This window comes from Notechis scutatus, chromosome 4 (assembly GCF_049901735.1).
Source record: "Notechis scutatus isolate UNSWTSFEM ecotype Mainland chromosome 4, rNotScu1.2, whole genome shotgun sequence".
Classification (NCBI taxonomy): Eukaryota; Metazoa; Chordata; class Lepidosauria; order Squamata; family Elapidae; genus Notechis; species Notechis scutatus.
The window spans coordinates 25,134,024-25,278,202 of NC_142012.1; the positions used below are offsets into that span (position 1 = coordinate 25,134,024).

At 39.4% G+C, this 144,179-nt stretch overlaps 1 protein-coding gene and 1 long non-coding RNA gene across 4 annotated transcripts; one reads left to right on the forward strand and one right to left on the reverse strand.

Moving 5' to 3' along the window:
- Nucleotides 1-18,673: 18,673 nt before the first annotated feature.
- On the reverse strand, nucleotides 18,674-59,400 carry PITX2 (paired like homeodomain 2). 3 transcript variants are annotated; one of them, XM_087962961.1, is made up of 5 exons: nucleotides 58,765-59,400; nucleotides 47,033-47,088; nucleotides 46,051-46,188; nucleotides 24,013-24,218; nucleotides 18,674-20,199 (listed from the first exon to the last, which is right to left on the reverse strand). In XM_087962961.1, exons 2-5 carry the CDS (start codon nucleotides 47,076-47,078, stop codon nucleotides 19,636-19,638), a joined length of 954 nt encoding a protein of 317 aa, XP_087819087.1. In that variant the 5' UTR covers nucleotides 47,079-47,088; nucleotides 58,765-59,400; the 3' UTR covers nucleotides 18,674-19,635. The 3 variants fall into 3 exon arrangements, with proteins under 3 accessions (XP_087819087.1, XP_087819086.1, XP_026524477.1); XM_087962960.1 differs by lacking the exon at nucleotides 58,765-59,400 and adding an exon at nucleotides 52,800-53,171; XM_026668692.2 differs by lacking the exons at nucleotides 46,051-46,188; nucleotides 47,033-47,088; nucleotides 58,765-59,400 and adding an exon at nucleotides 26,601-28,518.
- Nucleotides 53,323-54,949, forward strand: LOC148130676 (uncharacterized). The gene is made up of 2 exons (XR_015749196.1): nucleotides 53,323-53,467; nucleotides 54,090-54,949. It is a non-coding gene; the product is annotated as an uncharacterized LOC148130676 (long non-coding RNA).
- Nucleotides 59,401-144,179: the final 84,779 nt, after the last annotated feature.

The following is a 144,179-nucleotide window of genomic DNA, read 5'->3' on the forward strand; positions in this document are numbered from 1 at the left end:
TACTACGTGGAACAAAGCTGTAACTGGATCTACATGTGCTGCTTCAGACTGTGCAGTGCACTGCAGATATTCAGTGATTGTGTCTGCCTGCAAACACACAGGCAGACTGCTCTAGCATCATAGGATGTGTGTGTGTGCTTGTATTACTATACCTTATTCACATTGTACAAAGCAGACATTCGTTTTTTATCATAATTTGTTGAATAAGCTATAATACCTTCTGAACTCAAAATAGAAACCTCCCTGCTGCCTTAAAATAGGGATGAAGGTATGCAATTTTCCTTCCTTGCTACCATGAGCAGAAGATGGGGCTACGGAAGGGATGGTGAAAAGCTTCAGGTCAAATATAGCAGTCATATTTGAGACGACAGTTGTGAGCTTTGCAAAGTTTTACATTTGAAAATAACTAACTTTAGCACCATCATTACTGTTAACCTTACTACTTCAGCACTGTGTGGAAATGTGCGTTTTTAATGTATTGTTGAGATTTTCAGTAAAAATGAGTAGCCGCCATGAAGACTCTTGAAAGTTTTTTTTAAAAAAGATAAATAAATGTTGCATTATGCCATTGCCACTCAAAATTTGAATGAGGTATTGCAGATCAGTAAGATTCCTTTTCTCCCCCACCCTTTTTTTTTTTTTTGGATGGCTTACACCCCAGTGCCTATAAGACTGGGAGCCAGTACGTGAATGGTCATTAGGAAGCACTACTTATAAAAACAACCCAGAGTTCCCTTTCAATATGCTGGCTACATACCTTCTAAAGTTTGTTTGCTTTGCAAAGGGGATTGCCAATAGCATTGTTTGCTTAAATCCCAGACCATTTTAGGAACTGCATACTATAGCAACAAAGATTAGCAATAATGAAAAAGATGTTTCTGCATTAGGTGAATAAAGTATTATAGATAACCCTCATTTAGACAGTCCATATTAACCAAGTGGTCTATGCTTTGGAAAGTTTCCCTTGAAGGGTAAATTACCCCATATTAAGACCTCAAATAAAATATACTTAATGTGGATTAAATGAACCTGCTTGGTATTGAGCCAGTCTTAACCTTGTTTGAAGAAGAGTTAAATATAACACGTTCATGGCACTTTTGATCAGTGTCAAACTGACTAAATATAATCTTAAAATGGAATGGCTAATTTAGACAAGTACGGATTAAATGCTTTAATAAGGGAGCAGTAACCTTCCCAATAGACAAATAATTAAATTACTGAATGTGCATTAAATATCTGTTATTTTAACCCATCAGAGCTAATTGTAAAAAAAATACACATTTGACTCTTTTTTTTTCAATTCTACAGTAAGTAGGCAAGAAGCAGCTACGGTAACTCATACAGGAAACTATTAATATCGGGGAAATTTACATTTTTAAAAAACTCTGCTGGGCTAGTTGAGATTAAAAGGAGCAGCATCTTTCACAGTGACTTCAGCAGAAATGTTCTTCTGACAAACAATAAAACAAAGGCTGCTTTCATTCTCACTCTTACTAAGAAGACAGCTCCTCCTGATTTTCTACCTGTGGGTGGTCATTAGCACATGACTGCTGTAAGTTTCAAAGCCAAGATGGTGCTATATAATGCAGCACTGAGCTAGAACAAAACACCTCTGGACTTATAAACACAATGACTGACAATAATTGTAATAGCCTTGCAAGTGATACTCTAGATTCAATACTTCACCATGAAGGTCCGCAACAAAACACCTTTGCTTTGAATGAAATGAATAGAGTTAGCTATTATTCTAGTCTAAGGGACAGGTTAATATCATTTGCATTCAGAGTTCTGTAACATGGTGCTATATTTGCTTGCAATGAAGTGTACTCTAATGCCCCTAGAGTGCATTAAGATGAAGAACGCTAAATTAAAGAATCATGGCATTGCTTGATTGTTTCATATTGATTATATCTTTTGCTATTGTACCTCACTCTTCTGAGAAAGGGTGGTGCATAGACTCCCTAAATTAATGCATCAGCTGTGAACTGTTGATGACTTTTGCAAAAGAAAACCAGGCTGTCATATTCTGATATTTGTTGGAGGGCTTAATTGTACTTTTAAAATTCTCTTGTCAATTAGAAATTCATTGGAAGTTATTATATTTGCCTATTATATTATACATGACACAAGAACAATTTTTTCCTGAATGCCATCACTCTGCTAAACAAATAATTCCCGCAACACTGTCCAACTATTTACAAAGTCTGTACTACTATCATCACTCCTTATCACCCATCCCCTCCCTCTTGTGACTGTATGACTGCAACTTTGTCGCTTGTATCCATATGATTTATATGGACTGTTTCCTAGTATGATTTGATTGCTTATTGTACCCGATGACTATTATTAAGTGTTGTACCTTATGATTCTCGACTCTTGATTAATGTATCTTTCCTTTTATGTATACTGAGAGCATTTGCATCAAGACCAATTCCCTGTGTGTTCAATCACACTTGGCCAGTAAAAGGAAAAAAAAAAAGAATTATAAGAATTCTATGAGCTCTAAGGGTCGTCGTTAGCAACGGCATCCCCATGGAAGGGGGAGGTGGAAGATCCTGACCATGTCTATCATAGGCATTTGGGAACTAACCACTCTGGACCTAATCCTGACATGAACATTGGACAGTGTCATTATTATGGGGTGTTTTTTTTTCTTTTATTCTGGAAGTGATGTTTTGAAACAGAAAGGCGGTGGAAGGCATTCTCTTTTATTAGAACACGGAGGCTAAATCAGTACCAAATATAGGCGGGTGCCCGCAAATGCGAAAGACCATTTGTGTCCATTCTTAGCCACGTGAGTGGCTCTTACCTTGATCCCGGGCGCCTGGCGGTCAGGAAGAAGGGTTAGTCCAACAGAGGACCGGTCTTTTTGAGAAAACACCCTTTGAGACCCACCCGACAGAAGAAGGAGGAGGAGGAGGAAGAGGGTTGCGTTTCGCCTAAACTGCCCGCGCAAAGTTACCTCTGGCAGATCGCTCGCTCCTGCACTTTCTTCATATATCCATATCCATATCCATATCCATATCCATATCCATATCCATATCCATCTATCTATCCATCCATCTATCTATCTATCCATCCATCCATCCATCCATCTATCCATCCATCCATCCATCCATCCATCCATCCATCCATCCATCCATCCATCCATCCATCTAATCTATCTATCTATCTATCTATCTATCTATCTATCTATCTATCTATCTATCTATCTATCTATCTATCTATCTATCTATCTATCTATCTATCTATCATCTATCTATATTTTTCAAACTTGGGCGGCTGCATGCTTGAAATAAAAGGCCGAGGGTGTCCGGAAACAAGGGGGAGAAAACCCTTTGTGGGAATGGGGTCGAATTGGGAGGTACCCTGGGGTTGGGTTGAGCTTTTCTTCCAACAGACGCCGAGACGCTTGAGCGGGATGATGCGTCTCGCTGGGAGAACGCGCGGCGCTTAAACTCGGCGGCTGTTTAGGATCGGAAGCGCGTTTTTCTCAGGCAATCGGGGGAGAGGACGGGAGGGGGAGAGGCGGCCCATCATGCTGGTCCCGGAGAGAGTGAAAAACAAGTAAGAGTTTGGTGGGGGAAGGGAGTGGGAGAATGAATGCTACAGTTGTTCCTTTGTCTTGGGCTCTAGGCTTATTCCATAACAAGGTTGGCTTGTTCCATGGTTGGCTTGTTCCATGGCAAGGCTGGCTTGGACGAGATGACTCTGTGAGGTCCTTGGAGTGGGGCAGGGATTACAGTCCTGTTTCCCGGTAGGTGACACCTCACCTCCGTGAATGCCTTGGAGGAGTCAAAAAGTCGCGTTTCTAGTGGGAGGAAAACCCGAAATCTCTTGAGGATTTTAATTCTCTCGCGGGAGCCCTGAACTCATTCCTAATGGTTTTTTTTTTTTTTTTTTTTTGGGGGGGGGCGTTTACAATTGTTTTCAGTTCGGTGAAGGTAGCCTGGGTTTCCCCAGATAAGCAGCGCAAGGGTTGCACTCCAAGTCTCTGCATTCACGAAGTCATTTTGTAAGTCAGTCCGGAGACGCGTCCATAAAATAAAACTGCCACTTTATTCACCGTCTAGTACAGGGGTGTCCAACCTTGGCAACTTTAAGACTTGTGGACTTCAACTCCCAGAATTCCTCAGCCAGCAAAGAGTTGAAGTCCACAAGTCTTAAAGTTGCCAAGGTTGGACACCCCTGGTCTAGTAGTTGGCCTTCTGCCTTCTGCCGTGACGTCAACCGCCCTTTCTACTCTCCCGGTTGCCAAGCGGCAGGTGGAGTTCCGCTCTAAATCTCTTCCTACATTCCTGCTCCATCGTGGTCCCGCCTGAGGAAATTACAATTTGTGCTGGTGTCGGGAATGGCGCGGGAGAAAGAAATAGACACCCCTCTTCTGAATCCCGCAACAAGGACGACTGGTAAATACATGGGGTAGAACTGGCCTCCTACCTAGTCGCTTTATTTTATTCCTTGGCTTGAAAGTGAACTACGCGGATTAGAGTAAGCAGTAAACGTTACAGCATTAGTTCTTCCCCATTAACCCGGATTATAACTAGGGAACAGAAAAAGCACCTCTGGAACGACCGTGACCTGGATAACTGAGAAGCTCTACCGACTTTTAGCTATACAATTTGGGATGAACACCCTTTGAGTGGTGTGGGAGTGGGAATGGATTTCCAGAGGAAAAAAATTGCAGGCTACAGGGACCAGGAGCACCACTCGGGTGACCCTGAGGACACAGATAAACTCCCAAGTGCCCCAACGACCTTCTTAAAGGATGCAAATGACCAGCTGTCTGCAAGGACTATAAATCCTTCCATTCCTCACTATTCTGTCAGTGCTGAGGAAGCTTCTTGGATGAGAAGCGAAATGAAAGTCCAATTGTCTCTTGGAAAAAAAAAAAAAGCACCTTTGGGACAACTAGGGAACATGTTGCTGTGTATAAACATTTTCCAGGGGTGCATTGATTTTAATGCGTTTGTACCACTTCGAGATCTTAGGCTGTTCTCATCCAGAAATACGCTATAATTAGAGCTTTTCCGAAGAAAATGACTGGACGTTTGTCCCAGAAAAGCAAGGGATATCTTCAATTTTGGAGCCGGATCGTGCAAAGAAATCTCCGGGCGGTGTAGATTTTTCCTCTTGCGCGCCTTCAAATCTCACCAGCATCCTCAGCCAAGATGTCTTCTGGCTGTGCAGGCTGAGAGTTGTAGTTGAATACTGCTGGCTTTTGAGATGCCCGATGAAGCAGCAGCAGCAGCAGCAGCAGCAGCCTTGCCCTCTCTCCTCTTCGGAAACCTTCCATTCTCCGCGTTTCTTCGTGCTGGAGATAGACGCCCCCTCCCCCTCAAAAAAAACCCATCTCTGGGCGGCCAGGCGAAAAGTCCCAGTGAGATTCTTGGTCTTACGGGGTAAATATTTAGTGGTAACGTAACAAGTCAAATCGAAAGGCTTTAAGTGCATGCCAGGATTTACAAAGCCATTTTATGGGGCTTTTTAAAAAGAATTTGAAAGACTGTTCACTTTTATACGTCATATTTTACACCGCCCGAGTGGTTAATATTCAAACCGAAGATAGAAGGAGAAGGGCGTCGGCCGATCCCACCTTTCCCTCCGGCCTCCTTGATGGTGGGGGACGGATTTTCCTTTGGAGAAAGGAGTTCAATCAGAGGGCGCAAATTCGGCTTGTGAACCCCCCGGACTTGCTCGCCCTTTGCTTGCGTTCACACCCTCGCTAAACCCGAGTTAACAAACCACTCGGACTCTTTTCCACAGCACGCACGGGAAATCCACGCACGACGATGTCTTGATTTAACCCAGAGGTCTCCAAACTTGGCAACTTTCAGACCTTTGTGGACTTCAACTCCCAGAATTCAATCCACAAGTCTGAAAGTTGCCAAGTTTAGGGACCCCTGATTTAACCGATAGCTCGCATAGTACTCTAAAACAAAGGTGGCTGTGTTCCAATGAAGCGTTCCCTCCGAGTTAACCCTGGTTTACTAAATGAACCCAATATGGAGGAGGAAGGGTTGCCCAATTCATTGACTTACAAAGGATTAGATTCGCACAATGCGCTGTGCCAAATGCCACCGCGTTATGCGTGGCTTGACACGAATGCAAGTGTGATTTGTAAATCCATGTTTCAGGGTAACTGCACAGCCGAAAAGAAATTCTGAAAAAAAAAGTTTACTATTACTATTATTACTATTAATCGCACAGTCAGCCAGATGTTCAGTCTTGGTTTGGCATTTTTGTCTACCTCTCGAGTCTTTACCAAGGACCTGGGATAGGCAAATCTAGATGTTTGATGGTGCTATAGATATCTCCGCAGGATGGAAGCTGTTCCAAGTAAAGCTGCCTTCTGCAATTGACTGATGGCAAATTTGTCAATGCCTATGATGTTCAAGTGGTGCTCAAGTTGTTTTGGGACTGCACCCAAGGTGCCTATTACTATTGGTACTCCCCTTGCTTGCCTTTGCCATGGATGTTGTTGTTGTAACTTGGGGTGGAAAAACTTTTTCCAGGTTCTTGGACTACAAGTCCTGTCTGCATCTGTGGGAAACAAATTCCATTGGATTCTCTCCCTGAGCAAATGTACCAAAATAAAAATAAAAAGCCTCCACCCCACCAAAACCTGAGGAATTCATTTATTCAGTCTCTATCACCTTTGTTCAACTTTAAAATCCACCGGCTTCATCTGGTGTTTCTCTTCTGGATTTGCAGCCCAAGTCCCCAAAATGTAGCATCCAGGTCTTTAGATCACGGAGCCCCCAGGGGCAATGGCGTTTCTAGGATGGAGAAACTGGCTGTCCCCGTTTCAATTGGCTTTCTATTTTGCTTCAAGGGAAGGAGGCAAGAAAAGTTTCCCTGGCTCTCCTCTTCTTTTATTTCAATGAAGGGTTGACATCATGTTAGAACCTGTAGTCTACCTGAATTAAGCCTCGTTCTGAGCACAACGGAATCCTAGGGTGCAGTTGCTTAAGGGGTTGAACCAGGACCAGGAAAACCGGCACTAGGACCCAGAAGTCCAACTCACTTTGGGAAGGTCAAACTGAGTGATTTAGGTCAAGTCACTCTTTCCTAGCTAAGCCTACCTGGAGTGATGGTTATTCTAGGGCAAGGGTTTTCTAACTTGGCAAGTTTAAGACTTCGATTCCCAAAATTCCTGAGCTAACCTGAATGAAGGAGGAATTCTGGGAGTTGAAGTCCACAAGTCTTAAAGCTGTCAAGTTTGGACACCCCTGTTCTAGGGAAAGAGTGGAGGTGAGACGTAAACCTAACAAATATATAAATCAGGGGTCCCCAAACTTGGCAACTTTAAGACTTGTGGACTTCAATTCCCAGAGTTCCTGAGCTAACCTGACTGGAGGAGGAATTCTGGGAATTGAAGTCCACATGTCTTAAAGTTGCCAAGTTTGGGGACTCCTGATATAAATAAACACATTCATGCGAGATTCTATTGAATTCTCTGGGGTCCGTTTCTAAGAAAGTATGACACAGGATTGGGAAAATCTGCAGGATTCCTGCCCCACATTACACTTGTGCTGATTTGTGAACAAATTGCTGCTTTATACTGCCATATACCAATTTCTATTGCTTCAGACTCGGGGTGGGTGTGTAAGTTCTCTAGGAAAGTGCTTTGAGTAAAATAAGTCTGAATCCAGGTCCATTTAAGAAAATATGCCAAGTAAATAACATTAGACTTTGGCTTACTGGTATTAAGCCACGTAAATCTTGGATGTTCTGGAATTAAACTATTCCCCAGACACAGCTCTCCAGTTCTGAGATAATACTATATGCATGCTATACTATATTATATACTATACTATACTATCATACTATATGAAGATTAAAGGACATAATCTTTACTTCGGTTCTGATGCTAAAACCATTTTTTTCATCGAATGTGAAATGCACAAGAGGGCCTGCAGGGGGCAGCTATTTCTGGTTACTGATGCGAAGTCCAGCTTTACAGGGGTCTCCAACCAGAGCAACTTTAAGCCTGGTGGACTTCAACTCCCAGAATTCCCTGCTTTGCTTTGCTTTGCTTTGCTTTGCTTTGCTTTGCTTTGCTTGGCTTGGCTTGGCTTGGCTTGGCTTGGCTTGGCTTGGCTTGGCTTGGCTTGGCTTGGCTTGGCTTGGCTTGGCTTGGCTTTGCTTTGCTTGGCTGTCTGGGGAATTCTGGGAGTTGAAGTCCGCCAGGCTTAAAGTGGCCAAGGTTGGAGAGCCCTGAGCTAGAAGGCTGCATCCAGAGAACCTTAGCTGATCTGCAACAGTTAAGCAGTGCTGGACCTAGCCAGTGCTTGGATGGGAGACTATTAAGAAATCTCAAAGTTAGGTTCAGAAGCTGAAAAACACCCCCAGGAACGAATTGACTGACCAGTTCTGGTTTTCATTAAGAACCAGAAAATACAATAAAACCACAAGAATGTGTATAAAGAGGCTTGACAGAAGCAGATTCCAAAAGAAACAACAGAATATTATTGGGTTCTGGAAGCAGTCTTTTGGTTCCACTTATAGGTCTCCAATTCCTACCAGACCCAAAGCAATGTCTTGTTTTCATAGCCTTAAACCACATCCAATTTGTTTTGCACAAACCATTGTTGAGGTTTATACTTCCCCCATCTTAGATAGTCCCAGTTCAGGTATCCATTAGACCAGGGGTTCCCAACTGGGGGTGCTCACACCCCCTGGGGGTGCAAGACGAGATTCCAGGAGGTGCAAAAACATAAGTTTAGAAGTTTCAAAATTATAGTGTATATGTATAACTAGCTCGACACCTATGCTTCGCTACGAAACTATGTGGTGTGGTCAGGCTTAGTTTTTAGGGAAGAAAATAATGGGGGAGGGGGAGAAATCTGCCTCTGCCTACCAGCATCCATCAGTATTCATCTGGCTAGCATCCTGTCAGCGTGTGAGAGAGTTAAGGGCTGTTTGGAAACTGAAACAGTATTTGTTATGGGAGCAAGAAGGAGACAGCAAGGAGCATAGGCGTGGCTTACCTCAACTGTTCTGTAGTAAAGCTGCTTGCTGCTGTGAAAGTAAAACTGAAACTGAAACTCCTCTGTTTGTGTTTTGCATTTGGAAGAGATTTCTTTTCAGGTGTGGAGGGGGAGTAGAACTCCTTAGCATCAGAACCTGTTAATAATAATACTAATGCTCTAATGGTCATGTTGAAAAATCTTTTCTTAGTGAGCACCTAGAAGCCAAAAAGAACATATATGCCAAATTTCAAGTTTGTAGACTTTACGGTTGTGGAGATTTTGTGATGATGCATGAGTGGTATTTTGCTTTTATATATAGAGATTGTTATATGTATATAATGATTTATTTTTAAGGGGTGTGAGAATATATCAGAAGCGTTTTAAGGGTGCAGGGTATAGAAAGGTTTGGGAACCTCTGCATTAGACCAGTAAAAAGAACTAAGTTGGGATCACTCCTCTATCATCCTAAGCTTCTGGGTGTCAAGCAATGTTGATTTTTCCTGACTTCCAATTAAAATAAAAAGCAGCATAGAGCCTCAGCTAAACAACCACCTAAACAGGATCTGCTTCCTTGTTGTAAAAGGACTGTTGGTTTGAACCCTAAATTCCCCCACTCCAGTATGCTGAGTTTGCAAATTTGGATGATAAGCTCACTTTTTCTTTCCCAAAGCTTTTGGCGCTGCTATTGAAAATCATGGAGAGGAGAGGATAAAATCAGACAACCATAGAAAAAGACCTGTCTGCTGAGAGTCAAAAATGAGCTAGTTGACAGAGACTGCCTGCCTTGGCACAATCCACTATACTTCAGAGGAATCAAGTAGCTGAGCATACTCTAGCCTCAGGGTTGTGTGAACTAAGCCTGTCTGGTTAGTAGAGTTTTGCCAACCTAAAAAATTAGGGTTAATTGAGGAAACTGTTTTAGTTCATCAAGAAGAAAGGTGTAGGGTGCAGATAGGCAAAGGGTGTAAGACACCGCCCTGCCGTGCCGTGCCCTGCCCCTTTCTTTCCAAACAGAGCCAAGTAGAAAACCTAGTTTCACACCGAATAAACCACCTGCTCTTCCATTTCTCCTTCTTTCTGCAAACTCTGCTCAAAACAGGAGGGAATAGATTCAGACAATATTATGTAGAGGGCTTTAGATGGAAAGAGATTAGATTCTTCTTTGTAAGAATTTGCAGAATTCAAAGCTCACTTCCCAAATCTGCAAGCAATGAATTGTCTTGTACGTGCAGTCTCACCACAGGACCAGGAATGCTTTAGGCCTGGAAGGTTGCCACCCCGCAGGAGCTAGATGAAGAAGGATGAATATCTGTGTCTATGCATGCATATGTAGTGTGTGTGTGTGTGAGAGAGAGAGAGGGGGGGGGGGAGAGGGGGGAGGGAGGGAGAGAAAGGGAGAAGAAGGGAGATAGAGAGAGAGAGAAAGGGAGGGGAGAGGGGGACAGAGGGAGAGAGGGGCGGGAGGGAGAGAAGAGGATACAGAGAAAAAGCTAGGAATTTTACCCAGATGAAGTACTCAGGATTTTAACAACAAATCTTTGAATAGCTTCCACAAACTCACTGACCACCCGATCTGTTTGGACAACCAGTCCCAGGACACTCAGCTAGTTGGACAATTGCAAGCTGGAAATTTGGGGAGATGGATTCCGAATTCTTCTGGAAGGTTTAAGGCAAGAGTCTTCAAAGTTGGCAAGTTTAAGACTTGTGGACTTCAACTCCCAGAATTCCTGAGCTAACATGACTGGAGGAGGAATTCTGGGAGTTGAAGTCCACAAGTCTTACAGCTGTCAAGTCCGAAGACCCCTGGTTTAAGGTCAACCCAATGCTCCCTAAGCCTACACCCCAAACAAGGTGGCTTCTCAGCTGCAGCAAGTCGATGCTGTAAGCTTTGCTAAAGGAAGACTAGGAAGAAGACCAGAGAGGAAGGATCTGTCCAAAAAAACTGAACGTGGAAGTGAGGAGGAGGAGGGACTTCCTATAAGGGTGTTGAAGAGATTGATTGTCATTCATTAGTTATAATGGATGTCCCTGTAGCTCTGTAGGAAAGTTCATGCTTTTCATGCAAAAAAAACAACAAACAAACTCAGATTGAGTCCCTGCCAATTTTTGGCTTTGAAAAGTCCTTCACTTAATTCCCCCAAAGAGCAGCATCCTGGGTTCAAAGGGTGGGCAAAGACACATGCCCCTTAACTGTGCCCTAGAGACAGTAGCCAAAGTCACATGGGCAAATGGCTCTCATTGATTCCAAAATAGCAACTTTGGGGTCACTGTGAGCCCAAAACTGTAGGATGATACATATTGTGAATGGGTGCTGTATTCTGGGATCCTTATTGTATCTACTCAAAGGAATCTCATGAAACTCATTCATTCGGTGTGGGTCTGTAGGGTGTGGTCTCCTACAGCTGAATAACTCCCAGATGCTTCTTCCATCACAGCCAAAGACCAAACGGGCTAAGGAAGTTATGAATTTAAAATATAAGGTTTCATTCAGATCTGCTCAGAAATCAAGTGCTGGAATCCAAGTCAAGAAACAAATCTTGAACTCAGTAAAATGTACATTGAGCCACTAAGTGACTGAGATGAGAATGCCCTATTAACTTCCTGGGCATCATAATATCTTAGTTTTCCTGCCTGATTGGCTCGAGCAGTGTCTAATAAATTGTCTAATAGTCTCTGATAAAACTCAAGAACTTGGGGCTTGGCCAGATAAACTTGAAGCTTTGCATCCCATCCTGGCTCCAACTTCCCAGCTTAGGAAACCTGGAAATTTCCAGGCTTTTTATTTGTCCAACACCAAAGCCGCAATAGGGAACCAGAGGGCAGTTTCATTTAAACTGAGCCTGGCAAAACTCTCTTTATTTCAAATGAGCAAATTGGGTAGGTCAATTGTCAAAGGAAAATAAAAGAAGTTTGAGAAAGGTATAAAGATGATGAGAAGGATAAATTTGTATCTTCCTTTAGGCAATTTAGTCATCGTTCTCTGGATTAGGAGACTTTTGTGAGTTCCAAGGACATTAAATATGAACAAGTCAAGGAAACTGGTTTTATATATACTCTGGGCTAAAATGTGGTTGCAGCAGCAAACACTGGCAAACCAATGTGCTTCAATGTGCCTTCTCATTTAGTCGGTGGAGCATACAGCAACCTCTTGTTTGATTCACAGTGAAGTTACAGCAGATTCTCTGCCCTTCATCCCGGTGAATAAAAGTGGATCTTATCAACCTTATCTTATATTGTAAGAAAACCTCATGTAATCTAATGAGATTTATTCAGAAGAGGATACAACCTTGTATATATTTTCCCTGATGGGGAAACTCAACAGAACGCAGGATGAAGGACATTCCATAAGGCTTGGATTGTTCACTGACTAGGAAGAAAGTTTGCAGCCCTGAAAACACTTTCTAAAGAATGTTATGGTTATAAAATACCAGATTACCACCAGAGGTCACCAGATATAGAAGTTCTGGGTACCTATATTACAGTATTGAACATTCATCCAGATTTTTACTGGATAGTTATGGTAGGCTTGATTTTAAGTAGGATTTGCTCTTTAAGGGAGGAATCTAATGTTACCAAGGGTACCCCAAGACATATGTCCCAATCATAACCCTGGTTTCCCCTAAATTAGCTAGACTAGTTCCTTGAGGGAAGACCAGGATGAAACACTGACCATAAGTTAGACCAGAAGTTATACCAGAGCTGGCTGGAGAATTCTGGAGTTCACAAGTCCACAAGTCTTAAAGTTACCAAGTTTGAAGACCCCTGGGTTACACTGAGAAAAAAAAACAGTGACCAAGGTCATTTATATTGTTTTCAAGAAAACTACACTTTTGTTGTCTTTGAAACCATCCCTCTGGAAGAAGAATCTTCATTTACCTTTTGATATTCCAAATACATACCTCTGGAACCTTGGCTTTCTTACTTGACTCCTTACTTGAAAACTTCCATGGAAAGTAACCAGATTATTATCATGTACATATACTGAGCCCAGAGAAAGAATTCTCGGCTACTGAGTGCTTAGTTTGATTTGAGAACAGCTGTTTATGGAAGTTTCCAAACTCTATGTAAATATTGATTGAAGGTGATTTATGGTCATGATAACATTATTACTTGCTCTGTTCATCCAGCTACCAGTTCAACTTGTTCAAGTCAGTTGTAACAGACTGGATGCTACCAAAGGGCGTGTACAACTTGCACCAACATTTTAGGAAAATCTGGTGATCTCAACGCTGGGCTGTCTAATAGCAAAACAGAATCAATCCAAGAATGAACTGGAAGATTATGGTGAAAGTGGCAAATGTTGCAGATGGACCTATAATCCTGTCTATGTTTGCTCTTTTGTGAGTCTGACTCGTTAGGAGGGACAAAAATGAACGTAGCATCTGTATATCGGTGGAGCTCACCTGGAATCTTGTTTGGATGCCTATTTATTGAATTAAAAACTGTACTTGGTGGTAACTGCTTTGTGTGCTTGGATCTAGATGAACATTTGTTTACGACAATCTTTATAGCGTACACACGTTGTGCTCATCAAAATTTAGATGCATCAGAACACTGGCATGAAATACATGTGTGCAGTTTAAATTCATCAGGGCACACTATGTTCCAAGGTGATATTTGTCATAATTAAACTGCTTAAGAAATAAATGAAAATATTGTCTCTTCCCACCAATCCTGCTTGTGTAGGAAATTCCTCATGTGATCCTGTCACCACTAAAATAAATTCCTGGCATTCTTACCCCCACCTCGCTCTGCTGGTTGTTGTTTTTTGGAATGGTTAATTGCTCTTCAACTCAGCCAAGGTTGAGTGTTTAGCAGCATACTTTGCCATTAATTCCAGAATATAGAAGAACTATTTGGGCACAAAAGGAATGTGTATAAGTGCCCAAAATGTAATCTTAATAGTCAACTTTTAGGGAGCGGGGAATATTAGACTGAGTTTGGGTTTGGATTGTTTGCAGTACCAGCCGATCTTAAACTTCTTCAGAAAGAAGTCCTGCTGAACATAGCAAGATTTAAGTCCAAAAAGTGAAGGAATTGCAGACTTTATGAATTTCGTTGGTCGATTAAAGATCACTGGAGCCAGACAAAGGTACAATCCCTTCCTTCCTTCCTTCCTTCCTTCCTTCCTTCCTTCCTTCCTTCCTTCCTTCCTTCCTTCCTTCCTTCCTTCCTTCCTTCCTTCCTTTTCTTCCCTCCTAGTGCTAAGCCATTTCGCTCTTTCTGTCTAGAAATGCTAATTCTATTCTCGAACTACAGATGCCCAAACTTTTCCCCAATACTCTTCCCTCGTTGAATTCAGAGTCTAGCCCCATTCAGACGAGCTGCCCCTTCGGAATTGCTCCACGGCTGCGGGGACAAAGTCGCGGAATGAAAGAGTCCAAGCCGCGGCTCCGCTTCCAAGCTGGAGCATTTCCAGGCCTTGGACGCGCCCAGCTGTCCCGGCCTCCCTGCCCGCCAGGGCCCCCGAAGGTTGGCAGAGGAGAGGCGAGGGCGGCGGGAGACTCGGTCTCCGGACTCAAAAGGGGAGGAGGAAAGGAGAGAGGGACTCTGCCCCTTTTTGCTTTTTCTTTTGTGGATTGCGATGTGGATTCCGAGCCAGACAGCCCTGTTTGTTCACACGCCTGGGCTCAACCGCGAGGATCTCGCTGGTGTTTTTCATAGATCCCTCAAGGGAGCAGCAGCAACTCCAGGCGCTTAATTGATGGCCTGGTGCTTAAGACGTGCAACTTTGAAAAGCAATGTGGATTTTTTCTTTGGAGTCCGGTCTTTTACTCCTTCTCCCCACCGCACCTCTCTGCATTCTTCTGCTTTCCTGCCCCAACAGCTCGCCCTGTTTCCAAAGTCGCCTGCGAGAGAGAGGGGGGAGCGGGAGGGGGGAGAGAAGAAATGAGAGGAGAAGAGGAGAAGAGAATGAGAGAAAGAGAATAAGAGGAAGAGTGGAGAGAGACAGGGAGGGAGGGAGAGAGGGAGGAAGAGTGGGAAGGAGGAAAACTGGGACAAGGAGGGAGGGGGAGAGAGACAGACAGAGAGGGAGAGAGGGAGGGAAGGAGAGGAAATGAGAGAATGAGAGAGAGGAAGAGAGAGAGAAAAAGAGAAAGAGACAAGAGAACGAATAAGAGGGAGAGGGGGAAGGGAGCAGAAACCACCCTCTTTCCATTTGTGGCAGATCAAGGCATGTAAAATGCTCCTAGGAAGGAATAAATGGCCCTGTGGAGGAGGAGGAGGAGGAAGAGGAAGAGGAAGTAGAAGGAGGAGGAGGAGGAGGAGGAGGAGGAGGAGGAGGAGGAGGAGGAGGAGGAGGAGGAAAAAGACAATCTCCTTAAAATGAGAGAGTATCATTTCTGCACTCCTGCTGTCCTGAAAAGAAGGTTCTCTCCCATTTTAGACAATAAAATGCAAGATTTTTTGGGGGGCGGGGGGAGTCAAGCCGGGTTCACCAATCGAGTTATCAATGTCAGAATCCAGCACAAGGATTCCTTGGGTTTGAAGTATGGTTTAATCCAGGTGGCACTGATGTTATGTTATGTGGGAAGAAAGGGGAAGAAATGCGGGGTTGAATTCCGAATATAGGACCAATCCATCAAATGCAAGTCTGTCAGCTCTGAAAGGTAAATTAAAGCAAACGCGAGCCCGGATTTCCCTGAAACTTGCTTCTAAATCTCTTCGACCTGGAAATCTGTGTTTAAGGCCCCACCACTCCATCCCAAAATGAATGGGCCGCGCTGGAAATGTTATTGGCGTGAACAGAAAATGGGGCGGAAAAAGGAGAGGCCGTCACCAGGAAAGTCTCTTTCTTGTTCTTTATTAAAGTGCTGGTTCGGGGTTGCCCGCAATTGGGATTAATAATTACCATTAATTTAAACACTGGGCACGCAAGGAGAATAGCCGTAATAAAGATCTCCCCAGACCCTTTCATTTCCCAGCCTGAAGTGTTGACAAGGGGGAATCAATCCACAGCAAACTCCTGGCCATGGAATACTAGGTGGGAAGGGAGAAAGTCTTCGATCCGGCTGCCTTTAGCCTCCCCGCCCCTATGCCTTTCGTGAGGTTGGAGCTGGCCCCTCTCCCTTCCCCAGCCCCAGGCCTCTAAGACCTCCCACCGTCAGGCCCTCTGTCTAATGCAGGGGTCTCCAACCTTGGCCACTTTAAGCCTGGAGGACTTCAACTCCCAGATTCCCCAGCCAGCAAAGCTGGCTGGGGAATTCTGGGAGTTGAAGTCCTCCAGGCTTAAAGTGGCCAAGGTTGGAGACCCTGCTCTAACGTGTTGGACTCCCAGTCTCAGTTGGGGATGGGGAGAGTTGCGCTCCCACGCATCTGGAGGGCGCCAGGTTGTGTGGCCCAATCCGCATCTAGGTTAAAATTCAGGAAAAGACCGATCTTCAGCTGTGGTTTTGGCATCTCAGTATTCCAACTTTGAAAGGTGACAGGCGCGCATTTTCTACTGGAATCCTCCTGCCTTTCTTCTTTCTTTCTTTCTTTCTTTCTTTCTTTCTTTCTTTCTTTCTTTCTTTCTTTCTTTCTTTCTTTCTTTCTTTCTTTCTTTCTTTCTTCTCTTTCTTCTCTTTCTTTCTTTCTTCTCTTTTTCTTTCTTTTTTTAAATTTTACTCCGAAGTATAGTGTCGCCTGTGGTTTTGTGCTGCTGTTTTTTCCCCCACAGATTTTTTTTTCCCCCAGCACCTTTAAGGCTTTGACGCTTCCTCGAAATCGGAAGACTCTCCTCTTAAACGACTCAAAAAGTATCTCGCGCCTGTGAATTGAATTCGGAGGTTTGCGGTGACACCGGCTCAGTTTTTTTCCATCTGGACCCTGGTTGAGGCCCACGCGTCTTTGCAGATTATGGACTATAAAAACCAGCCTTGGCCGAATCCTATTAAGTGGCGACGGGGGGCGGGGGGGTTGGTGGGCGGAAGGGATGTGTAACAGGTCAAGCCAAAGAATAAAAATAAAAATGGACGGTTGAATAAGTTTCCAGCGGCTGGAATTGCAAGTTTGCTTGGGGCAGAGGCGACTTCAGGTGCTGAACACTTCCGCCTTCCCCCTTGCAGCCTTCCTCCCTTCAGGTCCCCCTGCGCTTCCTTCGCTGTCCCGAAAACAAGGGAGGCGAGGCTAGGCTTTTGTGTCCAGGCAGGGTTTCGTCAGCTGTGGAAAATAAAAATAAAAAAATAAAATAAAAAGAAGAGCCCAGTTGCTTCGTAGGGAGGGCCTGGCCAGCACCAGCGATGGACTTTAGCTGAGGTCTTTCTTCTCGTTCCTGCTATTCGGCCGCGATGCGGAGCAGGTCTGTGTGCTGGGATTGTTGATAAAGAGACAAAAGGGCAAAACACGCGCGCGCACACACACAAAACTGGGCATCGGGGAGCGGTGGGAAAGGTTTCGGTCTGGGTTCTCCAATCCTTTTTGACCGTATCCGCTGTATAATTGAGCGTTGGATCCTTTTTTTTTTTTTTTAACTTTCTCTCCTAATTTCGCGTTCCTGTTTTGTTTTCGATCCTTTTTAGCTCTCGCCTGTCCCTCTGCCGGAACCTCCAGGCTCAAGAGAGGTGGCGGGCTAATTCATCCCGATTTGCGCCATCCTGCCGCAGATCATCACAACGCATATCATGTGCAACGCCTATCATCCGCGATGGGTTTAAGAACCAGCAGCTCTCGAGATCCAAGTAGTTAGTAGGCCCACCTCGCTGGAAGCCAAAAATTGCAACCAATTGCCACACCGTCCCCTCCCCCAAAAGGAAAGGGGAAAAAACAAAAACACTCAGCCTCCCCAGCCTAGCCCGTTTATTTTCGCCCTCCCCCACGGCCCGCCCACAAGGGGCCCGCGGGTCATGAAGGGGTGGGGCTGGCATCGATTTGGGGCAAAGGTCTGTTCCCCTTTAATTAGTGGAGGAATCTCGTTTAAAGGAGGCAGAGGGAGAAAGAAAGAAAGAAAAAGAAAGAAAGAAAGAAAGAAGGAAAGAAAGAAGGAAAGAAAGAAGGAAAGAAAGAAGGAAAGAAAGAAAAAAAGAAAAAGAAAGAAAAAGAAAGAAAAAGAAAGAAAGAAAGAAAGAAAGAAAGAAAGAAAGAAAGAAAGAAAGAAAGAAAGAAAGAAAGAAAGAAAGAAAAACAATGAGGGAGAGAAACGTTAAGTTATTTGATCATTTTATTGGTCAGTTTATTTGTACTAGGCACACTCCGGCCAAGCTTCCAGAACGGTAAAACTTCACGGTTTAAGATGGCTGGCAGAAGGGCGAACCTGCCACCAGAATTTAATTCCGGAGGTTTCCACGAGGCTTTACTCCAGACCGGAGCAACCTCTGTTGTGTAAGGCTCCTTTCCATCTCTACGCGGAAAGTCAAGAGAATCAGATCACTTCTGGATCAAATCCATTTCGGGGATTGGTTTGGTTCGATCCAATAAAGTAAACGGTGGGCCTTCATTCTCCCGGTCCTGGAAAACACCATCTTTGCAAGGCTGGCATTTTATTTAACACTTCGTTCCTCTTAGGCTATGCCAGAGATAATATCAGAGGACAAACTCAGGCATTTTCAAAGTTGTCGGGCTAAAGGGTTTGTTTGATTAAAAAAAAAAAACACGAAATAGTTTCCTCCTCCCCTTTTAAACAACAGGTTGGATAAGAGCTAAGTATTATTTTTCCCTGCCTGGGAAATTTATTCAAAATTTACCAAACCAAAAAAAAAAAAAAAAAATCCAGACCAAACTGTATGCTGTATATTTTACTCCCATGAAACACATTTTTTTTTCCAATGTTGTCTGAAAAGGAAAACACTAATTATACGAAATGTTATACAGGGGTATGTTTTACATTGTAGTTTCAAAAGTCACCATTGCATACACCAGAGGTACTATTCTAAAACTGATATTCACACAATGGGACTTCCTTTTTAATAATAATAATAATATTAATAACATGTTAGAAACATACAGTGTTGCATTTAGTACAGTATATACATTCCCTTGCTCGCAAGCGAAAAAAACAAAACAAAAAACAAATCCCTACTCTCTTGTGTAACATGCTTTATTTTAAAGCCTAACTTTTAAAAACACTGTGGAGATATTACTAACTGCTTTTATAAAATTAATTTTGACATTTCAATATATATATACATCCTTTCCCGTTGTTTTTTTCTTTTAATGTTAACAATGCTAAACATAAAAAATAACAAGCTTATAGGAACATTAAAATGTCATACCATATCCAGTCAAACGTTTGTCCGTATTTTATATATATTTATAATATATGTCCTTGTCTCGGTTGGGAACATTTCTTTCCCATTTTTTTTTTTTTAAAAAAAACCTCTTTCCATTTATTTTAAGGAGCCGAAAAACACCCTGTGGAAAGCAAAGAACGCGGAAATTTCAAGGGGTTCCCTTCTCTCTCCCTCTCCCTCTGCCTGGGTGGATTAAATTCGGCTGCCCTAATTGCTCCTTCTCCTGCTAGCTCTCCCCACCCGCCCCAGCGCTGTTGGCTTTCTATTGAAGGTCCAGGTTCTTAGATGCCAAGGCGAAGCAGCCTCCTTCGTCCCTTCCGACTGTCACGCGCAAATCGATTGCCTGCCCCTCCTTCCCCGCCCGCCCGCCCTCCCCCACCCTCCCTGCCCTCCCCACGCAGCCAAGGAGAGCAGCCACCCCGAAGCCCGGGCCGAAGAGGCTGGCCTTTTGCTCACACCGGCCTGTCCACGGCGTATTGGCAGGCGCTCAGGTTGGAGGCCGGAGTCTGCACGCTGGCGTAGCCGAAGCTGGAGTGCTGCTTGGCTTTGAGTCTCAGGCTGGCCAAGCTAGAGTTACACGTGTCCCGGTAAACGTAGGGAGGGGTCGGCGGGGCATAGGGGCAGGCGGGCGTGGGCACGGCCGAATTGAGCGAAGGGTTGCTTAGGTTATTCAAGTTATTGAGGCTGTTGAGGCCGGAGCCCGGCACGCCGGTGACGGCGGAGGGCACCATGCTGGAAGACATGCTCATGGACGAGATGGAGTTGGGGGGCGAGAACATGCTCTGCGAGGACAGCGGGTTGACGTTCATGGAGTTGAAGAAGGGGAAGCTCTTGGTGGAGAGCGACGCGGAGGTCAGCCCCTTGGCGGCCCAGTTGTTGTACGAGTAGCCCGGGTACATGTCGTCGTAGGGCTGCATCAGCCCGTTGAACTGCGGCCCGAAGCCGTTCTTACAGAGTTCCGCCTGCTGGTTCCGCTCCCGTTTCCGCCACTTGGCCCGCCGGTTCTTGAACCAAACCTTCAGGAGAAAGGAGAGAGAGAGAGAGAGGGACGGAGGGAGGAGGAGGAGGAGGGAAGGAGAGAAGCTGGTCACTGTGGGGAAACCAAAGGACACTAGCATGCTCCTCCGCACTACGGGGCTTCCCAGGCTCCCCGAGGAAAGGAGAAGGGGCAAGCGAGCACCAGAAACCAGAACCCTACCCCGCCCCGCCCCCCCACAACACTTCTTCGGTGACGCCCTCCCCTCCCCTCCCCCTCCAGCCTCGGACTTTACTCATCCTGGTTTTTATTTTACCAAAAATCTTTTTTTTTTTAAAAAAAAGGCCCTCTTAAAAAGAATGCAAGTCCTTCTGCGGAGCCCGAACAATAAACGCCTTCCGATATGACAAAAAGAGCCTTTCAAGGCTCCTTTACAGGGGAGGGGCGGAGGAGGAGGGGGGGAGAGAAAAAGAAAAGACTTTAAGGGTTGTCCGAACGTGAAACGCACCGTTATTTACCTAGCAAGGGCCTCTCCCGGCCCTGCCGTTTTTCGAGAGAAGAGCACCACCGAAAACCTTTGCATCCTCACGACCACACAAGCTTCCCTTCCAAGAAAGCCTTAAGTAACCTGCGCGGAAATGTCCGGGCTGGGCTCCAGAGTTAAAGGCCCAAGTCCCAGTAAAACAGCGCGAGGGTCTGTTGGCCGAGACCTCTCCCCTCCCCCTCCCGAACGCCATTTCCTCAGATCTCGCTGAGGTCAGCACGGAAAACCTGTTTAGCCTAGGCTGTTACACCTTTGGCACAAACTGGTCCACGGAGCGAACAGTTTTGTTCCTCCGATATGTTCCTTATTAACATCTCGTATGGCTACATAAACAAAAAGGCCTATCCTGGCATTTACAATCGTATAATAAGCACACACCAGCTCGCCTACGCTGAATTTTAACAAACGGGCTTCTCCAGAGAGCGGCCAATCTCCTTCTCCTTAAAAGGCACAAAAATGTTTATCCGCAGCTGACTTTGGAGACGGGGAGGACTTTGTTCCTAGCCCCGACAAAAGGTTGAAGTCCGAAGGCGAAGATCGTTCCTAACAAACTCTGAGACCTAGCCAAGAAAACGTCCTGTGCATCTGCTGGTTGGTTTTCACCTCTCCGCGTTTCTGCCCTCTCTCTCTCTCTCTCTCTGCTTTGCAGGTCATTCATTTTGATCCGAGTGGCAATCTTGAACAAAAGGGACGTGGCTCCTTTTTCCACCTCAAACCTCTAACTCCCCTTCCCCACAAAGGCCTAGGAGTCTAGGGCGAGGACGTTAATCCGCTTTAACACCCATTTTTCTACACAGGAGACGAAGAGCCGACCCTCGCGATTATATTAATAATCCGCGAGTAGTTTACAATTTAAATCCGGTCACTGATTTTTCTCTCCAGCAGCCCGGGAGTGGGGAAAAAAAAAAGAAGTCGACATAAATATCGGTTAGGAAACCTTCGAATAAATCTTTTACCTTAACAGCTGGTGACAGGAGCGGCTTTCTTTCATGTGCTAATCATTAGTAGAGCTAAGCTCCGTCCGGGGCTGCTGTTTCTCCTGCGCTTTTGGCAAACTTTGCTCTTTCTCAGCGCAAGAAGGACGGGCGCCTCCGCCGCCCAAAGACAAAGGCGACAGGCGCGCGTCTCTTTCTCCAATCCACATTCCCAGTTTCCCTGCTCGGCCCACCCGCCTCCTTCCGATGTGGATTGGGATGGCCGCTGCTCTTGGGTTGACCCCATCCGAAAGTTCGCTCTAGCCGGGGACCCGCCGCGCTCCCCCTCGATGCAAGCCTAAGGCCGCGGTTTGGACTGCTCTCTCTGCGCGCCCGAAACGCCGAGCCGACCGCTGCAGGCAGACCACCTGAGGGGCGGGGGGTGTTTCCGCCATCTGCAACGGAGGGCCGGCCGTCTTTTTCAGGGCCCCAAGAGCAGAGCCACGCGCTGTTTGTGCAGACGGCATCGTGCCTAACTGAAAGTAATAAAGGCCGTTTCCTTCGTCCGAGTTTTTTTTTCCCTCTCCTTTCTTTTCTAAGCGTTTGGGACGACAATCCGACAAGCTATTACAGAGCAAATCAGTCTAGATGTGGTTTACTTATGATTGGAGCCACCATAATAGTAAAGTTGGAAATCTGAGGGTGATGGCACCGCCCGTTAGAACACAAACACAACTTGCTTACAAGCCCAACAGCAGCTAGAGCAAAATCTCAAAGAGCAATAAATTCTATTAGAAAGAACCCAAAGGTCGCAAAGGATTCTGGAAGGTTGCTTCAATACTGGACTGGACTGTGCCGCATTGTTTCCGAAAGGACAATTTTCCAAGCGGAGGATTCGATTCGAGACCAGGTTAAATACCAAGCTTTTCCATTTAAATGGTTTGAACCACAGGAATTCCGGGTGAATTGACTGAGGAAGCCAAAAGGATCAGCTTCCACCTTATACTTTGCCCTACTTTTCTCCCAGACGCTTGTGGTTTATTTGCGCTTGAGTCTCAACCTTTCCAATTTTTAATTAAAAACAAAAAATGGGGATGTGTGTAAGTTCTGAGTGTTGCAATTAAAAGGGATTCATCAAAAGGACGGTATGGAATGGATTTTAGTGTTCATTGGTCTTTCCTAGATTAAAGAAACACCAGTCCATTCTATACCGGCCTTCGACATTGCAAATGCAACATTTTATTTTCGTAAACATGGATAACTTCGCCACAAAACAGCATCTCTTTTCACTCTACTCCTAGTAGTAAGGAGTAAGTAGGGCTGCATTCAAAAATCCTGTCTTTTCACAACGATTGTTTTGGAGAGTCTCTTTCACTCTCATCCAAGAAAACAATTGTGTGGTTTGCCACCACTCCTTTTTGGAAAATAGCTCCTTCTTCCATCTCCCTTTCCTTGTGTGTGTGTGTGTGTGGATATGAAACAACAGCAGCCACAACACTGAAGCAAGCTGACCTCTGCTTCTCCGGCATCTCTGCCCCCTTCCTTTCTTTTCACTGACTTCCACAGAAACCAGTGAAATGAAGTAAACTGAATTTACTTCCACTTCAAATAAACCCAGGGATTACATCCAAAGGTTCACTTGCCAACTTTCCTGACTCCAAGCAGTAGTAATTATTCAAACCCTACGGAGTTTTAGAATCACTAATCCCATCGAATTAAGAGACCCCCCATCTATGAATTTCTGCTTAAAACTTAAGCTTGGTTTACACAGGGAAAACTCGAGCCCCACCGGATTCCATCCGGTTTTCCTACCACGAGTAGTTCTGGAATACAACCTTGATAGTAAAAACGGGCCTCCCTCCTTCCTCTCAGGCGCATTGGGGAAGTTTCATATATATATATATATATTTTCCTTTCCCCTCCGACTGAGCTGCCTGATCCTGTCGGATTTTAGGGGCTTTTCGGATGGAGCCATAAATCTAAGGCGAGAAGAGGGCCGGGGAATAAGCCACCAGAGTTGTGAAAGCGGAGGGAAAGGAAGGGGGGGCAAAGAATGCGGAGAAGGGAGCGTCACGGGGCCTGGGAAGGCGGCCGAGGTCTGGCATTTGGCGCATTTGAGCTGGGCGCACGTCGGAGCCTGCCTGAGCCGCTTTCTTGGCGCAGGTTTCCTTTGCTCCTTCGCATCCCGTTCCGAACACGCCGCACAGTCGGGCCCATCCATCATCTTCGGAGGGGAAGGCAATCCGTCAAGGCCTGACAGATAGAACCGAGGAGCTGCGCCGGGCCAAAGCCCGCCTCGCTGGAAGCGAAATCGAAAGCAGCGGCCGCCGCCGCCGCCGCCTCTCCCCGCGAAGTCCCGCCCAGCGTCCCCAACCGCGCCTCGGCGCTCTCTTACCCTGACTCTGGCCTCGGTGAGGTTGGTCCAGACGGCGATCTCCTCCCGCGTCGACATGTCCGGGTAGCGGTTGCGTTGGAAGGTGGCCTCCAATTCTTGCAGCTGCTGGCTGGTGAAGTGAGTGCGCTGCCGCCGTTGCCGCTTCTTCTTGGACGGATCTTCGGCGCCCGCGTCCTCATTCTTGCTCGGCTGGCTTTTCTCTTTCTCTGCGGAAGGGGGAAAAAAAAAAAAGCAGCGTCGGGTCAAGGGCCCGTCGGGGAGACTGAGGGGAGGAGGAAAGGAAAGGAAAGGCAGCGGCGGCGGCTGCAAGGCGGAAGAGAAGGAAAAGGAGTCGTCGCCCTCCCCAGTTCCCTCGGCCGGCTTCACAGGCCAGCGACTGGAAGCCCACGCGAGGCCAACCTCTGGGAAGAGCTGCGAAACAAGCCCGCTTCATTGCAGCCCACGCTACTGACAAATCAAGGCGTGCGCCATCCGGAAGGAGCCACAGCCACGGCGGCCTGGCTTAAAATGAGTAAGAACCACTTAAAAACAAAAACAAAAAGCCCAGGCGAGAATTACCTATCCGCAATCAGGTACAGGAGTTTTGGGGAGAAGAAGCAGAAATCCGAAGAGCTGCTTAAAATGAAGGAAGGCGCTTCCTTCCCAGGGAGAGAGCCCATCCGAGAATGGCAAAGCGCTCCTTCATCCTTGAAGTGCGCCTGCAGGATGAGTGGCCCACGGGTGAGAGTGGCTTCCTTGTGCTCTGGACTCTCCCAGGCTTTGAAATTTTCTTTTTTTTTTATACCAAAAGCAGCGGCTGAAAATGGGAAGGGAAGGAAAGAAAGAAAAGGGGGATTCCCACTACTAAACTACCTGCTTAGACTTGGGACACGGATTGTGTAAATTAGTCACTCCCAACCTGAACGTTCAAACTGCCAGGTCCAAGCAGGTTTGCTGTGATTGTTCAAGGGATTGCTCACTCCTTCTCCCCTAAGCATAAGTTTTTATTGCAATTAAACATATAACCGCAGGTGGTTGTAGTGGGACAGTACAAGTCTAAACTGACAATTCTTCTATAATATAGAACAAGGGTCTCCACAAGGTTGGCAACTTTAAGGCTTGTGGACTTCCCTTCTCAGAACTCCCCAGCCAGCAAAGCAATAAGCTCCATTGCCCTGGCAAACACACACACACACACGTTTTTAAAAGGATGCAAGGATAAAGTATTCATTAGAAATGACCTGACAAGATTTTGAGAAGACCGAATATTATCTTGCATATTCTTTTTTTTTTTTTAGACCTACCCATTTTGGGGGCATCCAGAAATTATACCCAATAGTAGATCGCACATTGGAGGATTGATATCGATTGATACAAACTACCGAAAGGAATAAATGCCTATTTTCTCAAAAACTGCAACCAGACTGAAAATCCTTTCAGAAGCAGTTGCTTTACGCACAGCAGTAAGTTTTATGTACAATATGAACTGTAGTAAATATCTACGAATGTATAAAGATAGACACACCGTTCTCTTTAGGTCTCAAGATTGTTGTCCTTTATATAAATAAGAAGTGTTTCGGAGTCAGAATGATTTGACCTTAGTATAATTGGAGGTGGTCATGCTAATCCACGGTCCATACCCATTGAAAACCTGCAGTATTTGACTCAACAGAAGGCCAGCTATATCCGTGGATTTAGCCCCAAATATTTTTTTAAAAATGTATCTAGCATTAACTCAAGACTTGGTGGTTGAACCCAAACTATAAAGTTGACCATGTTCACTTGCAAACTTCAGTTCTTTCCTTCTCCCTGGGCTAAAAATCATGTACATTGCATATTCTGACATCGCTCTTCCAAACAGGAGCTGCAATTGCAGTTAAACTCTATGCACATTGATTCTAAAGTACATCCAGTTGATCTCAACAGGACTTACTCTTGAATAAGCCCAGGCAGGAGTTGTCTTTCAGCAGCATGGTTTAGCAGAATTTCCCAATGCACCTTATTGGAAAGTCTCAGAAACCTTACAGCCAGTCGGTTTCAGGGTCCCTGAATTCCGCTCTCTTGCAATCACATTAATTTCACTAATCTCAGATTAGTGGACATTTTGGGCATCTCGTTATTTCAAGAGCTTTCCCAGCCCCCCTTTAGTTTCCAGTAAAGGGGTCAAATAGTTACTCTTTAAGAGAGATATAAAGTCTGTCTGCATCAGGTGATACTCCTAGGAATTGTTGCTCTGTCTGACTTCTTTCACCTGAGCTCCTGCTGGGTTTACTGCTGGGCTGGCTTTTCTCCCTTGCGAAGACCAAGGTTGGCCCAGAAGATGGAATATTAAAAAATGTCCCCATTCTTTGCCCTCTCTAGACCCCAGAGGTAAATTCCTGCCACTGCCCGATTCACCTTCCCCGTCTAAAAAGGAGTAGAGAATTTCTTCTTCTTTTGCTGATGTTTCTTTGCAGTTCTCTACCTTTTTAATTTGTAACGATGGAAGTAACGGATCAGGTCCTTAGGCCATTACCCCTCCCAGCCACCGCCCGTTGCCACTGTACAATAATGGGGGGAAGAGAAGCCGGAGAAGGTTAGTGGCTGGATTGGGGCAAGAAGTGCCTTACCTGCGGCCTCGGGGCTGGAGGTGTCGGAGATGGTGTGAACCTCCAGCCGATGCTTGGCAGAATCCAGGGCGGATCGCGGCTGGCCGGGGGTCAGGGCTGAAGCCATAACCAGAGCCTGGTGGTGATGGTGATGGTGGTGGTGATGGCAAGACGAGGAGGCGGAGGAGGAAGAGGAAGAGGAAGGGGAGGTGGAGCAAAGCTTATTCCCGGCTCCCAAACGCTCCAGGCTGAGAGGGTCTTTCAGGCAGTTCATCGAGCGTCGCCAGCCAGCCAGCCAGCCAGCAGCCCGGGCGGCCGGGAGATGCGCGCTGGCGGAGAAGAAGCCCGGCGAGGGAGTGGGAGCCGCTGCCAGGGACAGAGGCTGCTGAAGCCCCCTGGCCAGATTTCGCTCCTTCCCGGCCGTTCAGCAGGGCAGGCAGTCAATCAATCCCGCCCGGACCTCAAGGCAAGGGAGGTCCCCGGACGCCCCCCGCCGAGTCCCCCGCCGAGCTCCGCCGCATCGGTGGCTGCAAAGCCAAGGCTCCGGCGGCACAAGCGCCCCCGCTGGGAGAGCGTGGCCAACCCGAGCCGGAGACTCCCAAGGCGGACGGCGCAGCAGACCATGAATAATCCCCGCGAGAGGGCTCGCGGGCGGGCCGATCAGGCGCAGGTAGAGCGGAGTAGATCCAAAGCCATAGGTGGGTCGGCTGCAAAAGCAAGCAAGCAATCCCGGGGCGAGCGAGCGGGCGAGCGAGCCGCTGGCGTTCTGGCCCGGCGGTGGCCGCGATTTCCCTCCCTTTCTTGGGCGCTCGGAGAGCCGGACTCCTCACTGGCCTCCCTGTTTGCCTAACATCTTAAACCCAGAGGCCGCCTTCCCGGGCCAGTGATATCAAGCCGCCCCTTCCTCTCTCCTCCTTCCAGCCTTCCCCCCGAGAGCGAGACTCGCTGCGGAGAGCAAGACGGACGCGGAGCGCAGCCAATCGGAAAGCGCAACGCCCCGGCGCAGGCTATAATAAGAACAGCCTATCAGAAACTTAGGGCAAGGCTCAATGGAAACCTTCGCTGGTCTTCTCTCTCTCTCTCTCTCTCCCCCCTTCCCCAAACCCCTTCCCTCCAGTCAAGTTTTCAAGCTATGCGTTACAAGTCAGCAAAGGGAAAATTGGAAAATCTATGGACGGGGCAGGAAACCCGTCGATCTTTACATTACCTAAGCTTTCATCCTTGGGAAGAAGAAAAAGAAGAAGTAGGGGGGAAAAAAGCTTTCTCCTGCATTTATTTCGGAGATGCCTGCAAGAACTCTTGGAGCCACTCAATAAAACCCAACCTGGAAAAAGACTAGGATCTTCAGAATCGCTGCCTAGCAAGCACCGCCGCACAAAGGATTTTCCCTTAGATTAAAAGAAAGCAGGTATCCCGGAGGTGAAATGCAGCCTTCAGAGTTTTTGCGACGACTTCGGACTTTTGTTTCAGTGACGCAGAAGAGAAACCATATTCTTTTTTTTTTAAAGAACAAGCCAAAGGGAGCGATGGTCGCGGGAAAATGTAGAGAAACTTCTATCCGCTTAGGACCTCTGTAATTCAATGGCTATTTATTATTACACTGAATACACAGTGTAATGAATGTCCCCAATTACTTGTTCAAAATCCCCAATGACCTTAAACTATTAGCTTTTCACTGATCTTAAGGTATCTTTTATAGTCATCTACCTCTCTGATTCTAAAAGATCTTTGTGATAATCCTAAACACATTTCATTCTTTTGCTGATAAGACTGCAAAGATTTGAAATTCGTATCCATCAAATATACTGGAACAAACATATAATTGGCGGTTGAGCCCCTCCCCCCCAATAAAATAAAAACAGATATTGTGTATATTTTTCGCATTTTAAAAAAAGTCCTTAACATCCTTTTGCTATATTTTATTTGGCAATAATGAAAACCAAATTAGAATAAGAATGGGGAAAAAATCACTAGAAATAAACCAGATGCTGAAAACTTTAATTTGCTTCTCCCTTGGCACTTAAACCAAGCCAGGTGAGGGTCCTAGTCAACGAGACTCACCCGCAGAGACAGCCTTTATATATGTGTGTGTGTGTATGACGCCTCAATAAAAGATTATATATATGTATATATATATAACTGAGGCGTCATCGGGAATTAACACGACCTGTCTTACTCCGCTGGAATTATGTTTCCCACCCGCAAATACGGCACTGCAACTTGCGACAAAATCGCATTTGAGCCAGCCTGCCTTACACAGGAGTAGCTCCGCATTTCAAGGAACAAAAAACGAAATAAAACAAAAACGCGCTCTTCTGCCGTCCCTCGTTGCAGGTGAAATTGGCTATTCTTCGCTTTTCTTTTTCTTTTTTTTAAAAAGGTGGTGTTATATTACAACCTTTAGGAAAAGGGAAAGAGGATCTCGGGTAGACTTTGCTTCTAGGCGGAAATCTTCACCCTCTCCTTTCAAAGTGCGGGGCAGTGTGAATACCCCAAAGCGTTTGCTTCTCTCTGTCCCCCCGCAAAATCCCCTCGATTGTGGTACCGTCGTTTACGTTAAAAGGTGCTTTGAATTCGTTTCTTAATCATCGCGGGGGGAATGCCCCCTTTCACTCTGGATTCCCAGTTACTAAACCCGCGGAGTTCGCAGCAGCGGGAGGTAGCAGGAGGATGGACTCGGCCTGGTGGGTAAAAGAGCTCGGCGCAGACTCGTAGGATTGGACCCCGGCGCCCCGGTTTTCGGGATGCCCTCCCTCAAGCAAGCTGCCGCTGATCCCCGGGATGTTGCCACAGGGAGAATGGCTGGACCGGTCACTTTCAACCCCATCCCCGTTTCCATCTCCCCTCCCCGTCTTTATGGAGGGACGGTCCCCGCCCCTTTTGTCGCCTTCCCCGCTAAACCCGCCCCCCCCCCCGCGTATAATTTTAGCAGTATAACTAAGAAAAAAAGCAGGTCTCGTTAATTTACACGCCGCTCATTATCCGCTCATTAAACGGCGAAGCTTTATCCCTGCGATTTGGCAGAGACCTGCCTCTCCCCGAGACCCCTCCGCCTTTGGATGCAGAGAATTCTCTTACATTTGTAGTGGATTTTAAGCTGATAAGACTCTAATTTGCTTAAGTCTTTTAAATAGGGGGCTTTCGATGGGTCTAGCTCTTTTCTTATTGGATTGCCTCTAATTCCCCCAAGATCATAAAGTATATGTATAAAGTAAATAGTTTCTCCCTAAGCACCGCCAGCAGATGACCTATAAGTAAATCAATAAGAATCCGGAGCTTTTCTCTACAATTTGTTTACTAACCATAGCCCGGGTTCTCCTTAACCTCCCAGGGCCACGAGGGGCTCCACACGCCGCGTAAATCCCTCCAATCCCTAAAGCAACTTGGACACTGGCGCGGGGCGGCGCGGCAGAAACTACTCATTCGTAGTAGAGTTGACAACAGGAGGCAGAAAATGCCGCAACCCGCCCCTCTCCCAAAGAGAAACCAGGAATTTCTCCTCCAAACTTGGGAAAAGGGAAGTAGTGAGAAGAAATGAACGGGGTGGAGAAGGGCTGGCACAGTTCGACCCTCTGAGGTTGGGTGAAAGAATACCATCCGATTAAAAATGCCCCCTTTCCGCTCAGAGCGACGCCTTCTCAACCCAAGAGCATCCTAACGCTTTCATTTCAAGCAATCCTAAAGATACACCCCCGTCTTCCATTCAGTTAGGCGGGAGGGAGGAAACCAATCCAACGGACTTTGTATTCGCAAGGGGTGATTACAGTAAAGCTACACAGAAGGAGACACACCATGCTTACCACCTTCGCTGGGAAGAACCCAGCGCCTGCCCTCTGCGATCCTAAATATATCTACACAGAAGCCAGCACCGCTGCTGTCAGTGAGACTTCCACTTAAGGGAATACAAGAAGGCTGCCTTGCCAATTTTGAGCTCAGAGCTGAAGTGGAGATGTGGAAACACCAGTTTTTTTTAAATGAAACACAGGCGTTTTTTGCTACTCCTGAGAAAAATGCAGATCCCATGGGGTTTAAGAAGACTAACCATAGCAATCCATGACAAGAGAGGTATTTAAACCCGGTTAAAGTTGAATTAATGGCTTTACATATGTTACAGAATATGGCCCAGTAAACTACATGGTGGTTTGAATTGGGAAGAGAGTGTTGCTGTGCATAGAAATTGCGCAGCAGCAGCAGCAGCAGCAGGCCCCATCCTGGTTCCCCTTGGGTGGGTTGGATTTCAACCCTTATAATCTCATTGACATTTGGAGGGCACCAACCAGGTTAGGAAAGGCAGCATTTCTCTATCTAATTGAAGTGAGGGCATGACAGCCTGACATCCTATGATTCCTACTTGATTGAAAACATCCTTGAGAATCTGGATTTAATCATCTAATCTAATCTTTCAGATCATGAAATCTAATTACTCTTAACTGGTAGCAACCCTCAAACAAACTCTCTCCTATTTCACAAACTCTCTCCTATTTCGAGGTGGATTACTAGGGCTGAACCTGGATCGTTTCCGTAGAGAAGGACCCATGCTTTACCATTAACTTTACCTATCTTCTTCCAAAACACCAGCCATGGCAAGATGGGCATTAATATTTTCTGAATGGCTACCTCATCCAGACTTGGAAAGCTGGCCCCTAGTTTTGAGTCAAAGGCCAGCAGACGGCAGAAAATAGCATCCAACATAACAAATTTAAATCGATGATGATAATGAAAATATTGATAATAATGATAAATGTGATCTGCTTCTGTACAAAAATCAAGGAGGGAAATGGGCAGTTCGAAAATGTGAAAGACAAACGCACAAAAAGAAATTTATTGTGGAAGCCATAGTTGGCTTCCCATATCATATTTGCTCAAAAGAAGTTAACTAATCCAACATTCTGGGTTTTAATATAAGTGATTGATGGTTTAATGCAGGGGTGTCCAACCTTGGCAACTTTAAGACTTGTGGACTTCAACTCCCAGAATTCCTCAGCCAGCAAAGCTGGCTGAGGAATTCTGGGAGTTGAAGTCCACAAGTCTTAAAGTTGCCAAGGTTGGACACCCCTGGTTTAATGTGTCATGGGAATTTTTTCATTGCTTTATGTTTTTAAATCAGCCATTAAATAGGTTGTTTTGGGTTATTTATTTCTATCTATCCCACCTTTATTATCTTGACAAATAACTCGATGCAGTGATCATATCTTATATCCCTTCCTCCTCTTATTTTCCCACAACAACCTTGTGAGGTGGGTTGGGCTGACAGAGAATGACTGGCCCAAAGACACCCGGCTGACTTTCATGGCTAAGGAAGGACTCAAATTCATAGTTTCCCAGTTTCTAACCTGGTGTCTAAACTACTTAACCAAACTGGCTTTGATCATATTAATATACTTGCAGGAATTAATATACTTGCTCCAAGGCCGCTTCTGTCAAATAATCATCAAATCCAAATAAAATACACCAGCATCATAGAAAAAGAAATAGCCAAGTTAAAAAAAAAAAACAGTAACAGTGCAAAAAACATGGCATTAGTGTTCAGAGCCACATGGTAGAGTAAAACAGACCCTGCAGGAAAGGCTAATGAGTTAAGGCTTTATATTTTTCTTAAAATAGTGTCATGGAGACAGCAATTGCACTGTACAACAATTATGCTTTAGCTTGTTGCCTGAATTCAGTTTTGTCCGGTGCTTGGTGGAACCTTCAAACTTTCATAGGAAGTAGCATTATGCCAAACTCACCAGTAGCAGCGTATTTCCTGAATTAAAGGCAGTGGGTTTTCAACTCCAGCTCAAGGATGGGTTAGAACTTTTGATATGTTAAGAATCTGCTCTGTCCTTGAGAAAGAAGAATTATACATGGGCAATATGGGTTTCATAAGATTCGCGGTTCCCACCCTCATTGTATTTTATCAAAATCCACAGCCAGGTGTGGTTTACTGGACTTTTATAACTAGACTAGCTCTATACCCATGTTTCACTAAGAAACTATGTGATCAAGCTTAATTTTCAGGGAGGAAAATAAGGAATTTTTTTTTTGCCTCTTTCTACCCCATCCATCAGTATTCATCTGGCTAGCCTCCTGTCATTGTGTAAGACAGTTGGGGGCTGTTTGGAAACTGAAACATGGAAATTGAAACGGTATTTGCTGTGTGAGCAAGGAGACAACAAGAAGTCTGGGTGTGGCTTGGCTCAACTGTTCTGTACTAAAGCTGCTTGGTGCTGTGAAACTAAAACTGAAACTCCCGTCCTCTGCTTGTGTTTTTCATTTGGAAGAGATTTCTTTTCAGGTGGGGACGGGGAGTAGAACTCCTTAGCATCAGAGCGTGTTAATAATAATACATGAAATACTAATGCTCTGATGGTCATTTTGAAAAATCCTTTCTTAGTGAGCACCTAGAAGCCAAGAGGAACATATGTGCCAATTTTCAAGTTTGTAGGTTTTATAGTAGTGGAGATTTTGTGATGATGCATGAGTGGTATTTTGCTTTTATATATATATATAGATTGGCCACCAATCTCATCTTTGAAACGTGAAAGGGCCAATCCCTTAACCTGGTAGCTCCTGTCCAAGGTGTGGCATGTGGCATAGCTTTCTTGCTAGTATGAACTCACTTCTGCAGTCACAGGCTGGAGCCAATGGGAAGGTCTCTTACTAAAAAGCCAGAGGTGTGAAACATGCAGTTCTTCTCAAGCACTTTTGATCTTGGACAAGACTTTGTTTTTCTCAAAGAGGTTTGCATAATATAATTTTCTTTTATTTGCATATGCATTTTACCCGAAGGTGTTCCTTGCACTGATCTGTGTGAGATACATTTTTACATAAAGTTACCAAACAAAACCCAACTTCATGGTGGTGGTGGTGATGGTGGTATCTCACCCAGGTTTCCCCTCATGCCTTCCAAATACTGTCCCCTTAAAGCAGGGGTCTCCAACCTTGGCAACTTTAAGACTTGTGGAGTAAAACAGCCAGAATTCTCCAGCCAGTTGAAGTCCACAAGCCTTAAAGTAGACCTCTTCCTTAAGGCATCTCATGAAGCATCTACAAAAAGTAGGCAATAATTAAAACACTATGGTATAATTTATTGTCTTCCCTTACACCACCTTAATTGAGCCCACGGTTCCAAAGTGCCTGCCCCAACCCCTTCAGTGAAAGAACAAGGCAATCCAGTTATGCTAACAGCAGCTCGAAAGCTGGCAGGGAAACTACCTTTCCCCAGGGCGGTTCCAAACCTTACATTAGAAATGCAAGCCTGTCATATTAAACTTAAACAGACAATTGACTGACAATTAATAGACACCCTCTTTTGTGCTACACTTTAGCGTTCATATCATTCCAGGAAAATGAGCATTATTTACTTTAATGCTATTTCTAAGTTGTTTAGATAGTTTGGGAAAGTTGGATTATCAGTGGTATAATTCACTGTCAATGATAATTGATAAGAAATGGTTAATATTTTAAACTTGGCAGAACACAAACCTGCAGAGATATAACAAAGAAGTAATAACCTCCTGTGGCTCTCAGAATGAACTGAGAATTTTGTAGTGAGCTGCTGCTCAGGGACAGTAGTAATGGGTATGCAAAAGGACATCTAGCATTTTCAAACTAGTTAAATATAAGTTGTAAGCAGTTTGAAATGATGATCTCCATTGATTCAAATTGCATTCTAGTATCTTAACTGGACAGAATTATGTGTCCAAGAACAGTTCAAAAGACCTTATACATTCCTCAAAAAAAACCTTGCCTTTTAATTAGGAGGAATAAAACGTTGAAGCTTCAGAGTTTGGAAATTCCTCATCACTGATGTTGTTACTGATAATTTTAAAGTGCCGGTTAGTTCTCACCAGTAAATCTCAGAATTGTGCCATTAAAAATACAATAGGCTCTTCTTATCATTCTCTTTGTTTGTATCACACCCTTCCTTCAAATAAATTGAATTTGTATTCACAATGCCCTAAATTATCTTCTGAAGAACCTTTTAAGGTAGACTAATTAGGCCAAAGTCACATATGCAACTCTACAATGTGCCCTTAACAGGTATGCAGTGTTAGGTTTCAGACTTATAGAAAATAACTGTAAAATATTATGAAGAAATGTTTTGAAGAATCACACACACACACACACAGAGTGTCAAAAATGAAATGAAATAGAGAACTTTATTGCTTGCTCATATGATAACAGACCCAGAAGCATATTCCTTACTACCATTACAGGTTGCTCAATTTTCTAATTCATAAAAGTTTTTCATAGGTCCATCCCCCCAGAGCCAAAAATAGACTGGGGTGACTTCCATGGCAGTTGTGTATGAGGGCAGGAGATGCGCTGTGGACTTGAGGATACTTCAGGGACCATCCTAGTTAATGAGCAGGGAAGTGAACCTTGGTCCAAACCACATGAGCTTTGCTAATGCGCTTCCCCCCCTTCATCCCAAGCAAATGCTAAGCAAAATCAAGGGGCAGTGGGTTGCAGTGACAAAAATGTGGCATTAGAACAAAGTACAACCTCCTTCAGATTGGCTCTCAGGCAAGAAATTGTGATCAAGATATTCTCCTTGTTAAATAAAACAAGTACATCAAATAAGGCACGTAGCATAGCAGAATCAGAAGACATGAAAACCACAAAACTGGAACTTCAGTTGAATTTCGTTTCATCCTGTTCTCCAGAGCTGCAATTCCCAAATAAAGCTTATTTTGCCAGGAACTAGATCTCTGATTAATTAGGATCCCATTATGGAAGCCAGACAGATAACCCTTGTTTAGTTACATGTTGGTCAAAACAATAAAGAACAAGATGAGTCCTTCAGGGCTAACCATGCTATTATTATTCAAGAGAAACCATTCATTGTTTTTATCAGACTCCCCCCACCCCCCTAGATTTAGGAAATATAGCTTATTTCCAGCTTGTGCTACAATAAAATGATTACTCCTCAATTAGCACAGAACTCTGTTGTTTTAGCTTATGGAGCAAAAGGTTTTTAAAGCACCCTCCTGGGTGTTCCTTAAATCATTTCCTGGGGCCACTAATCAATGTGAAATAAACAGGGGTCTCGTTTTCCTGTTTTCACAGCCACCACTTCAGCACCGAAGAACCAATTTTCTCCTAAAAGCTCTATGGACAAATGCAAAGCAAACAAACAACACCTACCCATCTACCTTGGGTGGGCGAGCAAGGAAGAAGCTAAAGAAAGGTGGCAAATCAAATGCAAACCAAAGGTAGGGAGGGAAGGAAGGAAGGAAGAAGCCAAACCAATTTAGCTGGTGGGAAAGAGAAAATAAAAAAAAAAGAAACGAAAGAAACGAAAACAGAACAGAAACAACAAGCAAGCAGAAAATAGGGAGGAAGGAAAAGAAGAGAAGAAAAGAGAAACAGTCGGTAGAGAAAGAATAGCTAGCAAGCAAAAAAGAAAAAGGAATGGACGTATCTTCCCCTCCTGAGATACACACACACACACACACACACACACACACACACACACACAGACATATATATATCCTCCTCATTCCCTCACTGTTCCTTAGATCAGTTGTTCTCAACCTCGGCAACTTAAGAGATGGGTGGACTTTATTCAGCAGGCTGGGAAAGTGTGGAAGCTGAAGTCCACCCATCGTCAAGTGGTCTCGGATGAGAAACGCCGCCTTAGATCCGCAAGCCTTTGGGCGATGCTCGCTCCCCGTTCGATTTCGGTGGCTCGCAAAGCCTTTTCGAGCAAGAACCCGTTGCCTTTAAAACGAAAACAAAGACTGCCAAAGAGAGAAGGGTGGCTTGATGTCTTTCGGATTCCCGGCGACTCGCCTTGATGAAGAGCCATTAATTCCATCCATTCAGTCAATATTAGGAAGGCGACGGGGAGGGTTTTTAGTTTTTAAAGGTAGGATTAAGGAGACCCCAGATCGCCCCATTAGCGTATTCCTGCTCACGGCCGAAGCCTTCGTTGCGCGGCGCCCTCTCCGCACGGCCGATCGAACCGGGTTGCATAAATTAGGAACCGAGAACGACGAAGGCGCAGCCCGTAGGATGGGAGCTGGTTTGTGTGTGTGTGTGTTTGTATGCGTTGTCTACATTTGCACGCGTGTCTGCCCCAGGAGCCGAAAGTAGCTTGTCGCCACCGTTTTGTGGAAAGACTGCGACTGGATTCGGTGCGGAGCGGTTGGGACAGACAAGTCAGGCAAATCTACTTGTTCTTTAAAGCAGGGGTCTCCGACAACCTGGGCAACTTTTAAGACTTGTGGACGCCCACAAGTTGCCTCCAAGTTGCCAAGGTTGGACACCCCTGCTTTAAAGGAAGTGTCTTGCTTTGGAGAACAGGTCCTTGGGCTTTCCTTGCCACTTTGCAGGTTCTTCCTACCCTTCGTTTACTGACATTCTTCCCAACCCTTCAGCAGCTCTGCTCTGAGAGCCCTTTTTAAAGAAAGATAGTCCCGAGAAAGCCAAAAAAAGAGTGGTCTGAAAAAGTGGAATGAAAACTCCACAACAATGTTTTTGTTTAGTTCAACAGTCATATAGTTCACAATAAATGGACAGCTTGTGATTGCTTGAGTTTTAACTAGTTGTCTAAGAACGCCTTGGAGAAAAGTATATAAAAAGATTTTAATGCCATGTCCCCAGACCAACTTATCAGCTAAATAATGGAGGTGGGATTTGAATTTTGTTCTGTGTGGTCAAACTCAGCACTCTGGTTTCACTATTTCATATTTCAATGAGTAAGCAACGCTCTTCCTTGCCCTGATGTCTTTCCAATTGTTCTTGAATATAAGAGGCACATTGTTTGATAATTATAGGAATTATAGTCCAGACACCAGATTGAGGGCAATTAATTACAATTGCCCAACACACTATCTTTCTATATGTTGCACCTTTCCACAGTCTGGTTTTGTCCAAATAACAGCACTTTAGGAACTGGCTGTGCAATGGATTTGCAGACTCCCAAAGAATTCCATGGACCAAAGCTTGGTCCCAGGGTACCGGTTGGCTAAGCCAGCAGAAATGATGGGAGATGCAATTAAAGATTTAAGGACAGCCTATTAGAGAAGTTTGCAAAAGTTGAGATCGAAGCAGCTGAGGGCATTTGGGCCCGTTCTCCAAGAGATAGATGGAAGAACTGAGAGCGTCCAGACATCTTGGAGATAGGGGTTATTAAAACTTCCAGGATTGCATCTACACCACAGCCTTCCCTCCCTTTCTTATCAACATTGTCTTTGTCATCATAGAGTCGGGACATTTTGTCTTCGCCATGTTTATGATCCTTTGGAGCCAAGAGAGCAGAAGGAGTGTAGAAAATTCCAAATACTAAAAGAAAACTAAGTTTAGCTTATCTGATCTAATGCCCCAAAGGAAAAGGATCGATTCATTTGATCATTTCAAATCCTGCTTCATGCTTTGGTTGGAGTTCTCTTTATGCAAGGAGCGGAGGGCAACTAAACCATTCCTTAAAAATCAAATATCGCAAAATCGCATTCCTCCTCCATTACGAACACAATTTCTGGCTTTTTGAGGAATACTGTAGATGCAATGTTTGCTTGGATTGGCACAGGCCCCACTAGCAAAACCCCAAAGGTGCTACAGTAGCCAATGCATTCTTAAAACAAAACACTGAAGATAAAAATGCCTGTGAACCAGAACCAGACAAATAAAGATAGTTGAAAATGCTTTAAAAAGGGAGGCAGTTATGGCAGAATAAGTTAAAAGTTAATCTACCATTTTATTAAACACACACACACACACACACACACACACACAGAGTGACATGACCATACTAAGTTAAAGGCCTGAGTCATACAGATGGCCCAGGAAATTGTTATGCTATTAAATTTAGAAAACCTTAAACCAGGCAGTCTACAAATGTATACACAGATTCAAGTGTATTCACTTTAATTTATGTGCGTAGTGCTTGGCAGTTTCCATTCCTCCCATTCTCCCAGTCTTTTGAAAACATCCTATAAAAAGGGTTAACTCATAAAAAGCGGTCTACTAATTCTTGGATAAAGAATTCAGAGAGGAAAATTTCTAAGCCAGTTTATTTAGAACTATAATTAATTTGTGTAAAAAAACAACCACCAATATGGGTCCAAAGAAGTTTGGGTTGTAAATGTTCTTCTGATTTTTTTTGTTCATATGCTACTTTTCTGGGGCAATTTATTTATCATCCTAATTGTAACATACTTTGGAAGCCACCATATATTGAAAAATGGGATATGTGACAATAATACATTCTTCCCTGCAAAATCAATTGAATAATTGGATCCTAATGCAGCTTACTCAAAAGTAAACTCTTCTTTTAAAGATCCTAAGGGATCCTATTAATTAAATTAATTCTAAAGGGATTAATTCCTGTGCCTAAGTAGTTTACTCAGAAGTAAACCAGATCATTTCATTAGGTTTTCAGCATAATAGATTTACTTAAGAAATATTCCTGTTTCCCAAGAAAATCTTCAGGGACCTTGACTCCTCTACAAACTATAAAAACTATCAGGACACCAACAAAACTGACAATGGTTTAGAAATCTGAGGCCTAAGGCTTCTCATCATAAAGGTTATTCTAGAAAAGAGATTCCACACATGTAAGAATAGTCCCATTGTTTTCTATATTGCTTGATGTGGTTTCAGGTTTGAAATATGGTATAGAAATAGGTCTGTGGTTCAAATGTAGCCAGGATGGCCCAGATGGCTTTCTGGTTGCTGAAATTATTCTAAACACCTTTACTCAGAATAAAGTCCCACTGAGTTGAACTTCTATTAAAAGGCTGCATGCACTAACAAAAATATATGATAAATCTAGGGCAGGAAGAACCCTTAAGTTTGCAGTTGTAGACACACTTATTTGGAATTTAGTGAATCAGAACGTTGATTCAGAATTGAATTCTGAAGAAAGATGCATTGTGTTGTATTATAAAATGTAATCCAAGGATTCTTTTTTTGTTTGTTTCTTAAATCTGAAGCAGATCCATAGGTCAGTTACAGGAAAACCCTGATAAATTACCCAGAGCATTACTTGACATTTTGAGCTGAAGCAATCGGGACATGGGAGTGCCCTTTCTGCAGTGAATTGAGATAAACTAACATTCTGCCTATGGGAAACTGATGTATAGCCCTTTGAAGAATAAAACCCTTTGGAAACTTTACAACTAGATAGGATGAAACCCTTTAACATCCTTATATATACAGTTATTTATTTATTTGTTTGTTTGTTTATTAAATTGTGTATTGGCTGCCCACCCTACCATAAAGTAACTATAGAACATAAATAAATTAAAAGCAAGAATTTAAAATCAAGGATACATGGGGAGGGCAGGGGCAGAATGGGAGAGGTGGGATCTGTTGTTACCTCCATTGGACCACCACCATTGAACTGGTTTCCAATTGGGGCCACAGGCCAACTGGCAGAGACAGGTCTTTAGGCTTAGGAAAGGATAGGAGGATTGGGGCCAACCTCACATGGGGCAGAGGGGGGGCAAGATGTTTCAGAGGACAGGAACCACAGCAGAGAAGGACTTCTTCCTGGACTGAAGGGGCCCACAGCATGCCTCCTCTGGTGGCATGAATGGGACAGGCCAATCCCAGAGGGGTGAGATGGTCTCTCAGATAAACTGTATCTTCTATATTGGATGTGTGTCCATCCAAAACAAGCTAGTTGAATTCAGTGGGAATTCCCCCCCCCCCCAGATAGTGTTAAAGATGTATGTCCTTAAGCATCCCAAAACTCACTTAATGCCAAATTCAGTATTTCTCTGGAAACATTTCCCACTCAACTCAGATGGCTGACTTCCCTAATAACAACATTAGGTCCCAGTTCAGTTCTGAGTGGAGTTCAGTGCGGAGAACTACTCAGAAGAAGAGGTTCAACTCCTTCTCTAAGATACACAGCCTCTTAGATCTTGTGTATTGCCTTGCAGATTTTTTTTTATGAATTGAAATGAAAAATACATTATCTGACCAAGCAAATGTTGCTCAATAAATTACACATTTTAGTGCTTGCATTAAAATGAAATGAATTTCTATACAGGAGAGCATTTTAAAAAGTCCTAAAAGATGTTGTGTCCATAGACATCTAGGAAGGCAAGTACAATAAGACTATTAATGACTTTTAGTTAGGATCAATGAATAAAATATTTCATTCCTACAAAGTATTAGTTGCTCAGGGACACTGCATTAAGGCATCCCATTGACATGGAAACAAAGACAGACACAAAATACTCTCATTCAGTTAGCTTTTCTGATATCCTTATGCTAACAGGTATCAACTATAGTTGGATAGCAAAATGTAAATGTTACACATTTATGAACTGATCAGATCTGATTAAGGTTGGTTTTGAAATTAAATTGGTTCAAATAGCCATTTTATTAGGTTTGGGATTCAATTGGATCATTACACATTGGTGTATATGTGTTTTTACGCCAAAACTACCAACATCAATTTGGACCAATATAATGTGATTTGTCATTCCAAATTGATTGGAATCAGTTGGAATCACTCTATATTGTTGACATGGTGGTGAAGGTAAAGGCCAAGATTGAGGAGACTCAGAAGAAAGTTTACCCTCAACCCTCATTGGGTAATTTTGAGCCAATTATTCTTTCAGTCTAACCTACCTATCAGGGCTGTTGTGGGAAAGTTGAGGAGGGACTTTTGTATACATTGGGGTATAAATCAATAATTCAATACAAACACAAATATATAGTTTTAATTTCAAAGCAGTTGAATCTTTGTATAGTTTGTAATAATATTACAACAAGAAGAATGAATACAAGAATGGCTAGATGGCTGGAGATAGATAGATAGATAGATAGATAGATAGATAGATAGATAGATAGATAGATAGATAGATAGATAGATAGATAGATAGATTTTAATGTTAGACTTGTGTGGCAGTCACTAATATTATCTTTTTTTAAAAGCATTGTCTTTTACAAATAAAATGCCTCTTCAAAGGTGTGCATTAAAACAACAATAAAAGCAACACCAAATTTAAGCTAGGTGGTGCTGAATTGAAGAATTGTTTAGGGTCAATTAACATATTTAAAATCTATGAAGGATTAATCCCCCTAGCAACATGTCTCCATTAAAAAGAAAGAAAGATGGATAAATAGGCAACTTAACTTGTAAACCTTTCTCAGTACTTCCTTTGAATTAGACTTCTAAAATAAGTGATATTCACATTTGCCTGGCTTACCTGGACATTAAGATTTCAATTAAATGCTTGTCAGTTTAAATTTAAGCACTGCCCAGAATAACACTGTTGTTGTTTTTTTGCCTAAGTTCAGGGCAGTTTACTTTCTAGGAAGCCTGTTTAGCAAACATCCCACCCAGACTTAGAAAAACCGGTTTGTCACAAGCAAGGCTGTTCCAATTGGACCCTTTTTCCACTTCTGTATTTTTAAAACAAAAACAAAACCCCAATCCAGTGAATTCAGCCCCTCCTGCTTAAGTAAAGCCTTGGAATTGCATCTGCTTAGAGAATTTGTTTTAAGGATTGCAGAAAGTCAAAAAGTCTTTCCAAGACCTTTGAATGAAATACATTTTAAGGTTAGAGTTCTCAGATGTCTTTGGATTGATCAGAGAGCTACGGTGCTGAATAGTCCTCAACATATTCCAAATAATTGAATTAAGGTAAACTAGTCAGCAACATTTGCATTTCAGTTCTTTTCATAGCAACATCAAACATATATTTATTCACCAGTAAGCCCCACTGAATTCAAGAAGAATTATTCCAAGTTAAATGTGCATTGAACCATTGCATAGAAGAAGAATGTCTTGTTTTACAAACTGCCCACTCTCCACCCAGTGAGGTTGCTGAGAATGTATTGAACAACACATGCTCTCATCTACAGCGCCGATTACCCTCAACCATTGGCCAAAAAACCCCTAGAGATTATGAGTAGATGTGTGGTCCAGCAACTCTTGGAGTGTCCTGGAATAGCAAGGTTGTTGAATATTTGGTTAAGAAAGTCAAAATATGGGTATTTTTGTGACATTTGGAAATTGTTCTAAGTTTTGCTCAAACTTTCTCACTGCATTTAAAACAAAAAAGCTGCAGGGAGAAGTATGAGTTTCACTGCAAAAGATCTTTAACAAAATGAATCCTTTCTTTTGAAGGTGAACGCTCCAGTGATGATTCCAGGAATGCAAGCAGACAAAAGACAGCAGTGGAATTGCCTAAAATCCATCAATGGAAGCCTCCTTTCTTTCTCACTTTGCCAAATAGGTTTTGGAATGAAAAGGATACACAACTGTCCCTGAAACTAACTGGCTCCTTAAAATGATTTTATTGGGGACAGTGGTCATTCATTTTATTTGAATGAATTTATCAGAAATCTTTTTCAGACCTGCTTTTGAAGCTCTTTTTGCTAAACACAGGATAGCTGCCAAAAACAATAAACCTATGCACTCTACTGGGGAATAAGATTGGTCTACCTAAGATAGTAAGCCTCATGAAGGAAAACAGGAAGTGGGGAAGGATACAGGCTACAAGGCATACTTTTGAGCCATTTCAAACTCACTTGTGTTAAACATTTCCTGAAGCTTTTATTCCTGACATCTATGGCATTTGGACAGATGCATCTTATCTGTTTATGTCTTTTAAACGCCACATGGCGTTGTGATCACTTTCTAAAATACAAAACGTAGCCTGTTCCCACCCAAGGCCCCAATCCTTCCATGGGTGGGATTTGCAATTTTCTTAATTTTCTCATTCCGATGTGTAGAATTTTAACAAGCTGAAGGTTTGAAAAGTGGTTGAGTCCTATTGACAACTCCATCATTCTCACTCAGGATATGTTTAGCTCTGGAGTCTCTTCTCCAATATAGTACCATCTGGTCCTCAGCTTAGCACCAAAACGGGGTTTGTTTGTTTTTTAAATTCCACCTTTAGTTAAAGTTGATTTTCTCTTTTTTTCCCCCTAAAAACTAACGACAACCCTTGGCCATTTCCTTTCGAATTCAAGAGAGTAAAAAAAAAAAAAAAAAAAGGACCTTGTGGCATATTGCACAGGACTGGAAATGAATAAGATAAAAAAAAAGCTCATGATGCAGAATGAATGGTTAGAAAAATCATAATTTGTTTTCCAGGGGAGGTCGTGATGTGGGGTGGGGAATCCTCAACTTTTCTTCATCGAGAAGTGAAATTCATCGAGTCACAGGCTCTGCTGCCAATATCTTCTGTTGGGTGAGCCGCTCTGGAGAAGAACGTTTCTGCTAGGCTTATAGAAGTTTCCACCTAATTCGACTCAGGGCACCCACAGAATATGGAGGTACTTCCTGTTCTGGATCCCGTCTCCCTCCTAAATCAAAGTTGCTTTTTTGTGTGTGTGAGGATCCCACCTCCGGGCCTGGATCTGATTGCAGCAGGCAACCCTGATCCCCTGAACCGGCTTTCTTCAACACTCGATTCTTCTTGGAAACGGCGCTTGTTTGCTTTCAACATCTTGATAACGTACCTTTCAAGCTGATTTCCCAAGTCGTCATTCTCAGAAGCATTCTCGTTGCACGGGAGGGATTTTTGTTTTTCCTACCGAGGAATCTTTCGCCTGGAAATGGGGTCCCCTTGTTTCGAGTCAAAACACTTCAGGATCTCTTAGGTGAGCTCGGCGGCGGCGGAGGCCCAGGGCTCCAGCCAATTCGCTTTTATTGTCTTACAAAGGGGTTTTTTCAAGGGTGGCACCGAATTTTTGCACGGGCGCAACTCCGCGGCAGCAAATGCCACCGCTCCTGCGCGTTTGCAGGGACATATGAGGTTCACGCCCAGTCGAATTTTACTCGCCCCTTGAATAGCTGAGACCTCGCCCCCACCCCCATGCAATCGATTCAGCGGAATTGCCCCGAACTAGCGCGCGTTTGTATACATTTCCTTTTCAGCAAATCTCTATGGCAAACATTGTTGTTTTGACCAGATCACCAGAGGAGTGGCAGACTCTCCGGGCAAAAGTGTTAGATCACCACTCTAGACAATCGCCAATCGCCAGCGTCAACTGCACTCCAACTCCCGGCAATGGATCCCCCTGGCTGGGAATCATAGAAGCTGTAATTTAGGCAAAGGGGGTCATATCCAAGGCGGCTTCTCTCCCCCCCTCACTTTTACCAACTTCAGCATGAACATGTCCTATCAAAATGTCTTTTGTTTTTTCCCCTGCCGCGGACACATGCGAAATAAATTCGTTTGTGCTAAAATCACCCCAAGGAATCCAGTGGGGCAATCACGGGTGATGGAGGATTGCGAGCTAATGCCTGAATCCCCTTCCTACGCATGGTGGATAACGATGCTTTTGAAACAACTTGAGTGGCACTTCTGCCCCAGTACTTTCTTGAGAGAAAGGATGGAACTCAGTGGAATTTTTCCAATTAGGAAGCAATTGGATTTAACCATTCCTGAGATTTCTCATCAACAACCGTGCCCATCTGCATAAACAATGCTCCAAAGAAAGTTGTTATTATCTTGGGGGTATTAACGAAATGGCATTTCTGCTAATTATACACAACTGCCTTCTAAAAACAAGAACATCCAGAGCCATCTTATTATGATTGTAATATACTGTATATCACTGCAAAAAGAAATAAAAAAAAAAAAAAATCACGTTTATTTTTATTTCCAGGTTGTCGGTTTAAAAAGCAAAAGGGCTGTTTTTCCTTTTCCCTATGGTGCATTTTGGATTGGGAAGCAATTCCGGCCGCTAAACTCGCTTTAATAAAGATATTTTTAATAATATACCCGGGACATATTTTTTTTAAAATAAACATTGATACTTAACTGAAAGAAACAAGAAAAATGCCATATGTCTATTTCCGAGGATGGCAAAAAGCAAAGACCTATCATTGCCGCTACAACCTTCGGTCCTAGTTTCTACACCTAGCCCTGTAAGCAATAGTGTTGTATCTTAGATGGCGAACGCTTCGAATACAGACGAATCAACTTTTTACATATATATTTTTTTTTGGTAAAAGAAAATCGCCAAGAGTGGCACGCCAGTAGCATTTTCTGGCAAATATGCTTGCTCAATACAAAATATTTCCCCTTCCCAGGAAAAACAAAAAACAAAACCCAACCCCGATCCATTATCCCTTTGACAAAGCAGGTTTTCACCCCAGCGGCTCTCCGCACCGCACCCATCCTCACCAGCAGAGGGCGCCCTTGCACCGCCTTCAGCTCGCCCCCCTGCGCCGCGAGGAAAGCTGAGAGCGCGCGCAAAACCCTCGCCCGGGGTCGCCGCAGACGAGCCAACAGCTGCTCAGGAAGCTTTGGGAGAGAGGGAGACGCCCCCCTCCCCTATGTTGGCTCTCCCCTCGTGGCCCCTCCTCTCCCACTGCGGCGCCCACCCCCGGGATTCCCCCGGGCTCAGCCAAGAGCCTGCCTTGGTCGTGGGAGCCGTGAGCTCGCCCCACCGCCGTCCTTAGAGCCTGGGGGGGGGGGGCGAGAAGGATGGTTTCACGATGGGGGAGCGGATCTCCCCACCCCTCCACGGTCTGAGCAGGCAGAAGCGGGCCGCCTCGACTCACCGTTGGCGCTGGGGTGGGGCCTGCCGAAGAGTTTGCTGCTGGAAGCCTCTTTCCTGCCTTCCGGAGCCTCGCCGAAGTCCCCCTTTTTAATATCAGGGTCTTTGGAGAAGAGACATTCGACGGTCGAAGGTTGTACCCCTAAGGAGGGAAAGAGAAGGCTGTTGGTTCCTCAGAGGGAGGCGTGTGTGTGTGTGTGTGTGTGTGTGAGAGAGAGAGAGAGAGAGAGAGGAGCTGAAGTCCTCACGGGTTAGGGCTAGGCTAGGTGGGGATGATGGAGCTTGGGGGCCTGAGGGATACCCCGACGCCATTGGGAAAGGCGACGGTGAAGGCGCTAGTCCAGGGGTCTCCAACCTTGGCCACTTTAAGCCTGGAGGACTTCAACTCCCAGAATTCCAGCCAGCAAAGCTGGCTGGGGAATTCTGGGAGTTGAAGTCCTCCAGGCTTAAAGTGGCCAAGGTTGAGACCCCTGCGCGAGTCCTCTTGGAGAACCCTATAACCTCCCAGCTCTCCCTGGGCCTCTGTTGTCCCTCTTTCTTTCTCTCTCCCCCCCCCTTCCCATCTTCCCATAGGAGCTGCTTGTCCTCCTCAGTTTGCGACGAGGCGAATCGGGCCCCCGGATTCCTGGAAGGCTCGCGGCTCTTTCCAGCTAGCGAGCCACGAAGCTTTTGGCTGCAAGCCCCGAGAGCTACAAGGGTCCGGGCCAGCGTTTGACTGACAGGGGATGCCTGAATTCTCGCCCAATCAATAAACCGGGGAGGGGGGGGCGCTACAGAATTTTCAGTGGGTTTCTCTGAGCCCCGAATTTTGCCCCTGACTGGGCTCCCCGTAATGTCCCCCGTTATAGAGATGTATACCACCCTCCTTTAAGGTTTCTCTCTCTCTCTCTCTTTTTTTGAAAACGGTCAACGGGGAAACGGCGTGCAAGCACACCTCGATCTTAAACTGCAGGTCGTTCCGACCAAAGGCGAAACGTGTTTCTTACCTAATTGGACGCAAGCCGAGACAAGTTTACGGCAGTTGGACTCCATAACCCGTTATCTGCAAAACATCAGACGGTTGGCATTGAGATAACATGCGAAATGAACGTCAGCTTCACGAAGTCAAACTAAACGACAGCAACCACCACAACAACAACGCTTTAAAGAAAAACAAGGCAAGCCTCTGCCTTAAACAAGCCACCCTTCAATAACGGATGGGGAAGGAGAAACTGGCCCCTCTAGACGATTATTTATTTGTTTGTTTGTTTGTTTATTTGTTTGTTCTGTTTGCCACCAGTCTTGCCCCAAATGACTCTGGGTGATACCCTTAAAATAAAACCATAAATATAATGAATAAATTCATCAAATTACAACAAAGGTATACCTAAAGATTGATGCCACTTTCCCATAATTTCCAGACAAATACTTTGATTTAAGCTCCGGTAGATGCCAGCTAGCATGGTGAAGTCTGGAAATTGGGGGAAAGGGCACTTAAGCTATCAGATTGGAAAGCTAGTATAAAAAGCCCAAGAGCAGACTGGGCTTTTTCAAGAATGCTTAGCTCCAGAGGGGTCCACAAGGTGTAGTTAACAAACTCAAAATGGTGCACACAATCACACAATCCAAAATTCACCTCTTCTTTATAGGTGTCAGCTTTTTTTGGCCAGATTCTGCGCACACCCCTGATTTGAGGTCGTCCCTGTGAAGTTTATTCCTCCTCCTCCTCCTCCTCTTCCTCACCCCCCAAGTGGCTTGTGTGTGTGTGTGTGTGTGTATACACTTGCAAATCTCTCTTTTCTGTGCAGCTCAATGCAGGGAGTGAAGCAGATGTACTTCACATGCTTTAAATTCTGATACTCCAGCCAAAGAAATGAAAGATTAAATTCAGGCAATCAACTTGATTTAAGCTTTGGACTTTGGAAGAAACTGAAGACCATCTAGTGTTCTCATTCATTGAATTTGAATTTTGACTTTGCATAAACTTCATTTTAAAATAAACTCTCTCTCTCTCTCTCTCTCTCTCTCTCACACACACACACACACACACACACACACCAAGTCCACTGATGCAAACCTAATGTGAATTTATGCCTGGAATCTGACAAATGCCCAGTGGCCCTGGGATATTTCTCTCCTGACAGAACCGTTTCAATGCACATAGATTTGTAGGGGTTATATAATTAGAGGGGGAAAGTGGATTTTCTCACAGAGTTTTTTTTTAAAGCGATGCTGCATGCAGCATGGCAAAAGAAATAAATAAATAAAGAAAAAGAAAAAGAAAATCTCATCCTGAATAAAGGGAACAAGAAATCTCTTGAATCAATGCAATAAACATGCATTAGTGTGAAAGTTCTATTCACTCCTGTGTGTGTCATAAACAGCTTGCTTCAATTTTAACTACCCAAAACTAATTTTTCCCCTCTTACATTTGAAATGGCACATTTTTCCATCCATCCATCTGTGATGGGGAATCCCAGCTTTTACAATCCGTTTCCCTAGAAATGGGCTTGTCTAAACTTGCTGGATTTTACTGATTGATTGATTCAAATCAACAAGAGTGAGATTGGTTTCACAGAGGAACTCAGCCCTATGGACTGCAGCCTCCCTCACAAAATTATGGTCTTAAGGCTGGGCATTTACCTGAAAGCAAAGCTTATGTGATTCAGTGCAACAGACTCCCAAATAAAACCAAAGTTGGGCTGCTTGTGAGTTAACAAGGGCTCACCCAGCATGATCCTATGAAATGTTAGTCTTGTCTAAATCCACTGGAATAAATCAATAGCTGACATCTTTGAGCCAGGAGAGCATATCAAGATATTCAGCTTAACAATGCTGTGATTTACATAGCGGAGCAGGAAGGTTTGATGGGTGTCACTTCCAACAAGGGGGAAGGGACATGCTTTTCAAGAGATACGAACAGGTGTGTCTCTCCATAGATACTCTTTTCCATTTCTAAAGATTTGCAGTGTTTACTTCACTGAGCCATCGCCATGCCACTATAACAGCGATGGAGACACGGAGATAGCCTTTGTACCGCCAAAGCACTGACTGGCTGATGTTGCTATAAATCACTAGTGTGGATTGTTCTTGGGGGGAAAAAGGAAGGTCTGTGTCTGAATTTGCACTCTCCAGGGTCTCTTATTGGTAGAGAATGAAAGCCCAAATCGAGAGTCTGAACCCCCTTTCCAGGTAGAGGAGGCAGACTCTCCAGTACAGCTTGAAGGGGAGGCATTTTTGGGATGGGGAGGAAACAGGGGACGAGAAAAGCAATGAACCAGAGTGGTCAATGTCTGACCACTCAGAGTGGTCAATGTCTGGAATACTCTACCCGACTCTGTAGTCTCTTCCCCAAACCCCAAAAACTTTAACCTTAGACTGTCTACTATTGACCTCACCCCTTTCCTAAGAGGTCTGTAGGGGGCGTGCATAAGCGCACCATCGTGCCTACCGTCCCTGTCCTATTGTTTCTCTTATTCTTCTTTTATTTTTCTTATATGTACCCATTTCATGTATTCACAACTATGTATACACTTATACTTATTATCTTGTAAACAATTGGCAAATCAAATAAATAAATAAAATAAATAAATAAAATAAACCACCCCCATTCTCTGCCTTTCTCCTTTGGCTGGACAAGGCTGGGAGAGGGGCTTTAACACTTTAGATCAGGGGTCTCCAACCTTGGCAACTTTAAGACTTGTGAACTTCAACTCTTAAAGTTGCCAAGGTTGGAGACCCCCTGCTTTAGATGTCACCTTCACTTCAACTTTTAACTCTTCTGAAGACTACTTTTTAAACTTAACAGAGCACAACAGAACAGAACAGGCAAAAGAACACTAAAAAGAAGTGTTAGGAAAGAAAAACAAAAGGAACAAGATTAGCGCCTGATTGAGATGTCTGTTTGGGAGACATTACAAAAATCATTACCAGAGCTCTCAACTAACTCAATATGAAGTAACACAGATGGGAGGTTATTAGTCCAGGCTTCAAATGTTTACTTATGGTAATTCGGATAGAAAATTTGCATGTCCTCTTCAGTTGGGTAATTTAGCATCCCCATTCCCCAATATCCCCCTCCACCATTTCGGGCGTGTTAAAGTTAACGGGCGCTCACTCTTAACCAACTTATCCTTCTGAGCCTTCTCAGAAATCCTTGGAGGGAACAGGACAGCTCTGTCTAACTGGCTAATCAGAAACAGCCAGGAAGATGAACAATAATCCCCTTGACTTAATGGTGAGGATGATGAGGGCGATACCCCTCCAGCCTAATTAAGCTGACTTACAAAACATGGGTCTCACAAGGAAAATTATTTTTCAGATGAAGGTGCATTTTCTTGCTCCAGGGAGAAAATTCCTAGAAGCTAGGAAAGATTGCTGACTTTTTTCCACCCGGACTGGCCTTAAGATCTCAAATCAGAGTCATTACTTTCCAAGCCATCAGGCATTCCTAGGTATTTTAGAGTAGAACTGGGTGCCAGCAATGGGTGCAATTGAACTACTGCTTCAGTTTAATATATGTGGCCTGGGGGACACATGGAAAAGGTCATAAGTTTTTTATTTTTCAGGAGTCAAGACTGACATGCAAGATGCCCTGAGCAGAAGAAGACGTTTCCCCCACAACGAAGGCCTAATTTGAAATCTGTAGTGAAACAGAGAAAGGCAGTTGATGGCCCCTTTTAATTTCTCTTGGAGGGTCCTTAAAGTGGGTTTTGTCAAGCAGGTTTCCCTGGATAAATTCAAACTCTCAGGGTCAATTCTTGCCTTACAGGCTAATTAATTGAGCACACGGAGACAGACAAGGCATTATTTTTTTGCTTTAAGTCCTTCATTTCCAAAAATTGAATCACTAGAAAATATTATTCTTAAAAAATGTGATATATCAGGAGTTCTATTCATCTATTGTTTTCAAAATCTTGCTCTTGCTTATTTTGGAATATAAATATTTATTTGATTGCAAGGATTCCTGACAGTTGAGAAATAAAGGAATTTGCAGCTGAAGTCTATCCAAATTTAGACAGAAGGCAGTACCAAGTTAGAACTAGTTGGGCAAGTAAAGTTAAGACTACAGTGAGAAAGAAGAAAGGAACCATGATTTCTGCCAAGAAAAAAATATATATTGATTTTTAAACACCCAACCTGCAAATTTATCTATTGGGGGAGGTGGCAGGAGAAAGCTCTTGGGAATTACTATTAGGCTTTATTAATATTAGCCCCAGATGCTAGACTGCTTTTACAGTACATGCAAATAATCCCATAAATACAATAAATGGAATCTTCTACCAAATAATTTGGAGTCCACCAATCAATATTACTACTAGAACCCTTTTCTGGCCCCAGTCTTTTTCCTCATATACTTGCCTCTTATTTTCATTTTATTGTTTTAAAATTCACAAACTTAAATTGCTTTTATGAGCAACATATGCACCCTCTAACCAAAAATAGCTAAAATAAAATAAAGTGCATCTTTTACAGAAAGGCAAAATGAAATACATCACATTGCAGATTAGAATTCGGTATTTGCTGGGGGGGGGGGGGTTCCCCCTTTCCTTATCAATAGCAAGTGACTCATAATTGCATTTTCATGGCATTTTATATAGACCTGATTCTTAAGTGATACAAATAAGACTTCTTGGAAAAAGTGCAAAAATAGGTCAAGAAGGTGGATGGGCATCAAAAGACATAGCCAGAAATTGTAGGGGGCTGCGATTTGTTTTCATTATTTGGAATATTTGAAAAATTAAGAGAAGAATGTCGCATTTCTCTTTAAAGGTGTATTCACCCTGTGGAATGTAAAGGAACTTTTGTAAAGCCAACTAAATTAATTAGAAGGATGTCCACCCCATCCCCCTTTCCGAACCCTTTTTCCTGCCTGGTTTCTTGTTTAATTTAGGTCTTCTTCACTGTTCCTTAAAAATAAAAGAAGCACGAATTACTCTTTATGCTGCCTTTGGACGAAGAACCAGATTTAATAATAGGGATATGATGGCGTCAGAAGGCAAGACAAGACAAGACAAAGCAAAACACCCCCCCCCCACCCCAAACCTGCCACAAACTCCAGAAAATGTTGCCTTTTAAATGAGGCTACAAGAAAGCAAATAGAATGTGGAGGATCTCGCTAAAATTAAGTCATCCGAGTCTCAGAATCCCGAGGCACCTCACAGTTTGCTGTAGTAAGCCGCGTCCTAGCAGTAATTGTAACTCTGTGTTTACGAAAGTTACACTTCAGTTATAGAGCAAGACTCAGCCTCACTGGGGCAACTCCTTGGCCTCCTCGAGTTTTTCCAAGACTGCATGAAAAACATTAAAGGACAATAAAGGCGGGCAATAATATTTCGCAAAGGACTGCGTTTGAGAAAGCTCCGTAAAAGGACCTGATCTCTCTCTGTCCCCCTTCCTTCCTTCCATTCTTCTTTCCTTCCATCCTTCCTTCCTTCCTTCCTTCTCTTTCCTGTCGGAATCCCAGGGAGATTGCAAGGCCAGGATGCCAAGGCATGCTTTATTAGCCACAAGGGAAAAAAGTAGAGGGGAAACCAGAAGGAAAGCGCGGTCGTCTAAGTCTGGCAAGGGGAGAACCTGGAAACGAGCGAGACCCTACCGGCAGCCCCTGACCCAATTCAAGCGCTGGAAGCCGAAGTCTCGGAGCCAGCCGAGCGCCCTAGAAAATCACCGGCCGGGACCAGCCGCCCGAACTGGACTCAATCCTCAGACTCGCCACAACTCCCACCGCCGGCCCAGGGCCACTGCGCGGTCCACCTTCGGACTCGGGCTTACCGGCTCCAGTGGGCTCCGATGGCTCCTGCCTTGCGCGGCGGGGATGGGTCCTGGATCCTGAAGCGCTGAGAAATCCCCAGGCGGGGAGGAGAGGGTCTGGGAAAGGGTCGCACCGCCGCCAGCGCCCCGAGCACCAACTCCCGAGGCCCGCCCGAGTCGCAGAAGGGCGGCAGCCCAGCAGGATCCCCGGGAGAAGAAACCGGTGTGTGTGTGTGTGTGTGTGTGTCGAACAGCCCCTGGAAGGAAGGGAGGGGAGGGAAGGCCGGGCCCCGGTGGGTTGGTGGCGGCGGCAGCGGGCAGCTTCTCGGCGGGCGACCCGGCTCCCCCCTGCCTGACTCGGGCTCTCCTGCGGCTCCAGTTCCGCTCAACTCCGCTCGGCTCGGCTCGCTCTGCTTGGCTGGGGGAGTCGCGTGACGTCAGCAAAGATTCCACCAAACTGAAGTCGGCGGCCAAGCCGAGCAGCGGTGGGAGGGAAGGAAGGAAGGGGGAAAGGTAGGGATGAATAACGGGGGGAGGAGGAGGAGGAGGAGAAGGCAGGGGCGGCCCAGCTGCTGCTGCTGCTGCTGCTGCTGCTGCTGGGAAAGGACGAAGCCCAAGAAAGGGGATTGTGGGGGAAGAAAAAAAAAAGGGGGACTCGGACGGATGGACCCTGAATGAAGGAGAGAAAGGTTAGAGCCACCTCTATATCAAGCTTGGGGGCGCAGTAGAAGTCATGGGCTCCAGGGTCTCTTGGCCAGGGACGTCGGTTTAACCAAAGCCCAGGGCGCGACAGAAAAGCCGAAACGAGCGGCTGACAGAGAAAATCAAGAACCGCCGCGGCAGGCGGAAGAGGAGCGGGAAAGGGAGCCCGATTATGACCCGGGAGGGAGGGAGGAACAGCCGATCCCAGGCTCCTTATTTAATTGAAAGTTTCACTAAAGAAACCAGAGGGGAGCCGTAGAGGAGGTAAAGGAGGATCGAGGCCTGGAGGGGGCCGGCAGCGGATAGGCTGAATACAAGAGCGGGGTCGAGCCTTTGGAGCCGGTGCAAAAGGGCCTGGAGCCGTCCAGACCCCCCTCCCCTCCACCGGGCTTCCCAACATTCAGGCCAGCTTCCTGAACGAGGGAGGAAAACGGGGCCTTTCCGCCTTTTTTATTTTTATTTTTTACGGAGCTGCAGCTGGGAAAAGGTGGGTGGGTGGCGGCGAGGGCCGCGGGGGCGCGAAAGGGCCTTTCCGCCACAAGGTTCGCGACCTACAAGCCCCAGAAGCGCCTCGCAGGGTAGAATTTCCTCGGCTGTCTCTGCCCCCAGCAGGTTCACCCGGGGTCACCGATCATTCATTTGCGAAAATGACGAGGCGCGAGGCGGAGGAAGAAAGGCGGTCTCCGAATGGCGGGGCTGCCGTGCAGTTGGCGCGATTTCCGGAGAAGCGGTCGCGGGGCCTATCCCGGGACAGGCGCGCCTCGGGAGCAAAGCTGTGGCTGAGAGAAGAACGGTGGAGAGAGATCCGGCCTGCTCGGCTACTTCGCCCCCTGGCAAGAAACAACAGCGCGCGAGTATTTCCGTGTACACGGAGGATCAATTAAGGGAAGATCGGGAATGTTGTTGCACTGTTAACCCAAAAATATTAGTAAAATCGATCACAGCAATTGCAAAGACAAATGCCCACCATGACTGCAAAAGTTGATCCGCAGACACACCTAAAAACGCCGCCAACAAATTGTGCCCGCAGGACGCCCTTCAAAATAAAATCCATTTTTAAACCCCAATACCGTAACCGTTTTCACATCACCGTTAAATTTGATTTTGCTGTGGTGGGTTGCATTAAAAAAAAGGAAGGAAAACTATTCTACAACTAATTAACTCCCCCATCCCCCAATGAAAAATAAAGTTGCTTTAGTTTGGCGCTCTTATTTCAGCGTTTTTACTGTAGTTGGAAGCTGAGAAATGGGTCGGTTCTGACGCAAAGAAATGGGCGCCATTTTGAAGTGTCTGATTTTTTCAGCCTACCGACTTAAAACACACGTGACTTAATGGATTCTAATTTACCTGCATTAAATTTTTAAGCATTTTCGTTTCTTTTGTTGGAAGGGAATCCTTTCTTACGGCATGGCTGTAAATCTAAGGCCCACTTGCTTGGAGTAAAAAATAAAAAATAAACACGAGAAGGATGAATTTATACAATACAAAAATTGCTTTAGTGGGAAAAAAAACTCTTATTTCATCGATACCTTTTTTTAAAAAAATGTCCCTTAGTGTTTAAACGTCAAATACAATGTTACCACTTGCAGGCCATTTGAAATTAACGTCCTCCTATCATTCGTCCTACCGATTTTATTTGAAAAGGTAAAATATTTCGCCAACTCTATAAGCATGCCCCGTAGGCCACCACAGGCAGGCACATGGTGTTAAGAGTCGAATCAGACAGTTTCACCGCGGCTCACTCCCAACTGCACGTGTGAAAACCCGCATTCGTGTCCTTGGGAAGAAGAGCCAGGGGCCCGAGTTCTTGTATCCCAATAAGGAATGCGAAGGAAAAATAAATCCATGGGGGTTAATCCTAAAATCTCTCTTTCGGTCGCTCTTGAAGTGGAAGAGGGTGGGTGGGTCGTGAAAGGGGAGGGAGGAAGAAGAGCGGGAGAGAATGAAGCCTTTTGTTTGGGCTCTCAGCGACTTTCAGGCGGCCCTTCGCCTCCCGGAATACCCCGGTGCTCCATACACCTAATTAATGTACGGACAGTAGTGGGTAAAATAACTAAGGTAAACAACCCTCCGTGTGGGCACTGACTTTGCTTTGAATCCGTCTGAGGACCGGGAGGAGAGGGGGGGGCGCTGTTCCTTCTCCTGCTCCTCCCAGCACGAAGATGCGCGCCTGGTTCCCCACCACTCGCCTCTTCCAGGCACTTCAAATTAGGAACTGTCACAGACCTGCCTCTCCGCCTCCCCACCCCCCCCGAGCCCCAGCCAAGGGTGGCTGGCTGGTTCTCCGTCTGCGCTACCTAACCAGACTGCCAGCCGGCCTCCAGTTGCTTTCTCTCATCCCACCTCCCCTCCCCGCCCCCCGGTTGGTCCCCGGGCTGCCTCCCTTGCCCCCTTCAATGCCGGGGCTTCAGACCGGAGCACGACTAAGGCCGGGCACTTCTCTGTCGCTCGCTAGGAATGGGGTGCAGCTGAAGTGAGCAGCTGGTGAGAAATGCAAATGGCTGGTAGAGAAACATAAGATACAGAGTGATTTTTATTCCCTCCTCGAGTGCGTGGAAGGAGCTGGACATACGTTTCACGCTCCTAATCCTTCTTTTACATTTTTAGTCATACTCCTATTAAACAACTAATTAATGCCCAGAATCGCTGGGGAATATATTAGGCAGACTGCCTCGAAACGGGAGTTTTGAAAGGTGGTCTGGAAACTGCTGGAGCTGCTTTAATACACGGATTTTAATTCTTTCTCTCTCTCCTCATCTCTCCTCTCCCCTCACCCTCCTCCGCCCCTCCCCATCCCAGCACCATTTCTCTTTCTCCCAGGAAATGAAACACAATCCTGGGTAGGGGTGAAGACATTCGCCCCTTTTGGTCCCGGAGAGCACCAACCGCTTTTCTGAGCCGGCAGACTAGTCGTAAACAAAGTATGTAGCGTCTTAACTAGGTTAGATCCTCTGGGTTATCTCAAGGTTACCTCTGCGAGAAGGTGCAGTCACAGTGGCTACACAGTTGCACGGCCGGGGCATGACTTTCCCAGTCACTTTATAAAAAAAAGTTATATAAAGTTATTATCTGAGGCTCCCTGGTAGGATACTCTGAAAGCATGGTTGAAATGCTGCAAGAAAGGGACTTTTGACAAATGCCCCCCTTTTCCCGGTTTTTAGCAAAAAGCTTCGCCCGAAGTCATTTTGCCCTGAAGAAATTTGTTATGCTGATTTCCACGAATCTCAAATTGAGCAAAGGCAGGATTGAAGTCTCGGTTAATAAGCAGGTGGAGTTAGTCGCAAGTGCTAATTTCGAGCACTTGATTTTCCATTAAAGGACGGTTGGTTTATTTAGGAAATAAACGGACGCTTAAAATAAAAAAAGAAAAGACCTCCAGAAAGATCCCCAAAGGCCGATTTGAATTGGCTACTAGTTATAATGGCAACTAAATGTCTACCAATCGACTAGTATTGCGGATAGCTACTCTAACAATACATGCTTTATTTCTTCAAAGATTATAACAATTTAAATACAAGCCCTTGACTTCCGGAATCAGGTGGACCTGTTCACAAAGCATTTCCCGTTCCAGATTTCAGAAACGATTTTAACTGCCATTAGATTATACTTGTTTAAAATTGATGGTAAAAACTGCCCTTAACCAAAATGCTGATCCGTTAAATGCAACACATCCGGTAGTAACCTCGCTTGGTAGCAAATAATTCCCGCTCACTTCAATGGGGCTGAGCGTAAGGTAGAATCCAGGCAGCATATTCAGAAATTGGTCCTGTGAAATTTGGTGAAGGTGCACAATGTTCAAAGCTACCGATTCCAAACAAACACGCAAAGAATCCAATTTTGCCTCTTAGCCAAGAATGAAATCTTTTTGAAATCAATTTTTCTTAAGTAAAATGAATGTAAATCTTTTTGTTAGTTTGACTACAGATGTTATTGAAAATATGCTGCTCTATCATCTATTTTCTTCCCAATGAGAATGTCTAAAATCTATCACAGTTAAGGCACATCAAATACTGAAAAGAAAAACCATGTTTGCTCATCGGTTAGGACAGTGGTCCAGGAGGGGGGAAAACGTTATTTCAAAGAAAGCATTTTTGGATGAGAATGCAAACTTAAAAATGTTTGATATAGTAATATAATTATACTAAAATCATATTCTAGCACCTTAGTTTAATAATGAGAAAAGCCGAAGTGGATGGTTGATAAGAATTCTATTTACAGACATTCAACACTAATTTCACCGAGGAACTGAGATAAATGTGAAAATTGGGAAGAGAAAGAGAATAAATCTCAGCAGTAATATATATATATATTTGCATTTTTACTGGCGCATTTGAAAACCGGTGAATATGAATCAGTGTGAAAGAATGAATTCCTACTTATTTTGCCCCAGTTTTGAATTATGTTTTCGAGTCTTCGTCCTTCTTCCTACAATTTTGTGAATGGGGTAGAAGTTTACAACACTCGCTGCACTTTTGTTTTATGACTTCTGCATTTCCTCCTCCTTCCTCCTCCTCCTCCTCCTCCACCCCCGTGTATTTCTTTTATGATTTTATTTCCGTATTACTCGTCTAGGCATCTCGATTCCATACAAATAGAAGAAAAAAAAGGGGGGGGGGGCGGGCGGGAAACCCTTCGAACGGACCCATTAATTTGCATATAAATTAAAACCCATCCTGCTACCTCCTGTGTTCTCGTAGCCTATTATCACTGAGAAACCAGGAACGCTTAAATACTTGAGCTAAGAGAATATATAAATGTCTGCCTTGACTCGGTAATGAACGACCTCAATAAAAACGTCCCATCCCGACGCTCGGAATTAATAAAGAAATGAAAAGGAAAAAGAGGGAAGGAGGAAATAAACGGGCATAGATACACACACACACACACACACACACACACACACACACACACCGGAGGTGGAAATGTTGTTCAAACCCGGACTTATTTCGGGCAGAAGGCAATAATCCATGCAAACCCAAAAGGGGGATCACCCACCCACCCCCCGTTTCCAGAGTCTCCTTGAGAAACCAAAGCGAAGCACACGGGAGGTGGAAGAAGTACAAAGGGAGAACCCCACTCCCCTTTCCGCGCCTGATCTCTGCGCCAGCCGGGTCGCAGCCTTCTTTGCCAGTGGCCAGAGTTGCGACGCTCCAGAGCCAAGGACGCCCTCTAGCCCCGGCCGCTCCCCTCCCCCGCTTCTTCTCCCAGGCCGTCGAGCCCTGGCGGGACCCGGGCGGCTTCCGCGGCGGCGGCGTGAGAAACCCCTGCTCCGGGAGCGGCTTACCTGGGTCCGGAGCAGAGGCGCGAAAAGGGGCCCTTCCTGACCAGGGCGAAGCGGCGCGGCGCGGAATGCCACAAGTTGCCGGGGAGGAAGGCAGCGGCGAAGAGGAGGGCAAGCGGGGCTGGCTGGCGGTGGGGAAATCTGTCGCCTCGGGGGCCAGGCAGGAGCGCCCTTTCATTTCAAGCGCTTATTGATTTGCTCTTGTCATCTTTGGCCGCGCAGAAGGACACTTGAAAGAAGCGCTGATCTCAGAGAGGAGGTGACCTGACCAGCGCTCTCCCCCAAATCTTAATTACCACCTTCATGCCTTGGGGGAAAAAAAGGGCAGAGAGGAAAGGAAGAGTCCGCAGCCAAAAGGCTTGGCTTATTTGCAACTTTCTCTAATTATTCCAGACTTCTCCCCGGGCGATCCCATCCGCTCCAGGCAACCTTCTCTCTCTCTCTCTCTCTCTCTCTCTCTTTCTCTCTCTCTCTCCTCTCTCCCTCTCTCCCTCTCTCCCTCTCTCCCTCTCCTCCCCCTCTCTCTTTCTCTCCCTCCTTCCCTCCCTCCCTCCCTCTCCCCCCTTCTTCCGAGCCCTGGTTGTGTGGATGGAGCCAACTGGAGGGCGCCCGGTTGGGGAAGACTGCCCTGAGGAAAGAATTCCAAGCTGGCTTAGTCTCTCTCTCTCTCTCTCTCTAACCAGCCGGTTGAATTCGAAAAGGGGGGGAAAATGAGAGAAGGGAAGAAAGTTTGCGGGGTCGGTGTGGATGGGTGGGTGGGGGAAGAGGATTAGCAGAGACCCAACGTCCCCCTCTGTGCCCCTCCTCGAGTTTCAGCTCATGAATGCCGGGTTTATGGGAAGCGAAGGTGCTTCTGAAAACGGGAAGAGTGGTTTTTAAAAATTTATTATTAGTATTATTATTACAGCAGCTCTCAACTAGGGACTGGGGGATGACCTGGGAACCGTGCCATTTAGTCAGATTCCTGCTTTGGCAACTACCTGTCCTTACCAGAGATAAACGCTCTGCTGTACTCCAGCTGTTTTGAACTTCAATTCCTACCAGCCTGGCTAAGAGCCAGAAATTATCAGAATCGGTAGTCCCCAAAGATCTGAAGGGCACCAGGCTGCCTACTCATCATTTCCTGGGATTTTTGTTTTGTTTTGTTTTTAGATCTCCCCCCCTCTTCTGCAGTTTCCACACGAAAGATGTTATAGTGTTCTTTAGCACCATTATAGTAGTGAGGGCAGCATATCGCCCAAGCCGGGGCTAGGGGACAGCAAAAAAAAAATATTATAAATAACTTGGGAGGAAGAAGACCACTCTTCCCAACTTTTGGAACCAAAGTGGCTACTTCTCATCCCCCCTCCCCTTCTTTGGGAAGAATTTGGTCGTCCCCACGAAGGCAGCTCTGGAGGAAGGAAGCGAAAGACAACTCTGTGATCCTGGAAGAGATGAATCTTCAATTTAAAACAAATCACCGCAATGAAAGGAACACTGACTAAACCTGTAGAACCTGCCCAGGCTTCGACCTTGGGATAAATGGGTAGAGGAGATATTAGAAGGAGAGTGACAGAAACTATAAATAGTTCAGCTGTCAAACTGTTTTGGTATCTGTCAGTATCCAGAAATGGAACATAGAAAGTAGATTTCCACAGGGTGAAAAAAAAGACAAAACAGCACGACAGAACTCTTTTATTCTGCCTACAATCAGACTTCATTGTTAATTACACCAGGACAGGTCCAACCAAAATGCTTGGATTTAAGCAACCACTGTCCTTACGCCACATTTAGTTTTTGCAACATACAGCCTTTCCAGAACGGTTTTACATCAAACCAAGAATTTCCAATGGAAGTTTAACAGATCTCTTAGGATCTATGTAGGAATAATGCTAGGATCTCTTTGGAGAACAAGCAAAACTTTTACAATTTCTCTTTGGATTCAGAGATGATCTTGATTTTGCCTTTGAGTTTATCAGCAATTAGTGGCCCTATATTTTCTGGGGAGCCCCTCAGAAACTTAATCATTTCGCTCAAATTGTTCTACCATTCCCAGTGACTGCCTTGTGAAATCATTAGCAGATGTTTTACATAATAATGCACAAGAGCTAAATCAAAAATCAGCCCGAAACCATATGAATAAGATGATGTGCAGAAAAAGTGGGCATTATTCTTAATTCTTGAACTTACTATTGATATTCTTTTCTGCTGTCTTTCATATGTTCCAAGAAGCATTACATACATTATGTCTACATAAAAGTAGATTTCTACTTTTTCAAAAATAAAAACAAATACAAAACTGGCTGATTCTAGGATGGTAGATCACTTTCAGTTGCTTTTGGATTCTATGTTTCTGGTTAACTGCTAGTGGTCCCCAACCTTCAGCTGAGATAAAACAGTCAGTCTTAAATAGTAGCAAAGCTAATATTAAAATAAGAGAGGGGAGGGGAGGAGAGAGAGAGGGAGGGAGAGGGAGAGGGAGAGACAGAGGGAGAGGGAGAGAGAGACAGAGAGAGAGTCTTTTATAAAGCCAGTTCATTGGCATGTATAGTTCATTGTCTTCACTAAGGAAGAACTTTTAAAATGTTCATCTGATACCTCTTATTCTAAGATCTTACATATTGAGCTTAAAACAGGATACTGAATAGGTATCCTATACAATGCAAACAATGGATTAGATTGTGAATCCACAGAAACTTTGTTTTTTTCCAAACTTAAAAAAGACTGCCTAAATTAGTGTTTACATTTGAGCTCAATTTTCCATTCCCATACAACTTAATAATTTTCTTTTCCCCTGATTTTCATGTTGATTGATTGATTGATTGATGTTGGGTGTCGTTCAAAGCTATTGGGTGGGATTTCCATCAATAGAATTGCCTTCACCTTGATTTCGGTATCTAGAAAACTTCTGTCAGTGAATCTTCAGAACTAACAGCTTTCAGTGAACACAAAATTTGGTTTTGACCCAGCTAAGACATGCCTTAAAAGAGACAAAATCTCTTCAGATGGATATGGATGCTTTCCAAGTTGACTAGGGGATGAATATGAGCTGAGGTTCAAAATTCTGAAGTGTCATGCTTCCTATTAACTGTAAATGCCAGTCAAAAAGATGACATTTAACTGTAGATCCTTCTGAGGATGTGAAGTCAGATTTCAGAAAACTAAGAATTGGTGTGTTTTTGTTCTAATATTCTCTAATTTTGTAGGGCTTTCTAAAACAAGGAAATGCCAATATGTTTGTGTGAGAGTGGAAGACAAAGACTGTGTGTGAATAGGGTTGTGTTTGTGTGTGTGCGTGAACTGGAAAAAAAAAGTGTAAGCATTACTGCCACTCTTGTGGGTATTAAGCCTACAACATTTTACTCATTAAGATACCAGCAGAGTCTTCACAGTTTTGAGGTGAGTAATCTACTGTGGGCAATGTGTGGCATCTGTCCAAGGACTTGTCCACAGTTTGTTTTTACAGACTGAAAACAACAGCAATAATAAAGTCACACTAATTTATAGAAGATGGATCAAGATTGTGAATGTAGGATGGAAAAGGAAAGATATAGGAAAAGGGCTGGAAGATTAAGATGGAATGGGTTGGACTCAAATCAGGAAGGGATTAAGTGCTGTACAAAAACAAAAAAAATATCTCTATTTCCTTCCTCTTCAAAAAGTCTTGTTTTGTTGAGTCAGAATTTACAATGAATACACAACTGAACTGGGCAAAGCATCATGTAAGACTCCATATTTGTCTCACAAAGCAAATAATTGTAAACCTTTTTGGGTACTTTTACAAGGTAAATGGGACAATCACTCACTTCCTTTCTTCTAAACTCCATATTGGTGTTGCATTAGAATAGTTTCAAAATAAATAAAAATAAAAATAAAGGAATGTTTGCCAATGATGGTGGAAAAATCAATTGCTGGAACTTTGATCTTAATAAAGATGGATGGAATCCTTACTGCTCCTAGTTATGAGTTTGGACATAGATGTACTTATTGTAGAGGTAATTTTCTAGTGGAATGTTCATGCTGTAAATTTATAATTCATATATTGAATGCAGTCTTTTACTGCGTCAAGTCATTTCATCCAATACTATTTATACTATGAGAGGCAGTTTGGGGTAGTGGTTAAGGTGTCAGGCAAGAAACTGGGAGACCATGTGTTCTAGTCTTACCATGCCCATAAAGCCAGCTAGGCAACCTTGGCCCAGTCACTTTCTCTCAGCCCTAGGAAGAAGGCAATGGCAAACCACTTCTAAAAAAACATTGCCCCCTCCCAAAAAAAACTTCAGCTGGACATGATTGATCAGAAGAAAACAACAATAACTACTACAACAACAGCGATCTTCCAAGCACGTCTTGGAACTGACAATTTAGGCACAAAAATATTAGAGAAAACATGGGATATTTTCTGCCCCATTCATGTCTTGTTCATGGGTTGTATCTTTTTCTCACATAGATAAAATACTAGGAATCTATATACTGTATGTAATTCCTATTGTAACAGTGGATTGAATTTGATGGGAAGGATATAGTTGCTTTAAAATTCCCTTTTGAGTTCTTACAGCATGCTAAACTACTGTAGACCGGACATGGATAGTTGGTGATTAGCAGACTATGAATCAGGCTGCCAGCAAGTCTCCAGGAAAGTGATGATTATCTTTGAAGAAGCTCTGAAATATGGATACATCAAGGCTGCTATGTCATGCATGATCCTATCCATCTCAGCCTAAACATCAGAGGTGGCATTCAGCAGGTTCTGACCAGTTCTGGAGAACCGGTAGTGGAAATTTTGAGTAGTTCGGAAAACCAATAAATACCACCTCTGACTGGAGATTTTACAGTATCCTTCCCCTGCCACGCCCACCAAGCCACGCCCACAGAACTGGTAGTAAAAAAATTTGAATCCCACCAATGCTAAACATCTAAACAGGACCTTTGGAGAATCTCATCTCCATATGAAGTGCAGGGGATGTAGACTAGGGGCTGGGTCTTTTCAGTCATACTCTTTCCTGCAAGTACATCTGGTTACCTCTCTTTTCATGACTGTGAAGATTATTGTTATGCCCCTGTTGGAGACTGACTCCAAGGGAGAGGAGGAACAGCCCACAGGGAATGGAAGGGAGAGGAGGAACAGCCCACAGGGAATGGAAGTGTGGCTCCAGAGGTTGTGGAGGAGGCTGGGGAAGGGCAGAGGACGGCTGGTCAGTCAGAGGAACACCCAGGCCCATCCCCTCTCCATCCTAGGGCAGGCAGGGAAGAGAGGATAAGGGAGAGATGTGAATGGCATGGTCTAGTGGGGCAGGAAAGGGCCTTGATCCTCTTCATGGGCTGCAGCTGTGAGAACTGGTTAAAAGGATGGACATGCATATGGGCCAGTGCTGGAAACAAAGCGTGGAAATATCTTTAGTCTGTCGTTCCTCTCTGAGTTTGGCATCATTCCCAGTGTGTGTTCTGATATCTGTGGACGTCCTCAAGCCCTTATCTTGCCTGGGTCCCTTAATTGCTTAATTGGTTTGTGTTGTTTTTACTCTTTATAATTTATAGGCATTTTTAGTTTAAATGGCATTTCCTCCTTTTCGTAGCTGCTTGTGGGGGAGTTTTTGTCTTCAGTCAAGGATATTTGGAGCTTTGAAGCAAAGTGAAGGAATTAAGGGGGCTTCACCTGTTTTTGTGACTGTGTTTATTTTGTATCCCACCCTGGGTCATCACAATTATTTTATTTCAATGGTCTTCAGCACTTAGAATAACTATGGTTGAACATACTACATGTACATGATTTGGCATGTTTATGCTGATTTTTTTCCTCAAAACCTTAGTAGATTGCAGAAGCATGCCAACATTGTAAAATGAACATATATATGTATCAAATCATGGGTATTGTACATCATGTAAATATGGAAACTGTTTCATTAACCTGAGAAGAATTAGAGAAGTAGCTAAGCTACTAGATCTGGGCTGCAAAAAATCCAGACTATCAGCAGAGGGCAGCAAAGAAAAAGAAAACAAACAAACAAACAAACCCAACCAAATATCTTTGCTGCCATCTAGTGATCATCTGACTTTTTGCAGCCCAGATCTGGTACCCTGTTCAAATTGTATGTTAACGTTTAGGTAGCTTAGTCCAGTGATCCCCAACCTTTTTTATGCCGTGGCCCAGTACCGGCATCAGCTGGGCGCCGCGGCCCGGTACCAGCATCAGGTGGCGCCGCCATCTTTTTGATGAAAAAGTGCTTCCGGTGAGCTTTCTACCCGGAAAAGCTCACTGGAAGCACTTTTCAAATCAAAAGATGGCGGCGCCCAGCAACTAGCGGCCCGGTAGGAGTTGTTCCGCGGACCGGTACCGGTCCGCCGACCGGTGGTTGGGGACCCCTGGCTTAGTCCATATAAATCATAGTTGGTTTTACTTTTTCAAACAAAATTATTTAATTTACAGTACAAATAAATGAATTCCAATTGTGATATTAAGGCCACATTCCTAAGTATGTATACAATGTAGCAATTTCTTTTTATTATATTGTGACTTAATTTCAGGGAAATATGTCTGTCAGAGGTAGATATAATGATATTCTGATGATAATTCAGTTGCATTTTTTGTTGCCCCCGCTAATCATGTTCTTTCAATTCAAATTCAACTATGTTCAGAGATGGGTGCAATAAGATTGTTTGCAATTTAAATAATGCAAAACTTTCTGGCAACTAGCCAGTAGAAGATGAAGGTGATCATAAGAAATATTATCAAAGCATATATTATAGCAAAGAGACATATTCTAATATTTTGAAAAAGGTAGTGCAGATGGATGGTGTTTGCACGATGCTTTTACAATGATTTATCTAACCATGCTTTGATCAACTAACTCAATTATATCAATGTCTGGATTTACATGGCACATCAGACCATGAATCAACTCATACATGCCCACCTACACAATGAGCCAAACTTAAATATGGTTGGCTAGTGGGCAGACTGATATATTATCTGACCACTGCTGTAATTTGATGTTGCACTTTGTGCTGGAAGTTAAATTCCACTGCTGCCAGTGGAACTTGTTTGAAGGGAAGCATACATAGGATTGTAAATTCTCAATTCACAATTTCAGTGAAACAATTTTGCTGACCAAGGTGAGCAGGATTGGATTCAAAGTATCATCAGTTGGAAAAAAAACTGACACAGCAGGGACATCGTAGACAACAACTGCAACTCTCCCTTTAACTGTACCTTGAAAATGATAAAACATTGTCATTTGAGAAAAGCACTGTTTTAAGGGCAAATTCAGTGGCATGCAGTAGATTGCTTTTTGTCTGGGAGATTTGCCAAGTTCTTTTACTCCCTGTAATATACCATGTCAAAAAGTTGGCTCTTTATTATACAACTTTTTCCCCTTCTGAAAATCTGTTTCATCTGGAAGCAGAAGGGTACATTTGCTTCTCCAGTGGAATACTCCTTTGCAAATCGCACTACATTTCTTTTGGCAGCAAAATAGTAAATTTTCTTTGCTGGCTGAATATGGCTTTCAAATCTTTTACTTTTATATGAATCAGTTCTGGCACCATCTGTCAAAACGATACGCCTAAATGCTTTTAGAAAATATTTTTTTCTGAATAAATTTATTACATGCTGTCTTTGAATTTTTGGAAGACTTAATGTGATAACAGAGATAAAATAGCTCTCGGTGACATGCTTCTTATCTGATAAGAATGCTCACTTGGACTTCACTATGGAGCTTATTAGGGAATGGATTGCGGTAAAATAATGCATCATACTGAGAGATCACCAGATTGAAGAGGAGCATCTACCACTCACTTCCCCAAATTCAGATATGAAAATTTTTACTAACTAGTCAAACTTAACATCCAAATCCAATTCAAAACCAGGTGAGAATTATGGCAGCTATGAACCACAGGGCCACTGCAGGTTGGAGAAAGCTGAGTTGTCATCACAACTTATTTCTCTTTGTTAAGGGAAAGCACAATAAAACAATTATTCTTCTGTCTCTATTAGCAGGGGTGTCAAACTCATCATGGTGGTGTCACATGACATATTGGGACTTTTTCCCCTTTTGTTAAACCGGGCATGGGCGTGGCCAGCGCATGATGCATCCAGCCCATGGACCATGAGTTTGACACCCCTGCTCTATAGGGTCACTGCAAGGACAGGTGGGCGGGGGGGGGGGAGGTGTGAAGCATTCAGAACAACAATGAGAGTTTTACCTTTTTGCTTCAGTTGGGTAGGAAAACTGGTTCTCTCCAAGTTTTGGACAAATTCCCTGACATTGGACATGGTGGTTGAAATTATTGGGATTGTAATCCAAAACTATCTGGGATGTACCATTACTGTACCCATAATTTATTATACTTGGAAGTTATACTGAATATAAAGATTGTTTTTCCCAGGTAATTTGAAAAAGTGATCTAATCTAGTGAATAGAATGGGGCTTTAATTCTAGAACTTTTATGAAGACTTTGAATTAATGAGAATCACATTCACATTATTTTATCCATATTGTTGCATCTAGTCTATGCTGCTTGCCTCTTTGTTAGTTTGTTTAATGTTCCTACTTATCATTGTCATTACAGAAAAGAGAGTTTTCTTCTACCTCAGTTTGGCTGAAATGTTTCAAGATATACATACATACATGCATACTGTTTATTAAAATATGAAAGTAGATATTTACATAATGATGAAATAACTAAGTGTTTAGCTTTTTAAAAAAAAATCGCTAGAAGGCCTCCCAATTTAAGAAATATTTTTAAAAACTGTTGTTATCCCTTGTGAAAAGGAAGCCTAAATGTTATTCATTACTTTAATTTAGTTTCTTTGAAAACTCATTTTGCTCTGATGGAAAAAAAAGGGAAAAAATGCTGAAGTTATACCCATTACTTTTTAACCCCTTGCACACCCATTAAAAGGAAGCTCAATATTTCTCTAAATAACCTGTTCTACTAATGAACTATTCTTATTGTTAGGGACTCTGTCCTAACATTCAGCTGGGATTTGTCTGTCTTATTTAGAGTCTTGCCAAATGTTCAGGAGTTCTCAAATATAATACATAAACCATCAACATATTATTTCAGTACACTGAGATATACCCCATCTGGCCCTGGAAATTTAAACTAATTCAAAGTAAATAAGTATTCCTTAATCATGTTTCCACCACACTTGGTTTTCGATCCCGACACTTCAACCTTCTCTTCACAATTGCCTGGCGGAACACAAACTCTTTGTAAAAAAAGGTTGAACCAAACAGAAGTTAAATCGGTTTGCTTTTCCTTTGTTATCTGTCAGCTTTTTGCCACATTCATTGAGCACCCAGCACTCTGACAGTTCTTTCATATTTTGATCTTATTAGACCTTTTGGTTGTTCTTAATGTCCTTCACCAACCTCTGATCACTTGGTGAAAGCAAAAAGATGACATGGTTCTCATAAATCAGGCACTTCAAATGGTCTCGAAGTTTCATCTGGCAGTTTCAGTAATTGGAAGAAGCTTGTCTGCATTCATTGTGCATGTGCAAATGTTCTTCCAGAAGCTGATTGCAACAGTTCTATGTGTAGAAAATTCATGGAACTCTTTTCTAGCTACTGCAATTACTGGAAAAGGCTTCCTTTCACTTTTGGATGCAGCTGCATTGTTTCTGAAGCAGTTTTAAAGGAATGTATTACATAAAGCTTTGTTAAATCAAAACACACACCAAAGCTTTGCAAGGTTTTATTCTAAATAACAAAGTTGAATTTACTTAGTGAAATCAACATTTAGCTTTTTTTTTTTTTTGAGGGAAAATTCTCTCTCTCTTTGAGGTTAACAGCAGCAATATCCAATTTCCTCAAAGTTTGCTTTATTGCGAAGTCTTTTATTGTCTAAGGAGTTCCAATATAAATTATGTCTGTTACATTCATTCAGAACAAAGAAATTAGGAGAAATAGGAAGCTGGCCTATCAGGGTTTATTTCTATTTGGAATCTTCAAGTAGGATTGAAAACTATTTTATTATCAAAGTTTTAATTTACCTAATATAAATAAGAACTGTGCAGCTAACCATTGAGGGATAAGGTTTGAAATTCACCAATGACAGGAAAAATGCAAAAGTATCATCATTTGATTATAGGACATACAATCTCCATTAAGGACATGAAAGTACTTTATTGGAAATGGAGCATGGCAAATGCCACACAGTATGTGAAAATGGGTGTTGTTGTTGGAGAAGATTTAGGCTTAGAGGGGGGAAAAAACCCCTGTATTTGTGTGATGAAACAGAAAATCTAGCCAATTTCTGTCACGGTTGAAGTTGTACTGCCTTTTTTTTGACTGACATCAACTTAGAGATGAAGTTCTCTTTGTTCTACTTCTATTCCTAAAGCATACAACAGAGAACCTGGTCAACCCATTCCTCAGTTTTAAAATAGCCACAAAATCTTATTATAAGTTGAATGTTTGAATTGCTTATACTGTGTACATCGAATCAGAGAAGTCCATTTTTCAGTTTACCCCATGAAAATTTCCTACCCTCTTTCGCTTACATTTGAATGCTGCAGCATGCTGGCAGAGACAATTTCTTTTTCCATAATTGGACTTATTTTAGCACACCTTGCTTTGGCTAGGAAGACTTATAATATCTAAAGGTCAAAGGACTCTGAAGGTTGCCTATAAAGGAAGAAATATATAGCAGTAATGTGTGTGTGTTTTGGGGCAGGGGTTGAGCTCATGGCAAATGTATTTTTCTCCATGAAACTCAGTGGAGATGATCTCAGAAGCACTATTGCTGTTAATTTCCAGCTGTTCCAGAAGAGGAACCCCCTCCCCCCATATCCCTCTTGTAAGGAACACGGTTTGCTAAGCAACAGTGCTAGTAGATTGCATCAAATGGGTCAGCCGGTTTGCAGCTGGAGACTGCTGGTAACTCAAACTTCATCCTTTGCATTCTTGCAATGGATTGATATTTCAAACGTCTGGTTCCCCTTTGTTTCTCTTTAATACTTCTATCATCAAGGCTAAACTGATGTCACTCTGTGCAGCGATGTGAGGAAATATGACTTCTGTTTAATGTAAATCTCAATTTTAGTCTATCGCGGAGCTTTATGGTAACGTAAGACTCAAATAGCATTCAGATTTGGAAAAGATCTTTCCTTAAGCTTAGAGTTTTAAATCATTGATTTGTTGTATTTATTGAAGGTATTATGAAGTTGAATCAATTTTAAGTATTTGACAATTTTCTTTTTTCGGAGACTAAAGCATGTCTGCATATCCTTGTTAGGATGAAAGGAAAGGATTGTGCTAATTCGTCACATACTGTTTGAAAAACCCTTTTGGAGAAGGTATGGGTTAGAATATCAATTCCTTGCCTGTAGAATGCTGGCGCTTGGATAAAGTCCTGTTTAAATTACCTGTGATGGAGAACGAGAATGTGTTGCCTGTGCACCCACTTTTTGAACATAACACATTGCTATCTGTCCTCTCAAAGGGAATGAACATTGCCTTTTTCTCCTCAAATAAAATCCAACCCATAAAAAAAGCAAACATTACCACAGTGAAATACAATATAATATGATAAAACAGCAACAGCAGCAATAGTAGTCCAGTAAGTCTACGGAGATGATATGTCATTAGCTAATTAGGCCAAGGCTTGTTGAAATAATAGAGACTTTAGATATTCTTTAAGCGCCACTAAAGAGGGAGCCAGGTTTATTTCCAGCTGTGTATGTGTGAAAGTTCTATTTTGGGTGTCGACAAGGCGAATACTCCCTCATGTGTTTCAGCTAACAATAGATCTTTTCTGTATCCAAATAATGTAAAGAGGAAGTCATAAGTTTCTTTCTGTGTAGGTTGTGGGAAGAGGGCTAGTTAGTATATTGTAGCAAAAATAATAATAATAATAATAATCTGAAGAAGGCCAGTAACACCTTTTCTGACTAAGGCATTTTATATGAGGCAGAAGCTTTGGAAAGCTGCAGCTCACTTCATCGGAGGGGAGAGAGTAATTCTCCACCAGTCTAGCTGGTCTTTGTCTCTGATGAAGTGGCTGCAGTTCACCCAAGCCTGTGTCTCTTAACAAAATTTATTAGTTCAGAAAACGTGCTATTGGGCTCCTTCAGATGTTTTTCTGTCCAGGTGCAGCATTTGAAAGTGTGCTGGGGACCACCTTCAAAAAATAGGCACGACCAGAACAAAAAAGATTGTAGGTGGGCTGGAAGCCAGACGTAAACAAAATTGGATTTAATCTTAATTACATCATCCGCCATTTAACTTTGTGTTTAATGATTTTCTTATAAAGTTATATTTGGAGCTGACTTTTGAAGACACCCTTGGGGGCTGCCCTGATGTTTTGGAAGCTGCGTGTGGCTTTGGGAAGCCACATGCAACTCTAACACATAAAAAACAAAATCAGATTCATATAAGAGGAAACAATCTCTTAGTTGTCCGAGATCCAAACCATTTTGGTTTAAAATGGAAGCGCCAGGAATTTCAATTCAGCTTAGAAACAGGCTACAATATAAACATTTCTCTTTAATGAAGGGGTTTTCTCTTCAACTGGTTTTCATTGTTCTCTTCTTTAATTCTTTCTGAGGTTCTTATACATTTATATAAATATGTCCCAAAAGTGCTTTTTTCAAAAGGCAACTGGACTATGTTTTTTCTTTGAAGACGTTTTGTTTCTCATCCAAGAAGCTTCTTCAGTTCTGACTGAATGGTGGAGATGGAAGGATTATATTCCTTGCAGTCATCTGGTCGTTAGCACACTTTCTGAGAGTCAGTGAGACAACTTGGAGACTTATTTGTGTCCTCAGGGTCACCTGAATAGTGGTATGGGCTGTGGAATGGTGACTGAGAAGCTCCATAGATATTTATATCAATAGTAAAAAGAAAATATGAGATTGTTTCTCATACTGGGATAGTAAATTATAAAACTGAGTTCATTTCATTTAATGCGTCAAATTTAGACAAGAATATTTTTTTTTGAAACATTGAAAACAAAGCAAGTAAACAGTGGAAAAAATTGAGGTTTTAAAAACTGTTTGTGGCAGAAAAGCAAAATTGATATTTGTTTGAATCTCTTTGTAGTGCATGGTTGTGAATTATTATAGTTGACTGTCACCTTTAACAATTACATGTGAAATTCTCCTTTCCATGCTTACAAGTACAGCTATTAAATATGATGTGCAAACTGAAGAGTTTTAATTTTTTTAATAAGAATTTGTTCACATTTGTGTTGAAATAAAACTTCAAATTAAAAGAAAATTGGACAGGTGTTGTTTTATCCCTGAGTTAAAACTTAATAGCTTTAGTGGGCTTATCTACAATGCTTTCTGAATTTTTAGCTTTAAGTGAAGGTTGACTCAGCAATCCAAACTTATTATTACACCTTATAGATACATATGTATGATTCTCGTTTCTCATTTCTATTCTATTTCTATCTCATGATTTCAATTAATCAAATTATTTACAGTGATGTGGTAATTGAAAGCTACTTAGCAAATGGGTAAGAACTTATACGTGAAGAGATATGGTATATCACTTGTCTGTTTGTGTTTTTTTCTGTCAAATTTAATCATGAACAAGTGACCTGATCAATAAATTTATATGATATCTGGATTTGCACAATCTGAGGATGCTAATAGTCTTTGATACTTTATAATGAATAGCTGTTTTGCATATGTGAATGAAGAATTTGTCCTAGAACCTGTGTGTGATATAAATAGTAGATTTGTACATAATTGGTTCACACTTTCATTAGCAAGGCATGAATAGATAGAAATAAAGTTATTAATGATTTGTGTATGAACTAAGCTTTTCTTTCTTTGCAAACAAAAAATATTGGCTTTTTTTATTAGAAACTTTCTTTCATAGAAGGTAGGTCATTTTTCATCTGAGATTAATTTTTTCCTGTGACATTTGGGATGAATGGTTCAGCAGAACAAATTGTTCAGTATGTTTCATTTTCCAAAGTGGAATTCAGGTTTTAACATCAGGATCCAATTAAATGATAGTTGGATCTGACTGTAAGAAATATGGCCCAGAAGAGAAACTGTAGTATTTGTTGATGGTATTTTTTGATGTTCCTATTTAGAGTTCTCCTGTTTTTAAATAGAAATCTGGACAATGCCCATCATAATATAAAACCATGTATTCCATTCAACAGCTGAACACATGGTCACACCCAAGCTTGACTGCTTTATTTAACAATTGGTTGTTTTGCTCTAGGCTGTTCTTAGGTGCCTGCCAGCATCTGTGAACTTGGCTACAACTTTAGAGTTGGGGTAATGCTTTGAAAGATTCTTTCTGTTGTCCTTTGGAAAGAATGTGATTTGGTCATTATAAATAATACCTATCCTGTAAATGCATCAGGACCGACAACAATTACCTACTGCCAATCTTTGTTTACATACCTTTCTGGTAATATTGTTTTGATGTTGTTGCATTGTTCACTTTAAATAGATATACATATAATAGATGTCTCATTGTGTCTGATTTGTCATAAAGGTAAAGGTTTCCCTTCTCCAGTTATGTCTGACTCTTGGGCGTGGTACTCATCTCCTTTTTCTTAGCCAAGAGAGCTAGTGTTGTCCAAAGACATTTCTGTAGTCATGTGACTAGCAGGACTATACCCTGGGGTACATGGAACACTATTACCTTCCCAAAATGGTACCTATTTATCTACTCACATTTGTCATAGCTTTATGGAAATGATAATGAAAGCATTTGAAACAATATCTTTCGATACTTAAGTTGAAAGTTAAGGAACCCATTTTCTGTGGCATGAAGGTTGCCATAGAAGATTAAGTCTCCAACATGACTTGTGGTGATTTTATGGACATATCCAAAAGTGTTTTGCTACTTCCTTTTTCCAGGATATTTTGTTAACTACTGTTAGTGCTGAGGGTAGTTCAGACAAAAAAAAAAAAAAAAGCATAAGCAGGAGTGCTAACTCTATATTGTTAGATTACACTGACAAAATTTTGCAAGATGGAAAAAATTTATTCTCGCTCTTTACTTTTATTCTCCAGAAAACTTGGGAAGGTCCTTTCTGAAATGTTTTCCACACCATTCTTGTTTCTGTGGGCTGAGATATCTTTTACATACTGTGTCCAGTCTGTGGCTTTTCCTTCTGACTCCCAAGGTCACTTCCACATACCATTGTGACTACCAAGCTAGCCGATAGCCCTGATACTGGTTCAACCCAATATTGCTTGTCAAATATAGCAAAAGTTGGTGGTCCCCTTTAACTCAGCAAGAAGGTGGGCAGCGTTTGCTCTGGTTTCACCTTTTGCACAGCACAGGGACAAGTATTTATTTATATTACATTTGGCTGCATATATTGTTGCCTGTGAAAAGTCAAGATAATTATCCCAAATCTACAAACAAGAGCCATGCAACTGAATGCTTAAAAATCGCAATCCTCTTTTGCTATTAAGTTACTTGATAGCAAGGGTTGATAACAAGATTACAATGGCAAATCATATGGAGTCCTGGACATCTTTATTTGTGTCTCCTATATCCCACTTTTCCCTTGTGTCAGAATGCCACAATATGAAAGCAAATTACCAAATGCTAAGTTTACGATTTCATATGTAAGTCTAGTAGGAAAGCAAAATAAACGGGGTGTATACATGTATAGTGTTTTAGACAGCAAGGGTGTGGAAGAAAGGAGAAACCAAGAGTGCATATGCTTCTTTTGTGTATTATGTCATTAGATTATTATCCTGTCCACTACAAGTTGTGTTGACAAAAAGAAGTATTAAAATGGGAAAAGGAGGAGCAATTATAAGAGACTGTCCACATTGGTTTCAACAGGGTAGGCCATGTTACATATCACACTTAGATGGCCTTGATTTTCATTTTGATGTTTACATCTTTTTCTCTACATATCAAAGATATGCCATGATTAATATACAAGAACCCAAAACCACTAAAGTGTTATTTCCACCATACAGTCTCTACCTACTCTGCATAGAGTAGGCACATTAGAAATGGCTCTGAAATAAATTTTGTAACTTCTAATACTATTCCTAGTCATCATTGCAATACTGAAAGCAGGTAATGTTTATTTTCTAAGAACGTTAAACGCATCATGGCTCTGATTCTCTTCATGGAAGGTCTTTTACCAATTCTGCAAGAGTTTCTTTGCCCATGTTTGAAAATACATGTATTACACAGTACCTCGTATGAAACGTACAGGTAGTTCTCAAGTTACAACGGTTCATTTAGTGAATGTTTCAAGTTACTTATCACCGTTTTTCACACACACGACCATTGCAGATCCTTATGGTCACATGATCAAAATTCAGATGTGTAGCAAGTGACCCATATTTATGATGGTTGCAGTGTCCCGGGGTGTGTGTGTGTGTCACATGACAACCTTATTACAACCTTCTGACAAGCAAAGTCAATGGGGAAGTCAGATTCACTTAACATCTGTGCAACTAACTTAACAACTGCAGTGATTCACTTAACATCTGTGGCAAGAAAGGTCATAAAATGGGGCAAAAAATGTTTCATTTAGCCACAAAAAAATTGTTCTCAGTTGTGGTTGTAATTCGTTTTCAGTTGTGGTTGTAAGTCGAGGAGTACCTGTGCTTCAGTGGTGGGATTCAAATATTTTTGCCACTGGTTTGGTGGGCGTGGCTTGGTGAGTGTGCTTTGTGCATGTGCACACACTTTGCGTGCACGCATGCGCCAAACGCACACTTTGCGCAGAGGCATTCTAACTCACCTCCTGCAAACCTGCACGATCCCGGTCGCTTCAGCAGCTGCTGTGCGGCACTATTCTGTGCTACACAAAACAGCTGCATTTCAAATTCAGTGGATAAAGGTGAGTATGGGAGCCCAGGCAGGCGGGTGGGTCCAACAGCAGAGCAGCGGAGACTGAACCGGCTCGCCAGAACCCGGCCGAACCAGTCGAATACCACCACTGCTGTGCTTGCTGTACAGTCTTTGTTGAAAGATGCTGAGTAATGTATGAAATGACCATTGCCTGACCTAGAACAATCAACATCATCTTTTGCAATTCTAAAGGGGTCAAAGATTTCCATGGATGTCATCCATTCTCTTGATCCACTGTAGGGACTAGATTACTTAGTGCACAGGGAATGCACCTTAGAATTAATCCAGGAGTTAATCCCAATGCCAGTGTAAAGCCAGCAGCTGTAACTTGCATTAATACTGGTACCCTATTGTCAAATCCAGTAAGCCTATGTGGTTGCACAGCAGTTTCATAAGATCAAAAGTCCCCCCCATCAATGTCATCAAAGAAGAATGGCTAGCACGTTTTGTTCTGAATAAACAGCTGTTCATAGTAGCCCATAACATTTCAGCAGAGCCAGTTGTATAAGAAATACTAATGCTTTGAATACTTGATCACAATAACTTTTACATTACTTTGTAAGTCACATAATGATTCTTATGAGTTTGCGCAGGAAGAAGCTGAGGGAAGGTGACTTATTAAGGCCATAGAGTTCATAATCTCATATCCTCTCTTTATCCGCTGATACTACGAAGTCTTACTGAACTTAATAGAATTCGTGTTTGAATAGACATATTTCACATCTGGGGTGATAATGACTTTCTTCTAAATTTTTGAACATGAAAACTATATCTCCAACTTCAGGAATCTCCAATAGGCCCATCAGGAATTTTGGGGACACTTTATTCACACTTTCATAGAGTAGATACTATGGAGGGGGTAGCCAGTTTCAAAACAGCCATTTATCAGAAGAAATTGGTAAAGTTTCTTCCTGCCACTTCCTTGAGCCTTCAGTGCTTCTTGCCACATCAGCTAATGTTTTTAAAATCATTTTCCTGGGCAAATAAGCCAGCTTTCAAACATAGTAATAAGCTGTAATCACCCACTTTAATACCACAAATGCTTGGCGGGACCAACATCAATTTAGATACATTAAAATGGAAAAGCAATTAGACACACAAACCCATTAACACACATACACTCACTAAGGCTTATATTTGGGGACATCTATCTGGATCCAGTTAATATCTTAACCTCTTCCAGTTTGGTACAGCCTTAAGCCAAATGGTCAAGTTCATGGATGAACTCTTTTAATTCAGATGGAAAGGAAATGTTGAGTGTCCCAAGGATAACACAGAACTTCAAATATTTGGATGATTGCCCACAGACTTCTTGTTGCGCAACAGGGAAAACATAAGAATCCATAACTCAATGTTGTAGAACTGAACAGAATCCCCCATTGTCACACTTTTGAGATGATTTGGCTGGTAGCAATGGAATCACTCTAACAGTATTCTAGTTACCAATCTACTAAATTGAACTGCTCCAACAATATCCCATGGACAGCTATGTCAAAAGCTGCAAAAGAATCAACCTGGAAGTATCATGTGTCTCCCAATAAAGTTCACTGATGAAGCTTTTATTATATATATTATAAAGCTATTACACCTAGGACTGAAACCAGACTGAAATGGATTTCAATAATTGGCTTCATTGAAACATGCTTATAATTTATAGTATGCCCACTAAACTTGAAGAAAAAAGTATTTGCAATGGGGTAAAAAAAACACATTGCCTAAATGTGAGTTAAGGAATCACAACCAAGGAACATTACACATGTCCATAGATGGCAACATTGCAGGCAGGGCTGTTCCTAAAATTCTATGATTTCATAAATTCTGCAGTAAATAAACCATACGTTTAGTATGTACAATCTTGTGCCAAAATCTATCCTTCAATTTTCTGGATTTTCTTCATTCCCTCTCCCAAATCATTTGTACTGTAGGTTTTTTTTTCTTTCTTTTTCTTCCTTCAAATCTATTTTGCTGGAGTTTCTAAGTTATTCATAGTACTGTAAAATAGTAAAGATGGAGTGTTTATTTCCATTTTGCTTTTGGTGGATTTTCTTGAGATTTAGTTTTAATAGAAGCAGTCATGGAAGCTGTAGGATGCTTTAGAGATGACTGTAACAATTCCATACGTTTGTAGATTTCTCTGACATACTAACTTGTAATTAAGGGAAGTGCAAGAATTTCACATTCATCCTGAGATTTTTATCATTTTTCCTACTTTGAAAGAAAAACACACCAAAATAAGTGTTTTTCTGACAGACTAAAAGATAATATTTTGAAAAATATGGGTGTCATATTCAGGCTCACACTATTAATCATGCTGAAACTTGGTGGAACCTTGATATAATTTATGTGAGGACTACATATATGTAGTCCTAAACATGACTACAACTGAGCCCAAAATTTATGTTGCTAAGTGAGAAATGTGTTAAGTGAGTCTTGCCCCACTTTACAATTTTTCTTGCCACATCTGTAAACTGAATCATGGTAGTTGGTAAATTAGTAAGACAGTTGTTAAGTGAATCTGGTTTTCCGTTTGACTTTGCTTGTAAGAAGTTTGCCAAAGGTGATCACATGACTCCCAAGACAATGCAACCATCATAAATATGAATCAGTTGTGAAGCATCCCAATATAAATTACATGACCATGGGGATTCTGCAATGGTCATAAGTGCGAAAAATGGTCATAAGTCACTTTTTTTAGTGCTGTTGTAACTTCAAATGGTCACTATATGAACTGTTGTAAGTTGAGGACTACCTGTAAAATCTTCTTTAGAGCAGGGGTCTCCAACCTTGGCCACTTTAAGACTTGTGGACTTCAACTCCCAGAATTCCTCAGCCAGCTTGATTGGCTGGGGAATTCTGGGAGTTGATGTCCACAAATCTTAACATGGCCAAGATTGGAGACCCCTGCTTTAGAGTATTTTTTTAATTTTCTCCATATAGACAAAGAGGTAGCCTTTTCACATAGCTATGTCATTGTCTGTGCCTTGATGAATTGGATTTAATTTCCCTTGTTTCCTCAAGTATTAATCACATCTGTAGACCTCCTTACAGAAAATTAGTCCATCTCGCTTGCATCTTTGATCTATGCTCATCAGAAGGATTATGGATTGGTATTTCCTCTGCTGACCCTGAAACAATACAATGGGATTATCATGGTATGATAGCACAGAATAAATGTGGTCCTAAAATAAACTCTTTGGTCCTTTAGGTTAGCCCGTGTAACTCACCAAGCCCATTTTCATGTGACTGAATTTGTACTTTGGAAACTGGTTGATCTTTGCATCCACCTAGACTTCAAGCACATTACAATGCAACAAGGATTAGCGAGTGTCTCTTGTTTCATTATTGTTCCATTAGTTAGTTCTGCCCATAATTACACTCCACCTGCCTCCTAGTTTCACTTGGGAAAATACTTAAAATTCATTGGGATACATTGCTTGCAAATTTATTGTGATTTTCTGTTTCACTCTCCTTTTTTCTCACAGGACACATCCACAAAGCTCTAGAGATGTAGGTTGGTTTTTAAAAAAAAGAACAATGATTTGCAACTATAATAAATTTGTAATTGTTAGATACTAATGAAGTATAGAAAATATATAATATTTTCTATTTATTTAATATTTTATATAGAAACTATATACATATTAAAAAGATGCTGAGTATCAGAATTTTTTTATAACCCTTTATTTTAAAAACTAGACATTTTGAGGAAAGCAATTATGAAGAGCATCCTAGAACTGAAATTAATGTCTGCTTTTATTCTCAAAAGAGTCACCTTCGCACATTGAATAAGAAGCAGCAATTGTTAGAAATAGTCACATAAACAATGTCTATAGAGATTCTCGGTCATCCAGGTCATGGTTGTCTCAAAAGTGCTTTTTTAAAAGGTGACTGGGCTTTCTTGTTTTCCTTGAAGATGTTTCACTTCTCATCCAAGAAGCTTGTTCACTTCTGACTGAACTGAAGAAGCTTCTTGGATGAGAAATGAAACCTCTTCAAGGAAAACAAGAAAGTCCAGTCGTCTTTTGAAACAGCATCTTGGGCCAGTCACAGGAACAGGTAGCCTTGGGTTTCCTGTCTTACTTGCTTGGCACATAGTGATGATTTACTACCTGCACAATGTAATGTCATTTTTGCTTCTTGGAATTCCTTTCTTCAATTTATAAATACTGAGAACAAAGAGCACAAAGGCACAGGAAGCACAAAGGCATGGGAAAATGAATAAGAAGAATGGCAAAGAAAGAACTGTATACCCTTGTGCTCAAGAAAGATAAATTAGATATTTTTAGGATTTGATGTCAGCTAGGAGCCTAATATTCTGTAACTTGCATTTAAAGAGAACGATAAGGCTGGCTAATATTATGTCCATCTTTCTTAACAGAAAAAAAAAAATCCGCAAGATTTCATACTGAACTCAGATGATGGGAAGCCACATTATAGTCAAAAGGGGACATGCTGTCCAGTAGCACATGTTATTTTCCACAACTCCTTACTGACAGGCTTGCCCTTGCCTTGGTGAAACCCGAGAATAGGAAAGGGAGAGGTAAAGGGTTTGGGCCATACAAGGGCTGACCAAAGATAGCTTTGTTCCATAGTTGGCAGCAGACCTAACCAGGAAGAAGATGCCATTCTCCCTCTTCCATACCAATGTCTGGGCTAGCTGTGCTTTCCCCATTCCATGCATCAGCCTTCTGCTTCCCATAAGAAATTCTTACAGTGGGGTCCTCAGGAGAAGAATCGGGGAAGGCCTTCCATCCCAAACTGCCACGTTGCAACGTCTCCGCCGCCTGTTGTAATAAAAGTTGTCAATCAAAATTCTTTTCTCTAAGCCTCATCACAAATCTCCACTGCATATTTTGTGTTGTTCCATGTGTGGAACATTCACCAGCATCAATAAACCCATGAGCTCAGAATAAGTACTGAATCAGAATGGAGAATTTAGACCTATGAGAAGATGCATTAGATTGCTGTGACAAATGGCATCCCACAAAGAGCACATGCAGAGGAACTATGGAATCTCTGCTATTTTCCTACAGGAGATTCAGACCCATCTTTTTGTATTAAAAACAAATAAAAGGCAGCAGCAGAAGCAGCAGAAACAAAAACCCTAGCAGTTATTGTATTTTATTAATTTATTTCCATTTTTTTAAAAAAAAAAACATCTAAACTTAATTTTGGATAAGCCATCCTGGAGAAAAAAAGTAAAAAAAGAAAGATCTAAATGAGGTGTCTCTACAAGTTTCCTGTAGACGATGATATTGATGATTAATAATAATAACAACCAGAATGTCATTTAAATCTAATCTTTTGTACACATTTGGGAATTTGGAGATATGGATTCTTGAGTAATAGTTAGCAGTCTAAAGTATCCATTAATAGTGTTCAATCTTCTTGTGCTGAACCCAGTACAGGGCTACAATGTGCACAAGTGTTGTATTGATAATTGTCAAATCATCGATCCAATAGTTCAAGCCTTCCTAGTTCCCTATGCCTCCATATAAACTCCAGGAAAAGATATCTAAGGGAATGCCTCACACATTTTTTTAAACACACATAAAAGCTCCACATGATTTATTTATTTATTTATTTATTTATTTATTTATTTATTTATTTATTTATTTGATTTGCCAATTGTTTACAAGATAATAAGTATAAATGTATACATAGTTGTGAATACATGAAATGGGTACATATAAGAAAAATAAAAGAATAAGAGAAACAATAGGACAGGGACAATAGGCACGTTGGTGCGCTTATGCACGCCCTTGATGTTACCCTTGAAGAACATTCAGAAGCTGTAGCTGGTGCAGAGTGCAGTGTTGTGGAGAACTTAGGGCCCCCAAGAGTGGCCTATGTAGCACCATGGCTCCGTGAGCTTCACTGGCTGCCGGTTTGCTTCTGAGTGCAATTCAAGGTGTTGGTATCTTCTTTCAAGTCCTTCATGGTCCAGTTTACTTGAGCCATGGTGGTTAGAATGCAGTACTGCAGGCTACTTCGGCTGAGTGCCAGCTGCCTTTTGAATCTCACCGGCTCAAGGTTGACTCAGCCTTACATTACAAAATGTTGGGGACAATATGCTGACTTTGTAAACTGCTTAGAGAGGGCTGTAAAGCACTGTGAAGCAGTAAATAAGCCTAAGTGCTATTGCTATTGAGGGACTGTCTCATCCCAATAGGATTGACCTGCCCCATCGGTACCAGCAGGGGAGGTATGCTGTGGGTCCCATCGGCCAGAGTATTCTTGCTGGTGGGGTCCAGAAGAAAAGCTTTCTCTGCTGTTGCTCCTCCCCTTTGGAACATCTTGCCCCATGGAGTGAGGTCAGCTCCCACCCCTCTGACTTTCCACAAGAGCTTGAAGACCTGGCTCTGCCAGTTGGCTTGGACTCCAATGGGAAGGCTTCACATTTGGGTCTATGACAATTCATCATGGCCAACTCATCACCATGGCCAACTCAGCAGCTCACCACAGTCAACCTGCCATGGCCAACTTGCCATGGCCAACTTGCTGTGGGACAACTCACTATGGCCAGCTCACCATAGGACAACTCACTGAAGGACAAGAGTTACACTAATATCAAAGAAATGGTGGAATAAAATCATTAAAGAATGGATACAAAGAATGGATATTTAAAAAATTAGAATATTTTTAAATTTTATTTTAAATAATTAAACTGAATTGTTAAATTGTCCTGTGGTGAGTTTTCCCATGGTGAGTTGGCTGCAGCGAGTTGGCTGTGGCAAGTTGTCCCATTTCATTCACATTGAAGGTGGTAACTGATCCCACCACACCCCCACTCTCCCTACTCTTTCCCTTCCTATCTTTTAAAAGGACTTGTGTATTTATATTTTTATAGTTTTTTATTTGTATTTTGTATAGGTTTTGTATAGTATTATACTTTCAATATTGTAAGATGCCCAGAGTCATCCTGTGGTGAGATGGGCAGCCAATAAATTTAATAAAGAAACATTTTTTTAAAAAAAGGAGAGAGGCAATCTACAGTTTAACAATGAAATAGGAAGCAATAGCATTCTGATACCTCACAAGCTCTAAAATGTTCAAATACACATTCACAATAAATTATAAAGAAATGACTTGGGGAATGAGATAGGAAAACAAAACCTTGTTTTGATAGTGTAGGAAATTTTCAACACAGTTGGATGACAGGTTCTGAAGAGAAGTGGTTTGTGTTTTCTTCAGCTTCAATGTGAACTTTTTGGGGTAATTTTGCAGCCAAGTATATAGTGTCCCATGAGGTATACAAATCATATGGAAGTCATAATGAAACAAAGACAAGGTACCTGCGGAAAATGAGGAAGCTGAAAATGAGAACACAGTGCACTACTAAAAGAAGCACTAATTAGAACAATATGTTGTGATCTGGATAAGAAGTCTGCTCTTGATCTGTGAATTGTGAACGGAGGTCAAGCAGTGATAGATATCTGTTTTAGAAACTTATTTAGAAATCAAAGTTATCTCCAGACAGAGTTGGTTGTGCAAAACATCTTGGCAAATGGCAAGGAAGAGATAACCATGCCCCTGGGATTTCAGTGTAACAAACTAACTATATTCTGGATATTACCCATATTTAAAAGGATGCAACCTCAGCTTAATCACCATTTTTGCTTTAAATCTCACTGAGTCATGAAACAAAAACACAAGCTAGTGAAAATATTTTAATTGTCAAACAATTGAACTGTTGCTGGTCATTGGAAAATATTCTACATTATTTTGTTGTAAGGATTTGCTATTCCATGTACAATTTATGCCCATTTGTCTTTTGATGGGGGAGGTATTCAACATGCCAAATGACTTCATCAATACTTCTCAAACTATTTTGTGAATAGATGGATCATTTTGAAGAAGAATTCCAAATCTGCTTGAAATTTGAAGAGTTTAGCATTAATTCCCCCTGACAGTAGGAGGTTCCATATCTGTTGTAGGTTCACTTTAGGGTGTTACTTCAATATATAGCAATAGCAATAGCACTTAGACTTATACACCACTTTATAGTGCTTTACAGCCCTCTCAAAGAGGTTTACAGAGTCAGTATATTGCCCCCAACAATTTGGTTCCTCATTTTACCCACCTCAGAAGGTTGGAAGGCTGAGTCAATCTTGAGCCTGGTGGGATTTGAACTGTCAAACTACACTCTAACCACTGTGCCACAGAGGCTAATTTAATATCCTAATTTATTTGTTCAGTGAATGTTTTAAGCCCCAGAAAACTATCTGTTAATAGAAGTAAGGAAAAGCCTTCATATTTAAGACAAGGCAAAATTTTGTAACATAATATTATAGTTATTAAATATCTAAAATACTTTTGTATAAAGATCATACAGGCATTTGTCCTGTATACACATGTATGTGGCCATCCATTCTATCATATCTAATGCTTTCTTAGAGTGTCTTACATTGGACATTTGTAATCCAGATAATTTCCATGTCTTTTGATTTCAACAATGCACTATTGGGTACTCAGAATATGGGTCTCTCCCTCTCTCTCTCTCTCTCTCTCTCTCTCTCTCTCTCTCTCTCTCTCTCTCTCTCTCTCTCTCTCTCTCTCTCTCTGACAACAACAGTGACAATAGGAATAATTCATAATAGGGACGGAATATAGTTGTTCAATATAGTTGATATAGTTGATTCAATATGGTTTCTATGTCTATATGTAGAATATACGGGCATGACTTTTCTTAAGTTAAGCAATGTGACAAAGTCCTAAAATTACAAAGAAAATAACATAAGCAGCAAAAACCAGAAGAAAGAAATGGCCTTATAACAAAATGCGAGGACCAATGAAGAATGTTAAACCAGAAACATAAGTTGTGTCTCCAGGGGCATTTCATGGCTGTCTAGCAACCATAAAACATTCACACCTGCTAGCAGCTAAAGAGGCAAAAGGGCTGAAAGAAAGGGGCAGAGCAATAGGGCACTTGACAAACAAAAAATGATGGAGCTACAGAAAGTTCATGTAAGGCAAAGACTAAATGTTTATACAGAATTATTTAATAAACAATTGATAAATGATCCAAATTCTTCTTGAAGGATCTGCTGAAGGAGATCACTGTGGTTTACATCTGATTGGTAAAAGCATTATTTTATCAGTCTTGTGCAAACTTCAAAAGGTGCTTGGCTTTGGCAATGCTTTAAGCAAAGATTCCTTCAAAGCTGTTTCAAAAGCAATGTGATCCCCTGCTTTTAATAATAAAACAAACTATCAATTCAATTGGTTGTGATTGATGGGAAATTTGTTAGTTGGAAAGAGACTTATGTTGTTTCTTGTGGGTAGATGCAACTGCCAGATTTTGAGGTCATTGGAAAGACCTTGTTGAGGAGTGAAATTCTGCATTATAGTGTATGTGGGCAGCAATACTGGCTGACTACCAGAGGAATACAAAAAGTCAAGATGGCTGATCTAATCATGCAATCAAAGTCCTGCCATCACTTTGATCATGTTGTGGCAGCCATCTTGATCTTTTGACATACATGTGAGATATGCACATTCCAGGGCAGCAACTGGCAGAAACTGTACCTTTCTTCCTTCACTCACTCAGCATCATCTACCAGTGGGAAAGCAAACTACCAATCTCTCCCTTGAACCCGGGGCTGTGTAGGGATTCATTGTCATCAAAGGAACAGTTTTGATAACTTTATTATATGTTAATTGAACTTTCAACTGGGAGAACAAAATCTACTTGATGCTTCCATAACTAATCAGTATGAGGCAAATACATTTATAGATAGTCTAATCCAACTGACAGAACTGCTAAAAAAGCATAATTACCAGCACCTTAAACAAAAGTGCAGGAACAAATTCAAGCACTTATAAAAACCTTCATAATAGAATGCTACAACAAATGTTTTATTTCATTCAAAGTCAATTAAAGTGCAATATTAAAATTACTTTTCTTCTAAGAAGGCAAGATTTTCATAGTGGCATGAATTGTGAATAGGCCAATTTTTATGTATGTATATATCAGTATCTCACAGACGGAATACAGAAGCCTGATGATTGAGATTCTATATGAAATTACAACTTTAAAAGCACCCGAATAACCAAAGATACACACACACACACACACACACACACACACACACACTTAAGATATATATATATATATATATATATATATATATATATGTGGATCTTTGTTCGGTTTCTCCGCGTAAGATTCAAAGTTCTAGGCAACGTTTGGAGGTCCCCGCCTCTTCAGGCAGAATCTCATCTGCCATCATGCCAGATGAGATTCTGCAGGAACAAATTCAAGCACTTATAAAACCTTCATAATAGAACTACTGCTGCTTGCACTGGCACTAAAAGCACCAGCCTGAACATGGGTGGACTCACCATACATGTAGATACTTTGAATCTTCGGGAGAGAAACAAATAAATATATATATAATATATATACCTATATATATATATATATATATATATATATATATATATATATATATATATATATATATATATATATATATATATATATATATATATATATATTATATACTTTCCTATTCATTTTCTTTCCTTTTTCTTGGTACACTTTAGCTTTCTTTTATTCCTTCCTTTTTTATTTTTTCCTTCTTACTCTACTTTGAGTAACAATCATGAGGGTTCAGGATTGGGGTCACTTTCTACTTCTACCTACAGTAAATGAAGGAAGAGGTTAGTTGGTGATTCCAGGGCAGAAAAAGTCATCCTGTTGGTTATTTTCTTGTGGAGTGTGGCAGGTTTCATGGCTCTCAGCTTTGATTCTTGGTATCTACATGAAACTTACTAAGTGAGGTCATTCACTGGTTTGGGATCCTAAATAAGCTGGTGATAACCAAATATATGTTCATGCCTGAAAATTTCCTGCTCTAAGTAGAGTTGACTTGTCTAATGAACACTTTCTGTTTACAGATTTTGAAATACCCTCTTTGTGAGCAAGGAGACAATGTTCTTCAATGCTTGGAATAATTTCCTTACAAGATTACCTTAACCTCAGAAACTGAGATACCATTTTCTCTGCTGGTTTTTACAAAGGTGTCAAGATAGAAGTGTGTCTGAGAACATTTGGTAATTGATGTCATAGGATTATATGCAATGATGGAATCTTGTTTTAGGGATATGTTGCTGATTTATGATTTAATAGGTACATTGTCTATACTCTTCTGTATGTCTGGAATCATACCAAATAAACAGACCAAAAGCCATGTGCTGTTCATGTTTTTGACACACATATAAAGTTATGCACAATTGTGTGATTAGGAGCCATGGTGGCGCAGTGGTTAGAATGCAGTATTGCAGGTGGACTCTGCCCACTGTCAGGTCAGGAGTTTGATCCTGATGGGGCTCAAGGCTTTCGTCCTTCCAAGGTTGGTAAAATGAGGACCCAGATTATTGGGGGCAATATACTGACTCTGCAAACCACTTAGAGGGGGCTGTAAAGCACCATGAAGTGGTATATAAGTCTAAGAGCTGTGCTATTGATTGCTTCATAGGACTGGTTAGGAACCTATACAGTGATCCTCTTATACTTTTCTCACTTCCCTCTTCAAAATCTGCCCCCCCCAATATCTTTCTAATGACATATGAAGAATTTGCTGTCACCATGTTTGAATCAGTTAATTTTTTTATATATATATATGTTGAACTCTGGGATTAAATGCATATAGCTTGATCCAGTTCTTTCCTAGTGTAATGAAGCTTTGTAGTGTGGCTTATACAGTAAATTTATGAGTAGTTTCCTTATCTGTGTCTTCTCTGAACTAATAGCATGAATAAGATGTTGAGGTAATTCTGAGGAAGTAGTCCCATTTTTTTTTACAGACAAGTCAGATTAAGGATGATTGATACAATACTAGAGCCAATTAAGATTCCCATTTCCACCCAAATCCTGTTATTTCATGATGCATTCTCGGTTTGAGTAGGAATGTATACATCCCATGAAATAACACAATAAACAAAGCACAGTGGGTAAGAAGCAAGTGGAACCCTGTGACTGGTAGTGGATGCAGGGAGTGATTGAGAAAAGCCAGCCAAAAGAGACAAGAAATGGGAGTCTGACAGTGGGAAGACTTTTCAAGTAAAATTAGAAGAAAAGATATGTGGCAACCCTTAGAGATATCTGTGCCTGCCTTAACAGAACTTATGAGTTTTCTCAGTGAGAAGACCATGTCTGCAAAACAGGGACAGTGAATGGATGACCCATTGCAGACAATTATGGAAATAATTTTCAACATGCTAACCTGTTTTCCCCATAATTCAGTTGTGAATCCTACATGAATGATGTAAAATTATGCTGTTGTTATATTGACAAAGATGACAGACCAAAAGAACAAATTCAAGGTCATAAAGTAAATGGGGAGAAGTGTTTTTTTTACTGTAGATTCATAGGCAAAACTATATTAGTTGTTCTTTTTAATCGTTTCATTGTATTATAAGAGAAATATTGAGTCCAAAACTAATTGTTTGACTGGTTTGGGTATATTTTCTAGCTAAATAAGTATACGATTTAGATAATAGGAGGAACTCTCATTAGCTGCATATTTAAGAGAAACATCAATTTAGCTACACATAAATCTGGCAGCAGAGAATGTCTAAAATATTGAAGTGATAACACAATCCCTTAAGTGGCTGCTTTGGCCTCATTCATATACTAGCAATTAATTATTTGCTAAAATAAGAAACACAAGGTAGCAAGGGTGATTAGCTCAGTCCTTTTGAAGACAAGAGAATATTTGTGCAAACAAGTTATCATTCTCTTTATAAAAGGTTAGATAGAGAGTGGAAAAAATAAGAGAGGTGAATTTTAATAGGAGGTAGAACATTTCTTCAGATTGATAGGAATGAAGAGAGAGGAATGAAGTCAATATATATATTTTCTATCCCTTTTGACACTTTTCTTTCAAAATGGTTGGATTTAAATCTGCTAATAATAGTTATATATTTTTAAAAGAAATTCTCCATTATGTATTGTGCATTTTTCTGTGACAGAAGAAAACAAAATCTGGAATATATAGCAAATAAACATATTTATTAGATGTTTTTAATTAGTAGGGCTAGGTATAGTCACTGTGCAGTATGCTGCTTTGAGCTTATTTATCCTTGGCACATATTAGAAATGTATGTAACCCTAACCCTTTTTCAGGTTTCTAAGCCTTCCTTAGTCATGAAAACTAGCTGGTTGATTTTGAGCCACTCACTTTCAATCAGTCCAACCCACCTCACAGAGCTGTATGCATATGTGTGTGCATATATGCATATGCGCACACACACACACACACACACACACAGTGAGACAAAAATAAATTCAAAATCAGTGTTTCTACTTGTGTATACACCTGAATGTATACATTTATATAATCCTATTTTATATTATATGAACTTAAAGGTTCAATTACTCTCAATTGTGGTGGATAGACACTCTAAGACTGAAAGCTCACAAGACTTTTACTGCTATAGCGGTAAGAATACTCTAGATCAGGGGTGTCAAACTCACATTGTCATGGCATCGTCATATGACATATTGTGACTTCCCCCCCCCTTCACTAAACCGGGCATGGGCGTTGCCAGTACATGATGAATCCGGCCTGCGGGATGTGAGTTTCACAGCCCTGCTCTAGATTGAATGCAGACTTAGCAGTATTTAGAATAGATGAAATGGGTTTAAATGCCTTCAGGTAGAAAATTGCTAGAGACTGAACTATTTTGAATTAAAAGTTTGAATCCGATTCAGTAAAAATAAATCTTCTTCCTGAAGCAGCTGGTATTATTTAATGGTACTAATATTAGAGTATTATCAGTAGTCATACTAATACTAACAATAATAAATAAAATCCATTAACAATCAATAAAAACCATGGACTGTTTAATTAGACTGGGTGAACGAAGATATTCTGATTAAGCCCGGGAGATATTAAAATGTTATCACAACTACCAGTGAAGTTTATTCTTTCTTTTGGAGGAATAATTCACTTTCAGTAGAAAAAGCAATTGTACAAGGCTTCAGTTCTATAGAATATTTTAAGAGGACAACAGCTTGGGATAACACAGGATTATACTGATGTAGATGTACAATTGTGACATAATTTGACGAATGAACTACTTCTTTAAAAAGTATCGCTTTTCAAGTGATAGATATTTCTGATCAGTGTATTTATTTAATGAAATTTGTTTTTACATGTACAAGCCATCCCTTGATGCTGTAGTTGGTCAAAAATAAATGAGCATTCATATAAATAATTTTTAAAAGAAAAGTAAATTACTTTTAAAAGGAAAATCTATTAAAGTTATTTTATGTTCCTAATTTATTACCAGCTTTAATTTTGCAACTGTATTTTTGCTCTAGCATTGTTGAGTTCCAATATTACTGCTTAGTCATCATAAGGATTAATCATTTTTTTTACATCATGCTATGTTGTCATACATCATGCTATTTTTGTGCCAGTCAAAATTTTACTATTATAGAATTTCAGACATTTAACACTTAATCAGCATCCATGTATTATTAATAATTTCAGTTATGGAGACTTATGAATTATCCACAAAAATAAGCAATCTGAAAATTAGCCTTCCCTCCTCTTTCTTAAGTTGATATGCAATAAAGCTAGGCTCAATAATCTACACTAATGTACATAATATAGCAGCAATTTGAAAATTTAAGGTGATTTTAAGGTTTCAGTGAAGTTAATCTTGGCATCATTTTAAAATATTATAATCATGTAATATATTCTCTCCTCTGTCCTTTATAAATCCAGAAAGACTGTTAAACAGATGGGGAAAAGCTTGTGTCATTCCCAAACAAGGCTTTGCCAGTTTTTTGTTCTATATCAAGAGTCATGTTTACATAGCTGATTCATCATAATGATTTACACAAGCAATTCATGAAAATAATGCTGAGCAAATCACGGAGAATAGTTACAAGTGTCATATCTTTCCATCGTCCTTGGTAAACATTGCTCCATTTTCTCTTCTTCAACATTGCAGTATTAATTGCTAGATACAGATTTTGAAAGCCCTTGAATAAAACACCTTAAATGATCCTTTTCTCTTTCCTTCCCTGCAATATTGTTGCTAGCTGCTGCAGTGTTTTTGTTTTTCTATCCTCATCCTCAATTCAGAAAGTTCCTAATTAAACAAAGAACCAATGAACAAATAGGAAAAAGCTTTCTCTTTCTCCTCATCATCACTATTTGATAAGGAGACAGAGGAAGGTGAATTAATTAGTTCCAATGGTCAAGAAACTGGTTTAAGTTTCCTGGATAGGTGTGACCTTAGAGAATGTCTATTCTTGCCAATCTTGAATAATACTGATAGCATCGTGTCTTGTTTATTGAGGCTTGTTTATTAAGACTGTATATTTATTTCAATATACAAGACTGTATATTTATTTCACATTGGGTTAGAGCACATCATACTTCTAGGCAGGACTGGAGTTTGGAAGCAGTTTTAGAAGGTAAAAAGTGGGAAACTGTTCTGTTAGATTCTAGCAATCATGGTGAGACCAAAATCTGAAAGTTGCAAAAAAAAAAAAAAAGGGGGGGGGGGAACAAGTTAAGGAATCAACTTCTATATAGATCTCACAGTTAGCCATATCTAAAACTCTCCATCAAGAATGTTCCATTGTGGCTCTGAGTTGTAACAGTTAGTCAGTGAACTATCTTTTTGAAGAACTAGTTAGCCATTTATGTCCATAACCTGCTTAATTATAGGATTATCTGCTGTCAATGTTGATTATTTATTTGCATTTTTCAAGTGGATGTTGAAATATCCAATAATCAGTAATCTGGAATTTTTATTTTTCTCTATTTTTCTACCCACATGATTTTTTTTTTTTTATATAAAACTCAAATAGTTAACCGGGATTTTGTAGCCATTAGCCAAAAACAGTTTTACTCATCTGTTTCTTAGTTTTTGTTTATTTTCAGTGTTCTAAAGGCTTTCTTTCTTACATTTCAGCAACTTTTAAGCTATTCACAGACTTACTGGTAATTCTTATGATGAAGTGGGATGGTTTTGATTACAAAATGCTATTTATTGCTTGAATATTAGATATTGATGAAAATATTGATTTTTTAAAAATGTGATTTTAAAAGTCTGCTGCTTTGAGGATTTATTTTAAGGAACAGTAGTGTACAGCTTTACAATCCTAATCCTAGAACCGGAAAAACTAAGAGAAGGGACTGTTGACTCAGTAGGGTAAAAAAGTGCTTTTGTGTTGTGTTATATCTAAATTTCAAGGAGGGGATTTGGTTTAACATTACATTAATAAGAATACTAATACTGGATGAAATGAATTTTGGTTAGTTTATGCCAACAAAATAAATCATTTAGAATAATTTAAATAAATCATAAATCATGTAATATACATTTTTTTTCAAAAATAATTGTAGCAGGAGCTAGTTGAGCTGTCTCAATGCCTTTAAATAAAATATCTGGATCTGATCCATTGTCTTTAATGTTTCTGTTTAATTAGCCTGAGATTCAGAATATATGGCAGCAATCTAGAAAATAATTTTTCTATGTCTCTCTTAGCATTGCTTTTTCATATCTGGTATAAAATATTGATTAATTAATAACACATATAATAATACATATCATCAGTTCATGCTAACTATTATGCCATAAAATACTTAATATTTTTATATTAAAGAGCAGGAAATGGCGAACTGCTCATGTAGTTGTTGAAATTTCAAAAATGTATTACAAATAAATGCATGGAGGGAGTAGAAACATAAAAATTACAACATTGGATCCCTTCAAAACTCTCTCTCTAATGCTGAATAGAATACTTCAAAACTGACATAGTACTTTCAGCATAAAATAGTGTTCTGTGTTTCCTGGAAATATCCTGAGCATTTTGAAATCCAAACATTTTCAGAATTATCCAAATGGGATAATATTTCTGAAAAGTTGTTTTAAAGAAAAACTGATGTTTCAAACTAAAATGTGGTATATAGAGTTCAAAATGTTTGGAGCTTATACTCTTTTGTACTTTTTTAGTCTGTAGCCCAGACTAAATTACAAATGTTATCTAGGCATACTGTAGTTTTCAGCTCAATGGTATTACCTTGGTGGCCTTGGATGACCTCAGAAATTCAGATTCAGACCTGGTTAGTAATTGGACGGGACACCAACATAAAATAACACAGCATAATAGACTGGGAAGTTGGGGAAAACATCTGAAAATATCCAGTGGCAAACTATTTCTCTGTTGTTGTCTAGTAGGGTTGCACTACATTTTAATAATTATTTATCCTATGGCATATTCACATCACATTTTAATAAAAACACAAGAAATAAAAATGCAAAATATTTGTGTTTTTATTTTGTATTTGAAATATAAAATCTAAAATATTAGAAACATATGTCTAGGTTACAGATACCATTTTTTTTTTTTTGCTTCATTTGTCATAACCAGGAAAATAGCAAAGTGTCCATTATAAGCTCTGTTTTGGCACTCTGATACTGTGTGTTGGATAGCTTGTTTTTCAGCTGCACAGTTGCAATTCGGTGATATCATTAAGGGCGTCAGCACATTTACTATGGCCAGTGTGAATTTGGTTTAGTATGGTCCATATATCACAACGGGGCTGGTCAAATCCAGGTAGTAGTTGCACTACATAAAGCTACTCTGATTGGAAAATATGGCAGTTGTAATACAAAAAATATATTAGCTTCTACAAGCTGCTTGCCTAAATCTGCTCTTGCAAAGACACAAACATTCTTTGGGTTTCCTGCAGCAGTGCCATGACACATTTTATACCTATACCTTTTTATTATAGATGTTCACATCTTAAGATTTTAATATTTTCAGAAAAATGGCATCACATATTTCTAAGGGGCAGCAGGCACATTTTACTTCTATGCATTAATTTGCCAGCAATTATGAATGTATATCTTTGAGAGGTTATTTACTCAAAGAAATGTTCTTCATAGTTCTTTACATTAATATTCACATTTGTAATTATTTTTAAAATAACTTGGATGCAAGAAAGGCTACAGAAGGTGTTCTGAAGACAGCTGCACTTCTGTCACTTGTGAATATTTTTTTCCATTTGAAAAAGAGAATAAATCTGTTTTTGCATAGGTTTTTAAAACAACAATAGTTTGGTGAAAGCCCTGAAGCCCGTACATGTCTTTACAATGAAAAAAAAAATAACCCAGTAAATATCCAGTAATGATTTCCCCATCTCACCTTGGCAATAAATTTGAAAAGCTACTCAGCTTGGCATAACCTCTTTCCTAGGAAAATTAAATGAAGCAGCCAAGGGAAGGATCACAAGCTTAGAAGTCTAGTAGCTGGCAAAGAAATCTGGCAAACAATAGCAAGTCTAACAGTTCTGAAAAGTCTCAACTGCCTTTAAGGAACTCTTCATTTCTCATTTCTCCGACAGTTTGTTGCTCCGTTAACTTTTACTTTAAAAAGCAAAAACGAGAATGGCTTTTGTTTAACTGCTGCAAGGCAGGGTTGGGAATTCGATCAATTTTACCTATGGTAGCCTGAAAATCTCTCTGAAGCAAGTTCAATAGGCAAAAGGAAAAGGATGCCAGCTTTTATATGCAAATATACAAGGGATTTTTCTCCAGAGTTCAAAGCTCTGCCAAAAGGCTTTGCAAAATAGTAATTAAAATTTACAACACATTGAGGGGGAAAAAAAGGTACCCCTTTCCAAATGTTCAGCACTTATTGCATAGAATGTCATTGCAAGCGTATCTTGAATCCACATTTTATACCTAAAGTACATTAAACCCTTTTAAAACGACTATTTTAATGCTGTCAGAGGAGTGAGCATTCTAGCACTGGGAATTGCTGCTTCAATATATTTTACATCTAATTGCTGAAGGATACAATGCACCTGTGTTATTACATTGGTTTCATTCCTGGATGATTTCCCCTTTGGCAGACCAGTGACACTTTTTCATCGGTTATTCATTCACTTTATTGATTAACACATGGACCAATTTATTAGTCCTTCCGAAGCTATTGTGAGAGCCCAGCTTTTTAAAGGGTGAGTATCTTTTACTGAATACTAACAGAGGATGTGTTATATTTGAAAAAAAATTTTTTTTCTGTATAAAACATACAGTATAATTACAGCATACAATATAATTTATATCATAATCTCATTCATCATTTCATTCTTTTATTCTATTTAAGGGTATCTTAAATAGAATAAAGGTTCAAGGTTGACTCAGCCTTCCATCCTTCTGAGGTGGGTAAAATGATTTGTAAATCACTCAGGTAGGACTGCAAAGCATTATGAAGTGGTATATAAGTCTAAATGCTATTGCTAAGTGTTAACTCAATGTTGCAAGAGAACAAAGCACCCATCTCGTATTCTACTCCTAACCAGGAAAGGACAGGTTTTGCTTTTCCTCAATTAATAATTAGTCATTTGAAAATTGGAAGCAGATATAGTTTGCATTAGAATCAAAGCATGCAATAATTTTCTTTGAATGAAATCAATTGGAATAAAACATAATTATCAGTTTTATTCTTTCTCCAAGCTTTGAATTGATCATGCCTTTCTAGATCATGTTAACTAAAAAGAATATAAATGCCTTGGTCAGAAGAAGCATGCATAGCAACACTTGAATACAGTAGCTAAATAGTATAATGACATATAAAGCTATGTTAATAGGAACCTGGTATTCTAATTAAGAGAGATTGATTCAGTTCAGTTCAGTTCTCTACAGCATTGGCCAAGGAAAATCTAGAGCATTCACTTTGTATTGTGCACCACATTTTAAGAAAGACATCGATATAGCGGAGGGACTCCAGATAAGGGCAATATGAATGATGAAGGGCCTGAAATAAGTCCTCTGAGCCATGAAAGAGTTGAGGATATTTGGCCTGAACAAGTGAAGATTAAGGAAAACATATTAGTTCTGAAACAGCTGAAAGGCTATCATCCAGAATATAGTGCAGATATGTTTTTAATTTTCTTAGAATACCCAAGTGATACAAATAGTAGAGAAACAGAGTTTGCCTAAACTTTACTAAAAAGAAATCTTTATGTAAATAGTTGCTCTGATGGTAAAACCAATTAAGGAAATTTTTAGCATTCAGAATCATAGAATCTTCCCAGACTAATTTGTTTGGACTAGAAGATAACTTATGCAGCATACCTCTCACCTGTTCTATTACTACATTAGGATTTTTTCCTGTTATTGGACAGAGCAAATTTGATTGATTTTCTTGTCTGGGAGTTAAAAAAAATGGCTGTAACTTATTTCATTCAGTGATGTTATGTCTCCTACTATTCTTGATTTCGTCATGCTCCTGTCATTGCTTTCTACAGTGGTTCTCATATTTTATTTTATTTTATAAAATGCTTTATGAAACTCCCCAGAGTCGATTTCAGAAAGGTGCTTTGTCGAATGGTACACTTGTCTTCAAAACAGCAGCGTCTTTTTCAAGAAATGTTTCTCCCCCCATGTTACACAGCCCCAACACTGTGTAGTCCAGAAGTATACCAGACCCATGAATAATCCTTCCAGTCATGCACTCGAATAATCTCAACAGGAGTATGCAGTACTGAACATTTCTAAGCCTATTAGAGATTTATAGATAATATTCTTTTATAAAATTCATACCAACAAACTGTACCAACAAGATTGTTATGCATGTTTCTCTTCTTCACAAATAGTTGGAAATTACTGATTGGATGAACCTTTCTTTCAAGGAGGACCAAAGATATCAATGAGTGGAGGCCTTGGAATCACATCTTCTTGCAGGGGAAGAAAGTGAAGACCAGTAGCAGGAACTGCAGAGGACTGTCCTCATTTATCAGAGATGCTGAAATAACTTGGAGGTGCCACCTGCAGTGTGCAAATGTTTCTGCTCTTGGGTATGATACTAATATTTGCTCCTGAGTTACCAAAAGCAATAAATAAGTCACAGCCTGACTTTCAAGTTTGCAATGCTAACTTGAAAAAGGAATGAATAAACAACTTTGTGTTTTTAAGGCATATTGTCCCAGCTTCTGGTGATCCGTTGAACATTCATCGTTCATACCATGAGTACAAAAATCGAGGCAGGGAAATGAAATGCTTTCTATACTAATGTTAGCTCCCTCTAACATTTCCACAGCTAAATCACTCTCTTTCATTTCTGCAGATGTATTTAATAAAGGGACAGGCTTGTCAACAGCCTATGTTTAACATATGCACACCAGAAATTACTAGCTGCTAATTGATAAATGATTGATGGGCCAAGGAGATCACAAGAGAGTTTCAATTCCCACAACCTCACTGGGCTGGGAATCATGAAGATTGAGGATGCTAAAGAGAGGCGAACAGAGAAATCTAAATGAAACGTTGTGTCTCTACAAACGTGTGTACCACTTAACAGGACATCTGAAATGAGTATCCAAATGGTTTCATTTTCTAACATTTATTAGAATGTTAGTTCCAATAGAACTATATTTAGTTAAATATTAGGCTGTATAGAAATCTACAAAGTACTAGAAAGTCTTAAAGAAGAAAAAGGATGGAGGGAGTTGAGAACTTTTCCCTCTTATTGATCATGTCTTCTAGGTTTTTAAGCAAGCAAAAAAAATAGCAAGCATCAAAAGATAATTAGCAATCAACTTCCCTCCTTCAAAATGAAAATAATCTATATTATAATTATAACACATTTTAGATGGAACATGTGGATGAGTATGATGATGAACATGGAAAACCACAATATAGGAATCAGTCTAATTCTATTCAATTCCTGATCAGTTTTACACATGTTCAGTGTTTGGGTATAAGTCTTTCACATTTCTGCATTTTGCTGCAAATATTCAAGAAAACCCATGAACATTTTACTTTCATTTTTGTGCAACTCTTATTCTAATGTTAGTTATTTGTACAATGCTATTTGAAATACAAAGATTAGCTGTGTCCTCATCAGCTTTAACAACTGGGATAGGCCAATTAAAGATGAAAAGTCAGATTCAATTATCCAGAATACCTAATTGTTATATGCTGCAACTGCAATGCACAAGATTAGAGAAGGCTAATTTAGGGCATATTGACTCAGCAATAAAACTGTATAACTGACTTCAATTTTTTAAAAACACTAAAGAACAAACACAGAGTCTAGGATTCATGCGTAGATACCTTTTTTGACTTTCAGAAGTATCTAATAAAATTGGGCTTCCCACCACCATCATCAGTCCCTAATGATGCACGTGGCTTAGTGACATGCTTACATAAAGCTTGATATTTGCTTTATTATGATATACTTGGCCTGTTCTAATTGGCAGACTTTCCCTGTCTGCAAGATCATCTACAGCAGGGGTGTCAAACTGGTGGCTCATGGGCCGGATGCGTCATGTGCAGGCCACGCCCACCCCAGCTAAGTGAGGGGGAAAAAAAACATCCTGTGATGGCAATGTAATGGCAAGTTTGATGCTTGTGATCTACAGGTTGGTAAATAGGAGCCCTTATTATGTACTTGCAGGTTATTTGTTTTCTTCCTTCTGCAACTGCAGCAATTCAATCTGTATTATTTCTTAAAGGGAGCTCTCTATGAGAGCCTTTAAAACAGGATTGTAAGAGTTACTGGGTTGGGTGACATTCAGTTTTGCAAAGCATGTTGAAACCTGCATTCAAGAAGAAGGTAGAACCAAACCTATTTTACAAGAGGGTTTTCAGTGTTTGAAGGCTAAAAAGATGCTTTAAATAACTGCAAGTCCTTTCCCCCCCCTTTTATAACAACCAAACATCCACATTTCAAGAAAGGCATACGTTTTTACTTGGAAGACAGGGTTTTTAGTCACAAGAAGAATACTAGAAGGTCAGATGCCACTTTTGGGTTACATGTAGACTGTTTGTTTCTTTACCACTCAATCTCTATGAGTGTAACCTATTTCTTAGTAGCAGATGACATAAATCCATTAGGATTGGAAACCTGAGTATAGTTGGGGTTTTTTTTTTAGAAAGCTTTTCTTGATTGCTTTTCCGGAATGGCAATTTTTAAAGTGGGACTTTGAATTTTCTGTTGAATTTCTTACTTGACTATACTTTCTGATATTTACCAATGTTGGTCATTCACTTGTAGTGACAATGATTACAGATTGTACATAATGTTAGATGGGAAGTTAAATACAGTATAATTAATTACTGTTGAAAGTCTGCAAATGCATAAGAGATATAAGAGTTGTATTGAAAACTCGGGTATAACAATGGATTTCTTCCCTTATGAATTAGGCTCCATTTTTCCTACTGTATTCTACAAGTTATTTATTAGTTTTTTATATATATACAGTATTTGCTTTTAACAAAGTTTTTAAACTTATTTTTATTCTTGTGAACTATAGAAGATTCCTTCTTCTTCTTTCTTCCATTTATCCATAACTTTGCAGCATCCCTAGTTGCCTTTGTTTCTTTCTAACTGTTTTCCATTGGGATTTGTTTGGGAAATTAGAGAAGCTACAAATCACCAGATGGATGATGATTGTAAAACGAAAGGCATACATCCTGCATATAAAAAAGTGAGAAGACTTTCTACTCTACCCATGAAAATGTCCTTTTTCTTCTCTTAGCAAAATACCCTTTTGCATTCACACTCAATGAGAACAGGATAAGGAAAAAAACAAAGTAATATATTTTGGCATCAGCACTAAATAGCTATGATCAACTATCTTTATTTATGTACTTCGCTCATATTGCTTGTTGTTGTGGATTTTGGGAGTTTCATGCCTGCCACCCCCTTTCTGGAATAGTCAGACATAAGGAAATTAAGGGCCAATGCCAGTTTAGGCTATGGAGAGTCTCTTCTTATCTTTCTTTATGAAGGATTCAAACAGTTAATCATACCTGGACATTGGAGAAGAAACTCATTATATATGTATTATGACTCGTTCATCTTAATCAACATCTACTAACAATGTTGCTCTCCCCCATTTTAAATGTTAAACAACTTCCTAATATTAAGGGGTGGGAATCTGCTCCATCCACTTTCTTCAAGCCATACATAATTTATAAGCCTCTGTTGTCTCTCTCCCTTGCTGATAACTTTCCCATCCCCGCTGTCTAAACTAAATAGCTACAGACATCGTAATCTTCATTCCTAGAGAAATAACTGTAACCCTCTTGCAGGATGCTAAGTGAATGAGATGCTTTGCAGGAAAGCCAAGAAAAGTTACACATAATCATTTCTTTGAAATATACCACTATATGTTTGTATGTTTTTTCAAGGTATATCTTGCTTCAGATACCTAGATGTTTATTGGCAATGTGCAGAAACAATGAAGCAATTTGTAAACAATAACAGTAATAATAATAGTAGTAAGCAACAGATGTATGATGGAAGGATATATATATATATCTCCTTCCAAGCTATATATATCATGGAATTTGCATTCTTTTAGAGAATATATATATTACACACACATACACACACATTCTGTTTAATCACATTTGATAGTGTGTGTGTGTTGTTTGTGTGTGTGCATGTGTATAGGTATATATGTTGATATATGTAGGTATGCAGTATACGTGTGTGTGTGCAATATCTTTAATTAAATACACACACACATTCAAATTTGCCATTTAGCTGCCTTTTTGGAGTGTTCCTTTGGAAACTCAGTATAATTTCCCCAAGTGTAAAAAAGATCTTGCATTTTCCCCCAGTATTGGTGCTGTTTTACAGAAAATTTTGTGCAGTTTAATTTTGGAGGAAGAAATGCAAAGGGAAGGGATGGCAATACATTTTATAGAATTAATGTATCTGCTTTAAACAAACTGACCGATTTGTTTACAAAGGCCAAGGGGATATCAAACCACTGAAATATTGCAATTCAAAAATAAAACAATTAACCATAATGGCAACAACAAAGCAATTATTGGTGCTAAAACCACAAATACTGAATCGCTGAAAGCTTTCTGAAACAGCCGAGTTTTAATAAGCTTTCAGAAGGACACAAGAGGGTACTCCCTTCTGTTTCAAAACAGAAATATGTGAACAATGGATGACTAGGAGTAAATCTCTCTCTCTCTCTCTCCACCCCTCTCTCTTATAGCCCCTTTTCAAATGATAACTTAAGATATTTACCGAATATTAGTCCTTTCTGCAGGAAAGAGGAGTCTGATCTTTCACTTATTTTTATTTTATTTTGATGTGCAGCCATGTTCATAATGTAGAAGAGTGGCTTCTTTTTTCTCTAGCAGTAAAAGCAACTTAATCCCTGTGTAAGAAATCAGTAAGTATGGTCCGCTTAATCTAGTCCCAATGTGAAACTGTTGACATTTGTTCTTTTTTCTTTTCTCCCTTCACCTATCATTATGTGACTGGGCCTGTTTTGTGCTGGATTAGGCACAAATCTCCCATACAGCACATTTGGCATGTTACTAGTAGTTTAACTTCATTAATAATGTATGAAGAAATGTAATCCATGACAAGGGAAGGAAAATAAAAAGTTTCCCCCCCTTCTTCTCCTTTTTAACCAACCAACAATTATCTCAGCAAAGGTATAGTCATGATTCGAAAGGAGGCATCTGATGCTGTTATCATAAGTCTTATAGCAATGGAATACTAGCTGGGTGGGTAAATAAATAGAAAATTCGCTAACTCAGCAATAACCTTTATAAATTGCTTTCTTTCATTTTGTATGCTAGGTACTCCAGAATAAGATTTTTTTCTCCGTTCATTCTTTTACATGCGATTGTCTTTTAAGTATGATTAAAGCCTAAGAGAATTAACAAAGAAAGGGGGAAAATCTATTAGTTTTGCATTGCCAGAGGCTTTCCCTCCAGTCCACTATATAATAAATAAATTTAATTCTCTTTCTATTCTCTTTATTTAATTCATATATATTGGCAAAGCAGGTACTCATGTGTACAAAGTAATATTTAGTATAATAATTCAAAATCAATTTCTTTCTTTTCAACAGGAAATCAACACCTTTTTCTTCTGTTAACAAAATTTAGTATTATTTCTAAATACAAATTCTTATGATTAGATGTTCTGTTTAGACTATCTTCTGATATATTTATATTAAACTAGAATGGTTTAAATTTTGGCAGATCACCCAATGCAAGCAACACTTTTTCTGTTTTGATTTGGTTCAGTTTCCAACGTATTATTGTTAACACGATATTTTTCTAATTTCTTTTTTATCAATGCTGATTTGGTTCCATTCCTTTCTTTTGTGTCCAATAAAAGTTAAAAAGCAAATCCCTTGTTAGTATGTTCTTTTAGCCTAAATCCATTTAAAAAAACTGGGGTTACACAGAAATATATGTATGCACCTAGTTTTGAATAGTAGCATGTGTTAGTTAATATAAATAAACAATATGTGGACCGGCACAGACTTGTATTCATCAATGTGTAAGTAAAAAGTTTCTGAGTAGCTGCAGGTAAGGCTTGTTTGATCAGAAAAAGTGTTGTCAGAGACTTGTGTATATGTGTATTTTTAGAACAACTAGTTGCTATTCACCAAAGAAATGGGACAATAGTCAACATTTTCCTGCATTTCTGGAAGTTATTCAGTGTTGATCTTCATAGCAACTGGCAAAGCAGCTCAGGCAACAGAAGCCAGACTCCAAAGCAGTAGTCACTTAGAAGTACTTTGTGCTCCACACTTCTGTCACATTTGTGCTATCAGAGCAACAGCTGGGGAGACTTTTTCAACAAAGATGAGTGTCAGATAATCCTGATGAGATTCCACATCCAGCATCTTTTGTAATTATGTCACATTCGGCTGTAATGGAATAATTCAAGCTGAAAGGACAAGCTTTGATCCTTTCTTAAACCTTTCCCTGTGGACTGGCTATCTGAAAGATTCAAAGATATTTCTGTTACAAGATCTAGTATTTCCTCAGGGAAGTCATACTTCTGAAGCAAGGGGAATCTTTCAAAAAGCAATATCATGTTTGCCTAGAACATTTTTGGAAAGGTATTTTTATATGAAACAGAGATGTCAATAAAATGAGATCCTTCTATTTTCTGATCAGGAAGGCAACCCTTGCTTTAACTATTTTACTGATCATTTGGGCATTTTGAAAACTATTGTACAAGAAGAAAGAACTGGCTTTGCAGAAAAAGAATCACTTTATGCATAAATGTGTTGCATTTAAGCTGTAATTCCTTGCCTTCTTCTCTGGAAATAAGTTCTTTTAAACAGCGGGAGTGACTTCAGGACAGACATTATAAGTTTCAATCTTAGTTATTTAAATAGCCTCATTTGTATGGATCTAATTCAAACCAATATAATAGCAAACAATAGGTTTTGTGCTTTTGAATTAAATTTAAACCATGGTTAATATACTCACCCAGGAGAAGAAAGGCTAGATAGAATAGAATATCAGAGTTGGAAGGAACCTTGGAGGTCTTCTAGTCCAATCCCCTGCTTAGGCAGGAAACCCTATACAACTTCAGACAAATGGTCATCCAATCTCTTCTTAAAAACTCCCAGTGTTACAGCATTTACAACTTCTGGAGGCAAGTTGTTCTACTGATTAATTGTTCTAACTGTCAGGAAATTTCTCCCTAGTTCTAAGTTGCTTCTCTCCTTGATTAGCTTCTACACGTTGCTTCTTGTCCTGCCCTCAGGTGCTTTGGAAAATAGCTGAGTCAATACCATAGCTAACCATAGTTTAGTAATGTACCCTCCTTTTGGCTTGTTATCCTAGTAATCTTTGATTGGTAGGTAGTAACCTAATTTTGTGTGTTTGTGTGTGTGTGTGTGTGTAGTGTGTGGAACTTTCCTAGCATGATTTGATTGAGAGAAGAAGAGTCACTTGTGTGGTAGAAGAAAGAAAATTGTTTCTCAGGCTTTTTATCTCCAAAGTCATAGAGACTAAAAAACAAATCTGTAGGACCACTGTTTTTGTAGCCCCTCTAATATCATAGTAAAATAAAGCTGACCAAAACCAAGCTAAGGGTATACATTTCAGTTAATACATTTAGTTAATACAGTTAATACATTTAGTTACAGTTACAGTTAATACATTTAGTTACCCACATCTTACTCATGGTTTGTACCAGGAAAACATGTTATGCTAAATTATACATTGGCTTTTCATGCCATAGTGTAAGGTCATTTAGCAGACTGTGTTAGTTCAAACTGCTGTTAGTGGCTTTGATAATCTATTGAATGAATGAATGAATGAATGAATGAATGAATGAATGAATGAATTCTCTATTGGCCAAGTGTGATTAGACACACAAGGAATTTGTCTTGATGCATATGCTATCAGTGTACGTAAAAAGAAAAGATACACTTGTCAAGGTACATCACTTAATAATAATCATAGGGTAGAAATAAGCAATCAAATCAAACTAGGAAACAGTCAATATAAATCGTAAGGATACAAGGAACAAAGTTACAGTCATACAGTCACAAGTGTTAGGAGATGGGTGATAGGAACGATGAGAAGATTAATAGTATTACTAATACAGACTTAGTAAATAGTTGGACAGTGTTGAAGGAATTATTTGTTTAGCAGAGTGATGGCGTTCGGGAAAAAGCTGTCCTTATGTCTACTTGTTCTGGTGTGCAGTGGTCTATAGCATCATTTTGAGGGTAGGAGTTGAAACAGTTTATGTCCAGGATGTAAGGGGTCTGTAAATATTTTCACAGTCCTCTTTTTGACTCATGCAGTATACAGATCCTGGATGGAAGGCAGATTGGTATAATTATTTTTTCTGCAGTCCTAATTACTCTCTGGAGTCTGTGTATGTCTTGTTGGGTTGCAGAACCAAACCAGACAGTTATAAAGGTGCAGATGACAGACTCAATAATTCCTCTGTAGAACTGGATCAGCAGCTCCTTGGGCAGTTTAAGGATGGTCTGTAGGATTTCCTTTTAATGTAGCTCCATCCCATCTCCAGCCTGGAAAACCCTCTTCTTCCCCCTCCATCCCACAGATTCCAGGGGCTGGTCATTAGTCTGTCTCACTTTGTCCTGGGTTACCAGGCTCCTATATTCTTCACTGATAGCTGGCAGTTATCTTGTGGCTGATCCAACAATGGTCATTAAGTCATTAAACTTTCCCTGCCTCTGAAGAAAGGCAAGAAGCAGGGACTGACTAATTAAGACCTGTGATAGTCTGGACTGAAGACCAACCTGGCTCTGTTACTGAATGTTGAAATCTGGAGTGGAATTTTGAAGTCAGCTGGGACCAGCACAGGAATGAAGCTACTTAGGCTGCTGTGTGCAATTGGCCCTAATAACTGAAGCCCTAATAACATCTTGCATTAAGTTGCTGAATATGAAAACCAAATACAGAAGTAAAATTGGTTCAAAGATAACATAATAAAAAATATGCTCTTTTTTTTACATAGACAGTCCTCAAGCTGATCAAATTTGTGTTTTAAAGTAGAGCACATATGGAACACTCCGAAGTCTTTGTCTCTATACACAGACATGGGGATATATAGAAAAGTTAATCCTCCATGAATAGCATCTTCTTCCTTCCTGGTTTCCCTCCTCCCTGGCACTGTGTACTATACACACAACAAAACCTGGTTCCCTAAATTACATATCTTGTGATAACCTTTCATTTTGTACAAGATTGTTCTTGTATTTTGGCTAGCTTGCATTTCAATTTCTTTTATATGAAATTTCTAAATAAAAGAATATTAATCCCAAATACTCTGTCCAAAGGCCCTTTCAGAAGAGTAGCTATCAAGTAATTGTAGCATTGGTATGATAGTAGGTAGTCATCAAGAAGGTTCTGCATTGTATCCAGAGCTATTTACTTCCAAGAAGAACAGTACAGAAAGAAATTATTTTATAGTGCTCAGCTATTCTTTCAATGTAGGGAAGTGGTGGCTCAATGGCTAAGACGCTGAGCTTGTCAATCAGAAAGTTCAGCAGTTCAGCGGTTCGCTTCCCTAGCGCCATGCAACGGAGTGAGCCCCTGTTACTTGTCCCAGCTTCTGCCAACCTAGCAGTTCAAAAGCATATAAAAATGCAAGTAGAAAAAAAGGGACCACTTTGGTGGGAAGGTAACAATGTTCTGTGCACCTTCAGCGTTTAGTCATGCTGGCCACATGACCATGGAGACGTCTTCAGACAGCGCTGGCTCTTCGGCTTTGTAACAGAGATGATCACCGCCTTTAGAGCTGGAAACTACTAGCATGTATGTGCAAGGGGAACCTTTACCTTTTACCCTTTCAAGAACAGCAGCAGTTGGATTTCCATTGATTCTATTGTTCTCTGCTCACCTATGAATCACTTTCAGTTTCAATTAGGAGCTTCAGTTGCTGGAAGGAGAAACAATGTGTCCCATTAAAATGTCCCATTTCTGATTTTGAGACAGATATGTCTCCTTACTTTCCTTTAAGGGACAGGCATTTTGTTTGGCTCGTCTAGGTAAAATTAGTTTTCCTTTCCCTAAATAGTGCTTGGTGTCCTTCCAGGAAGAACAATTCTTCAAAGAGCCAATTTCTACAAGAGAGAACAGGGTAACCAGACTTTGCAACAAGTACTCTTTGTTAGTGCCATGTTTGGGGTTGATGAATGACTATTCAAGTTACGCCAAATTTAATCATTTTGAAAAATGAGACTGAAATGGAACAGCTGGAAGAAACCAGAATAATACTAAAATTTTGACAAATATTTGGGAAATATGAATACTCAAATAGATTGGCTGACATTGGAATGTGAAGATTGATATCTCTAACATTCTGTTGCAACCCTTAATATTTCATCAGGAATTCCTTCTGTAAATGAGGAGCAGAGTCTACTCTCTGTGTTTTGGACAGTAATAGATTCCTGTTTTCTAGAATATAATGAATGATATTTTGAATTTAATTTGAAAGAAATCTACTTTTCCAAATTCTGTTCATAATTCTTTTTGAAGTAAATAGTTATGTACCCTTGAAATCCTATCATACTCAGTGTCATTATCTATGTTTAAGACTGGTAATTTCCATGGATCTAAAAACTATCATCGATCATTGTCATATATTAGAATTCCTGTTGAGCATTAGACACATTCTCAAGGAATTCTAGGAATTGTAGATCTTAGTCCAGTAAAGATCACTTCTTTGGAAAAACTATAGTAATATGTGTAAAACTCTTCCATGTTTAAATAAGTATTATATTCATTAGTTTTCAAGTCTAGATCCTAATTTGGATGGAATTATTAAAAAGATCAATTCAAAAACTTGTTACCATAAACAATCTGTATTTGGTGGTGAATATGAATAGGAATCATGGAAGGATTCCTTCAGCAGTAAAAAAAAAATTAGTCAGTGTATATTGCCAAATATGTCATTACTTCAGGCTTCATTAACCATGAATTAATGAAACTAATGTTCATTTCTATAGTACTCTCTCAGTCCAATCCAGCTATTGTGAGAAAAATAGGAGGAGGAAGGAGTATTAGGTATGTTTGCTGCCTTGAATTATTTTTAAAAATAATATGCCCATGGGAAATATGCCCCAAGACAGTAGAAGGAAGGGTGAATAAAAATACATTTATTTCAGTCACAGACCAGATAAAATAATACAAAACTGTAAAATTTACAGCAGAGACGATATATATGGACTATAAAATATTAATAAAATATAATATCCATATCTATACACATATATCCACATACTCACAAATACACCATGCAAAAACAGGATGGACATTTTAATAACAAGTAATGTACTTTATAAGACTAAAACTATTATTGTAAAACAAGTATCCCTGATGTAAGCTCTACCTTGTTCTTTTTATTGTATTGCATGTTCGTTATATTTATTTGGAATAAAATTCAAATACTCATAATTCTTGTCACATGAACATAATTAATATTGGTAGAATAATACCTACTTTTGCTGCCTTTTATCTACACTTAATACTCAAAGGCATCTATATAATAGACTATTGGTAGAATCTAAGCATATTATATAAATACTATTTTATAAAAATAATACATTGTACTCAAAGAGAGAAGATGGGGCAATAGATGATTTATATGGCTAGATTTAATAAAATGTTAAAGATTGAACTATAGGTTTTCCTCAACTGGGTGCCAAGCATCCAATAGACAATCATGTGACTACAAACATTTGTGCAATAACTGTAAGTTTGAGGAAGTATTGTAATTTTTTTTGAGTCTGCTGTAACTTTGAACATCATTTAGTGACTGCTCATTAAGTGAGAACTACCTGTAATTCTATATTAACATTTTATGGATATATTTTTAGTTTCTACATACAGTGGAGCCTCAGGTCATGACTGTAATTTGTTCCAGGATTTCGGCTGCAACCTGATTTGGTCATGACTGAAAGCATGACCATCTGTGCATGCACAGGCAAAAAAATGGTGGCAAAGGGGAAATTGGTGCAGAAAGAGAATCTTTTTGCACCAATTTTATTCATCTCCCAATTTTTGAATCATGACCTGATTCAAAAATCAGGTGGATTTTTTGTTCGCCACCCGATTTGGTCGCAAACGCCCCTGTTCGTGACTCGAGGTTCCACTGTATGTCACTCTTTTATTCATTATTCTATATATTTTATTTATGATTTTATTAGCATTGCTATATTTTTGGTTGTACTTCATCATAGTGTAGGGCATGATCTGGCTGAACCCAAAGGAGGGATCAAATGTGTCATCAGTCATGAGTCCCTTTGCACCCACAAGAGGTCTAAGAACAGCCCAACATGAATTCCCTTCTATTCTTAACTCCTGATGATTTCCCTTGATTGTTAGTAGTTCCAATTCTTAACAGTTTAAGCTATGCACTTCTATTTGTCATGGCCACAAGACTCAAGAAGTATGGCTGCATTTGGTCATTGTCATTGTTGTCATCCAGGGAGTAGATGTAGCTTAAGGAATGCTACAGACATGGGTGACTATTGCTCCCCATATTGTACACCAGACCTTCCTAAATTTTCCCTACAAAACAGCCAAAGAGCAGGCATTGAACTGTCCAAGAATCAACTGCCTTCTGTGTTCGCATATGTCTAATTAAGATATGGTATAGATGCTTCTATATAACTGTAACTGACAATAATAGGAAACTTGGAGTTTTGCTGAAATCATGGGTGCATGTACAGATGACTTGAGACCAAATCCATAATTGCTGTTTTCTGCAAGGTAACTGTTGGAGAATGAGGTAAGAAAATAAAGTGACTGCAGAACATTTAAATATCAGCATCTTCACTGTTCTACCCATCTACGTCAAAAAGCTGTCCTTTATACCTTTAAAGGAGTTTAGAGTCTATTTATAATCCCTGTTCTTGTCCAATTATAAATGACCAGCTGTTCATATCTCTTGACAGTAGCAGAGGTATCAGCCTTCATGTACTTTGTCAGTATAATAAATTCAGCAATGAACTCTATGATGTCTCATTCTAAGGGCAATTTCTACATATGAGTTACTAAATTAGATTTCCTTTTCACAAGAAGCCTGGGCTCCTGTCAAACTCAAGATATTTAAATTTAGTTAAATATTATGCTCTGGCATTTGTGTAGGTCAATACACTAGTAATAATAAATTAATTAAATAGGAGATGAAATGGATATCAGCAGAATGTAGGAACTACATTTGAGAAATATCATGTTCACTGCTGTAATGAAAATGAAATGTGAAGTTTTAAGCACTGGTCTTTTTATAAGTCATGGCTTGAACATTATAATTCACACACCAGACTACAGTATAGGATAATGTTTCCAGTTCCTAATTCATTTTGTTTTTGGATTACAATGTTTCAAACTATCAAGGAAGCCTCTAGTTTGAATAGATCACCTGATCAGGGTGTGGTGTTCACAACTGTCTTAATACCAGACTTAGCCAAAACATAACTAGCAGTCAGCACGGGTTTGTTAAAAACAGATCATGCCAAACCAATCTTATTTCATTCTTCAACACAGTGACTAAATTAGTAGACCAGCAAAATACTGTGGACATAATATATTTAGATTTCAGCAAGGCATTCGACAAAGTAGACCACAACCTACTTCTTCGTAAGCTAGAAAAAAATGGAATAGATAGCACCACCACTAGATGGACTCGCAACTGGCTGGCAAACCGTACTCAATGAGTAGTCCTTAATGGGTCTAAATCTACATGGAGGGAAGTAAGCAGTGGGGTGCCACAAGGTTCTGTCTTAGGCCCAGTACTCTTCAATATCTTCATTAACGACTTAGATGAGGGAATAGAAGGGGAACTTACCAAATTTGCAGATGATACTAAGCTGGCAGGAATAGCTAACACCCAAGAAGACAGGCTCAAGATCCAGATGGATCTTGACAGACTAGAACACTGGGCCGTATCTAACAAAATGAAATTCAATGTAGAGAAAAGTAAAGTCCTACACTTAGGCAAGGAAAACCAAAAGTACACATATAGACTGGGTGAAACCAGGCTCAATAGTAGTAACTGTGAGAGGGATCTTGGAGTCTTAGTGGACAACCAGCTAAATATGAGCCAGCATTGTGCAGCAGCAGCCAAAAAGCTAATGCAATCCTAAATTGTATTAACAGAGGGATACAGTCAAGATCAAGGGAAGTACTAAGACCACTCTATAAAGCCTTAGTAAGACCAGGGAAGTACTAATACCACTCTATAAAGCCTTAGTAAGACCACACCTAGAGTACTGCATCCATTTTTGGTCACCACATTATAAAAAAGATGTTGAGACTCTAGAAAAAGTACAGAGAAGAGCAACCAGGATGATTAGGGGACTGAAGGCTAAAACATACAACAAACGGTTGCAGGAACTGGACTTGGCTAGTCTAGTAAAGAGAAGGACCAGGGGAGACATGATAGTGGTCTTTCAATATTTGAGGGGCTGCCACAGGGAGGAAGGGGTCAAGCTATTTTCTAAAGCTCCTGTAGGCCAGACAAGGAATAATGGATGGAAACTGAACAAGGAGAGATTTAACCTGGAAACAAGGAGAAACTTTCTGACAGTGAGAACAATCAACCAATGGAACAGCTTGTCCTCGGACATTGTGGGAGCTCCATCACTTGAGACTTTCAAGAAGAGATTGGTCTGCCATTTGTCAGAAATGGTGTAGGGTCTCCCGCTTGGGCGGGGGGTTGGACTAGATGACCTACAAGGTCCCTTCCAACTCTGATTATCTGTATCTGTATCTGTACATAAGGATATTTATATCAGAGTTTTATTGCAAATATCCTGGACAGAATGCATGTAAAGGATAATATAATGTTTTAGGGCTGCCATCAAAAGCTAGTTGATGCCATAGAGTAGGAGTATAAAAATTGATTTCATCGAGGGTTGTGTTTGATTCACATCAGGGTTGTGTTTGACCTCAGGAGACCGGGGTGGGCATGGCTTGACATAAGTCATGTTGGGAGCGCCTGTGGTGGTCTGAGTGCTTTACTGGAAAAAATGGGCTCCCAAGCTCCATTTTCGGCTGCGATGGCCTCCTGCAGCCCTCTGCAGTGAAAACAGAGCTCGGTCAGGGCCGCGTGTGGCCCTCCCAAGATCCACTTTCCCTGGCAGAGGCACTGCAGGCTGGTCCTTCATTGTTTCCAGAGCATCCCCATGGGCCAGATCTAAGCACCCCGCAGGCTGGATCTGCCCATGGGCCTTGAATTTGACATCCCTGCTATACTTCAGTAACGTACTGGAGGGCAGTGGCCCTCCATAAAAGTTCCAGATTTTCCTGTGGCCCTTTAGGAAAATTAATTGCCCACCTATGTCCTAGAAAGTAAGGTCATTTTTAAAAATATTTTTCTAAATGTTATGGAGCTGTCAGTATTATCAGGTAGGCAAGATAGGAAACAGAATCAAATAACCTAATTTTATTTTATTGTAAAGCTACATGAACAGAATCCTGCAAGTCTGAAAGTGCAATTCTCCCACCATCTCCTCTACAGCCTAAGAATCTAAGGAGTCTCTTGCTCTACCCAATATCTAGCTATGGCTTCTGCTGCCTCTTATCTGCTTATCTGGCTGTTCCCTAGATTGCATTTACCCCATCTTCCAAGGTTTTCCCCACATCCCATTACATCCTTACATTGTCGGAGCTAAACTCTAGTTTGTATGAGTAATCTCAAATTCGAGTGACCAAGAAACCAATTTTAGTTTATTAAAAATTGATAAAAAGTTGGTATAGTGTTTTCTACGTGGGCAAGGGGTTGCACTAGAAGACCCCCAAGGTCCCTTCCAATTCTGTTATTCTGAAAACAAGTTTGCAAAATAATGAATAATTTGTTCTTTTATTTCACTTTCAAAATAATGGCACTCTGATGATACATGCTTGCATAATTATTTAGCATTCTATCAGTCCCCACTCTTAAAATTAAGCAATTTGGGGTAGGAGTTAAGATGTTGGCCTAGAGACCAGAAGATATGACTTTAGGCCAGTCACTCTCTTAATCCAATTTAATTCACAGGGCTGTTGTGGGGGAAATTGGACGCAGGTATGTTCACTGCCTTGACTTGTGAACATATAATTCATGCATGCACACACGCATTAGATATAATCAATTTTTATCTCTTTTCCAGTAACCATACTGTAAAATAGACAAAGAATCTATAGATAAGTAATCTCTTTATTATGACATGGCAAATTACCTTCCAGCCATTTGCATTTTTCTACACAGCTTGTCAATTAAATACAGTTTTAAAAATTGAAACTAGACTTTTAATTTAGAGTACAATGTGATTTTTTTTTTTTACATTTTGGTCTAACCAGGGATAATTTATTATAAATTTATATAAAATTGCATGGCAGACTTTAAGCACATAGACTCTGTTGTAAAACCTATCAAGCTATTGAGTGACCTTTGAAGATATATAAATCATGTGGATGATGCAGAAATGTTCCTCTGTTTTTGGAGGGTCAGCATTTGCATAATTACATATTATTCACTGAAAGACCTGTCATCTTAATAGGAACAAAACAGCCCTTACTTTGTACACCCGAAGTATTTCATGGATATCAAAAATAATGCTGACTGTGATCATTTTTTTTTTATCATGGATGATCTTAGATAAGAAACTTAAATTACATTTTAGAGTATAAAAATATTGTTGGAGTCGTTTCACGTGATAATGATAGAATTCATACATAAAATAGGCAAGAATACACACTGAATTAGTATTGATTTTCAAAGTATTTTTTAACGTATGAGAAGTTTTAAAGTCAAGCCACCATTCTAATAAATTATTCTGTGCCCATTTCCAAAGGGAAACATTTTACTGTTGTAAATTATGCAGGAGACAAGATTTAATTAGTAATCAGAAAAAAAGACATTTTAATCATCTAAAGACAGACTTTCATAGGTAGGCTAAGATTTCAATCTACTCTTGTTTATTTTCTGAAACTGATTGATTTTTGTGTTTGACATTGTGTTCTGACATAGAAAAATATTAAAAATGTCTTTCCTTCTAAGTATTATTTTAATTAGAACACCAGCTCAAAACAAAAGCACCTGAAATGAAAATTTCATGTTAGAATAATATAAATGTTATTATAATAAGTACAAACCAGTCGCCCTTAGTCTCTTTGAGCAGACCAGTTTGTCATTTTACCTACAATCTCATTCTGATTGATAATTAACATTGTATGGCTACTGAGCTTTTATTTTTTGCAAGGAGTTACTCCTTAAGGTCCCTTTAGTTCAAGGGTATGAAATTCAAGTTGCACTCAGTGTTTGAGTAGCATGTTTGGGATTGCGTTCTAAGAAATTTTGAGTGGAGCCAGGCCAAAATCTAAATTTAAATTAATTTAACTTAATTAAATTAGAAGGATACTTAGCTGAACCTCTCCAGTCATGTATTTAATATATCATCCATTTTATCACATTAAAAAGGATGATTTAGCAATATCTTTTAAAAATCTGATGGGATTGTACCCAAGTTTTTTAGTTTTTGCATTCAAACAAAAAATAAACAAAAGTTTTTTTCTTAATTAATGGTGTCTTAATGTGTGAAAACAAACCAACTTTCAAATAAGGGTTATATTTAATCTTTGTATTGTCTTATAATTTTTCAGGTGAAATTAAAGAGCTTATTCTCAGAAAACCACTGATTTTTTTTTAAAAAATCCAAACAATCTGAGGTATTATGACTTCCATGTCTGGTTGAAAATATAAAATGCCTGATAATTTGCAGTTGAATTTGAGGTGTTTACACATTTACATGCCTCTTTTTATTTCCATTTATTTTATTGATTGTTTGAACTTGTGAATTGGCAAAGCTTTCAGGCAATTTGCATGAGCATAAAAAGAATTAAATATAATTAAATATAATTTATAAACAAAAAGAAATGCCATCCACAAATATAGGTTGCCAGAGCAAAGGCTAAACTATCAAAAGCAACAAGTATTCAAAAAGCTAAGAAAAGTCTGCAGAGGATATAGCATTGTACAGGTGGATGGCACATGTATAAACATGATATGTACAATAAGTTTATTAAAAACTATTCTGAACCTGCTACAATTGCACTTTATGATCATGCTCATGTTAATTATGTGGCAAGTGAAATAACTAGAACTGGCTGGCATATTATTTGAATAATTCAAACTTTCTAATTTAATGTTATATCAAATTTCCTACTTTTCCATTCCTTTAGAAGAACAGCATTTCTGGAGTGTGTACCAGAGGTGGTATTCAGCAGGTTCTGACCAGTTCTGGAGAATTGGTAGTAGAAATTTTGAGAACCGACAAATACGACCTCCGACTGAAGATTTTACCACGCCTGCCACACTCACCAAGCCACGCCCACAGAACCGATAGTAAAAACATTTGAATCCCACCACTGGTGTGTACACAAACCTGGATATAATAAGACAGGTATGGCATAAAACTCATTGAAACATTTCCTTTGCTGAAAAAAGCCTGATGATTTGGGCAGAGAGATTCTCTGCGTTACAACCCAAGCCAGGGATAGAAGGGTTGGGAGCGGAATGGGTTTTCCATATAAACACAATAGCCCTTCATTGGTTGGTTGATTTTTCAATGGCTCTTGTCAGTTGGGGTTTCCAGTGCAAATTCTATTACACTTTGCTGACCTAGAAACAACCTGGGCCAGTGGGATACTTTTAAACCAATTAGCTGTCACACTGGGAAAATACGGTTGTGCATAATTCTAGTGCTGTTTCATATTATAACTTGAGGGAATTGCATTCGACTTACAAGACAGTCTTCCTTCAACTTCTACAGAATGCAGTGAATATGATACTTTTAAGTTTTGTTCCCAGCTGTGAAACAAAAATGATGTCAATGTAATTCCTATTTTATAAATACATTTTAGTATTTTGTATATAGTCCCAACGGATTTGGCACACAAGCCTTTGAAAATGAGCCTTAAGTTAGAACTTTAATTCTCCAACTATTGTCTTTTCTTAAACATGGAAACCACTAGTATATTGAAGAAATTTAAGTTTAAGTTAGAGTTTTGTAATGTATGGCTATTAAATACAAAGATGTAAAGTTATATTGTTTAAAATACAAAAGAAACACATTGGAAATACTAGGAAGCAGTATTTCAAAGAATTGACAGTTGAAAACTATAAATAGCATTAATATAGTCCATAAGGAAAGCAATAGGGAAAATGTTTCTAGAATACGATAAAGATTTTTTATTAGAAAACCATGGAAGATGCTAGTAGTGAATACTTAATAAACAGGAAGGCATTTGGACCTGATGTTTGGTTATCAGAATGTTGGATTGGCTGATCTTTTGACCAAAATACTCAGAACAATTTTTATATTTTATGAAATATAACTAATACACATGGGGCTGATTAAGTTATAAATAGATTTTAATTGCTAAAAGCTATGTATGAATACTGTAACTTGCCAAGCCAAGGGAACATTTCAATAGTAGTTAGGCAGGATTTAACCTTGAAAGTCATTACAAGGTAGGTGAAAAGAAAGGAGAGAGAGAGAAAGGGAGGGAGAAAGAGAGAGAGAGAGAGAGAGAGAGAGAGAGAGAGAGAGAGAGAGAGAGAGAGAGAGAGGGGCACAAAAACCCTCAGAATTTCTGAACTGTCAGAAATATATGGATGTTATGGCCGTAGATATAATGGCCATATATATCCATATATACAAAGCAGTGGTTTCAGTCATTTCTTAAGGCTCATTTGGGCTTAATCAGGTTTGGTTTGATGGATGATTATTGTCATGGATAACCTTTATTAGCGTACTGTAATGAATTATTTAAATCTGGATGACCCCTAGATGATAGCAAAGAGTTTTTGTGTCTCTCTTCTGCCATCTACTGGTCACAAAATGTGTGCCAATCTTTGTTAAGATATGTTATTCCCAACCTTTGTTAAGAGAGAGAATGCAATACTAGTTCTAATTTCTCAGTGAACTTATTTTTGTTGTTCAGCACACTTTGTTAAAATAACTCTGTGGACTAGGGTTGAGTTCCACCAGGATCATTTGAGTTCCACTCTACTTGAAGGTTCTCATTCAGAAAGTAATATAGGAGTTGAAGTAATTGAGATGGAAAAATAGAATTGCTCATCGGGTAGCACTACTCTGTAAACATGGATCAGGTGCCTTCTAATCTCAAGACAATAATGGTTCAAAGTCTACTGATTTGAAAGGATGGCATAAAAAATACAGAATTGAAACCCTAAGGGCTGACATATGCCAACATCTCCCTATATTTATATATACACTTATACACATACATTTATTTACATATAAAATACAAAGATCAAGAGATGTATATGCCTCTGTGTATCTTTCTGCCTTGATTTCTGATGTCTATATAGCTTCTGCATATATTATACAGTTGTCTGTAATAAAGCAGCTTAACTGTCCATGTCATGTTTGGGAAACTTCTGCTATTAGTTAATTAAAGGGGTATTGAGTTTTTTCACAATGTCTATTTATTTCCAAGACACTGTAAAATCTGACACATATTAGAAACATAGTTCAGCTGTCAAGCATTTTTGCTGCTCCACCCTACAAGTTTCAGTTTGATCCGTTATGCTCTAATATTTATAACGAGTAGCTGGGTGAGATCACCCAACAATCTGGAGTAAGCTTTAAATCTCTTTAACAGCAGATTAAGATAAAGCTCTGAAGATGCTGTTTTGCAATCTGGAGCCAGTAATATGCTCCAAAGTATTGAAGCTGAATCCTGACTAACGCAGAAGCATAATACTTGGTGGTCGCTAACCAGTTGTTGGCTAGTCCTCTTACATTTTATTGCAATACAGAATCCAAAATTCTGTTCGTTAGCTGGTGCCCATACATATTAGTTTTAATAGAGTTCTATTTGTTGTCTATTCCTTACTTAGCAAAAATTAGACATTTATCTTTAAACAATTTACCATTAACATTTTAAATGGCTAATCTCCAAATATCTGAAATAGTGTCACATTTCATAATTGCTACAATAATCAGATGATAATTTTCTGTTCTTTCAATAAGAAAATAGCACTTCCTACCTACAAAAAATTACAAATAACTAAATAAACTTATTCTGGTAGCCCTTTAACTGTGGAATACTGAAAGGATTGAATTAGCATTGTTTCATTTGCCTGTTTTTTTTAAAAATAATACTTAGATTTTCAAACATGAATCTATATTTTTAAATGGGTTGACAGTGCCTTAAGTTTCAATTTTCTAATTTTATGCCTACATTTTAGTCTCCTTTTTGCACTGAATATTTAATTGAAATATGCAACAATAGGCAATGAATATCTTGCAATTCTCCTCAGAATAAAATTAACATACAAATTTCTACAAGAAATAAATACAGAATATGAAAATATTTCTTCCATATTAAAGAAAGCTGGATGGTCTTACTTATATTGTATCTTAATCACATTTTGACCTCATGGTATTAGTTATCTAGTAAAACATACTAAATATGACAGAACTTTTTAAAATGGAATTACAGCTGACAACCAGAAAGCCAGGATTTTCCTAATCCAGATGTCTTGTATAAATTTCTGTTATATAGAGACATTGACAAGACATTTTCAACTAAAGGAAGCTTTGCTGACAGAGTGCCCATCCCTTATATTAAGCAAGGTAAAATAACTTAAAAATCAGTACTCCAACTAATTAATTTTTGGATGAAATCTTTGAAATTTTGAACTTTGAAATTCTCCTACATAAGCAATATGATGAATCTATTAAAAACAATCCTCTTTGTTTTCAAGATACCCACCAATAACTAGGGAATAAATTGGATAGGGATATCTTTGTAGAAGATTATCAGGATGAGGCTGAAGGAGGGGTCAAACACATCATAAGTCACGAGTCCCTGCACATCCACAAGAGATCTAAGTCCAGCCCACCTTGAATGCCTCTCTTATCTCCTGCACATTTCCCTTAACAACCAGTTGGTCAGATTCTTGTAGAGAGCTTAAGCTTGCAATAAATCTTTATACTCATTTGAATTGCCTGCTCTCCTGATTTGCCCAGTGCCTGATAATCTTTCATCTATGTATCCTGTTCTTAAAAGTTAGGAAAGATACCTTGAGATACACTCTAAAAATACTGGGTGATCTTTTTTGGAAATAATAATTTTGGTGGCTAGGAGTCTTAAGTGTTGTTTGATTGATATAGTGAGGATAAATTAAGGCTCTAAGGATGGTGTATATATTTTAGAAGTCAACATTCCTGATTTTTGAATGCCTAGTGCTCTTCATTTCTCCACATACATGCATATTTTGTCCTGTAGATTCAATTTCAAACTGTCATCCAATTTAAAATTAATGGAATGGATGGAAAAGGACCTACCTATATCTACACATGTCTGTTTGCTAAAGCCCAGTAAAATAGCATTCAGAATATCTTTATTTTTCTTGGCATTCAGATAATGAAAAAGAAAGAAAAAGACTCATCAGTCTTTGACAGAATGCATCAGTGAGAACAGCTCATATCATTGCTAACTCTTCATCAATTTTTATTTGAACATAAATTAATAATTTCTGATAAGTAATTATCATTATAAAACAAGTGAGACAATAGCAGTAAGAACCATAACAATGTTTAATTCATTTAATTCAAATATATGCATTGAATTTTCCATATTGACAAGTATCAAATTTTAAAAGCTGGCCTCACTATATTTCCTTTTCAACTATTCCAAACCTTACTATAACATAGGAGTTAGACTGTTAGAGGGTTAGTACGAAATACCTTACAGGAGCAGCACCTGTTTCTATTCTTATTGCAATTATTATTTGTCTATTTAGCTGCATATTGAAATGATTGGCTATTTCTGATTATAGAGATTCAATAGGGGTTAATTATGGATGCAGATACAGACACATATAGATGATGACAGTTGTCAAAGCAAAGAGGCTTTAAAGCAGGGGTGTCCAACCTTGGCAACTTTAAGACTTGTGGACTTCAACTCCCAGAATTCCTCAGCCAGCTTTGCTGGCTGAGGAATTCTGGGAGTTGAAGTCCACAAGTCTTAAAGTTGCCAAGGTTGGACACCCCTGCTTTAAACAATGATTCTTGAATAAAGAATATCACTTGGTTGTTTTTGCTGGTAAGACAGACTGGAGAAAACAAAAACCCTGCCTAAGAATGAATTCAGGTAGTACTTGGTTCACGGGTAAATAAATTTTATCAATAAGTACATTTAGAACTGTAGTAGAGCCTGGAAATTCCATCATAACTCATGATGGTCATATGTTGAGAGGCCTATGTAACAGATCCAATGTGATGATTTTTTTTTGCGGTAGTTATCATGTGAACACTGTGGTTATCCATTAATTCTTATGGGCGTTTTTTTTTGCTGACAACTGTCTAAACAGGCAAAAAAAATGTTGTAAATTGCAATCATGTTCCTGTGGAACACAGGAACTGGCTGTAAAGGTGAGCCAAGTGCTCAAAATGCAGTCATGTTGCTGGTGTGTGTGTGTGTGTGTGTGTGTGTGTGTTTGCCACTTTAAGAACAATGGAACTGATAGTTTTGAGAGAGTCCATTTTAACTTTGAAAGGTCTTCTAAGACCAGTTAGAGTCTAAGTGACCAGTTAATAAGCAAGGAATACTTACTGTTCTGCATATTTAATTCCTTGTTTTAAATACTCACACTTTGACAGCATAATTTGTTAGGAAAAACAACACATAAAGCCATCCCTCCCAAGCAATTATATCATTTTTATTTACCTCCCAAGAAGCTTGCCAGAGCACTCATCTTGGATAAAAGCAAGAAACTTAGTACAGGTAGTCCTCGACTAACAACAGTTCATTTAGAGGCTGTTCAAAGTTACAACAGCATTGAAAAAAGTGACTTACGACCATTTTTCACACTTAAAATCTTTGTAGCATCCCCATGACCGTGTGATCAACAGTCAGATACTTGGCAAGTGGTTCCTACTTATGACTGCTGCTGTGTCCCAAGGTCACAAGATCCCCTTTTGCAACCTTTCTGACAAGCAAATCAATGGGGAAGCTAGATTCACTTAACAACCGGCTTACTAACTTATCAATGGCAGTGATTCACTTAATAATAGTGGCAAGAAAGGATGTAAAATGGAGCAAAATTCACTTAACAAGTGTCTCACTTAACAACAGAAATTTTGGGCTCAATTGTGGCCATAAGTCGAGGATTCTCTATGTAGTTCAGTGTCATTTTTCAGAAACAGAACTTCCTAACTTTCACAATTTATTATGGGACTCGTTCTATAAGATGATTTCTCCTTTACATTAGGTTTTCATAATCGTAAGCTTGCATTTAAGATATAATGGCACCATATATGTAGAAGGCTGTGCAATTATGTTAACTGCTCTAGTTAAATCAGGACCACCCTAAACTTCCTACTACAGGTTTCAAATAGCAACACAATAGATTGCAATCCATAAGCTTGGGAGAAACTAAGAAGTGACTATTCAAGTAATTTTTTGCTGTCAAACTAAAAAAAAAAAACAAAGCTGAAAAATCTTTGCAGTTTTTTTCTACCTCTCCTGTTGAATACTTTCCCTGTCTTCCATTCTGGTATCCATCCACTTCTAAACTTAGTATTTGTTTTCATTCATAGTACTTTAACATTTCCATTTTTTCCAGTTCTCCAATGATTTAGAGAAACAAGGCACTTTCCTGCCAAAATAACAGTATTCCCTTAGGGCTAATAGTTCAGTGCTGCTACAATATTCAGACAACAGACCTGCCTGTATGAATGTTTCAACCTCAGCGAAGCAACTTATTTCTTCCCTGTTTTATGACAGACTTGCTCTGTTATATTTTTTTATATTCATGGCCAGTAATTTATTTCTCTATGATACCCTGAATTTTCTCCATGGTACCCCAACTTTTAAATATAACTATTCCAGCATTGTGACATCGCCCAGTTATATTTCAAAAGTTACTATTGCATGGCTACATGCTGTACTGCTTTTCTGAACCATTACTTTTCTTGAACAAACAGTTTTATGAGCCAGTAAAAAGAGCTGAATGTTGTCTTCATTAAGATATCTGAAGGATTAAATTCATAGACAGTCATTGTCTCATAAATGGCCTATTGCAGTAATCTAGGTTCAACCTGCAGATTATTACCACAAAGCAAAAACCTATAGGTATTTCTGATTATTTTTTTGCAACATTCAGTAAGAACAAAGGTGCTTTAAGAGTCAATTGAGAAAAATCATGTTCAAGCCGCTAATAAACAGTTGGTAATAAGTGATAAGGAATATGAGATACTGATGTTCAAACTTCTCCTTGGCTGCATGTCCTGAGGAAATTTTTTCAATATTTTGGGATGAAAATCTTTTAAAATAAGAATAAAAACAGATAATAAAACCTCATGATATGTCACTATTCCTACAAATCACAGAGCCCTGACTACAATTTCCATTGAGAGAGAGGACAGCTAATGACAATTGCTTCTCCAAGCTGAACTCAACCTTGGGCTTTATTTACAAAGTATCACCATCACTAACACTTAGCCACATCCACTCTGATAACTTTTCTTGGCTTTAGTATCATATGGCACTTTAATGTTGTCTAATGCCGTGTGCAGTATGTCTGGGGGAGGGGGGAAATCATTGTTAGGATGCCTTTTGAGAATGCTATATTGCTATTAGCGAAATCCTTAGACAGTTTCTCTTATTCAATCATGTATACATAGGGAGAAGGTTCTACTGTGAAAGTTGATGGTTACCGAAAGCTAACACACATCCCACCCATCCTCCAACTTCTTATTTACATCTGTTTAGCATAGTGATGCAGATTGCAATTAATTAAGAAGTTTCTGGTGTGGTAAGAATGATCATACAGCTGGTATGCAAACACAGAACTTCCAAAGTGAATTTTGTTCCAGATGGCTGCCCCGTCCCCAAGAAACAAAGAATTATTTGTAACTTTAAAGAAGGCTTACTATGACTGTATAAAAACGAAAAAAAGAACTTTTCACTACAGAGGAATTTTGAAATGACTTCAATTTAACAATTTCAGTCTTTGCATCATTCAAGTTGAAGAGGGTGCTTTGATCAGGCCTGTGTGTTATATAATTTATTAGAGTAAAGGGAACAGGATAACTGTCAGATGTCTTCTGTGGTAAAACGCTTTTGTTAAAATGTTAAATGTTTGCAGACTAAGGACATGTTTGGCTGGGAGCTCTAGAAATGAATAAACAGAATGGGACATGCTTGATTTTGTTATTTATCCCCTGGTTAAAGAAACCACAAGAAAAGTAAATATAAATCATGCTGTATGATGTCTTATTCAAAATGCAAGGAATACTTTTTCTATAGCTAACCTCAGTGTGGTAGTATTTTGCCATATCATCTATAATGGCTGGCTTTAAGGCTGTCAGTACAGCAATTTTATTAAATCCTTGTAGCTTCTTCATATATACAATGCAAATCCTATAAAGGGCACTTGTATATCCCTGGTGACATATGTCATAGATTTTTCTATTTTAGAACAGATCTGACAATTACAATGACCAAAAGATTGCATGTGGATTAAATGTCTTACACAAAACTGAGAAAGGTTTTTTTTTAACTAGTTGGTATTTATGTATGCAACATTATGCACAAGCACATATAAGATCCGCAAACACAAACAGAAATAAAAAGCAAGATAGAACACTAGGTAAAACCCCCTATGATGAAAACAAAAATAAAAAAGAACAAAGCTTCATCTTAACAACACGGTGAAAAATATAGCAGGAAGAAAAATGTGGCGACTGTATTTGTTACTGTAGAATGAATGTGTACATTGAGGGTGCTATATAAATCAAGCATCACTACCACCCATGTAGAGTATGAATATCATCCCACATCCAGCAAAATGATATAATACTATATATCCTTAATTGTGTTTTGAAATGTGGTGAAGTCATGAAAATATGTTTTAAGATAGAAGCGGTCAAAATGAATGTGAGATAAATCAGGCAGTCTACAACATCCTTTACAGCTATTACTCTATCCATGAAATTGAGTTTACATGGAGAATAGTTGGACCATATGTGCGGTTTCAACTCCTTCACCAGCCTCTTCTCTTGATGTCCATATACTTAAAAAAAACCCAAAAGCCTGCTAACTAAGGCTCACAAGGTCTGTCCTTCATTTGAAAGATTCTGAACATTCAAAGCATTGCCCTTTTTAAAAATGTCCTGATGACGGACAGTTTGGAAAATACAAATAAAGATTAAATATCACAAAATACCTTATGCCTACATCTATAGTGCTACAAAAATCTTTGGATAATTTTAACTTATTTCTTGTATATTTCTTGCATATTTTATTAATCAATTTATATATGATTACGTACACTGTGACAGCTGTTGTCAAAATTGCAAGCAATGCAAGAAACTTTGATATACTGCAGAGAAATATGATTAACTTCCAATGACACCCCTGGATATTGTCTATATAATATATCCAGATTGCATATAAAAATGAAATATTGTAGACTTAAATTGGGTGTTGACTCTGTTGTGTCTTCTGAACACAACAAATAAAAGATGCAAATTCAGTAGCAGATTATTTTGCTTCTCACTTTGTTAAACTTCTAGTAGAATTTAACTCCAATGAGTTTCCAAGAACTTCAACAAATGCAGGACATCCAAAATGACCGAGTAACAATACAAAATCAAAAGCATGTTTAATCGATCAATAATATTAATAATTCAATACATTACTGAACCAATAAGTTCAGTTGCAAGTTAGATAATTTTAGTTGTGAGAATACAACTTATTTTGAAAATATTTCTACATTCAGTCCTTCAACTCTTAGCATTTTAGGTCCAACTGGGAAAGGTTTTGTTTGAATCTCTGATGATAGCTATTATTCAGATATTTTAAATTACTTTAAGTTAATATTGACTCCTGGAGACTGCCTGCAGAAGTCCTTGCAGTTTTCGTAGCAACATTTTTGGAAATGATATGCAATTGGGCTGAGGGATAATGACTGGCCCAAGATGACTTAGTTAAGACCAAACTAGAACTCACAGTCTCTTACTTTGCTAAGCTTGTGTGCCTTAATCACTACACCAAATAGGCTATCTACAATTCAGAACAAAACAGAACAGAACAGAACAGACTTATCTGGACGGACTAATATTTTGATTTAATATAGGGATGCTTCCTATGATTTCATCCTTGAAAATTGGAGGAATGTATCTTTGTCTGTGTATTTTAGTGAGGATATTTAGCAATTTTGTGCTGTTGTGATTTTGCTGGATGAGCTAGTAGTCTGACTGATGAAAGGGAACTTCACACCCTCTCCTTGTGTATATTTGCCTAAAGTTTTGTAGTGGAGAGGCAATTGAGAATTGCTTAGAAACTAACAAGCATTTAGCTTAAGATATAGTAAAAAAGGCAAAAAACAAAAGGTAGAGACTTCATATGGATGTCTGACTGGTAGGGTAGATTGTGAAGATTTCCATCCTTAAGAGAGGCTTCCTGAATGGAAAGATTTTACAAAAAAAGAACTATAAAGTAGAGATTTGTATAAATAGATCTAAGCATCGCAATATATGCTGGCTCTATGACAGGTTTCTAACCAGTTAATTACTCAGATCTGTATTTCTCCAAGGCACCGTACTTTGAAATAGCCTCATGTGGCCAATTCATCCACTCCTTTTTTTATTTTTCCAATTTCCTTTTCTTGTCCTTTTTTTTTTTTTTTTTTAATTTCGGTGCTTCTGAGGAATCTACATCTTCTTTGGAATCTTTTATTCTTTTAACATCTTATTCTTGGAATAATGCAAAGTCCTGAACATGCTGATTTCAAATTCTGTGTAGTTTATTTGATATTTGTTGTGCAGCATGATTTTTTTTAAAAGCATGCTTCTGGAATGAACTATATTTTTTAAATACATGTGATGTACTGTAGTTACCAAACCACAAACATTAGTACAAGTGAAGGCAAAGGAGGAAGGCAAACCCTAGAAACCAATGCTATAATTGCCTTTGTATAGGTACTGATTATGTTGTCAAAAGCAATCCCCCCCCAAACCAAAAACATAGTTCTGCATTTATAATAAGATATTATCTGTCTCTCTCTCTCCACCCATATCAGCCTCCATCGCTCATCTGTCCATCTCTAAAATATATATATAAAAATCATATAGTACATATTTAGATGGAAAACTGAATTTTATATTCAGCAAAAACAAGATTTATTTTATACATAGTATAACCTACCACCAGATATATTCTTATGAAACAAATTTATCAGTAGCAAAACATATAAATATACATGCACACACAAAAGCAAGCCCCACAAAAAAAAAAAAAAACCAATTTAAGATTCAGCTCTAATTTGATGGACATGACATTTCCATTAGATTGTAATGAATTAATCTTGAGAAATAGCTGTCTTCTGCAGAGTTTAATTGAGTACCAATCAATCAATCTTACCGAAATGTAATGTCATTATGAAATATAATAAAAAGCATTTGCTCTTTGAGAAAGAAAAGTAAACAATGAGAATTGGGCGCCTTGATCTTGTGAAGGGCATATACTAATAAGCAATGCTTGACAATTCAGTGCTGCAATTATGTAAATTTCAAATCTTAAGACACAATAGGTTCACATCATAATATTTTAAATTCATAATAATGTATGAAAGTACCTTTTCATCTGGATACTGATAACTGTTTATACTAGTCATCCCTGCCTTTCTACATCCCAGGACTTTGTTTCCTTAAAAGATAATATAGAATTACAAATAAGATTAGCTGCAAGATTTCCACTGAAGACCTGAGGAAAAGTTTTAAAAAAATCCTTCTAGTTTAGACAACTATAGCTTAGTATTAAATCCATTCCTATCAAAAAATTCAGTTATACTTAATTTGTTATTGGAAATTTATTCCAGAACTAAATTTCCTCTTTGAAAGCTTTGTAAACCATTCCAAAAAGTTGTAACTTTTAAGCGAATGAAGGGGAAAATCATGAGCAGTAACCATATTAACTGCATCTAATTTAATTAAACTTTAAATAAATAGGTTTTAAAATAAAATTAAATCAAATCTGGCTTCTGTTCTGATTCTGCAGAACTTTTGCTGTGTATCTCCCAGTCACTTCCACTCCTTCATCTATTTCCATCCATCCTGTTGATGAGGATTAGATTTAGCATAGCAGATTGAATGAATGACTATAAGAGATAAAATCAGAAATGACACCATAAGAGAAAGAGTGGGCATAGAATGTCTCAGAGATTCTCAGTCATCCAGGTCATAGTTGTCTCAAAAGGCAATTGGACTACTTTTTCTTTGAGGAGGAAGAAGAAAACATTTCGCTTCTCATCCATGAAGTTTCATCAGTTCTGATGGCAAATATCAAACATTTTCTTCTTCTTCCTGAAGGAGAAAAAAAAAGGCTTTGAGAAAATTGGCATAGAACCAATCTTAAACTATATACAGAAACAGCAGATAAACTGGCTTGCTCACCTAGAGAGGACATTATGGGATTCCACACCAAACAAGGGATATACAAAAGGAGGAGAAAGTCAAAGAACATGAGGCAGTCCCAGAAAAAGATGGAGAGACGACATCAAAGTCACATTACAATGACATCAACTAACAATGGTTGAGGCTGCCAGAAGAGCAAGAGACAGAACTTTGTATCTGCATTAATACCCAAAGCAGTAAAAGAGGAAGCTAAGTTGAGAAGAAGAAGATAGCAGACCGACTTTTTCATTCTTCTACTTTCTGATAGGGCAAGAATTGGTTGTATTTCTAATTCTTAGCAGCATTAGTGCGAGAACAGTAGATATTTGAATAATTGAAATCTTGCGTTTTTCACTGCCATATGCATCTTTGAAAGACAAGTCTGATGCAGACAGGCTTATATTATGTTATATTATGTATATTATGCATGTCCTGTCTACAATAAACTACAATTCTCTCTCCTTTTATTTCTACTCAAACATTTTCAATCTATTTCTATGTTCCACTTCTTGAACTATGCAAGGGGATTTTTCTCTCTGTTATGTTAACATCCCCATTCTTTTCATTGGGCTTTCTTTTTCAATAAGTTGTAGCTTTTTGTTCTGTGTGCTAATTCTGAATAGCATTTTACTAAGTTTTAGTGATTCTTTTTCTATCATATTTGTCATTATGCATTAGGGTGTTTCCTTATTTAATTTCTGTATTTTGTACTAGTGTAGAAATAGCAAAGGTTGTAAAGGGACCACCTGGTGAAATCTGTGTAGCTTCCTATGAACTACTCATCTCCCACCCTGACACTAGCTTCTCCCTTTGCTTACTGTTTTCATGGCCCCCATCCTTAACTGCATATTTAATTCTGGACTTTTGTTACTGCTCTCTTTTGTTCTAATTTTACACTTTCCTATGTGATTGTCAAGAGTTCCACTAAACACTTCTTTCCCATTCTATGTAAAGTGTATCCTAAGTTTTCCTGCAAATCCTTCATAAACATGTCCTTGTCATGGAATTCAAATCTTCTCTGTAGCACCATCTACATAGTCATCATATTCATGACTGCCATGTTTTCCCTTTTGCATTGATCCTCAACTGGAATGGCTAATGAAAAATACTTGTGCTCCCAGTTCCTTCACCTTCCTGCCCAAAGTCTCCTGAGAGTCTTTCAAGGTCTTTGAATCAAGAAGAAAATATAAGCTGTTGCTAGTTTGAATAGTTTGGATATCATCTTTGTGGCATGTTGCATACAGGCGTAACATAACTCCCATAACATTAGTATGAGTCTACAAAATGCTACCTTAATTCCTTTCAGGAGGAAATCACCTATTACCTATATTATTTTTTTAGGTGGCTGTTGAATTTATTTCAGTACATGGGGTCTTCTTCATTTCTTCTTTTAATATTATATAATCATTATAGTAAAAAAAACTTTACACAATTTTATTTTGCAATTAAATCACAGCAAGTTAATTATACTTTCATATTAAGGTGAGAAAATTATATTGTTTGGTGTGTGAACATCCATATATATTAAAACCTAAAAAGACTACAAAATCGAAACTATAATGTTAAATCTAATATTATTTGGATTTAAAAATTATAACTGGTTTTGAATAGTTTTGATCTCACCCACGTTTGACTAATATCCATTTTTGTTAAATACTTAACATATTAATAATAATGCAAAATATGTACATATAATGGTGTTTATATTTATTGTATAAAAGCAAGCAAATACAATAGATCCTGTGTCACCAAAATAACATCTGAGTTACTAATGAATGTTGCAATGAAAAAGGTTGTATCTTAAACTGTTTTTACATCTTTTTTGTATTTTAAAAGCTCCACTTGATTATTTTTAAAACAGGCCAGAATAGAATTATGTGTATTCATGGAGACTGATATAGCTTGATGCAGGAAAAACAAAAAACACATAGTTTCCATTCCAATGTTTTAATAATTGATACTTTCAGATTATTTTAACTATAATTAAAAGTCATTATTTTGCCTTTTTAGAAGTAACTGTTTGACTTACTATCTGTAACCATTATTGAGAATACATTCTGTGAATAATCTTAATGTAATATTGATGAAAAATTGGATTAGTCTGTGTATAGTTGTTCATAAATGGTGTCCATAAAACAGTTGAGTATCTACCCTGTCTGTGTTTGAGATGCAATAACAGATGTGGTTAAGCACTATGTTCTGAATGCTGCTGTGTCCAATTTGGAGCGAACATCCAAAGTATGTAGCTGAGAACTAGACTCTGAAAAATGTTGGCTGATGATCTATTATAGTATGCATTACAAATATGGGAAACAGGAATTTATTTTCTTGATTGCACACACTTACTGTTGAAATCTAGTCTTCCTTCCTTCCTTCCTTCCTTCCTTCCTTCCTTCCTTCCTTCCTTCCTTCCTTCCTTCCTTCATTCCTTCATTCCTTCATTCATTCATTCATTCATTCTCTCAGAATATATACATATTCATTCTTATCACTGAGATTGTACAGTAAATTTGATTTTCACAGCTTCCATCAGACAATCTAGGATAAAAACACACATATTAATCAGTTGCTTTCAGTCAAACTAAAACATACCCTTAACATATCTTTTTGGTAAAACTGATGTAAGCCAATGATATTGAGTACCATTTATGCTGGAAAATCAAAATTTATAATTAGGGAATTGTTACCAGTTATTGCCTTCTTGGCTTGTTATTTTTACATGCACGTTATTGAATGGTGAAAATTTTAGGTACCACTATCAATCCTATCAAAACCAAATATTATCATTGTGAATGTTGTGAAAACATTGGAGTCTCACCAAACTTAACTATATTTAGCAAACACATTTCTGAGAAGACATGCATAGCAGCATTATGCGGTTAATAATTTCTGTTGTTAGCAGCAATATGTTGCTATTTTATTATTTAATGAGTGCTGCGATATATTGCATTTTAGCTGCATTAGAGCCAGTTGATAAGATATTATATATAAATATTGCAAAAATAAATGTCTAATGCTAAGGATGCTTTAAAAATAATTTCAAATACAAAATATATCTAAAGGTAGGCTGGTAGGGAAATGAAATATTCTTGTGGACTGATTTATCTAAAATTATTCTCTATAACTAAGACATAATACCTGGCATTGAAGTTGATAACATGAAGTCACAGATCCTTTTGAGTCAAGCCTTTTTATTAAATTCTATGGTTTCCCAGAAAATAGATAACTAATTATAATCCAATAGCCCCCACATAATTTATAAACCTTACATTTAAAATCTTTTTTAGTTTGACAGTTGCATTCAACCTTTGTGTGATGGGTCGGTGACATATTTGGCTTTAACTAAATCTGAGGTAATCCATTTGGATTCCATGTAGAGTTTTGAATTTCACGTGGGCACCTGGAAGTCTCATGGTGGAGGACAAGTGATAGTACAAACTGGAGACAACATTCCTGCAGTAATCTGGACTGACATCAAATGCTCCAAGGTATTAAATGAATGTTAAAATAATGAGCATCTCTGAAGTCCTAGTGGATACTACTAGTTAAGGCTATGATTGGGTGAAAAGTAAAACTGGAAGGCTAAAGCAGCCATGAGCAATAATGGGATAAAGACAAACACTGGTACTAAAGCAGGGATCTCCAACCTTGGCAACTTTAAGCCTGATGGACTTTAACTCCCAGAATTCTGCGAAGCTGGCTGGGGAATTCTGGGAGTTGAAGTTCACCAGGCTTAAAGTTGCCAAGGTTGGAGACCCCTGTACTAAGGAACTAAATCAGGCTTTGCATCTGTCTAGGGTGCTGGTGGCTAACATTGGCTATGTTGGCTGTATGCAATTTAGTAAGCTAATTTTTTTTTAAAAATTACATTATTATATATCCACCAGAATAGCTATGAGTTAGGCAAGCCTTCTGAAAGACCACTGCCCAATATGACTGCTGTACCATTAGACCAATTCTCCTTGACTCATTTAGGTGAAATTCTTCCTTGTGAATACCCACAGCAATTGCAAGCGAAGGAGAATGGCCTTGAAGTCGAAGGCTTGGGATTTTGGGATATGAGATCCAACTCTGCATGCCTTTTTCCTGTGCTTAAATCCAGCACAGAGCATATGAGGTGGACTATATGGATTCTGTATAATGATGCCACCCACAGGCAGCCAAAGACATGCTATACAATAATCTCCATGACAGAATACACTGTGTGAGTGCATTAACAGAAAAAAGATGACCACAGGGATGGTTGAAAGCCCTAAATTCGGTTCTGCATTTGAGCCCTATGCTTTGCCAGTAAATATGGGAATTTGCAGACTCATGATATAGATCTTGGTTATTTTTGCAGCACGGTCTTATCTATGCTGGTGCTGAGACATCTGCTATAAACTTTCAAAGCTCTTCAAGTAGACTAATATATTTATATTCACTCCATTAAGTGAGCTGAGAGAAGGTAATGTTATGAAGAATAAAGCAAACTATTTTCTTGAAGGATGTTGCTGATTTATATACCTTTGGTTGACTCAACATTCTATTGTTTCCTAGAGCTGTAGTTCTGAATAGTCTTTTCCCAAGTAATAAGCAATGTTTTCCTCTTTGTTCCCTCCAACTAATTTACTTCAGAAGACAAGGTAACTATACCCACAGTTGTAGTGCTACCAAGAGACATTAAACTAATGCATTGTTCATATTAAAGTAGTTCAATGTACAGTTTTTTGATATCCCTTACATGCTAAAAAGTACTCAGGCCTATTGACAAAGCAAAGAAATGGTGTCAAAAATAATTTTAAAACCTTTTGACCTGCAAGGTTTAAGAGAATTAGGCACAGATTCTTTTCTTTAAGCCTCTTGGTGACAAGAAATATGGTTCTCTGCCAGCCAGTTTGATTGACAGGAACGTTTGTAGTTTCAGCTGCTTCTCCAATGCAGCCCTTGTATATTTCTAGTAGGTAAATATAGAAAACTATTTGTCACCTGGATGGATTATGCATAAGTGAGACAATGATGTTAAGGTTCTAAGGCATAAATGAAAAAAAAAATCACAAACTTTACATAACTCATAAAGCAGTGCTTAATACCCATAATAAAGTCTCTTCATTTTAATCAAGGGAACTGTCAGACTTCCATATAAGGACAATGAGCAGTGTTCCATTTGACATAGCTGCTTGTTACAAACTGCATCAATGAAATCTTGACAGGCATGCGAAGGTATATTGGAAAATTGATTAATCTGAGCAAGTTGTTATAGCCAGCTGCTTTTATTTGTAAATGTCAAGAATTCCTTCATTTAAAAATCTCTCTTTTGTATAGAAATTCGAATATGGAAATTAGACTCTCATACAGGATTCATATGCTACTGTGTGTGTGTCTTTCAATCATAAACAGTAAGTTACACTAAAGTTGTATTTGTGTTTCAGTGGCTAAACCAGTCCTAAGCCTTCAGGTGTGATTAAGAACCCTCATGGCCAAGGATGAAAGAAAAATCAACTGCTGATTCATATATAAGATTAGCAGGATGCAATTCAGTTCTTTTATTCAGGCAGGACCAGTGGTGGGATTCAACATTTTTCACTACCGGTTCTGTGGGAGTGGCTTGGTGGGTATGGCGGGGGAAGGATACTGTAAAATCTCCAGTCAGAGGTGGTATTTGCTGGTTCTCTAAACTATTCAAATTTTCCACTACCGGTTCTCCAGAACTGGTCAGAACCTGCTGAATACCACCTCTGGGCAGGACAGTGATTCAGATTGTCCCATAAACTTTAACAAGAAATTGAGGAATTTAAGATCAATATTTCCTGCTGGCTAATTTAAGTTTACCATTTATTTATATTAAAAGATTTATATGGCTGCCCATCTTAAGCAACTCTAGGTGGCTCACATAATAGTTTATTTGATCTCTTCTAAAGTTATAGGTTTATCACTTTCTCAACTGATTGTTAAGAAAACGTCAGTGAAGCCAATCACATGTGGTAGATCAGGGCTGTTAAACTTGTGGCCCATGGGCCGGATGCGTCACACAGTGGCCACGCCCATGCCTGGTTTAGCTAAGGAGAAAAAGTCACGATATGTCATGTGATACCACTGTGACGCCGTGAGTTTGACACCCATGACATTGATGATGTTAGACTAAAGTTGTTTTATAGAGATTGGCTAATAATATCTTTATATTCTTCAGTAGATTAGGTAGGTGTCTGCTTGAGCTACTTCCAAATGTTATCTCTTTAAAAATGTTTCTGCTCCTTTTACCAAGGTAATCATTCTTCTCTGTCTTTATCAGTGCCATCTTTCTTATTGTCTACAAATGGTGAGCAACATTTTGCCAGATATTTTCAAGCAGAAGCTGAACAATTCCACCTATAATTTTACACTGATCAGGAGATTGGACTTCTTTCAAAACCATGTTTCCATGATTCTTTGGAAACTTCATTAAAATAATGGATGGTCACAAACTATTTATTATAGATGTCTTTGAAGAATTGTTCTAACTATTATAACTTATTTGAGAACATCTTTCTTTAAGTAAATCTTAAAATTGCAATCTGGTATGTTATATTTTTGAATGAAGCAGTTGACTATAGATGTAGAAGACACAGATTTTTCTTTATATAGATATTTCTCTATTTACATGTGTTGCTAAAAACTCTTCTCCAATTATTTCTTTGACAAAGTCCATACCATGCCCAAGTAGGACAAACTGATTGCTGAGTATCTTTGAATTATTACTGCAGTGAACAGTAACTCCTTATCAGATTTCTATAAAGATTTGGCATAAGCTCTAAGAGAGTAATAATCACTTAGCTCCTTATCCCCATTTTTAAAAATCTACTCTACTTTCTAATCCAATACAAACACACACACAAAAAGAAATTTTGGAGGAAAAATATGAAATTGGAGCATTCCTGTGTGACTTCAATATATTAGTACTCCTTCATTGCTTTGTATTTACATCATCAAATTATACATTACAGATGCAAATAATTATTTTAATTATTTTTTAATTATTTTAAGATTTTGTAAGTGCTTTGCTCATTACATTTTCAAATGCAGAACTTTCCGGGGGAAATTATTTTGAACTATTATTGAATTGTTTTAGATATTGAGAAAAGAGTTTGCTATGGAAAATGTATTATCACCTCTCAAAACATGCAGTAAAATTGGCGTTTTTAGCATGCTACTCTTATCTTTATTTGCTGATGGAGAAGAAATCCAGATTTTTTCCCCCCACAGCTCTAAAGTGGAATAATATGGCAAAGTTCACAGTCTTCATCCAATATTTAATAGAAACAGCATACAACATTCTGGTATAAGAAAATGCAACAAAGTATAATGGTTATATTTTTCACAAACTTGTTTTTTTAAAGCTATGTTTGCATCTTAATTAATCTTATATTTATTTCTGACATACATATTCAATCTCATGAAAACCTGAAAACATTTGTACTATTTTAGGTTCGATAGTATTTTTTAAAATCAGCTATTCATTTTTTATATATTTCTTCAAGCCTAATTTATATCAATTTCATAACTGTTCTTGGAGTGGTCATGATCTACAAATATTATTTGTTCCCTTTAGGGGACATAACTTTCTGAAAAACTCAAGTTTTTACTTTTTACATGTTGCTCAAAGTTGTGAAGAGATATCAGTAATATTAAAGAATCTTTCAATATTATTACAAATAATAACAGCAATTACTAATACTAGCAACATTACTATTAATTATTATAATGAAATATTTAATGTGTATTGTTACACACATCCATTTAAAAAAAAAAACACTTGTAGTAAAGCCCACGCCATAAAACTTCATCATTAAAAAGGTAGGGATTTTACTCACAAGGACTTTGCTATATGCATATGCCACAGCACTGAAAGCTAGCCTGGATTTTCAGATTATTGAATTATTGGCCTGTCAGTGTGTACTTTTCTCAACCTGTTCAGGAAATATTAGACAGTTATTTGCAAACATGAATTAAAAGTTAGAGGTTGTATTTACAGCATTCTTTCTAGATACCTATATCTATAATATGAGAACAGGAAGAGTTTATTAGATGCTCAGACATGGGAAAACATTCACAGAATGTTGCTATAATAAGATTGCTCTGACTATCACGGCTGTTCTTGTATGCTTAAGTTGCTTCCTTCTGTCTGTTTCATTTTGCCATGAGGCCTGCATCTGATAATAGCCAGAACAGATTATTTTGAACAGACTGTGCTACTTCATAAACTTCCTGACTTAACTAGCATCCATCAGCTTTGAGACCAACAGTGATTTTACTGAAAAGATAGATACCTTTTGTACAGTATCTATTATAATCCTTGGTGAGTGTTCTGAAAATTTCAGATTTTTTTAAAAAAGGTTTCAGGTAGTATAATTGGAAGGATATTGGAGAGATGCTGATGTCAATGCAGTTCATGTCTAATGAATTGCAATACCAATACCACTTAGATTTATATACTGCTTTGCAGTTCTTTACAGCTCTCTCTAAGCCGTTTACAAAGTCAGCATATTAACCCCAACAATCTGGGTCCTCATTTTACCCACCTCTGAAGGATGAAAGTGTAAGTCAACCTTGAGCCTGATGAGATTTGCCAAATTGCAGGCAGCCGGCAGTCAGCAGAAGTAGCCTGCAGTACTGCACTCTAATCACTGCACCACCACAGCTCAAAACCTTAAAAAGTTATGATATTTATGTCATTATTTACCAAGCACATCTAAATTATATTAAAGTAAACAAAATACCTTTACAATCTCCAAGGCATGTTACACTTTTGAACACCCCTAATGTTTGGAAATTGAAATTTGAAAATTTTGACACACTCTAACATTGTCTAAGCTACACAGAGCAATAGTGTAGTCCAGAAATCAAGAATGTGTCTTAATGTGATCATTGAGGGCAACTCAAACAATAAGGAATAAGACTTACTATGACACTGACTCACACTGTTTGCCTTTAGGACATTTAGCTAAAGAGATTTCTGCCAATCAATTGTATCTGCAGCATGTAAAGGCCTTAAGTCAAGCAGAAATCATCTGTCCATCTGTCTTCCAGCTTTATCTTTCGTGCTGAGGCACAGATCATAAGTGAAATTTTGATAGTCCTTTTCCCCTTCATTCTGATAGTTATTAAAATATGATATAAAGCTGACAGATACAAAAGAGGGCAGGAGAAATGTGCTTTTTATTGCATCCCATAATAACAGTTCTAGGCATAAGTATTGATATTGTCTGATGAAACAATGGTGCCTACCACTTTCCCAGGAATTTAAATGAAGTGCTGTTTGTACAAAGGCTTATTGTGTGTAAAGAATAAAAATAGGTTAGATTCGGGGTTTGGAGATGCAAGGCACTTGAATTGTGAAAATCAGTACGTACTTAATAGCAAGTCCCTTTGAACACAAAGTGGTTTATTGCTACGTAGAAAGGAACAGGGATTTTAAATGTTGTTTGCAAGGAGGCAGGAAATTCTAAAATGGCAAACAACTAAAATAGAAAATGTACCTGCTGGTAGGAATACCTAAGCTTTTCAATAATTGTTACATTTCTGTATTTTGCTTAACTTTATTGTGGACATAGCAGCACAAGAGAATTAGTCCAAAATAACCAAAACTAAATTGACAATGGTAGGTTAGTTAATAAAAGCACATACAGATGAAAATTTTTGGCTAAAAGATAATCTTGTTCAGGCTACAACAAGAAGTTAAAACTGGCAATCTGGATAACATTTGAAATTGCAGTATAAAATGCAGTACATACACATATACACATATATATGCATAAAAGTCATTGTGGTGCAGTGGTTAGAATGCAGTATTGCAGGCTAATTCTGCCAGTTCGATTTTCACCTATTTAAGGTTGACTCAGTCTTCCAGCCTTCTGAAGTCAGTAAAATGAGGACCAAGATTGTGGGGAGCAATATGCTGATTCTATAAACTTCTTAGAGAACTTCTCTCTGAAGAACTGTGAAGTGTTACTGCTATTACTATGCGTACACACATACACACACAAAATAAAGCAATACAATTTCCAAAAGAGATTTAAAAAATATACTTCTCTTAGCTAATTCTGTCAAACCTGACAAAAATATAGTACTGTAGCTGACATGGCATGGTTAGGATTAATGCCTATGGTTAATGCTGAGCCTGAATCAATTCTGGCTATCTTTAGTTGGGCAGTTACAGTGATTTTGTAATGAGCATAGTGCCTTTTCGTAGCTTCCAGCCAAAATGCTCAGGGGAGAGAACATCACATTGGGCTAAGGTAAAAGGTCTTCTCTGATTTGAGATGTTAAGCTGGATAAGATACACAGGAGGTTCCACAGTGTAGCTTCTGCTGTCTGCTGTAGAAAGCTACATTCCTTTATTTTTATTTACAACTTTTTCACACCAAAATGTGACACACACCCCCACCGCTGAATTTCTTGCTTTCTCAAAGGGCCTCGACAGACATATGTTAACCTTAGCTCTTTGTGTTATTTTAGGCTGGATTCTTTATGTCTGGTTACCTAACAAAACAAAGTCCATGTAAATAATCAATACATTGTTAATTAAAAAGCTGTCGGAAAAGAATAAATAAAAGTAACTGAAAGTCACTGGATATCCATCTCTCAATTTATTCCACTATGTTGCACGTGAGCCTTTTGCTCATATATTTATGAAAGGCTACCAATTCTTATTTTTCTCAATTTCCCATTTTTCCCTAGTTAATCCAGAATATTTTTTTTTAAAATAGCACTATAATGTACACACACTTCGGTATGTATTTTTCTAAACATAGACTTTTTTTTCAGTATTGCCCAGCCTTTATAGTTTTTGTAGTTTCTTCCAAAATAATATATGCTATAGATTTTCCATGTATATATGCATTTTTCACAGGTCTTTTTCATGACTCCATAATGTATAATATAAACCTAAGAGAGATTACATTCATTTTTGGAAATTCTATTGGTCATAAACTATGCATTAGTGTGATAAAAGCTAATAGACACAAAGCCCTGATTCTGCCATATGAAAACAGAAAATCTGGGGAAGTTTCAGTTTTTCACTAAATATGCTGCATTATAAACCAACTGAGTTCTTTTTGTCTCTCTTCTTTACTATATAATTGTGCCTCCCTCCATTCTATTTCCTTTTTTGGAGCTGTTATGTATTCTGGTGGATGGTCTTCAAGGATAGTCTTAAGGAAAGTGTGTTGCAGTAGTCCAATTGGGAAGTGATTGAAGCATGAGTGACTATGAGCAAGGCCTTAGTTCAGGAGGGGCATAACTGGTGTCAGAGCCATAGCAAAGACCCCCAGGTGCAACAACTGGCTGTTCTTTAAGAGAGGGCTGAGTCCAGCAAAACACACACACACACAATTGTGCACCAAGTCTGAAAAGAGCAAGGCTAAAAGAGATATGTAAGGACACATTAGTACTTAATGTTGTTTCCATGTTGTTTCTCCTTTCCCTCCCTGCTCACTCTCATCTGCTTCCAGAATCTTTCCTATGGACATTGGGGAAATCTACACTTCTCTGGGTGGGGAATCTGATGGATTTCTGCTTGCACAATTACAGTAATAGGTGGAAGATACACCATGTCTTAAGTAGATATAAGAAGGTTTAAAGGTTTCCCCTGTCCAGTCATGACCAACTCAAGAGGGTGGTATTCATCACAAATTCTTAGCTTTTATTAGACAAATAAATTTAGGTGAGAAAGCCTGCATTGTCTGAGAGAGCTTTCTGTCATCATGTGGCCATCATGAAAATATGGAATATAGTATAACCTTCCCACTCAAGTGGTACCTATTTATCTACTTGCTTTTGCATGCCTTCAGATTGTTGTGTTGGCAGGAGGTGGAGTGAGTAATGGGAGCTTATCCCATCATGTGATAATCAGGTCTGGAGCCTCAGCTGTCCATTTTCTAGCTGACAAACTCAGTATCTTAATCGCTTGCAGCTATCAAAAAGAAATGATTCTGTCAATACTACACAAAACATGGTAAGGGTAGATTGAAGAAAGTAAAAGTAGGCCATTTAGTTTTCTTTCACTGTCTAATTGTTCCTGTACATTTATTCTCCTGAAGAACATTCACTTCAGTGATAGATGACACCCATGTTTAAAGTATCCATCACTTATCAAGCACTGAGGACAGATTTTACATTACTTGGTGTCACCTCCATTACAGTAATATTCAATGGACACTGCCTGCAGGGTCAGCTGTGAAAACCTGAGTGATAAATTGCTGAGTATAACAGATCTTGATTGATGGGCTGACATATCCGAAAGTGTGAATGGATACAACTGTATAGGCATTACATCATTAGGGCTTAATTTTATTTATGAATGCACTTGTATAAATTGTGACAAATCACTATTCTGCCCACAAGGTCATCAAGGTATTAGAGAACTTTTAAAATAATCACAATAATCAAACCAAACAAATGGATAACTGTATGTCTCTTGATGGTAGGCTACAGAAAATCTATTGTTGGCAATTGCAAATTTCTGGCAGATTTATATGTGAAGCAGCAATGCTTCAGATATGCTTTATCCAATCTGCTTTAGAACCACTAACTGGAATTGGTATAAATTAGGATAATTTGCACCATAGACAGCAATCTGTTTGCTATATTTTTTTTCTAATCAGATATGCTTTTTGCTAAATCGTATATGATTAAAGCATTAATCAATTTTATTTATTTATTGCATCATCTGTGTACTACCTTGTTCCAAAATACTTTAAGCAATTTGGAAAACAATCTATTTACTACATTTTTCTAATTAGGTATGTTTTTGCTAAACCAGGTATGATTAAAGCATAAATCACTTTTATTTATTTATTACATCATCTATATACTACCCTGTTTCAAATGGCTACAGGCAGTTTAGACTATAAGCTACATATAATATAATACACACAAATCTATTTCAAGAATTCAATAAAATACATCAGAGGAAAAGAATACTAAAATTATAACCATCAGCACTTCCTTGTAATGTTCATATGAGTAGTTGTTTACATCCAATGTTCCTCTGAAATAAAACTATTTTACTGTTTTTCTAAGGATAGCAAACGATTCCAATTTTCTAGGGGAAGACTCTGCTAAAGGGATGTGGTTAAAACTTAGAAGGTTTTACTTTACTGAGAAATGCAAGGACTAAGTCATTTGAATCTCAGCATAGAGTCCTGCTCACAACTTTCATCTGACCTTATTTTCCTGGAACAATATCAAATACAGAAGCACCCTACATTCATCAGAGGAAAAATTGATTCAACCTGGACAGACTGTATTTCCAACTACTGATTGGTTGATTTATCTTAAAGTCTATTTAAACATAAACAACAGCTTGAATTTATAACCATGTATTTAAAAGCTGCATATTAATTCAGCAGGTAGTCTTTCATACGTTAGTTAATAATGCATTATTTTTTTGGTTTCTTCAAGTCAACTTTGACACCTGGTGACTGCCCTGAGAGCTATCTTTTTGGAAGTGACTGATCCCAGCTGACTGGTCCTACAATGGAACTAAAACTCATGGTCTTCCAGTTTTTAGCCTGGCGCCTGAACCACTACATCAAACTGTTTCACAGAGCATTTAGAGCATTTGTAACAATCATTTTTCTCATACCATATGTCAAAAAAATCTGTGTTAAGATAATACATAGAGAAACAGTAATATACTGGAGCTTAATTTATATCAGAATTCCAAGTTCTAATTACTGGGACCAAATCTAGAATTATTTATTTATTACAGTTATTTCTATGCTACTCGTTGATGTGACTCCAAGTGGCTTACTATAAAGACATGAGCCATAAAATCAATACTAAATCAAAACATTAACTGTTGTGGACTTCCCAAATGCTCTTTGAAAAGCACTGTTTTAACCAGCTTCTTAAAACATAAAAGGTAGGGTGACCTAATTTCAGGGCAAGCTTAGGAAACACCAGTGGCAAAAAAAGGCTCCAAATTATATAGGAGTTTTAGAAGTAACCACTGGCACCCAGATAGTGCACCATCTCTATCCAATTCAAGAACATTGAATGTAGTTTCAGAGCTGGGATGAACATGAACTAAAATACTGTTTCTAAAACCGTCATCATCATTCAATGAATCAGTCAGGCCTCTCTGTATGTTGTGGATCTCAAGGTTGCTTGATTCAAGTAGCTCAACTTGTCACCTTGAACCTTACAGCCATGTTAACTATGTAGTGTTGGAATGGATATCTTCCTTTTAAAAGGTTATGGAAGCAGGGCAAGAAGCAATGAATGCAAACTAATCAAGGAAAGAACCAACCTAGAACTAAGGAGAAAGTTCATCACAGAATGGTTAATCAATGGAACAAGTTTCCTTCATGGAAGTTTTAAAGAAGAGATTGGACAATCATTCATCTGAAATGCTATAGGCCAGGGTTTCCTGCCTGAGCAGGGGATTGGACTAGAAGACCTCAAAGGTTCCTTCCAATTGTTCTTCATTCTCATGGCTCATTTCCATTAATTTCTTATTGTTTGTCATTTGAAGCTGACGGTGCTAACCATCATCTCCAAGAGGAAAGATAAGTATGTATTGAAAGCTGTAATGGGACTCTGAAATCATTTGCAAACCAGCTCCTCATTCTTTCAACATAATGTGCAAACCAGCTCCTCATTCTTTCAACATAATGTGCCGTGATGCTGATTTCAGTCTCAGTATTGTTTGGTATAATGACAGCAACTTTTTTGACGCTTTGTGCATTAAATCTTCTCTCATGTTTAAATACTAGTTTCCGATCATATCAATGACAATGGAAGCTTTTGACATGTCTCAGATTTGTTCTTTGGCAAGTCAAAGGGATGCAATGTTTCACTGTCATAGTAGTTTCTCCAATAATTCAACAATCTCACGTTGAATACCATTATTGTGAAGTATACCAATTTTCAATTCTATGCTGTCTTGAGGATCGATGAAGTAAATTTGAATAAATTTGGCTTGCTGGATAGGGTCTGGCATTATATTTTTGATGTAATGATGGATTTAATCTTGAATCATCACAGAAAGATTCCATCCATTTTAGCACCAAAGGATGTTGTTTGGAGAAGGTACTAACATTGTCTGATATTCTTCCTGAACCTTCTAGCAATATGTTCATTAAGTAAAGGCTGCAAATTGCCTATCCTGACCTTATCATTAACACAGCAAAAATTAGTAGTTTCTCCAATGAATAGCAATGCATGACAGAGAGGTAACATCAGGAAAAATATTATATTATGCAAGTTGTATATTTTGTCTTACTCTTTTTCTGCTGAAATCTTGTTGTGGAAGGCAGATATTGTCAAGTTGAGAAAGTCTTGTAGTAATTACCGGGGTGGGCTTCAAAATTTTTAGCAAGGGGTTCTCTGCCTGGTTGCTGTGGGCATGGCCATGGTGGGCAAGGCCTAATCAGACTCCTGCACCATGGGGAGGAGGGCGGGCATGGTGTTTTTATGATGATTTTACACACAAACACGCACACACACACACACACACACACACACACACACACACACGACTAGTCTACCTGATCTTCAATGGTATCAGAATAGGAAGCAGTTGAAAAATGAATCACAATTTGCAAGGACTAAGGTATAATGGCTAAGTATTTGGCTGACACCACAAAAATCCAGTTTCTTTTTATACCTTAAAGTTGTTGCTTCTTTAAAAGTCACTTATGAGCCAATTCTTTGCTGTTGGGAAGGAAGTGAGGGATTGCAAGACTGTCACAGAACCTTGAAAATGAAGATCGTGCAACTACAGCAGCAGCCCAGTAGCACTGGAACAACCATAACTTTCCCATTTGAGAAGTACCTTGGTTCAAAAAGTGTTTCCCTATGAATGCATCATTTTGTCAGAGTAAAGTTCTTGACAAAAAGAACTTTAATAGTATATAGATACAGAAATCCATTCCGTTGTTGTTTAGAATTTAGAAGAGGAAGAAATAAAAATGTTTGTTTTTGGTAGGTATACAAACTCTTATTCTGATTCTGATCTTTCTTTTCCTGGGCCTGAGGCAGCAGTTAAACATAATTGCTATTCTTACCTTAAGGATAGAAAGGGTAGAAATTTTTGCTTCTCTTTGATTGCTGTGAAGGATGACCTAAGCACAACTGACTAGGTGTTGGGTGAAGAACACACCTTATCACCAAATTAAGCTAGAAAAAAATAGAATTATTGCTATTGTCTATTGTATTAATACATATTGACCCTGAATAGTGTTAGTATAACATTATGCATTAATGTGCCCCGAGGCAAACATTGCAGAACAAATGTCAGAACACCAATCCCAGATTTCTGTAGCTTTTAACTGATGGCAATTGAAGTTGAAGTGGCTCTCCAGCTATTAAAGGTTGAGTACCATTAATCTTGAAAACCAGTTGATTGTAAGAAATTATACTGTTGAACTGATAAACTTTTTGAAGAGACGATGAAAATAAATTCCAAAAGAATATCTGTGTGGGAAGTAGGAAAAAGACTTACATATTTTGTGGTCTGTTAATGACAAGTAAGCCATATTCTCCTGTAATCAGTGAGACTAAATTTTAGTTTTCACCGGAAAACTGAACAAAGGAACCAACTTTTATGCTATTCAAAAAAATGCATAGGAAGTCAAAATAATAGAACCAAATGACTAATATTTTGGAACATTTAGAGAGTATAGAGGGGGTATAATTTTGCAAAGTTATAGTTATAGATATATCCAAATAGAACTGTTGGCGAAGGCTTCCAAACTTCTCTTTCTTCTTCTACTTCTGTATGGCAGAAAGCCCAGTGTAGATGCACAGATAGCACTGTGAATTTTATTCTCTATATTGGAGAATACTTAATGGAATTTTTATCCCAAAATGGAGTTATCATGCATACTCAGATCACACATAGACATTTTTATTTTATTTAGTTATTTGTCAAATATGTACAAGATAACAAGTATAAGTATGAACCAGTGGTGGGATTCAATTTTTTTTTACTACCGGTTCTGTGGGCATGGCTTGGTGGGCATGGCAGGGGAAGGATACTGCAAAATTCTATTCCCTCCCCACCCCACTAACTTGCTTTCCAGCTCCATTCTCTTGTGCAGAGCAACAAAAGAAGACCAGCCGATCAGCTGGGACTTGGGAGGTAGAGAATAGATGGGGGCAGGGCCTGTCAGAGGTGTTATTTGCCAGTTCTCCGAACTACTCAAAATTGCTGCTACTGGTTTGCCAGAACAGGTCAGAACCTGCTGAATACCACATCTGGTATGAACATAAACAAGAACAAAGGAAGTAAATACAGATAAATGGGGAAAGTAAGAAAGGGATTCTTACTGGATACCATATAAATTCTCTGGATACCATATAAAAATGCAAGAGAAGGAGTTGTAATATGTATCACAGTATATCTTGGGGTTCTTCTATACCAATCTTTCAAATGTAGTTATCTATAAATATGTTAAAATAAGAATAATAATAACAAAGCCCAGTAAAGTATCACTTTGACGTGGTTATGTGGCTTGTCTCTTAGAAGGATGAGAACTAAGCCAGACAATGGTCTTATCAGAGGAGCCAGATGAAGAGTGGGTCTCCCATAAACAATACGTTAAGGAGTAATTTACAGAAACCTTAGCAGATTAGTTATTGCCTGGGTCAACAACTACTAAACAGTTGTTGGAGCTTCTGGATATTTGGTGACAGATGGATACAGGACTCAGCAACTGCAGGACTACAGGAATAAAAGTACATTACCCATCAAAATATACAAAAACTGAAAGCAAAAAAACACTATAGTAATAGGCTCTTTGGATGCAATCTCAAAAAACCAGTTAAACACCACTGGCATTGAACAAAATCACCTTCAGCCAATTGCAACCAACATTTTACTTGCAACAACTTACATCCTGTGACAATACTTTTAATAACATCAAACAGCATCTCTTTA

Bases quoted from the DNA above. Each gene is read 5' to 3' on its own strand.
- PITX2 (XM_026668692.2), bottom strand. From the start codon at position 26,853: ATGAACTGCCTGAAAGACCCTCTCAGCCTGGAGCGTTTGGGAGCCGGG. The intron at 24,219-26,600 runs GTAAGGCACTTC...CCCCTTCCGCAG, and splicing joins CTCCAGCCCCGAGGCCGCAG to AGAAAGAGAAAAGCCAGCCG. The intron at 20,200-24,012 runs GTAAGAGAGCGC...TTTCTCCTGAAG, and splicing joins TCACCGAGGCCAGAGTCAGG to GTTTGGTTCAAGAACCGGCG.